Source organism: Patiria miniata, unplaced genomic scaffold, assembly GCF_015706575.1.
Source record: "Patiria miniata isolate m_02_andy unplaced genomic scaffold, ASM1570657v1 HiC_scaffold_3, whole genome shotgun sequence".
In the NCBI taxonomy this organism is placed as follows: domain Eukaryota; kingdom Metazoa; phylum Echinodermata; class Asteroidea; order Valvatida; family Asterinidae; genus Patiria; species Patiria miniata.
In genome coordinates, this window is record NW_024037069.1 from 11,883,990 (window position 1) to 12,026,642 (window position 142,653).

Sequence of the window (142,653 nt, forward strand, 5' to 3'; positions counted from 1 at the left end):
GCCCTTAGATTGGTGATAACCGGAGAGCGGGAGTTTCAAAAAACTCATCCGGTGTTTACGCGACGCAGGGACTGGTTTGTGGCAGCAATTATGCGCCGCAGCACCTAGCAAAAAGGTGCCATATACTTCATTTACGCTTTGGTAGCATTCTCCCCCAGCGCTTTGTATCCTCTGGCAAAAAGCGCTATATAAATACAGTTATTAATTATTATTATTATTATTGTGTACATGTGGTTTTTGTTTCTAGTTCACTTAATGATTTGATTTATACCGGTGATAATATGCCGTCCCACCTGTTTTTTCTTTTGTGTGTGTCGGGGGAAACAGTGCATATTTTCTGTGCCCTTTTTACGCACTTCATCAGTCACCTTTGTTTAATTCTTTTATACGTATTTACTTTATTGCTAATGATGGTTAAGAATATTTTACGCATGAGCATTTCTTGTAATGATCAGATTAAGTGGATTCCTTCTTTTTTATTTTTTATTTCGAATTCTATGCCTAAATGACCATTATGTTAGTTCTGTTCTTCAAGAAGTTCCAGTAGGATTTGTACGTTCTCCTTATCCACGTTTTTTTTTCTTGGTTGGATGGTGGAGATGGGTTCATCCTTGATCGGACCAGGCCATCTTTTATGTTTTTGTCGTTTGTATGCCAGGATGGGTTGGGTCGCAAAGAGTGCACTTAGAAAATCATTATCGCTGATCAGATTCCAGTGTTTCAGAAGGGCCTGCTTAAGAGCTGGGTGTTTAATTTGTGGGTGGTAGGGTAAAACAAAGACCAGCGGGATATTCTTTTCGGATTTTGCACGCTTTTTAGAGTTCACGGAATCGCGTGTATATGTGCTTTGTTGTTTGACAATTGGAAGCAGAAAAAAATCTATGTATTTTGAAATTGATTGAGTCGGACCTCCGCAACCACTAATAATAGGCCTCCCCACAAACCGTGTACAAACTGTACGACATTGCAATTTGCAACACTTTCACCGCACGGCACGCATGTCATAAATACTGTACAGGTACATGAAAAATGAAGGCGTCCACCTATTGCCAAGAAACTACAGTCACGCGACGTGCGACGGCACGACGCGACGGGCGACGGCACGACGCGACGGTACGACGCGACGGGCGACGGCACGACGCGACGGGCGACGGCACGACGCGACGGGCAATGTGTGCGTCGCCTCTTTAAGCAGTCTACTTAGAAGCGCCGAGGTAACAGGCGACGGCACGCCGCGACGGGCGACGGCACGACGCGACGGACGACGGCACGACGCGATGGACGACGGCACGACGCGACGTGTGAAAATGCGTCGCTTCCTCATGCAATGTACGTGCTTAGAAACGGTAATTTAAGAGGCGACGGCACGACGCGACAGGCGACGGCACGACGCGACGACACGACGCGACGGACGACGGCACGACGCAACGGACGACGGCACGACGCGACGGTACGACGCGACGGTACGACGCGACGGTACGACGCGACGGCACGACGTGAAAGCACGACGCGACGCAGATTTGGCGTCTATAGAACACCATACAGGAGGTTAGTAGCCGGAGACACACCGGGGATCTGAAGCTTGGTCTGTGTGTTGCTACCTCGTGGGCTGTATCCACTGGGGCCTCGGGAGTCCTGCCGCCGGTAACTTGGGGATGCCTGATAGTAAGTCGCAAAAGAGCGTGGGGGAGCGCTGCGAATAGTCCACCCTTGACGCAGCCCCAACCTCGTCCCCAGGGTGGCGAGCAGTACGCGCCCACCACTACCTGCTCTCTCACCCTGGTATTGGATCATTTGCATGTGCAAGATTTTTGCACACGTATGCAAATGAGGAACAGTCTGGTGCCTGGATATGCGTTACACATTAGCGTTTGTTTTTGTATGCGGTGTCTGGGGTAAAAACAGAGTCAATTCGTAGCAGCGCGAGCACGGCGTGAGTTACGAAAACTCGATTTTTGAAATCAAACTGTTACGATCTTATCGAGACAACATGCAGTATCATATTTCATATATAATATGAGCAAATTGGAAAGGAAATTAGTATTTTCGAGAAGGCGTGGACGAATGATCGCGAAAACACGTACTGCACGTTGTGGATATATAGCACCAAGTACACGATAAAAATCCATTACTAGCCAATTGCGGTATCCAATCGGGATACAGGAAGAAAGTTTCCTATCCAGGGTTTACTATTGGAAACGCGGTTGGAAATAAAGTAAGCACTGGGGACGAGGTTGCTGCAGCCCTAATTATAATATACCGTATTTTGGTATATTTAAATTACACAATTCCAGGGGTTACGATCGCGCAAGGCATGATGGGAAACAACATGGCGCTGCAAGATCGTACCCACGGGGCACGAGGTTGTCGACCGTAAACTTTAAAAATGGACTCTCCATGGCAAACTCTTGGTGGCGCACTGCATTGTGAATCGCCCGAAACACCTTTTTGTGATCCGTGGACAGAACTTTAAAAACGGTTTTTGTGTTCAAAATTCCGTCACTTGAAAAGCACATGAGTGATTTGAATGATTCTTGAGCCAAACGCTAGAAAGTTCATTGATTGGGCTTGAATATCCTAGATTTGGAAATTACTATAGGCAAAACTTCATTCAAAAATGGTCCTACCATTTTTTTTAATTTTTTTTTTTACTCACCCTGTTTAGGCCTTTAGCAATATTGCGACTGACATGTCACATGCAATAGAAAGTTCACTCCTGGTGGCGCCCTTCCGGAAACCATGTATAGGAAAATTAACGCGCAATAATTCTAAAATTTGCTCATATTTTTGGTACATTGATTTCTCAACAAAATCACCCTCGAGAAAACGCTTTTGTAAAATTGTTACTAGCATCTCAAATTTTGGAGACTGAAAAAATCGCCTGATGGGACTGAGAGAAATATAGAGCCAAAGATTGACCTCTCACTTCCGAAAATCTAAAACACATGGGGCAAGTGGATCTCGGTGTACTCGAACAAAGATGAAAATCTATTAAATAATTTTGTGGCTGTCGATTGAGTAAAAACTGAAACTTAAATAGGAAACTAAAATGTCTTTTAGGATGCCACATGTGCAAGGTCGTAAATTAAATTTATTTTTAACAATCTTCAAGTGATTTCTCATCATTTTTTCTTGAGGAATACCAATACCAAGATAAAATTCCAACATGAATATTTCTTGGGGTGATATAGTTAGAAATCATTCTGTCAAAAATTATAGCAAGAAAAAGAGCAATAAAGTGTAAAATGGGGGGGGGGGCAGCCTAGGATTCCAGAAGCTCGCCGTGTGAGGTCTCTATGTTTATTTCGCGTGAGCGTATCCCGTACCAAAAAGGCGAAGCAGTGCAAAACGAATCATACACCATATTCAATGACGCTCTTTCATTGTAGGCCTTTTATTAATAAAACAAACTGAAAATGGACAAAGTATAAACTAACAGTTGCTAATGCGAGTCATAATACATGTAAAAATGAAAATCAAATCCTTTGACCTACACGTCAAACTTTGTTAAATCATCTTAATCATCAATATGACTTTAGATTTCCATTGTCCAAAACTCAAAACTGAAATCGTTGGTCAATCATTCGTACGGTCACATCATAACGCGCGGTTAACAAATCCAATGGTTGTGTGTATATAGTGACATGCTTTTAATACAGGTATTTCTTGCAATATGAAATTATTGTCGTCGAAAATATCCAGCAATCCCTAGTATCGAAATCTGAAGCGTTTTATTGCTTCTCCGTTTCACTCTGACGGTTTATGCACGGTGTTTTTTGAGATTGAAAAAATGAAAAACACTCTCGTCCAACACAAAGGACGAGACGCCATTTTTTTCCTTGAACCTATAATTGGGTTCGCCACTACGCTGCACGCAGAGCACACAAAAGCCCTTTCAATCGATTCCGAATGGCTATTCACTGGAAGTCTTTTCATGCATCTGGTCTTCACAAAAGGCCGGATTTAACCCATTCATTGGCGTTACGAGGTAATCCTATAGCATCGCCTCGCTCTCTACACAATGTCTACAACAACAAAAAATTGAATTGCACGTCTACAACAAAACTGGCCAGCTAGTTCTACGCCTGCATTGTAGTTAACTTGGTCTTGTATAGCAGTGCTTGCAAGGCGAATGAGTTGCCGTGCACCGCCGAACGTGCAGGTTTTAAAGCCATTCCTCATCATAATCGTCGAGGAAGGTTTTCCCGCATCTCTCATACTTGAGATATCGTAGTGAGACTACATGTATTTTGAAGAAGACGAAGTAATCTTGGTGGTCCTTTGCGTTCCTCTTTGGAAGTCGTCACCTTTGTTATACCGAGAAGCAGTTTAGGAAAGATGGTTGTTGTTGTTTAGGTGTATATAGGCGTTAGTGGACAAAGTCTGGAGAAACTCACAATCTAATTACACATCGTAAGACATACCACCTGGATGAGAAAGGCAGAGATGGAGACAATCAAGGATCAATACAAGGATGGACAGGCGAAGATGCTAGGCATAATTCCTCCTCAAATGCCTCTCGGATACATCGTGGAGACCTATCCGGCTCACCGACCCTCGGGATTTCCTGCTGTGTCAAGTCCTGTCCTGGAGAACAACACTTTCATCCCGGGACAAACTCTACCGAGCTCTGGTGGAGTTAAGCGTCCGGCGCTAGCGGGAATTTCACCCATCGATTTGACTACCTCGGCAACCAACTTGTCAGCTCACTCTCTGGATGGTGATGACGGGAGGTACCCCCGAGGTTCGTACCACCTCCAATCCCCCGATGGTAGACTCCAGGACAACGTCATAATGCAATGTGAAGAAATCCCAGACGACGATGACACGAGTCAGTTTGAAGAGGGAGTGGAGGTCCTGTCAGATGCTTCATCTTTCGGATCAGAAGGCGGATCCGCGTTGGAGGGATATCGCGAGGATGACGAAGAAACGGCGGAGCAGGACAGTACCGACATGGCATCGTTAGACGAGACGCTCTTCCCTCACACTTACAGCGAGGTTTACACCCAGAGATCCGTGGCTTATGTCATCAGCGGCTATGCATACACCAAGAACCGCCAACAGCTTGACAAGACGTATCTCAGGTGTCGCCAGAGAGGCTGTGGCGCCCGTGCCATGATCATGGGCGACATCAGACGAGCCACGGTCTTCAACAACTCTCACAACCACCCTCCTCCCTCGGATATTACACAGAAAGCCCGGAAGAGGAGGTACTCAATGTCTCCGCCGAGTGACTCACCCAGCGAGGGTATAGGAGGAGGACCTGATAGTGTTTCTTCAGTTCAGATGATGCCTCCATCAAGACCGCACCCAGGAGGTGGTGCTTGGAAATCAATGCCTCCTGGTTCTCAGAGTGATGCTATACCGAGAATCGTATATGTCCGTTCTCTACAGTCAAGGTAATTCTTTTTCAATATCGAGCAAAATACTTGCATTTAGATTTTCTAACCAGAGCTGGACTGGACTTACATGTATATCAATCCTAAAAGGAAACGATAGTTTGTGCTATATAAAATAATGTCAGTGCATGACAGATGCCTCTCAGAAAACGAAGTATTTGATTACAAACATTAGTGGCAAGAGAAAGGATACTGGAGGACTCATTTTTGTAAAGTTTGTTTTTGAAAATCATCGGTTTTGTACAAAACCATATCTTAGATCCCCTGCCATGTAAAAAAAAAATGTCTGAACTGAGTCGAACTGGACGTATAATATTCCGCCCTTCCCCACCAAAAAAAAAAAATCAAAAAAATAATGTTTTTGCCGCAATTAAAGTGACATCCCCTACACACGTTATTTTCTCTAAGGTATGTGTATTTTATCGCCAAATGTTAGCTTCATATTTATTCCCACATGACCAATTTTATTTCAATAGTCGCGGCGTCTGGTATATAGGCCAACAATATAATACATCGATCGATTTGTATAGTGTAATCCAACCTATAAACAGGTCGTGCTCTGCATGTTCACGCGCACGGTAGCCTGATCACATCTTTCTATCCTGGAAAAGTGAAAAGAAGTTTACAGCACTTTTTGAAAGGCATTGTATAACATAATTTTGAGGTTGAGTGTTCTTTTCAAAATCACTCGTGAATGCTCGCATGCACCTATATCCGCAAGCAAAGTTCAGAATTCAGCCCACGCGTGCTCCAGAAGCACTATAGAATGATGTTAGTACACTTTGCAAGTAGGCCACCACTGATTTGCACGTAACACAATCCAGAGTTAAACGAGTCAGTTTATTTTGTAACTCGAGTTGAGTCAAATTTAAGGAATTAAGTGACTCGCCGGAGTCGAGTCACAATGTGTGTTCGAGTCAAGTCAAATTTATGCTCCAAAATGCTCGAGTCAATTCCAGTCACTGATATTTGAACACCATCTAATAAATTATGGAATGGAAGAAGGAACACAAGGCACCAGTTTATTATGAACATTCAAATACTTCAAATATGCGCCATGGTACCCAATAGCAGCTTAATTCTGCTGGACGTTTCTCAGTACAGTTGACACAAGTGAAGTTTCGGTTTTATCTCTGGTTTGGCTTCTTCGGGTCTGGAATAATGTTTACACACTAACAACTTCAAAACCAAATTTCAACACACGACACTGTTTCAGAGAGCCTATTTGAGATGTGGCGAATACAATAGGAGGGCGCTATTTGGTTTGGGTAAATACGAAAGGGTTTAACCAAATCAAACATGCTCTTTGTGACAAAAAGTTAATCTCGACCACTCTCACTATACCACACCTCCAGTTTAAATTCCCTAGATGGAATATTTTGGAGGACCACCAACTAAGTAAACAGCGGCCTCCTATTGTGTCTGCCATATCTCAAATATAGTCTAATATAGCCGGAGTTCCATCAAGGGCTTAAGAAATCGCACGAAAAGCCGATGATGATGCGCTTAAAGTCTTGTTCGGGGATAGCAGTTAGTGCGCTTCATTACAAAACCAGAAGATGGAAGTCCGTGGTACGGTGGTACGCGATTAGCGGGCACAACTTGACGTCAACGCGAAGTGCTCGAACATAAATACATGCAGTTGTAGCTTTGTACCGTAAGTCACCATAAATATTTTTGCAAAGTTTTGGGACTCGAGTGTTATAAGCCTTCGACTTGAGTCGAGACTAGCCTTCCGATCAGTGACTCGAGTTGAGTCATTTTCGCATTAACTCGAGTCGACTCAGTAACCCGTTTAGTTGGGACTCCAGTCGGCGGCCGAGTCGCCAAAATGAATGTGACTCTAGTCGAACTCGAGCCGAGTCATTGACTCGAGTCATTACAACTCTGAACAAATCCGGAATGCTCGTTGGCCATTCCGAGCTGTACATAAAAAGTGAAGCTACGCACTGGTTCCCGATCACTTCATTCGAATGTAGCGTGGGAACCAGCCTCAACCACTCCCATTGTTAAAAATATTTAATCTTTATTTAAATCAAGGTCGTTTAAGGTAACGAAACCTTTCTTTTTTCTAAACCAAAGTTTATATAAAATATATTTTGTTATTTTTGGTTGCAAATATTATTTGTTGAGTAAACAGTGTGCATGTTGATTAAATAAAATATCTTTCTTTACCAATGTGTTCTTGTAGTGGTAATGATATCGCTACTGCCAAGTGGACCATCGAAAACAAGTCGATGCGATTATTAGACTTTGCCAAGGCCTTTGACAACGTCTCTCATAAGAAACTTTTCAAACTTCAGCCTAACGGTATCTGCAACCACCTCATTAAGTGGCTATACATGTCGGTTATAACTCTGCAACATTTTGCCAATTCAAATCCACCCTCATTCTACCTTAAATATTCATCGGTCTCACGCCCAACCTTAATTGGCGTGATATCCCAATCAAGTGGACTTTGCCTGCGCTGTCTCTTGGCGGCAATTCTCCCACCCGCCCAAATTGGTCGAATCCTTTGTGGCAGGTGTTGCGCCATGCTGACCTCTTTGATTCTTGATTTTTCCAGGTGTCTGTAGGGACTGCAAAATGCCTTGAGATTTGCCTTGATGGCGTCCTTGTATTGTGATCTTTTGCCAGATGTGAGTTGGTCAGTTGACCATAGAAGATTGATTTTGGTATTCAGCAATACTATGCGCAAAAGGTGGCCCGACAAGCGAAGTTGAGCTTGTGTCAGAAAGAATACCAAGAATATGACAGCGCTCGAGGACTCGGGTGTCAGGTACACGATCACGCCAAGAGATATCAAGTATCTCTCGAAGACACTGTTTGTGGAAGCGATCAAGGCGTTTGATGTGCCGTCGGTAGGGCGTCCAGGATTCACAGCCACACAAGAGTGTTGAAAGTATATGGTGAAAGATTATGGTATAGACATATTGATCTTGGTATACCAAGCGGATGCCTCGCTTATGCCAAAGGCGATGTCTTTTAGCCTCCCAAAGGAAGCGCTTTGCCTATTCTAGATGTTACTTCGTCAACGATCATGGCATTTTGGGAGAGCACACCTCCAAGATAGCAAAAAAAATGTGATGACAGGCTGTTACGGTTGGTGAACCACCGGGCTTCGGTTGGAGCAAAACCTCGGTCGTCTTAAGGCTAATTGTGAGCTCGTAACGGCTAGCAGATTGTGTACATTGATCAACAATATGCAGCATGTCCTCAGGGTTGTGGCTGACAAGAGCACAATCATCAGCATGGAGAAGATCCAGGAGCAATAGTTCGGATTTCTTGGTCTTGGCCTTCAGGCGCTGTTGAATACACCACCGTCAGTGCGAAACTGGATCAGAGTCCCCGGCCCGCGTGCAGCCTCGTTGAAAGTTTCACTGAGCATGAATAAAAACAACAATTCTAAAATGCAGTTGGGCTAGGACACCGTTTGGGAAACGGGACATTATGTAGAGTCGGCGCAGCCCCTTACACGGGCGACCATACCATCGTGCAGGGATTTGATGATGTCAGTGATTTCGGCTGGGCAGCCAACCTTAATTGTGCTGGAGTTTCCACGGGCCTTCTCTGCTGAAGGTCGATAGACCATGAAGAGGTCACGGTGTTGTTCTCTACACTTTTCCTGGACTCGTCGGGCACAATACATCATGTCGACTGTGCCGCGCTCGGCATGCATGGAATCCACATTGACTTTGGGGGAATATTACAAAGGCCCATTTTTTAAAATTGTATGTTTAGGTCTGGTGGCATCAGACGCATAGCATCATGTTTTTGTTTTCAATTTGTAAACTTGGTTTCTCCAATTTTTAGTCGAAAGTTTTAGTTATGAACACATAATGAGCAAACATTTAGTTTTGGAATATTTGGCGTTCCAGGGGTCTCCAACAAATACATTTTTTTTCCTTCTAATTTTCTTTGGGGGGGGGGGGGGCGGGGCTGGCTTTCAGTACTTAATTGGCACCAAGTACCAGCCTATCCCACGAGAATGAGGGCTGCGAGTACTTCAGTGTTTTTTTTTTTTTAGTTTTCGGTCGATGTCTGGTTCAAAAGTGAATAACTTTTGTACTGCTAGAAATACAGAAATTTACAGAAAGAATTTTTTTGGGGGTGAAACATTTGCTTTCGCTGCAATTTTCAGAAATAAATGGATTTGGAGGATTAGTGTGCTATAGAAAATATTGTTAAACTAGCTTGTTTCATGTTTTGGGTTCGGAAATGCTGGAAAATCTAAGAAAACCGATCGTGTGATTGTAGTCTGGTTCCCTGACCCCACTTATAGATGAGACTTGCAATTTATAGACTTTGGGGATTGTAAAGTAAGAGAATCAGTCTAACAGGATTGTACCCCTTCACAGATGTGTCATCAATTGCAAAGAAAATGCGGAATGACTAAATATGAACAAGTAGGAGCAGTGTTTGAAAAAAGCCAGTTTTCTCCAACGATGGTCGTCCCACCAGCATTGGAAAAATACAGTTTTCTTGAAAATGTCAGCACACCAGTAGCCACGATTTTACAGGATGCTTTAGATTGTCATTCACTAACAGTCCAGTAAGATATTTCGTTATAATTTGATCATTTCGTTTTTTTGATGTTTGCAAATGTTGTATCTTCCCTTTAACTCATAAGGCCCCCAAAAAAGTCTCCGGTTTCTGGTATGCGCGTGCGTCGCCGCAGCCATGCGCGTCGGCAAAATGAAAAAGTTTTTTTTTCAATACAAGATGATGTCTCAAAATCGCCAAACTCACTGATTTGACTGGAATCCTGCTGCTGCACAATTTTAACGTGTTTTTAGATGGGGTTATGATCGAGAATAAGCTTTATGTGGCCTCTCTGGACTCCCATATATTTGCTCTAAGTTTAGTCGGGCACCATTTGCAGTCATCAGTCGACATTTGAAGCAAAAAAAAAAAAAAAAAAGGTAAAAAAAAAAAAAAAGCCGCGTCGCCGCACTACTTTTGGGGCAAGCTCCATACCAGAACCCGGAGCCTCTTTTTTTTGCCTAATGTAGGCGTGCCCTCAGCTAGCAAATAACAGACCTCGAAAACGATAACAAATAACTGACAATAGAGGGCGCTAGTAGTGCACAAAAAAACATGAAAAAAACCACTGATGAAAAAAAAACGCTGGTAGGTCAGAGGTCAAGCCGATCAGCTGACTCCACAGTTCACCACATGACATAGCCTTGGTAAACACATGAGCTATATAGATTAAAACACTGCAACAATAGGACTTAAAAAGTAAACATTTGGCGTTCGAATATTTATTCTGTGCATCCTTGACACTTCCTGAACAAGGTGCATAGTTAAACGAGGGACAGAAGCTGTAAAAGATTGCGGTAGTCTGTACTAGAATTTGGTAATTTGGAACAGACGATCTTTTCATTTCTGCATTGGTTTTGCGGAAGTCGTGTACACATAGGCCTACACTAGCTGTGGCTCAATACGCAAGCACTTTCAATTTGACCGTCCTTCTTTTGGTAAATATGATCATATCACTCATCATACGACATTATAATTGTGTACAGAGTATCTCAGTTTGCAGAAACTTTCTTTCAAAATGTTTGTTAAATTTATTTATTATTGAACAGTGTTGAACTTGTACATGTTGTAGTACTCGTAGTCATACTCGGTACTTACCCCTAGAACTATGGTTAATACGAGTAATACCCATTTTTCTAGGGGTACTTGTACTCGAGTACTACTCGAGTACTTTTTTGGAGTCAAAGTACTCGAACTCAAAATGACGGTACTCATACTCGACATTTTGAAATTGTACTCGATCATTAAAATACTCGTAGTCGTACTCAAATAGTAGTACTCGGGGGGAGGGGGGAGGGGGAGGAAATGTTATACTTATAGCTTCACTTACCATGGCCTTATTTTATCGATACTTTCAGTTTAAAATTGTTGATTGTCTTGTGGAGAAATCGAGATTTCCTGATTTTCCTCTTTGAAAGTTCGGACAAACACATTTAAACAGCTAGCCGTGAGTGGGTCTGTATATCGGTCTGACTGGGCCCAGGCCAATTACACAAAATGAACCATTTGCGGTATGGCCGTATTCGGAAATGTGAGTACTCGTACTCGGACTCAGAAGCACAAGTACTCGTACTCGGAGACCTGTTCTTGTACTCGGAGGTACAAGTACTCGTATTTATACTGGGCAACCTCAGTACTTGGCAGTACTCGGTACTCGGAAAAAAGTACTCGACTACAACACTTTTATTGAAGTGGATATTTGAGCGTGAACTGTTCCACGATTGTTTTTTTTGTTTAAACCGGCATTGCACTGAACATGCTGAACGCATGCAGTGAGTGTATTTTTGGGACTTGGCAATTTTTATAGTGACGAGTCTTTGTCTGGCCCCAAACTTCCATTGTTGTTGTGACTTCGTATTCACAAGAGCTGGGAATCGGACCTAATGCAATTTTGGACTTACATTCCCCCCCCCCCAAAAAAAAAAAAATTCCTCCAAAGCCACAAATCAGAAAAAACAATTTTTTTTCTAAATTCTAAATATTTGATTTTAAACAATAAAAATGGAAAATTTTTACTGTTTGGGACACAAAAAATAAAGTTAAAAAACAACAGCAAGGCTGGGAGATGGACTCGAACTCGCACGGCATGCTCATGAGGCGAACAAGCTATCCACTCATACACGTGCATGAGGGCGCTTTATGAAATGCCAGCTCAATAACAGAAAAAAAAACGTTGGGCGGGTTCACTGCTATTTTAACTTTTTGTAAATAGTTTAGACCTCTAAGAGTCTGCCAAGTTGCCAAACTTAGTTTATATTTAACAGTGTCATAATCAATAGTTCCACAAGATTAAATGCCTATTAAGCAGCTCAAAAATGTGAGAAAAGAATTTAATTTTTTTTTATAAAAGTGAATACCTAGTTAGACAACAAAATTGGACATTTCGTTCAATTCAACCAATTTACAATGAAAAATTTGTGATTTTATTTGTCAAACTTATAAAATAGAATTCTTTGGAAACCACATCACTATTTATATTATAAAAAAAATTCTTTGAAATGTACACATTGCATGCATCTAGTACATGCAATGTTGTTTTGATAAACACTTTGTTGTTGCAGAGCGAAGTAGTCCAGGCATAATTCGCATTCAGCTGTGCCGATTTTCAGCTGTTGTGTAGTCCACAGGAGGGATCTTTTGTTCAATTTTCCTTTCATTTTCGAGCCCTTTTGTCGTGACAAAAAGCCCAGCCTGTTCTGGCTTGGAAACACTCGAGGTCTGTATTCCATTCATTCGCTCAATAGGCTTTTGTGCAGCGCTGAATATGACTTTACGCTCACGAAGAAGAAAAATATATGAATTCAACCGCCGCATTCACTGCAAGGCATGCATGTCGAGCAAAATAAAATGAATTAGATGTTAATCTCCACAAATTCTTGCCCAGTTTGTCGAAAAGTAAGAAGTATGGATCTGTAGTGATTCAGGGAGGTAGATTGGTACTGCTGTACATCCTGGTAACTAGTAATTGCCGAAGCTGCAACAGTAAAATTGGCAAAGGAAAATATACAGGGGTAACTTATGATGAAAACTCCCTGCACAAGGTGAGTAAGTATTGCCAAAGGTTCATTTTTGGGATAGGAACTAGCTGTATTTTTTCTAGAGTGAGTTTTTTTTATTATTATCTTTATTACTAACAAAATGAGGACTGACTTGTGATCCTTCAAGGATATTTTTGAATATTTTTGTTCGCATCGTTGAGCATGGTATAGAACCTTAGCGCTGTTTCATTCCATGGGGCTTGAAGCTCAAATGAAACTCGTACATGTAGAGCAAAGGATGTGTGGCTCCACTCGTGTGCAGTGGTGAACTTTGGAGATTTCAGAAAGCCTTCCCAGCTAGGCTACCAGCAAAGCTACCAGGGCAATTATTGGACACTTTGTGGAGCCATGGAGTCTGATTGCAGTTTAGTGTATCGCTACATCGGTGCTCAATTGAAATATTTTTGTTTTAAATTTGTTTCTGTGTGTGTGTGTTCAGTAAAATGGCAACAACAGCAAAGGCGAGGTTGCCAGAATTTCTGGAGATGATGGAGAGGGAGTTGGACAGAGTGATGGACTTCTGGTTGAAGAATTCCCATGACACCATCAACGGGTGAGTGACCTTAACATGAACTCAAAGGTTTTTCACCTTCATTCTCTTTATGTGGTTTTGACCTTAACCAAAATAAATTTATCAGTGTTTCTTGCTCTAGGTTGTCCTTGAGCTGGTGAGGGAAAAAAAATTCATTCATTCATTCATCCTTTTCATATTTATTGGACCAATGCCCAGTCTAAACCTGATTGCAGGGTTATTATATAAACTTAAACAGAAAATGAAACCCAATAAATAATTGGAATTGAAGATAAATAAGAACTTCAAAACCAGCCAATCAGGGTTTACTTTGAAATTGTGCCGTCATTTTGAGCAGAAATTCAGCCTAACCTCGAGTGTTTCCAAGCCAGAACAGCTAGGCTGGGCTTTTTGTCACAACAAAAGTACTTGAATGAGTTCAAAGTACTCGCTGAATGGTCCGAATCTGGAGGTCAAGACGCAGTCTTGTTTTGCATTATTTATCGCCGAATCTACTCGCATATCATAGATGCTTGCTGTGCATGAGGCTATTCCATAGATTAGCCCCACCAAAGCAAATGTGTACTAATAAGCTGAGCCCGCGGACAGTAATATACTGTTACGCAGCTGAAGGACAACATTATTATTTTACAAACTTAGTACATGAATCGTCTTTTTTACAAAACAAACTCAGAAGTCACTAGGATACTTCTAGCCAAATGTATAGAGTAACCATGGTATTTTCTGTATACTTTAACCCTAACGCCCTTGAGTGATTTACTAGAAACGTTCCTCACTCTTGCAAATTCCAACACCATATGGTAAACTCTACACCCAAAGTGTTGGACTCTGATTATGGTGGTTTGCATGATCCCATTTGAAGCATAATCTGTTTACTAGTGCAGTACTCACCCCAACAGATTCCAACAAACCCTGGTGTTGGAGTTTGACTGGATGGGGATTGTTTAGGGTTAATACAAATTTTGGGGATGCCATACCCATTGTGAAGAAATGCTGGCCACCTGGCTGGGCTTACAACACTTAATTTTTTCCAATTTGATTAGTTGATATATTCTTGCATAAAAAATTAAAACAGTGTCACAATATTTGTCCCTGGTTCCCATGGCGGAAGTGTGAAAAAAACGAATTGTGATAGACTTTAACCCTGTTGTTAACTTTTAAAGGGAATGTACAACATTTGCTCTCGCTGCAATTTTTAGTAGTAAATGGACTCGGGAGATAAGAATGTTATAGCAAATGACTTAAAATGACTTGTTTCACGTTTTGGTCTTGAAGATGCTGGAAAAACCAAGAAAAACATCATGTTCTTGTAGTCTGGTTCCCTGACCTACTTAAGATGAAACTGAGCAGTTTGTTGACTTTGAGGAATTGTAAGGTCAGAAAATCAGGCCGGAAGACTTTTACCCCTACACAGGTGTGTAATCAATGCAAAGAAAATGAGGAAAAACAAATAATGAAAAATTAAGAGCAGTTTTTGAAAAAAAGCCAGCTTTCTCCAACGCTGGTCGGCCGACCAGCCTTGGGGGAAAAACACAATTTTTCTTGAAAATGTCAACACACCAGGAGCCACGATTGTACAGGGTTTTTAAAATGTCATTCCCTTACAATCCAGTAAGATTTTTCGTGATAATATGATCCTTTTGTTTTTGGATGTTTGCAAATGTTGTATCTTCCCTTTAATGTTTTTGTTCCAACGAAAGGTTTTCTCGTCTTTGGGCCTCACAGTGTTAGTCCTTGTTCTGCCTAGCACCCTATCTATCATTCCTTATACTCCCCTTATCAAAAAAACAAACAAACAAACAAACAAATGCACCAGCCCTCTATGGTTTTACAGGGTTATCAATGAGTAAGTACAGTTGTGGTACAATATAAGTTCAAATGGGTTATATTTACTGTTGCTGTTTTTTTGTTTTTGTTTTTCAGTGGCTTTTATGTGTGTCTTGGTCGAGATGGTAAACGCTATGATGACCTCAAATACTGCTGGCTGCAGGGAAGACAGGTTAGAAAACTGCTTTTAATAGATTTTATCCATGAATATCCAACACCAAAGCGGTATTTTCTTTTTTTCCCTTGAAACGATTAACCCAGTAGTGTTCTAATCCCCACATCCCCCCCCCCCAAAAAAGAAATAAAACTATGCAAGTCCAGTAAAACTGGTCCATGAAATCCCAAAATTGTTGGACTTGTGATAGACTTGTGATATCACAAACGCCTCGACTACAAAGCTAATAGTTTTTAGAATCCCAAATCCCTAATTATAATCCTGTGAATGTTTCTTCTTTTGCCACAGGTATGGATGTACTGTAAGCTATACAACAATCTTCCCAAGTACCACACCCCAGAAATACTCCAGGCAGCCAAGAAAGGTAAGCCAGTTTCCTTTTAACTTTAGAAAATTAAATTAATACAAGTTTGAAGAAACAATCTGAAAATTTCAGCCATTTTAAAAACTAAGTAACATCATGTTCCCTTAAAAAACTTGGAAATTTTCTTTTGTGATATTAAATAATGGTCCTTTATTTATTAATTAGATCCAGATAAATTATAAAGTTTCATTTTATTTTATTTTTTGGATTAATTTTAATGTCATTACTTTTAAAAATTTACATCTATGGAATTTTAATTGAAAGAAAGTGTTCATGAACCCTTCAAAAACTGTGGTAAACAAGTGTCACATTCTTTGTGACATTAGTACCATGGTTCAAAGAATTTATTTGGTTTTATTTAATTTTATATAAAATCATTGAGGGGAAAACATGAAATAAAAAAGTGCTTTTCAATATTATTACAAGTTTGAACTATTAACCAGTTCACGCCAGGATTGTTTTGACAGAACGGAACGAGGCGTCGGATTACATTTCACTTGACCTCAAGCCAGGCTGGTTGAAGCCATCACCCTCGGACAGCACACTCATATTTCCGACCTCGATTGCTACGAGCGGGTCGCAGACAGATATTTCCGGCCTCGCTCCCTGCGTGTTTATCTGTCCTCTGTTCCGAATACTGCAAAACTTTGGCCTGTACATGGCCGCCAGCACGAACTGGTTAAAGAAAAGTTTCTTTGAAGAAACGTAGACATCTTTCAATTCTCATTTCATACCTTTTATTGTAACAAGAAAAAGCTGAATATGTAAATTTTTAATGTGTGTAGGGGGTCAGTTTTTGATGAATTACGTGAAGAATCCAACGACGGGGAAATGCTACTTCACCGTGACAAAGGAGGGCAAAGCAGTCAAGGTACAGAGGACGATATTCAGCGAATGTTTCTACATGCTGGCCATGTCTGAACTGGCGAGGGCGACAAACGACGACGTATATAAGGTAAGGTGCACATCTTAAGCGCAGTAGCCGATAAGGTATTCGAACTTCACCACTGAACCAAATAGTGTTAGGAGTAACTCAGGTTGAACAAAATAGATTTTCGTTAGAGAAAGGCAAACTGGATGTAAATTTAGTTTTCATTGACGAAGCTCTCGTGTCCTTTCAAACAACAGTAACAGTCAATTTTTTGATGTAGTCTCTGCCAACTGTTTCAGATTTTGACATTTCAAGTACTTTATTCAAGTCTTCAGTATACTTTGGTTCACCGCGACTCTGGAACGGCAGTCTGAAACGGGCATAATTCACAATATACATCCAGAACCATAGAAGGAACCAATCAAATTGAAAAGTTCTTTAGTAAGCACAAAATGGACTGTTGCATGTTTTTTACATGCCTCAACTTATGCAAATGCTATACTTCTAATTCTGTTTGGGATGGCAGTCAGTTACCATAGACTTTTTATTTAAAAGCTCATGTTTATACCGAAGTGAAAAGAGAAAGACTGCGACCGAATTACTTTGCTTTAGCTTGCAATTACACATGCGCCCATGGAGCAACTGAAGCTTCTCATATTGGCCTGTGCCATTTGCCGGTCTTGGCCAAGTATCTGGAACCAGCGTAACTTTCAACACAAATCTTTTAGAAACACAATGTCTTCCATTTTGCAACAGACTTTGAATAAAATATTTTAAAAAATTGGACTGATTTTCGTGGTTCACAGCAAGAGGCAATCAAGATGCTGGACCAGCTCCAGCACTGGGTCTGCGTGGACGACACGGCCTTAGGGCGCCCTCAACTGCTGGGCGCGCCACGCGTTAACTCACTTGCTAGAGGCATGATTTTCCTCAATCTACTGGACGAGTTGACAGCCGGTGACCCGGCACTACAGGAGAAGTACGCCTCGCTTGAAAAGTGGAGCATTGAACAGTCACTACAGCATATGCAGGTATGGGAACAGAAGATGTACATGTTATTTAGTTTTACTGATTTGTTTTGTTTAATTTACTCGACAGGTGCTAATCGAAGCCAAGCTCACTGTTTGAAAGTAGTTTCACAAGCAAAAATGCTGTAGACTGCTTAAGACATTTTCAAAACAATCTGCATAAGTTGTTGACATCTTTTGCTTTAGTTTCACCAGAAAAGCATTTTTTTTTGGGGGGGGGGGCTCTTTCTAGCAAGTATAAAAAAAAAAGGTTGTGAACGTTTAAACCTCAAATAGCTGTCAACGATTTAAAACCAGGTAAAAAAATGTTTTTCTTTACCCCCTCTTTTCTGCATACAACTGTGCTTATCAGATATAAAATGTTTTAAAGGGAAAATACAACATTTGCAAACCTCAAAAAATAAAACTACCAAATCATTTTGAAATACCTTGCTGGACTGTTAGTGAATGACAGTGTAAAGCATCCTGTAAAATCATGGCACCTGGTATACTGTCATTTTCAAGAAAAGTGGTATTTTTGTATCAATTTCCAACGCTGATCGGCCGATCAGCGTTGGAAAAAACTGGCTTTTTTTCAAATACTGGCCCCAGTTGACCATCGCACTTGTTTGCAATCGATTACACACCTATGAACGAGTACAAGCCAGCTAAGACTGGTTCCCTGATCTTACAATTCCCCAATGTATGTAAACTGCTCTGTTTCTTCTTAAATGGAGTCAGGGAACCAGACTACAGGAAAATGATTGTTTTTCTTGGTTTTTATAGCATTTTCGAACCCAAAACCTCAAAAAAGTCAGTGTAACTATATTTGCTATATATTTCCGACCCCCCAGATCCATCCATTTCTGAAAATTACAGCAAAAGCAAATGATGTATATTCCCTTTAACCCTAACTCCCTAGGCATTTTTGCTGGGATGTAACTTCAATCCTTTAAAATCCTCCAACTGCCTCCATGTAATGATTACATTCAGCCTCAATCCTGCAAAATGCTCCATTATTTCTTGAATGTGGTCCTTGGAGAGGTGACCACTGCCTCAATCCTGTAAAATGCTCCAAGAATCACTGTCATTTTGTTAGGAAGAGCCAGTGACATCCTGGAGCAGTGCAGAGGATTTCAAGTATAATCCAGGCCTAACTTTACGCACGGCTGAGCATAAACAACACATGGTCCAATCCAAGACCTTGACACTAAGTGCATCAGCCATACATTTTTGCTGTATAACCTCAATCTTGCAAAATCCTCCATTTTGCAAAGAGGATTTTAGTGGACTTGGAAAGGTTAAGGTCAATGTTATATATACTGGTATGTCTTCTTTCTGTACAAACACGGAAACTTAAAGGGCAATAAAGTTTATAATAATCTATCAGGCTTCTTTGCAGTTGATTTTTAAAGTGGTTAAAAAGGTGTTGTCTTTCCTTTTCACTCGCATTTCAGAGAGAAGGGACTGTGATTTTAGAAACAGTCAGTACGGAGGGTAAAGAACTACCAGGCTCTGCTGGCAGATTGATGAACCCAGGTTAGTACTTACTCAAGTTAAACCAAGGTGATGACTTTAACTAGTTAGTTAGGGAGTTGGAGTCACAACTCAAGTGCAGCCATTTTTGGTAAAGCTTCTTTTTTGGGGCTTGACAAATCATGGAAAAAATTTAAATTTGAGTTGCCTTGAAGTGAATACTAATTAGTGGAATTGGTGGACCATTAATTGAAAAAATAAAATTAGAACTAAGTATGAATGATATATGAAAGCAGAGGCACGTATGTCGAGGTGTCAAAAACCAACCAAACAAACAACAACAACAAATGCCAACCGAACCAGCCAACCGATCCCGTTTGCTCGGTGGTCGAGTGGTAAGACATCTGCACTAGAAAGCAGGAGGTCGTGGGTTCGAGTCCCACCGAGTGATTTTTTCCAACTTTCACTCAGGAGGTAACACACTGAGTATACAGTGTTTATACGTCGGTGAAGGGCAAAACCTAATTTGATTTACATCACCCCGACGCAAAAATTCCACCTTATGAACAACAAATGTAGTAAACATGGACCAAGAGTGTGCACTCAGACTGGCTGATCCTTTTTAACTGCAAATTCTGCCGACAATCTGCAAAATGTTGATTGATGTTTGTATGTACTTAATGTGCCGATGGAAGGTAATAGCAAATAAAACCCTAGAATTGAACATGGGTCAGAGAGTACGCTCTATGCAGACATGGCTGGCTCTTTGTAACTACAAACTTGTGTAGATGGTAATATCTGCAGACTCTTTCTTGACATATACCTAAACTTTGGACTCGCTCTCCCGTTGATCAAGGTCACGCCATCGAGACGGGCTGGTTCCTGCTCCAGTGTGGCACAAAGCACGAGCTGGCCGAGCTCAAGAAGCTGGCCGTGGACAACTTCATCGCCAGGCCCTTCCAGACGGGGTGGGACCAGGAGCACGGTGGGCTGTACTCCTTCCTGGACGTAGACGGGCTGTCGCCGACCCAACTGGAGTGGAACATGAAGCTGTGGTGGCCGCACTGCGAGGCGCTCATCGCCACCCTGATGGCCTACCGGGAGACCAAAGAAGAACGCTTCCTGGACATGTTTGAGAAAGTCTTTGATTATACCTTTTCACGGGTGAGTATAATGGGATTTTGATTCCTTAATTCAGAAATAGATCAAGATGGATGCTGTTTTACATCCCCACATTTCTTGTGTCCTCTTATTTTCAAGAGACATCAAGTCCAACAGAAAGTCGTGGTGGCTGAGTTCTTCCTTTCCCAATCCTGAAAATTCCTTTAAGAATCTCTTGATGGACTTTGAAGGGTCCTGAGGGATTACAGTTGAATTACCATTCTATGGACTTGATCCTCATGTACCTGGGCCCAATTTCATGGCGCTGCTTAACAGTTAGCAGAAAAGTTGTGCTTACTATAGCAGAACATTTTGGTAATCTTAAGCTCTATTTTGTGCCGTGGTTGTGCACTTATGGAGATTTCTATTGTTACGTCACTGATTTAAACAACTTTTTTACTCCGGAGTTAAGGTGCTTTTGCTGTTCTTACTGCTTACAGTCTCCATGAAATAGACGGACATTCTGAAAATCAAATTCTAAGCAGCACCATGAAATTGGGCCCTGGTACCCACACCAAGATGCTACAGGTCATTTGAGTATTCAGTTGAAAGCAGTACTCACTACCATGTGGGCTCGAATCAGTGTGTTCATGTGTCCTGCACACTGGAGGTCTAGTTAGGGCCGGTCACACAGTACCATCCGTTCTACAGGCCACCTGTCTATATGAATATTGTAATTTTCTTGTATTCAAGCTCACTTGTGATGATGCAATTACCGCATTGTTTCCTTTCTGACCCAGTTTGTTGATTTGGAGCATGGAGAGTGGTTTGGCTACCTCAATCAAGAAGGCAAAGTCACGCAAGACTTCAAAGGTGGCCCCTTCAAAGGTACATGTATGTGTGAAAGTAGTGACATAGAGTAGACATTTTTTTTCAGACAAGTGTCATTGATAATTGTTAGTTATCCCACGAGCGCGAGAGGAACACAGAATTATGTAGTGCGTTTGTGTCCCAAAGGCTGAGTATGTGGGACGCAAGACGCACTTCATTTCTGTGTTCCACGAGCTTGAATCTATCTTCAAGCAAACTTGAACTTGTACACGAACTTTTCAACAGTTATCCTAGTACACGTGCATGCAGTGGAATATGGCATGCATCTTGGAGTAATGCAATACGTGGATTGGGATGTTGTTGCCATGGATCAGCCAATCAGGATTGAGGATTCAAGTTTACTTGAAGATAAATGTACTGGTATCTACTGCTAGAGACTAATTTGGCAAACCAAATTAGACGGCATGTTTGAAGTGGAACCATGTCTGGATGCCTTTTTAAAGACGAGGTCACTCACGTTTTTGTCAATCCTGTTGGTCGAAGAAGCCCCAAGTGCATGCGCGCTACCCGAGTGCGACTCACACGAGCCTGGCGTCACCTCAGAAAATGTCTCATCGCCAAATTAGTCTACACTATATGACATTAACACTAACGGTGTTGTTTTTTTTATCTGATACTGTAGGATGCTTCCACGTTCCCCGATGCCTCTTGCTGTGCACACAAATGCTGCAGAAAATCCTTAAAGGAGAATGACGTCAAACATTGCAGTATTAGGAAAAACGCTGTCAGTGGCTTCAAAACAGTGATATATATCGCTCATGATGGATTGAAGATGATTGCACTGAAATTCAACTCGGACTGTAAATGATTATGTAGACTCTAATCGAGGTGACTGAAATGAATGGTTTACACTGGGGCCGATTCACTGAGCATGCTAAGCAGGCAGATTTTGCTTGGAAGCAAAACAGGGCACCAGCCAATGCTTCGTTGGCATGTTACATTAGCGACTGGTCCTGAAACTAGTTTTGGAAAAGCAGTTTTGCCTGTCTAGCTGTGCCACAAAATTATGCACAGTATGACAGAGATGAGACACAACCGTTGTTTAGGTTAGGCATGGCAGCCAATTTTCTTGTTTAATTCGAACCAGCCGGCAAACTCCAGCCAGCTCGGTGGTCGAGTGGTAAGACGTCTGCACTAGTAAGCAGGTCGTGGGTTCGAGTCCCACCCAAGTAGCTTGTGAAATTTCTTCTCACAAGCACTAAGACAACACCAGGAAAAGAATTTCATGTCTGTTTTTTTTAACTTACACGACTAATACAGTTTGAATCTGTGAATCAATGAATCTATGAACACTTGAGTATGCAGTGTTTATAAAATATGTCAGTGACGGGCAAAACCCAAAATTGAATTTCTTATTTGAGCAAACTTTGTGACCTGTGGCTCGTTTGAGCAAGCTTGGTGGCCTGGTGAAGATATAAAGAAAATCATGTTGTGAGGAAATTCATTGAAAAAAAAATACCAGGATCTTTGAATCTGACAAGATGACATTATACTCCATACATATGTAATACCATTTACCTATGATTTTTAATCAGGTGATGTTTGCAATAGAATATTTACTACTTTTAAACCAAACTCGAGTGGAACTTGCCATTGTCAACATTTCTTTCCATTCAGCATTCTGTTTACTTATTTCTGTAGCCATTGTTGACAATTATTTTACTGTTACACAGTACATTTACTCTTCTGTCAGGTATTTTTTACTATATTTTACGAGTGTTCCATTGTGTGGACATGATGTCTTAGCTTTTGTATATTGTTTGTTCGAAATAACTTCATCCTTTTATAAAGCAAAATGTGGGTTTATTCAGAGTGTTCAAATGCTAACAAGTTCTCAGAAGTTTCACAAGTCAATCTCAAGTCCTTCAGTCTCAAGTCAAGTCACAAGATATTAAGATGAATCCCTCCAAATCCTTTCTAATCCTTTCTAATCCCTTGCTGTGCAGCAGATAAGCCATTCAATACGCTCCAGTTGCAGCCCTAAAATCACTTGGCCGGTGAGTCAAAGCATCTTGCAATTCACTTCTGCTGGAGTGCATTGGCAAAATGACATGCACTATAACTACAGGGTGAGTAAAAAAAACGAAACCCAAATGTCGGGACTATTGTTTTATTGAAGTTCTGCATGTAGCACTTTCAAAATCTAGGATATGAAAGCCCAATTCATATTCGTTCTTTTAGTACAAGAATCATTCAAATCACTCATGTACTTTTCAAGTTACGGAATATTAAACACAACCATCGTTTTAAGGTTCTGTCCACGGATCACAACAAACTTCAGTGTTCTTTCAGCAGAACGAAAACAAATCACATGGGGATGTTTGTGAATTGTTCTTGTTTTGGTGAAAGAACGCACACCTTTTTTGTGATCCGTGGACAGAACCTTAAAACAGTGGTTATGTTTAAAATTCTGTAACTTGAAAAGTACATGAGTGATTTAAATGATTCTTGTACTAAAAAAAAGCTTATGATTTGGGCTTTCATATCCTAGATTTTGGAAATGCTACATGCAGAACTTCCTTAAAACAATGGTCCCAACATTTGGGTTTCGTTTTTTTTACTCACTCTGTACACCACTCACCAGAAGAGCAAGGGTTAATTCAGTGTGGTCAGAAGTACGCTTACTGCAGCAAAATGCTGGCCCACACTCGGAGACTTGTATTGTTACACTATTAGTGCCTTGAAGTTTGGGTCCACTTTTCAGCTAAATTCTGCATTCGGATCTTTGGAGCTTTGGGCTGTGTATGTCTTTTATACATGAAAATGTAATCTTGACATAATCATTGACATCATCAAGCCAATCAATTTGTGAACACAGATAACGCCTCTGAATTCAATGGAGCTTTTTTTTCTCATGACTTTCGCAAACTTTCCTGTAATTTTTTTTTTTGCATTTTTTTCCAAGTTTGTTTTATTTGTAGGTAGTCCTACAGTCCGACCTTATTTCAGGAAACATGAAGACTGTAATGAATTGGTTTTCATCCAGTACTACTTGTAAATAAAAGTTTTATAAATCATATACTGATTAAACACTGATGCCTTTCATTGAAGAGTGAAATATGTGACAAAATTTTCTCAGTGCTAGTACTGTCACACTGTATGTATAAACTTTTGCAACTTTCTAGACGTCTAGATATGATAATCACAAAACAGTTCGCCATTGAGGGACAAATTTAGGGTGCTGTGATAACCTGTTCTGGAATAAATGGAATGAGCTACTTTTAGTAAAGTTATTCGCTGCATTTTTCTTCAGTTCGAAGAAAGTACATGTAGATTGTAAAATGCAAGGTTTTGAAGTTGTCAATATAAAGTATGCTTAATGCGTACCTTGGAATGTCTTGAAAAGTGCCCTCTATTGATACAAATTTTAATAGCTTGTTTGAAATGTCAAAACAATCATGTCATTTTTGTAACAATTATAGATAGCGATTTCAAATATACATTATTGCACACATTTTGGAGATTGATTAATTAGTTACGTTGATAACCAAAAATGTCAGTCATGTCCCTTTGGATTCTGTAGACAGTGTATACATTTAGATAACGGTTAAAAGTTGTGTTTTTCTTTTAAAATTTTGGTTCAAAAAGGAAGACTTTTTTTACGGGGGTTGGGGTTGGGGGATTATTTTAACACTGGACAGAGAATGAAGAAAAATAAACAGAAGAAAAATGACATCTTGTTAATTAATATTTTATTCAAAATACAGAATATCGTGTCCGACTTTGTTAAAATTACATTTTGGCATTAGACAATGAAAAGAAATGTTACACTTAAGCTGTCTTTCCCAGGTTGTTTTTCAATCTGTTTTTGTCTCTATTGCGTGTTTGGGCCTGTTCTTAATGGTAGGTCGAAGTACAAAGTGTTCTTAAAAAAAGTCAAATTTTGTGCATTTTTAAACGACCTCAAATGACCCTAGATGACATTTGACCTCCATTTCGGAAGAGTTGTGATGAACCCCCACCCAAGGGATCACTCCATACAAGTTACATTCAAATCCGTCAAAATCGGTAGACAAAGAAACACTTGAAGCATATTTGAACATGACCTCTAATGATCCCAACATGACCTTTGACCTCAGTGAAGAATTGTGTCTTCCCACCCAAGGGTCACCGCATCCAAGTTTGATCAAGTTCCATGAAAGAATGTAGAAGGTATACCATTTTTATTTTTTTTTAACTGAACCGAAACTTTAACATACATGTATATTAAACTGAGTCTACGGTCAGACGATCATCCAGAATTTAGGACTTGTAAGTGTCTTCCAAAAGTTCCTTCGGGCGACACAACAACAGACTGAAACACGCACATGGAAAGGCAGCTTTCAGTTAAAGCTTTGGTTAAAATATTACAAACTCCACACATGTAAATATATGTCCCTCAAGCACATGCGGTGATTAAAAAAAAAAAACTTTGAAAACAATGGGGTATTATTTGATTATAATATTAATTAATAGAAACACAATAATATCAACTAATCACTATGAAATTTCTATGGATACTTAACACTAATATATATTATACACTAAAAGACAAAACAAAAATAGTGTGGATTGACATCTGCATACAGATGAACACAGATGACTTGCTTCAACAGTGGCTTTTGCTAGAAGCTGGAAAATAAACGAACACCTTACTCAATATTTTGTGGTCGGATTTCATTTTTTACTCCATTTTAGGTAGAACAGCAAAGATTGGAATTAGTAAATGGGGAACAACGGGAAGTTTTCATGGACTTGGTTCTTTTTAAATGCTTTTTCTGTCGCATACATGAGTTGGTTCTGCATCAGGTCACAACTTTTTCCTAAAACAATCTGCTGAGCCTTAACTGCCATTTCAAATCAAAGCCATAGGTCAATTTAGAATTTAAGAATTGTAATTACTTTGGAATTCTATGAAATGCTTAAAAGAGGAACATTACATGTACATGTATATGCAACATACTTTGGAGCAAAATAAGAAACAAATGAATCAAATAAGACACTACCATGTACATATTAAGACGCATATTCATCTCTATATTCACAATAGGCTCATGTATGTCTTAATCATTATGCAGCATTTTTTTTTTTTACATTCAAATTTCAGTCCACAACTCTTGGATACTGTCTTGGATACTGTACTTTCATTGTTCTAAAATGGTCATTTGTCTACAAAAATGACTGTTTACCTCATATACATCACATTGCAAATAAACTACCTTGCACGTGCCTCGTTATGTAGGGTGTGAGTGCAGCCAATGCAACCGTTCATAACTTACGTTCGCTAAGAAATTTCTATTTTACCTCGGCTTCGCATGTCTATGGATCACCTCGGGAGGCTAGTTTTACTACGCCACTCGAAGCATTCACTATTTGTATAATGCATCCCGAGGTTAACAACGTCATGTTCCACATCATAACAATTGGGGCATCATGCATGATTAGAATGGAAATTAACCTCAGTTGTGCCCCATTTAAATAAATCAAATCTTCCAAACATACCTTTATAAAAAATATCCATCACACGCACTGCATCTACATCAAAACACAATTTATACCAAAGACACTTTCACTAAAAGGGCCGGGAAATATGCAAATTTGAGCAAAAGTTGAAGCCAATTTTGTTTATATAGATTTAGGTGAACTGATGATGACTAATACAAAATGGTGCTCAATGATTGTAAACCACACAAAGGTCTATTTCTGCGATTTGGAGTGTTAAGGACTTTATGCACGAGACGGCCATATTAAGTTGAGAGCGAGGTAAAATCTTCATTTTTTTGGAACTTGTGAAGTAAAATAAAAGCAATGACATGAAGTTAATTACAAATTAATATCAGTCTGCTCTGATGAATAATTTTTAAAAAGTGTGATTTAAACATACCTTAATGTTTTAAGCTACATTTAATAAAAAAAAATTCAAGTGAGGCTAGAATGCATAAGTAGTCTGGCACCATCCCATTCAACAGTTCACAATTTATATAATACATTCAGGGAACAGGGCCTACGACCAAAATGGCCTCCTCGTGAATAGGGTCCATGGAGTGGAGATGACCCAAATTCAAATCCTAGGGTTTTTTATCAGTCCCTGGCAGACTGCATGTTCCAAATGTTGCTGTCCTTCTGTTATTTTACGACACAATGCTACATGTGTAAGTTATCTCTGATTATTTGAATTTGCATACCTTTGAGGTGCAAACTTTTTCAATATTTTGGGGAGAAGTGAGTTTAAAATTTCAGTTTGGCCACCAAAGAAATCAGAAAATACACCACTTGAAATATATAACAATATACGACAGAGAACAATAATATTGACCGAGAATCTAAAAACAATTAAAAGGAAATGTCTAAATTATGAAGGTAATAAGCTTGCTTTTTGCAAGATGTCAGAGGAACATGTACAAGTCATTCAAAATGACAATTGAATATTTTGTCCTATACATGTATTAAAAGTCGTAAATGGGAATTGTGCCTGTAGGACCATGGCACGGTGAACAGTGCAAGAGTTCCATAATACAGGATGACATAAGAAGAAATTTGTGTGGCAAAGTCTTTCAGTTCTTCAAATTTGTGCTGCCATTCGTTACTATGGATGCTAGTTATACGCTCGGCGTTCGTTCCTCATTCGTTGGGCATTCATCTTATACGTCACAGGTTCACTAAAAAAAAAATTTTAGCTGAGAAATTGAGCGTATCTGGACTTTGCCAAATTTCGAGAGAGAAAAAAAAGTACACTAGGCATAATTTAGCTCTATTCACTACTATGTGACAGGGGTTTCGGTCGCAAGTCAATTCTTGGCACAGGAAATAAGACTATGAGAGCCTAGTCAGGTACCAATTTAGGTTTGAAAGGGACAGCAAAGAGTGCTGCAATTGAGGTCCTTGTGATAGCTCACAAGTCCATCACATGTCCGGTCACAAGTAAATCCCAAGTCAACTCACAAGTCCAGTCACATGTAACTGGGTATGAACAATTACAAAGGAATGCCTTTGTCACGGTTCATTTGAATAGCTTGCGAGCTGTGTTTGGGCTAGATGACATGCGACTGACTTTTGATGGACTTGTGATTCATCACAAATATCTCTCCTAAAACAACGACAACCAACACAAAACAGAGAGAACTCTCATTCTCCTGCGACAAGGTTTTGGTCAGGCTGGCCTGTCTCCATACTGTACCAGACGAGGACCAGGAATCCGGCTACCAGGAGGAATATGAGGATCTGCAGCCAGACGGGGACTAAGGGCTTGCTTTTCTCCTCTCTGCGCTGAGCGGACACCGTCGTCTTCGTTGTTTTCTCCGTCGATGCGGTTTCTGTCTTCTTCTGCGGGGTGACGCTGCGCTGCCTGGCCTTGGACGAGGCTTCCTGGTCCATCAGCCGCGTCACTTGGGACTTGTAGGAGGAGCTAGGCAAAGGAAGGAAAATGTATTAAATACCTTGTTGCCTTAGTTACGTTTTTTTTTCATAAATTCTTTTTTTCATTAGTTTATGTTTTAACATTGGTACAAGTGCTTTGAGATGTGAATTTTACATGGAAAGCCTTTTTAAAATTTTTGTTAATACTTTCTGTTGAATATCTTAAATACTGGCCAAGCTTGTTTACTTGTTTGGCAGCTATTTCTTGACAAATTTGGGGGAGGAAGAGAAGAGGAGACGATTGTGTAGGAAATAAACAAGTAGGAGAGGGAACACTTTCACATGTTCGAAACTTGTATGCACTCATGTGAGTTTACAAAGAGCATAATGCATCCTAGGCATCCTCTTCTCTTTTGTCTTTGTTTAACCTTAACCCTAACCCCCTAAACCATTTTGCTGGGAACCATCCTCAGTCCTCCAAAATGTGGTGTTCAAATGAAGGATACTTCCTCAATGCTACCAACTGCCTCAATCCTTCGAAATCCTACAACAGCCCTGCCTCTCAAAATGCATTCAGCCTCAATCCTACAAAATCCCTCTCTTCTTCAAACACCATTCAGCCTCAATCCTCCAAAATCAACCGATACTGAATGTCTATGTGCCCTCAATCGCACAATCCTCCAAAATTACATGTTGCGATCATCTTCAATCCTCCAAAATCAACCGATACTGAATGTCCATGTGCCCTCAAACCTCCAAAATTACATGTTGCATTCATCCACAATCCTCCAAAATCCTCCAAAACCACCCAGAGAACTTGGGAGGATTGAGGAAGGTTAAGGTTATTAGGAAAACACATCTTGACATAGTACCAAAAAATTATTTGGGCAGAACACTGCCATTTGCTTTTCCCCAGCAAAAACAAATTATTAAGAAGAGCATGTATTCCCTGTTTGTAAATTGTAAACATCCTTACCTTGTACTCCTGGTACTGTATGAACTTGTTGATGTTTGTGATTTTCTGCTGTCTTTGATAGGCAATGTGTCCGGAACACTTTCTGTAATTAAAATTAAAAGTGAAACTTGAAACTGTGAATTTTTTACTAATTTCTCACAGCCACGACTTGAAGGCCTGCATGGTAAAAAAAGAGCAATTAGAGTAAGTTTATGGTTGCACCATGAAGTAACAATTCTCATGAGTCGTGAGGTTCTGGAAAGAACTGGTGGAAAATCTACGTTTCGGACAGTGTGCTCTGCCAATTTTGTAAGTAGACCATTTCCCCTGTTCTTTTCTGGACTTCTTGAATTTGGGATAAATGGAAATTTGCTATTGCTGTTGATTTCTGAAAGGGATTGGGTCACACAGCAAATACATTTGATGAAATTAAAAATTCAAATTACACTGCAGCAGGGCATCCCAATTTACAAGAATGGGAGTATTGTCTTTTAAACTGCCTCAATACCAACCCTCAACAAGACTTGAAATTGGGTATTCAACTATATTTCTCTCTCTATACAAAACTGATTGCATTGAAAAAGTGTACATTGTTGGTGGTATTGTAGTCAAGTCCATCATAAGACTGGTCACAAGAATTGTTAGGACTTGTGAGGACTTGCAAGGACTTGCAAGGACTTGTGAGGACTTGCGAGGACTTGTGATGGACTTGTGAGGCCTGTGTGAGGACTTGTGATGGGACTTGTGATGGACACAACTAATACAAAGTATTTGGATCTGACCGTCTACGTCCGAGTCGCTGTAGTCGTCTTCATTCTCCTGGCTGACTCCTTCTTCCATCCTCTCCTCCTGAAATCCATCCTCCTCGTCTTCTCCTTCCTCAAACTCCTGCTGCTCTGGCTGCAGCAACAGGTCGGCCAGCTTCCTCTCGTACACGGCTCGGGTCGACGCTGTGTGGCAAAAGAAACTGATGGTTGTTATGCTTACACTACAATTAGGAAAGTTGTAAAAGTGAACTTTGTGGGCTTCGTTTCGTTTTCTACTTCCCCAATCTTCAGTACAATGTTGTTCTACTGCAACAAGTGCACTTCTTGACCTCTATATTCCACAAATCTAATGAACTCACCTACTATTGGGCCTGGTTTGACCCCCCTAATCTGCAACTCCTTCTTGAGGTCAGCATCTGACAACCCCTCCACCTCAGCAAGGCGGTCCTCAAACTCACTCAGGTTGGCCTTCTTTGATGCTTTCCTCTGTAATGGGACATGAAATAGTTAACCCTCAGAACAGGTGTATTATGCCATGCAAGTAATGGCGAATCAACCAGCGTAACATTCCAGAGGCATGTCTCCTTGCAAATTGGACAACGTAGTAAACCTGACCTTGAAGTTGATAACTGAACATACCGCATTGTCTGGTTGTTCAACTTTGCACATGAACATTAATGCTAGCTCACCTTGTACATTGTAATTGTGATGCAGCTTATATCTTCAACTTTATGTGGAAATTATAAGCCCGATAAAAATAGGTGTGGTTTGTAAAATACAAAGATATGGACTTTGGCCACGCTGAAACACTCATGCAGTATGCACAAAGAACAGGGGATTTCCTGCAATGAGGTAATCAGGCTTGCACAACATGGTTTTCCTGAAACAACAGAGGGGGCTATTGCTATAGTTCCAGGGGCCAATTTTAAGGAGCTGCTTCATACACACATGGAACTTTGCCAAGCAATGAACAAAGTACCAGGCTAACAGCCAAAAAATGATTTGTTTTCTCTGCTAATTTTGGCAAAGCACATCTATTTGATTGGTAGACTTTTCTGCCTAGACCTCCCAGAATTTGGGATAAGCTTAACAATAACATGAAGCTTGATGTACCGGTAACTTAAGTATACACTAGGACAGTATCAGTAGGAGAAAGAAAAACACTGTGCAGAAAAAGAGAATTGTGCAAACAATTTTCTAAAGGGAAAGCTATTTGAAGTATTGTCCACCCCAAACTAACACAGTAATTTATGCATTTCATAAGTACTTTAAGTTTAACTCAAACGTCACGTTTGCTAAAGTAAACATGTTTATTTATGAGCCTTGCTTAAATGTGGTAAACAAATCTGCTAGACTATTCAACAAATCTATGAGTATTATATCTAACATTTAACAAAAACTAAAAACATTTTCCTGTCATTATTTTCAAGGTTTAGTCTAGTTTAGGTTTAGTCTAGTTTCTTTGCAGTTTATATATGACTGGAAATATGCCAACCACTAAAACTGTTTCCAGAAAGAAACAAAGAAGACTCGAAATAAAATACTTAAGTTGATAATTTCTACCATCAACTTCACTTTCAAGCAGTTTGCTGTAAAAAAAAAATTAAATTATAAAAAAATGCATATATCGAAGTACCGAAACCACTTGTAGAAAGATTTCAAATGATTAGAAATAATATGGATAATTATGAGTCACTATAAAATATATTTTATTTCTAAACCTTATCTTAAATTCTGAGTAATGCCATATTCCCAATTTTAGGTATTGTAAACACGAACTGCGCCTGAACCTTGCCCCCACAACATGATGCGAGAGTCATCCACACATGTACATTGTGTACATGTTAGTTATTAATCAACCATATGTCAAGTGGATACAGTCTGCTCAGACCTGAACTCTACACTTGGCCATTTAACTGTTGTTTACATGTTGAGCGTGAAATTCAGAATGGCAATGCTTTGCACCTTTTTATTTGCTTACAGAACATTCATCCTTTTCTTTGAGAGATTAAGCATTGAGTTTAGCGTAAGCATTGTCAAGTCTTTATTGTGAAATATGGTCAAGGTTGGTGATTTACTTCTAAAAAGAAAATGAGAAAAAAAAAATTGTTTGGAAGAAATGATTATAAGCCGCTCTTTGTTAATTTTGACAATAAAATTACTTTGTAATTAACCGCTGAACAAGCTGATAAATTTTAGAAATGATCACCACAGCACAATTGAATAATTGTGAATAATGCCGCCTACAAGTACACCCGATCTTCCCAATAGTTACAAAAAACATGGAGCTGTTTTTTTACAGCTCTGTGCACAAGCATGTTAATACCACCACCACCACAAAATGGTACAATCTTTTCATCATGGCACACGTGTTATTGCATATCTTTACAAGCGGAAAATAAGCTACAAAAAAAAAAGGGACGCCGAGCTGTGCAGCCATCCATGATTAATAAGTGAATAAGTGACGCTCCCTGGTACGGGTCATTCTAATTCAAACCAAACAGGATTCTTTAATGTGTTCCTGCATTCTTTGCATGGGACCCCATCAATTGAGGAGGAGCCAAGGACAAAGCAAACATTCAGGGCACCCCTTCTGCATGTTTTGGAAGAAGTCTTCAAGGACAAAGCAAATGCTGGGATTGGTAAGATATGCCCAAGGGCAAGGAAGAGTCTGAAGACACAAAAGGAGGACCCTGGACAATCCTTGCCCCTTGCTCCCAGTCCCAAGGACTAAGCAAACAGCTGTACACGTGCTTATTGTTGCTGCAATGTATGGCATATTATGCTGGTTCTCTGTGCAAGAAACCCTGCAGACCACATTATTGAGAAAGAAATGCTTATTGGCTCATATTGAAGAAAGCACAGCTTTTATTTGTTTAGTACAAACAAGATCCAAGGGCGGATCCAGGGGGGGGGCCAAAGGGGGCCATGGCCCCCCCCAAAACGAAACCAATTTTTTTTTTTTTTTATGTGACATCGCAATAAAGGCAGGCAATGAGTACACCACCATCTTTTCCTCAAAAAAAAATTGGTTAAAGTGGTCAGAAATTGCCTCAGATCGCACCACAGAGCATCTAGAATCCAAAAATTTTTCGGGGCCCTTAAGCGGGCCCCGAACCCCACGCCGTAATTTTTTTGACCCACTTTTTGGGGGGTCCAAAAAAAATTTTTGGCCCCTCCCAAAATTGTGTTCTGGATCCGCCCTTGACAAGATCCACTAAAATCCCCTAATGCAAGAACGAAATAACACAATAATTGCACACAAAAACGGCTTAGCCTATCCTTTCTAAAACCAAACTTACTTTTAGAGTTTTAAACTAGTTTCTGGTGGCCAGAATGAAGATTGAGGTTTTGGAAGGTAATTGAAAACTTGGCTTTTTCCCAATCCCAATCCTTCAAATCTCATACACTGCAGCTTATGTTACATCCAGCTGCACTTTCATTCATTGGGTAAGACCAGAAGTAATTTCAGCAGTTTATTATTTCCTGTAGTGATCGAGAGATGCACTTTTTAAGTAGGGCAAAAGTTGACTTCTGGGAAGTATAGGTCAGGGGGTAATATGTGGGTACAGTGCACCGCTTATTAACACAATCAGAACCGCGGTAAATAATTATTAAAATTCCAAATCATGTTGAAAACATAAAGAAGCATGACTTGTCTCTACACGTTGTGTGTATACAAGATCCCATGATGGTGAAATTGTTTAGGTACCAGTAGCTATCAAAAATATTAAGGATGCAGGCTCTAGCTAACCACTGATTCTTACGCTAAGCCGCAGCAAGATTCCCCACAAACAACTTAAACTGTGAGCAGAAGTCCAAACAGAGTACAAGAAAATCCTATTCAATTTGACAAAAGTGTCAGAAGAAAATCCTGCACCTAACCATGTTGCTTTGCATGACAATGTGTGACAGACAGAAAAATGGTGTAGAGAGGCTGCACTCTGCCAGTCAAGAGTTCCCTGTTGTTTGCAAACTGATGTATAACAATGGGATTCCAGCAAACCGACATTCAAAATCCCCCAGTGAAGTTATAATTTCAACCTCCAAGTAAAAGTTTCTGCTTACACATTCCTAATTTTTCGAAGCATAAGCATTGAAATTTACTTTGAGAAACGGGGAAAAAGCATTGGCGCATGATATGTACATGTACCTATTATTTCAAAATGTATTTCGTAACAAATAAGCTGAATGTGGTTCGACTGTACCTGTCTGCATGCATCACAATATGTTTGTATGTTGCAGGGGAACAGACATTTGTAAGTGCAACAACTGCCTTTTTCTTGGTTCTTGGTTGGTTCTTCTCCTAAATACTCCACGTGGGAGTTTATACAGGAGGCCAGAAACACCGGGGCAAACCCCTTCTCTTAGCGATAAGTGTTTACTGGGTTCTTTTACGTGCATTTATACAACACACGGGACCTACGGCTTAACGTCCCATCCGAAGGACGAAGCAATAATGGTTAAGTGCCTTGCTTAAGAGCACAAGTGTCCGCCGGCGCTCAAATATCGCTCAAATATTATAAAACTAAAATAGTTTTGTTTGATTACTGTTTGTGCGAAATCTCAGTAGAAATATTCACTTTGATCTAACATAACAACACTACACATGTGGTTACCTCTTTCAGGGTGCAACAGATACCCCAGGCACAGCATAATCAAGACTATTAGAACTTAATTGGGTTGGTGTGAATTTTATTACCCTTGTGTAATAATGGTAGCACTTGTGGTTTGACCTTACTAGGGATACTGTGGTTAATGGGGCCTCATTTTGCATTGTTGGGGGGGGGGGGGGGGGTTGTATAGTATGGGGAGTCTGCTAATGGCTAAATTTACAATAGGCTAGTTCAGCACTAGACCAACTATGGTGTAAACTTGGTGTCTGAGATTGTTTAATTTACCATATTGTGAAGGTCTGGGTCACCATTGACAAAGTAAATATTGAAAATCCATGTTTGTTTACACCTGAGACAGCAACCATTATTTTATACCTTGCCTAAACATTTCCTGCAGTGGATATAACCATCAAAATTATGAGCTAAAGCTGTCAGGATCAGACTGGGGCCTCGTAATTACAATGTGACAATTCACGGTGGGAAATCAGGTCCAACAGCAGTGAGTGCACATGTGTTTGAAGCACCTTTTTAAATGAAACGTGCACAATAAAATGTGATTGTAATCAAGACTGAACTACTGAAACTTGCGCAGGATAGGAAAGGACAGCTTTCAGCCATTTAGTCGCTATGGTCACCAGATGGCCCTGCGGAGATTTGTAAATGTTGTAATCCAACTTAGGCCAAAAAAAAGTCTCCAGTTTCTGGTATGTGCGCGCGTCGTCGTAGCCATGCGCGTCGGCAAAATGAAAAAAAAAATTTTCCAATGAAAGATGATGTCTCAAAACCGCCAAACTCACTGGTTGACTGGAATCCTGCTGCTGCACAATTTAACGTGTTTTTAGATTGGGTTATGGTCAAGAATAAGCTTTATGTGGCCTCTCTGGACTCCCATATATTTGCACTAAGTTTAGTCGGGCACCATTTGCAGTCATCAGCACATATTTGAAGCAAAAAAATCAGGTAAAAAAAAAAAAAAGCCGCGTCGCCGCACCACTTTTTGGGCAAGCTCCATACCAGAAACCGGAGCCTTTTTTTTTTTGGCCTTAGGCTTGATTTTTTATGACCAAATTTTAGTACCCTGTAATTACTTGTGGAATGCTTTCATGAGAAACCACACATTTTCTAGGCATGCATGTAGTTGTGTGCACTAATATATTCTACTTTTTAATGATCTTTCGAACGATTATTATTTCGCGGAAAGCACCTTTTAAAAGCCCAAATGGCATGTACATGTACGTACACGCACGAGGAAAAAGGGCTAGAAATGGTCCAGTTGATATTTCAAGCCCAGAATACACAACAGACATGACAAAGAGTGTACATTTACATAATTACAATATATCACTTTATAAAAGGTTCAATTCACACTGTGTTCACTCACTTCATCTACATGTACCAGCAACACCACACTGCATTAAACAAAAAGAAATCAGTTCAACCATACAAAAAAAGGACTGACAGAAGCTGGTTTTCCAGTAACCAGTTCAACACCACTCACACAACAACCCTGTTGATCTGAATTTACCTAGGTGAATTTAAGCATGTCACAAGAGATTAAAATTTTTCTTTGGATGTCCTTACTGTGCTATATTATAATTGAAGATAAAGATATCTTAATCTTGATAAACCAAATGAATGTATGCCATTCATTTGGTATGGCAGGATAAATAAACAGATCAGGATAGCAGTGCAATACAGCTTACATATTTTCATCATGGTGAGAAACTGTAGTAGCACAGAAACATGTGTAGTACTGTCGAGCGCAATCTGAGTCCCACGCGCAAGTTTAAACCTGCGCGCGCAAGTTTAAACATGCGCGCGCAAGTGTCTTAAATTGCGATCGCCTTTGCGCAAGTTGTAACGTGCGCGCGCAAATTAAAATGGCGCGGTGTAGTTTGCGTGCTTCGAGAGTCACTCGCGCAGGTTTAAACTTGCGCGCGCAGGTTTAAACTTGCGCGGGGGACTCAGATTGCGCTCGACAGAACCACATATACCGGGTAGGCCTTGTTTGAAATAGTTAAGAACCAGTATTACAGCAAATTGTCAATATTTTGTTGATGTAACTTTAAGTTGTAAGGATGATAGCTCTTGAGAGTAGTCTATACAAAATTGGGAATCAAAAGCTGGCATTCAAAGCAAGGGAAAAGTGCATGCAACAGTAAAGTCAACTATGCCAAAACTTGAAGTTTAGCCTAATTCAAACAAATTACCATGGACAATGTTATTTATCATTTACCTCTTCCAAAAAAAATTGTTAGAGGTTCACTTGACATTAACATTTCATCCCACATCCATAACAATAAATCACAAACAGTGAGCTGACACACACATTTGGATAAATCAAGATTTCTTTTTGCAAAATACAGACCATCTTTTTATATTGCTGCTTTAATTGCAGGTAGGCAATGGTAGGCTACAAAACTAAAATGATCATTTTGTTTTCAGTGACATTTCTAACAATTATAAATACAGTCATGACAGTTGCTTTAAATAATGAATTTTCAATAATGCTTTTTGTCAAGTTCCCTCGTTTTCAAGGCCCCTACCGTAGCTCCCCAGCTTGCATTGCCTTGCAAAAAGTTGCATACATTTTAAATTAATTCATCAAAGTTTACATCAAATTGATTTAATTTGTAAATTGTACATGAACCACTGTGCCTGTCTGTCCCTGGCCCCTACTCTGCCCCAGGCAATACAACTTATAAAAAATTGAAATATAAGTTATAAGCTGCACTTGCAGCACAACTGGCACCAAGGGCGGATCCAGAACACAATTTTTTGGGGGGCCAAAACATTTTTTTGGATTCTAGATGCTCTGTGGTGCGATCTGAGGCAATTTCTGACCACTTTAACCAATTTTTTTTGAGGAAAAGATGGTGGTGTACTCATTGCCTGCCTTTATTGCGATGTCACATAAAAAAAAAAAAAAATTGGTTTCGTTTTGGGGGGGGGGGGGGGGCATGGCCCCCTTTGGCCCCCCCCCTGGATCCGCCCTTGACTGGCACAGCACTTTTTAAAGTTTTATGCAGCGATTCCCGCCGAGCCCGCAGTTTGTCAATCAAAATAAAATCGATTCATATTGCATGTATTGACTATTGGTGGCACTTGGCGGCGTGGCTAGCACACGCTGCCAACAACTAGAGGAGCAAATTACGCTTGAGGTCTTTTCTAATAATACACCACGCTTACTTACCGGACTCCTGTTGTTGTTCACATTCTTCACCTGCGTCTTCCTAACCGCAACCGCAACCGCAACTTCCTCCTCTTCGTCACTGGAAAACCCCAACTTGGGCGAAGTGTTAACCGACATATTCCGGTAGGATCCCCACTGTTGCTGCTGCTTCGGGGTGCTGGACGATTCGTCTTCGTGGTCGAGCAGATACCGTCGATAAAGGTCCACGTAAACGTCCTTTTTGGACCTGCTTCTCGGCAAAGGAATGTTGTTCCTCCTGAGCTCCTCCGCCAGGCGCTCTTTGGTCATTAAAGAAGGGTTCCTTGGGAGGGCGGGCATCTTTGACAGGTATTTTTTTGCAGGGATTCCAAAAGCAGGCTTTTTCACAACATGCAAATGTCGAATGAATGACGCTAGCGCTCACGCGTCCCTGGCAAATTATCAGACGCCACTTCTGATTGGCTAACCGAGTGCGGTGGTTTATTTTTTTTATTTTTTGGGAGAAGAATGAAGTCTGGTAACCAAGTCTTGATTACCGTGAACGTGTAGATAATTTGCAGGGTATCAGCCTTTACACCTTGTTCAACACGTACTGTGTACAGCGTAAATAAACGTGTGTGCAGACGATAATTGCATGTTTTGCTAGCCGGTACGGTTTGTGTACATGGTTACTGTCACGCATTTACATAGTACGCTGTATGAGTGCAGATATATATGCGGTGCACCTTTTCATCGGCGTGATGGGGCCGGGGATCTGTTATTCGGAAATTGCGTATGTTGCTTCCGCAGTATAATATGCCAGTAATGTCTCGTTGGTGTTTTGGATGCAGTGCTGCCAGTGACATAAAAATATGTGATTGTGAATGTGTTGATCACGTAGGCTGTATTATGTTTCCTACCTCCATGGTATTATTTAGTACGCAGTGGCTATTGTTACGGCAGCCGTAACGCATTTCCCATTTTCTATCGTTACGGTAGACTGCAACCTGGCAACTTTTATAAAAAAAACATGACAAGAAAATATAAAATTAGAAGGAAAAAAGTGAATTTGAACTTTATGAAATTCGGACTTTATTTCCCTTTTAAAAAAAATCCTCCAAAGCCTCAGGTTAGAAAAGGAAAAAAATTCGAGTGCAAAACTGAAATTCGAACCCGCAACCTCGCGGTGCAAAATCCTACCCTCTATCGGCTGAGCTGGCGCACTGCTCGAGAAAACGTGGGGAAACAAATAATTATATACCTGCGTGCGTATCAAAAAAAAATCGTAGAGGGCGCTAAACAACGAGTGCCGTAACGATAGCCACTTCGTATTTAGTATTAATTCCATTTTTTGTACCATTTTGTATCGATCATACAGCATTCACTTCCTGGAAGTTTAAACAGGCTCTAAAGCTTCACTTGGTTTTGAAAACTGTGAAAGCTGTGAACTTCGACTGAAAAGAGGGATGAAGGCCTAACTGAATTCCACAAAGGTGAGCTGATCACTGTTTTTGAGCATGATTGATGGAACAATAAAGGATACAAATTATATTAGCTGAATGTTTGTAAGAGGACTTGGGTAAATGTCACATTTTATCGGATTTCCTGGACTGGAATACCACTTTGTATCTTCAAGTCACCATAATCGGCGCAGGTAACGCTTGCAACGCGCGGGCATTGTCCAACGTTAATTGAATGAGAGTGTGTCAAAATAGATCCTCGTCGTTTTAAATTTAGGTGGACTGACGATATAGATGGCCTATACTAGATACCACTTTGGGGTGAGATGGCCTAGCGGTTAAGAACACTGGACGCATGCTCTGGTGTTTCAAAGGCAACAGTGGCGTGGGTTCAAGCCCGGGCCCGGATACTCCTAGAACTATAGCGGAGCCTCATAGATACAGAACCCCGCAATATTGTTTGCAGCACGAAACACCAATTAAGTACAAAAACGTCCATCAAAACACAGAAATTTCCCACAGAACCGCTGCACAGCTTGCCGCTAAACTCCACACAATACCTCATGACATACTTACGTAGGTTGCGCAGAACAAACATAGGTGGATTCTGTCGGCTTTTTTAACATTTTAACATCGCCTTTTTAAACATTTGGACATGGTCGGGCGATCGCCCGACCATGTCCAAATTTAAAAAAAGGCAATTCGTAGAGTCCTAGTTACTCGGACTACCCTTCAGTGACCTATCAGCCATCAGAAAGTGATAATAATATGTCCTAAAATGTCAAATATAGCAGGGAAAATATTGAAGTATTTACTGCACTGGCCAGATATGGGAGTACATGTATTTCCCTTTTTTAAAGATTTGGAAAGAGTTCCATACTTGGAGTGGACCTCACTTGACACCCTGTCGGTCGTAGTACGACCAACCAAAGACAAAATTCGAAAAAAGTAGTTACTTCTAGCGCCTCAGTTACTGGGTCTACCGTAGCCCAGGTGGACTCCCTTACCGCTTTGCGTCAGTCGTAAAACAATGAAGAGGTCTTCCAACCTGGGCTAGGTCTACCGATACCTTGCGACCATTTTCTGGCAAAAAGTTGTTTTTTTTCTGTGTGCACCAAAGTATTATTAAAATAAATGTTTCTGTGATTTTTTTTTTTTTAATTTCTGAAAAAGTTTAAATTCAAACCATTTCAGACTAGTATTTAACAGTCATGGTGAACCAAATAGTACAAGTAGCAAATCAAGTAGGCCCGAACAGATTTTAGTTTCGGACAGAAGGCAAACTTTATGCATAAATGTTCTACTCACTATACTCTTCAGTCGTTCAGAACAACTACATGTACAGCAGGCATTATTTTTTATTATGTTATTATTTTTACATAATCTACTACAAATTTGGACTGTTTTTTTGGCTCGTTTTTCCCCATGTGATACAGCCTTATCTAGTTTTGATGCTGCAAGCATGTTAACCGGGGCATGGACAGGTCAGCCGACCAGCGTTGGAAAAATCTGTTGTTTTTTTTCTTCAGAAACTGACCCCAATTTGCCATATTTAGTTAGTCAACATTTTGTTTGCAAGCGATTACACACCTATGAACGGTTACAAGCCAGCTAGACTGGTCTCTAACCTTACAATTTCCTGATGTCTATAAATTACTCTGTTTCATTTTAAGTGGGGTCAGGGAACCAGACTACAGGAACGTTATTGTTTTACGAACACAAAACTTCAAGCAAGTCAGTGTAACAATATTTGCTATAAAATACTAACCCCCAAAATCCATCCATTTCTGATAACTACATGTGTACATCAAAAGCAAATGTTGTATATTCCCTTTAAGCCCAACCCAAATCATTTTAATAAACCCAAGCTTCCTCTTTAGATCAGCATTAATCAGCTTTGTCATTTACCTCATCCTTAAACCCCGGCATTAAACTCATCATAAACCAGATTATTATCACTTATAACTTATAAGTAGATTAAATTATGTTATTATCAACAATGTTCATTCTACACGTTGTCAATGTGTAACCTGGTGCAGAATTTACTGGCACCCCTGACTTCCTCTTTTGAGATTTATTTTGATAAGGATTGGTAATTTTTCGACACTGCACCTGATCACTTCATGTATCGCAAGTGCAAACTCAACTCGAGGCCACAGCCATTTCCTGTGTGGTAATGGGTTACGGTATACAGAGGTTTTTGCTTTGGAATTCAGCTACTGTTGTTTTACATGCATGTACAACAGAGTCTGTTGACTGAGTTGTAAAAACAGGACTTTTGTGAGTTTGCTCATGTTGTGAATTTTGGTATGTTTTAATCATGTCTTTCTCGACAAATTCCTTTTGTTTTAGCATTAATGTTCAATGAATGGGAGGTTTACGGTAACACCATGTGAATGAAAGATCTCATGTTGAGTTGTGTGGTTCTGAGAAGAACCAGTTGACGTTTCAAACAGTATGCTCTGCTCGTCATCAGGAGACTCCCGGACTCTTGCTGGTGTAGTGGTTTAAGTAGGGGATGCTAAGTCAGTGGACCATGTTGGCAGGAGATTCTGGAACAGGCTGCTACGGTGGACCGTTAATAAGGGAATAAATGTGTGCTTCGGAGGTTTTTATCACTCTGTTTAAGACCACTTAGAGTCTGGGTGCTGATAATTACCCGAGCCGGAGGCGAGGGTAATTATCAGCACCCAGACTCTAAGTGGTCTTAAACAGAGTGATAAATACCGACGGAGCACATATTTATTCCCATTCATAAATACCTTTTCGGTAAGAAAAAATCATATAATTCGTTCAAAACATCCCGATTTTGTTCAACAAATTCACGTTATGCTTTTTGAAACATCCCTCTTGCAAAATAATGGAGTGTTCAGCTGGCGAGTAAGATGTAAACAACCCTTTTATGGAGATTGACGCGCGCGTATCATGTTCTGCGCGATGTCGCGCAGAACGCACCTGGCGCGTTGCGTTTTGAATTTAGAACTATAAAATTTTGACTCCCTGGTAGTGTTGCGCATGCCTATGTGAGGATTGTGAACGTTCAACGTTCAACCAATGAAACGATAAGAGGCACTGGATTTTTAGGAGTCCACATTTTATTGTGACACTGGAAAAGTGTTTAAGACCAGCTAGCCATGTCTTTATCATCCGTTTAAGACCGGCCACGTGACGGGCTCTCGACCAATAGGAATGCGTAAACTGTCTTAGGTATTTATGAATGTGGGATAAATTCTGACAGGATGCTGGGATGCTTAGGTGCTGGGTACGAAGGTGTTACCGCAAACCTTCCGTTCATTGATCATGTCCATCATAAGTCTTATTTAGCATTAATGTTATTTATTCATCGACTCATTTTACGTCTTGTAATTTTCATCAATATTAAAGTAAGTGTATACGAATGAATGAACTGCCTAAGTTTTAGATATAAAATGCATCAAGGATTAACTGAGATAAAATAAACTCTGCTGCACAAATAATAAAATTTCAGTTTGTGTTCTATGTACAATTTTTCAGTTTGATCTATAAAAGATTGTATTGTTAGTAAACTGATATGATTTGTGTGGCTGAATGACCTCCAATTGTGAGGGTATTTTCATCTTTCAGATTCAGGTTGGCAGTATTTTCCTCGCCTTCCACCGCTGTGACCCGGGTTCGAATTCTTGCCTGGGCCAACATGCCGATTGGGTTTTAAGTCCCTGCCTGATTTCGTGGGTTTTTCTCCCACCTCTAAAACCCTAATTTCTTCTCATTGTCTTCTCTCTACAGGTTTCTTCAGGCTTGCGAGCTACAGTGCCTAGGGCGCTTTTGAGGAATCCTTTGTTTCATTACTGGAAATATATAATTTAATGAAAATAACAATAATCTGTTTGTTGATTCCGAAGTGAAAGGCTCCCATAGCAGTCATGGCCATGAGTCCTGAGGCCATTAAGAAGGCCGTGCTGTCTGGAGATCTGGACATCATCCCTCCTATTCCATCCAAGGTGGTCCGGATTTTCGTCAGCTCTACTTTCGGAGGTACGTTCTAGTTCCGTCTTTGGCTTATAAATCAGTGGTCAAGTCATGTTTCTAAAAAGTTGTACATTGCATTTTGTGTGGTTCAACAAATACAGCGTGTCAATAAAAAAGTAGCAGTCACTCCAACAATTTAAAAAATACTAGCCCTCTCTTTTAGCAAAACTCATCTATAGAGTCTGAAGGTATTGTAAATACTCTACACAATGGTCTTTATCCCATCTCATTTGGATATCCCAGTATAGAGATACAGCTAATTTAATGAAAGGACTTTATGTCCAAGTTGGGCCACTTTTCAAATTGTCAGGTATCTTAATGAAAGACATTCACATACCAAGAAGGTGTGCGAATGCCTTTCATAAGAAAAATCTGAAAAGTAGTCCAAGCACATTTTGACAGCCTTCACAAGATTTACCGTAAGTTTTATACAAAAGGTCCAACTCGCACAGAACAAAAATCGTGTCAAAGGTAAAGAAACATTCTATTTTTTCATATTAAAGTTAAAAAAAAAAAATAAAGTTACTATTCATATAAGATGGAATTTGTGTCGGGATGATGTGAATTCAATATTAGGTTTTGCCCTTCAACTGCTTTCTAGTGCAGATGTCTTACCACTCGACCACCAGGCTTGCGGGATTGGTTGGCTGGTTGGAATCTGATGTAGCAGCATGTACCGCAATGAAACTATTCATAAGATGGAAAGATGTACCCGCTGCTACATCAAATCGAACCTGCTAACCAATCTCGCATGCTCGGTGGTCGAGTGGTAAGACGTCTGCACTAGAAAGCAGCAGGTCGTGGGTTCGAGTCCCACCCGAGTGTTTTCTTTCGCAATTTCACTCGGGGAATAAAATCCGTTGGTGAAGGGCAAAACCTAATATTGAATTTCCATCGCCCCAACACAAAATTCCATCTTATGAATAGTTTTATTGCGGTACCTGCTACTACATGTACATCAGATTCAAACAAGCCAACCGATCCCACAAGCTCGGTTGTCGAGCGGTAAGATGTCTGCACTAGAAAGCAGGAGGTCGGGGGTACGAGTGATTTTTTTTCTCACTTTCACTCGGGAGGCAACACACTGAGTATACAGTGTTTATGCGTCTGTGAAGGGCAAAAGCTAATATTGAATTTAGATTATAGTTTCCTCAGAAAAAAATGTTGTTTGACTACTACATTTTTTTGGAGACACGCGGTACTTTGACTGGAGTTATCAAAGACAAAGGCATGGTCAGATATTGGTAACCCACCAACAGACGTATTGCTAACAGGCTGTGGAGGTACAGCTCAGGTTCAGCATTGCGGGGGTCACAGGTTCATATCCCACTCCAGTAACTTTTTCTCATTCAATTTGATCCACTCTAAAATGTTGAATTGTCCCTCACAGACACCATCGCTGAGCGGAACTCCTTACTGGACCGTGCCTACCCAACCCTTCACGATTGGTGCGTCCTGCATGATCTTGAGTTCCAGGTCGTGGACATGAGATGGGGAGTCCGTGACGAAGCCAGTGCGTACCACATGACCACGGCACTGTGTATCCGTGAGATCAAGAACTGCATGAGGCTATCCTTGGGACCAAACTTTATGGTAAGGTGTTTTTTCATAGAAACTTGTTGCTAGTGAGATACTAAATATTGCGAAACAAATTTTGAGTTTGATTATATAGATTATGTTTGATTTTATACACTGTACATAATAAACAGAACGCTTGTTTGAACATGATTTTTAGGGGACTATGAGAATCAATGCCTTTATGCTTATTATAAATGATGATGGTATCATTGTGATATTTCTAAAAGTCGTTATCAGATTTCGGTAGTAGTATTTCATTGTTGTCAATCTTTTTATGACTGCAGTTCATTCTTGGCCAGCGATATGGCTGGAGACCCAGCCCCGCCAGCATAGATGCTAAAAATTACCAGACTCTCCTCAAATACACCAAAGAACAGGAATCCACCCTGCTGGGTGAATGGTATCTCCTGGATGAGAACTCACACCCGCCCATGTATGCCCTCCAGCCAATCACCAAAGAGAAAACTGATCAGTGGAAAGCAGCTGGGAAGGAACTGCCCAATGTGCTGAGGCGGGCCGCTACACTGGCAGCCCAGGCGGGGGAGATTGAGGATGAAGTGCGGCATACATTTTTCATGTCAGGTGATAACCACTTCTTATTTTTATATTAAAACCCGGCAATACACCCAGTAAACTGTCCCAAGCCAACACAAATAGTTCAAAAAATTATAATCCTGTTGTAAACTTTTAGATTTATAAAAAAATTGAAATTAATTATTTATTTCAGTGAAATGTTAATGATACAATTTGCCTTTCAAATACTTGTGGGGAAGTAAAACAATAGAATTTGTAATAATAAGTGTATAATGATAACAGTAATTGTGTTCAGCATGGAGTTGCTTTCATGCGAAATGTCATTATTGTTTACTATTCATAAGATGGAATTTTGCGTCAAAGTGATGTAAATCAATATTAGGTTTTGCCCTTCACCGACGTATGAACACTGTTTACACAGTGTGTTACCTCCCGAGTGAAAGTTGGAACAAATCACTCGGGTGGAACAATTGCGGTACCCGCTGCAACATGTACATCAGATTCGAACCAGCCAACCGATCCCGCATGCTCGGTGGTCGAGTGGTAAGACGTCTGCACCAGACAGCAGGAGGTCGTGGGTTCAAGCCCCACCCGAGTGATTTTTTCCAACTTTCACTCAGGAGGTCACACACTGAGTATACATTGTTTATACGTCAATGAGGGGAAAAACCTAATATTGATCATTAAACTTTGTTGGCACAATTGAGGAAATAGTATTTTACCTTTCAAATTTTAAAGTGTTTTTTTTTGGCTCCTCAGCTTCACACACATTGCTTCTTCTTGAAGTAGTTAACTGTTAAGTTTTATTTTAATGACCGTGTTTAGTTATTCCTTTCCGCAGTCACTGAGCAAGAATTGAGAGCAGCCCTAGACGTTCCGGTTCCAGACAACCACTGTGTGGGCTTCATGAGAAATCTGAATAATCTCTACGGTTCCACATCCGATGCCAATGCGAGCCGCTACTGTGACGTGACCGCTGATGGCAAGCTGGACGACGAAGCCAGAGAGCTCCTAGAGCATCTCAAGACGACGGACATCCCTGCTAAACTGAGCCCCAGCAACATCCATCACTACAGCATCCAGTGGACCGAGGAGGGAGTCACTACCACCAACAGCGATCACAAAAACTACGTCAAGCAGTTTACTAGGACCTTTGTGGAGGACGTCAAGAGGCTGGTGGTGAAGGCCAAAGAGCAGGAGTCGGCCAAGGGAAACTTGAGCGAAGACTGGCTCTTTAAGGAAGTCTCCCACCACGCCGAGTTCTGCCGCAGTAAGTGTAAGAACTTTTGTGGCTGTGAGGACACCTTGGAAAAGATCTTTGGCGCAATTGGGGAGGGCTCGCAATCATCGATACACCACGTTGTGGCCCTTCATGGCCCCTCAGGAAGCGGCAAGACATCCATAATGGCCGTTGTTGCTAATAAGGCACGTCAGCATCTGGGCTCCTCTGCAGTGGTCATCTTACGTTTCTTGGGAACATCTTCCCACAGTTCCTCCATCCTCCAGGTCCTCAGGAGCATCTGCTTACAGATTTGCAGCGTCTATGGCCTCCCGCCACCTTCCCATAGCATCCTGGGAAACTTTCAGGAGACCTCTGCCTTCTTCACTGCCACTCTCAAATCAGTGTCGGCCGGCAGCGGTAAACAGCGCCCTCTACTGATCATCCTGGACTCGCTGGATCAGTTGGAGGGCCTTCACGGAGCTCACAAGTGCAAATGGCTACCCAAGACCAAAATGTCAAATGTTCATATCGTCCTGTCGACACTCCCGGGCATGCACAGGATCTTGGAGAACCTGAAGTTGCTCTTTCCGGCTGACGCATGTTTCTTGGCGGTGAACCCGCTACCGGAGAGCACGGGGGTCGAAATCTTTGGCACCTGGATGAAGGAAATTCACCGGCGGATCACTAAGGGTCAGGCGGAGATTGTCAGACAAGGTATGGTAAGAAGAATGGTTAATTTACGTGAGTTTATTCTGTGTATCCTTGGGAATGTGCACTAGGGCTGTGCATAGGAACCAGGTACCCAAGTACCCGACCACTAATGTCAGGAATCAGTTCCAGATTATGGGATCGGGTACGCGTAACCAACTTTACATATTACTTTAATTGATACTTCCCAGAAAATGAAAAGAAAGCTTTTAATGCCATTTGTGGGGAACTTTCAAAATGAAAACCAAGCTACATGGAAAACCAAAACAGATTTCACATGCATTGTATATACATGTGCAGTTTTATCACGCAAAAGATGATACTTGCAAAAGTTGCAGTTTACACCGTAAAGCCTCCTTCTATGTAATAGATCTTTGCCATGGTCTATGATATGTGAGCAGATTCGCTGATTAAATATACAAGACAACCGCCTCTTGACCTCTAGATTTTAACCAATCAGCGGGCGCTTTCTATATCGGGTCTTCGGTCATTCGCCCGTTATCGCGTCACAGACATGGATAAAAAAAACGTAGACACAGCAAACAAAGGCTGTGGTCACGCGCTCTGTAATATGTTACGTGATACGCGCCAAGCTTGTCTAGGTTTTATAGATCTATGCCCGTCCATTGTTGTATTACAAAACACTGCATTCGATTTGATCAATGAAACATTTAGTCCTGATTTGGGAATGAAATGAGTCATGATTTAGTAAAGTCGACTCTGATTGGCTGAGGCGCAGGATCGCATAAATCTGCATGCTTAGATATATCAGACGTTAGACCGGAGACTGGGCTCCGTGGACAAGGGGTGATACTCAGACTACCATACAACTTCTGGGAGTTGAATTTCGGAGTTGGGCTTCTTTTACGGGTACCTGGATACCCGTGTTTTACTTCAATATGGTGCCCAGTTCCAGCACAACCTGTAAATACACACCACTAACGTGGACTGATCCATTGATCACCTGATCAACACAGTTATCATTCTTAAAGTCAGAAGAAGCAACTAAGCCTCCTTGTTGATAAATACTTCTTCACCTTGACAGCAATGACTGTGTTGCCTTTCCCCAGCTTTCAGGCACTGCAGGCAGCCTTTATTCCTGAAGCTTGCCTTTGAAGAGGCTCGCCGCTGGAGGTCGTACACCGCAGTCACCGAGGAAGCCCTGGCCACTACCATCAGGGCAGCTATCTGGAAGCTCTTTGCTCGTCTGGAAGTGGAGTTTGGCACCAAAGTGGTCTCGCACGCCCTTGGATACATCACTGCTGCAAGGTCTGTTGATTATTTGGCATACAAATTCAACTATTATGTTTTTTTTATCAAACGTTTGTTTTGGCAGTTTGTAAATTGGCACTCTTCTGAAGAAGAGCAAAGCACACCATTCAGAACATGAAGTAAAGCTACACTCAACCAAAAAAGAAAGTCCTCCCCAATACTTTTTTGTCTAACTCAAAAACTACTGAGCACCTGTCGCTCAAATAACAACTAATCGTACTAATAGTACAGCCCAAAACAGTGATAATGTATACGAATATATGCAATTTATGACAAATGATACCGAAAACAGAATATTGTATACACGAAAGTTGTGGTTCACACTCACCTTGCACGTATACAAAGGTGCAACTTTTTTTCGGTACTATTTGTCATCAATTGCATAATTTTGTACACATTATCACTGTTTTGGGCCAAACAAAGAGTATGGCTGGTTTGCTAAGGAATTTCTGTACTGATCAGTCGTAATTTGAGCAAGATGTGCCCAGTAGTTTTTGAGCTAGATAAACAAGTCTTAAGGGGACTTTCTTTTTTGGTTGAGTGTATTCTTCTCAGAATTACACAAACTCACGAGACACACTCACAAAAGAGTGTAGAGCTCAATTCTGCCAGTACTGCACGAATGCATAAGTCAAACATCACCATCCCTGTTCTCACGCCTACCAAGTTTCACTCTCGAGTAGGGAGAGGAACTTCTGACAAAGTGTCTTGCCCAAGGACACAGTCATTCCAACCCCATCGGCTCTACTTGAACCCACAGTGTGCAGAATTAGCCATGGAATGTTGAGTTCAGTGCATGAGACCATGTACGCCATGACGCCACAGTACTCCAAAATTATGACTTTGATTAACATTTCCCAAGAAGATTCTGCATTGGCCCTGATAACTAAAAAGCTGACATAACCCCCCTCCCCCTCTTCCCCTCCAGGAATGGGCTGAGCCACTCAGAGCTGGAAGACATCCTGTCCATCGACGATGAAGTCCTGGACGAGATTTACCAGTACTGGTCCCCGCCCAGCGAGGAGTTTGTCCGCATCCCGCCCCTGATGTGGACCAGGCTCAAGTATGAGCTGGAGGAATATCTGGTGGAACGTCAGACTGACGGCAAGACAGTCATGGTTCTGTACCACAGGTAAGGATGGGAAGAAACAACCCTATGAAGGGAGGGGGAATGAGTGGCCAAAAAGCATGTCTTGCCTGTCCCTGACCAACCTTCTCCTGGACCATAAAACGAAACCTCCCAAAATTGTGTAAGGGAACAACATCCTAAGAATTTGTTACTATGAAAAAAAAATGAAGAAGACAGGTATTAAGACATTTGACATACTCTCAAAAACTGAGTGAATCCACAAAATATTTTTTTTATTAAAGTCGATGTCAAATTTTCTCTGTTGTTCCATAATAGGTGATTCCTCAAACCCCTTCCTTCTTTTGTACACAAAAGTGACTCAACACACGAGTGGTGTTGTAACTGTGGCTGCCTTAGCGATCTGCTCATCAATCGAGCAGCCATTTTTGAAACCTAGCTGTTAATTTGAATCACTTGCCATGGCCTTTTGGTGTTATTTTTGACAAAATTCTGCAGACAGTTTACAGAAGCTGCCAGAGATCGTTACCTGTGTGATCCTGACGAGAAACAGAAGAGGCATCAAGTCATGGCTGAGTTCTTTGCTGGAACATGGAGCGCAGGACAGAAAAAGGTCAGATTTACAAAACTCTTAGTTTTCTGAACTTATTACTCAAAAAACCGCCTTCAAAAATTTACCACGTAGAAAATACATCAATAAAATGGATAACATTTGTACTTTGTTCATGTCTTTTTTACAGACCTTGAATCTTACCCAGAGGGAGGAGGTTTACAAGGCAGATCGCCTTGTCGCCCCGCAGCCCCTGAAACGCCACAAAGCCTACAACTACCGTAAACTGAGTGAACTGCCATACCACTTGCTCCATGCTCACAACACGGACGACCTCGTCTCAGTGAGTACAGCTTAATAGAGCAATTTGAAGCGAGGATGATTGAGAATTACGGTCGATCGTAATTACTGATGTTGTGGAATCAAATGAGATTTGAGGCTTTGTGATAAACAAAACTGCAGGCTCAGTTTCATTGAAATACGTATAAGTCTACCGTGGTAGGATTTTTAAATAGTCAACTGTTCAAGGAACGAAAATCTGTTCCAGGCTAAACAAGAAAATTACTGTAACCTTGACTTGTGACGTTCAGGCTGTCAAACTTCCTTTTTTGTTGCTGTCTTCAACCCTAAACCTCCTAGTTACTTAAAACATATAGTCAGGGGTATTGGAGGATTTTCAAGAAGGTAGAACCCAACCACTATCATTTTACGTGTGGCTTGATGCCCCTTGAAATTATTACGTATAATGTGCCATTTTTACTGATTTTAGAGGCTTCAGGAGGGTTCCTCTCGGAAAGTTTAGAGTTGATTTTGGGGGCCTGATAATCCTAACCCTCCCATATCCTGCAGTATCCTCCAGTAGGTATTGGCGAACTGGTGTATTAAGATTGAGGCTGTATGCTTGCTAAAATTGTAGTTGATTTAAGAGGATTTGGGTATCTGGATGTGGGTATCTGGATTTCGGTAGACTGAGGTATCTGACACAGTTGTGTTTGTGCTGGATGGTTTTGAAGAATAGAGGTCGCATGTTAGCAGCAAGGCATAGGAGGTTAGGCTTGATAATGTATAATATTTTCAACAAGTAATAGCTATTATAAGATGGAATCTTACCTCAGGGTGATATAAATCAAATCAGGTTTTGCCCTTCACCGACGTTTAAACACTGTATACTCAGTGTGTTACCTCCCGAGTGAAAAAGGTTTTCCAACTTTCACTCGGGAGGTAACACACTGAGTAGACGGTGTTTAAACGTCGGTGAAGGGCAAAACCTAATTTGAAGTAATAGCTACTTTATTCACTCCAGTTCAATTCCGAACCTTTTGATGTTTGTGTGTATATCCCAGCTGACATTTGGCAACTTCAGTTTCCTGGAGGCTATCACCTTGGCCCTGTCTGCTCAGCACCTGATTGAAGAGCTGAGCTGGGTCCTTGAGAAGGAGACTATCCTGGGCAGGAAACTACACACGGAGCTGAAACTACTACAGGACACCATCAGGTTAGATTAGAAACCTGACCACATACATGTATTTGAGGACAGTAGCACCCACAGAGCTTCCGAAATGTTGGCTGCTATAGTGGCTGCACTGTGACAATCTATCTTTCCAATTCAAGCATTAGTATGTGCACTACAAGGTGCATGTGTTAAAGGTATAGTCCATCATTTGTAATTTGTGCATTTTGTTCGTTTGAAGCAACAAAAGTGCTCAAGATCTAAAGAAGGGTGCTGAACAACTAACCTGATGAAGTTTCAGCACAGCTTTAGCTGTATATTTCGAGAAAAAACAACATTCTAGGATCTCGATTTCAAATCAAAAGTTGCTGTTTTGAATTGGGCCTGAATTCAGCGTCCGAGACAAGTTCTCACTGAGCCGATTGCAGCTACGCGATGACGCGCACTGATCCGACGAATTATAGCAAGCGCGCCCGTGTGCATCGTGCCAATGCTTGCGCGCGCTACGGCGAATAACAAAACGAACTACTAAATTTGAATTTCCTACGGTGCTTCTTAAGAAGCACAGTTGGAAAGGCCTTCTTTTGTTGATTTCTTCAAAATGACAGCTTGCCAGAAAGATTAATTTCAGAGGGAGTTTAGTCCACATACTCTCTTTCAACCAAGTATGTTTTTCAACAATAATTACGCCAGTTACTTTTTGGATAGCTGCAAATGATGGACTCTGGCTTTAAATATATAATTAGATGACATTTTAGATGTCATAAGGCTAATGATGCATTGATTGCTCCTCTGACTCCATATCTGAGTTAGATACTGGTCAGTATTTAGACTAACCATCGAAGGATCACTCATTAGCACAGTAGAAGGTGCAATTTATACCAACGGTGCCACACACTGTGCGGACTTCTTGTTCTGGATATTCTTTGTGCATTTTGTTATTGGCAATGATTATCACTTTAATACATTTAACATCCAAAAAAATCACATGTGAAGAAAAACACTGACATCCAGTATAAACGCCTTACACTGCCGCGGACTTAGTTGCAGTAGAATTTTCTATAACCTAAATGTCAATAGGTCACGCGTACTGAATGTTAACACTAGGTAACAAGTGAAATGGATTTATTCTTTGGCTGACATTATCCCACCCATATTTATGTGAATTTAGTATATGATAATTATTTGATATTTGATCACCACCCAAGGCGTCAATCGCTTCTCAAAAGTGGGGGGGGGGGGGACATACCTTGATCTGTACTAATGCAATGCGAGCGCGAAGCCCTAACAGCGTGGGGTTCGGGGCCCGCAATTAAAGGCGTCAATCGCTTCTCAAAAGTGGGGGGGGGGGGACATACCTTGATCAGTACTAATGCAATGCGAGCGCGAAGCCCTAACAACGTGGGGTTCGGGGCCCGCAATTAAGGGCCCTGAAAAATGTTCGTTTCTAGACGCTCCTTGGTGTGATCTGAGGCATTAATTAGTAAAAACTGTCAACACGTATTTTGTCACCATTTATCAAACTTACCATTTCAAGCAAATTTTTCAAAGAATGTTATTCTTGTAAATTCAGTGAAATTTAGTCAAAACTGTCAACAGATATTTTATCACCATTTGTTTAAAGTGACCATTTCAAGCAAATATTTCAAAGAATGTTTTTCTTGTAAATTCAGTGAGAAATCTTTGTATGAATTTTAGGCTTGCCAAATCCACCCTGGACTTCCAGGACAACCGGCAATCCCTGGCTGTTGAAATCCTGGGCCGGCTCTCGCACCTGGCCAAGGACTACCCACAATGCATCGGGCGCATCGTGGAGGGCGCCGGGGACCGTTGTAATGAGATGAGGGAGACTCTGCTGGTACCCCTGCGCAGCTGCTTCTACATGCCTGGCGGGCCGCTCCGGACCACGCTCATTGGACATTCGGGTAAGCTTGGGTGGTCGTCTGTGGACTAGTCCATTAAATCCCACCCAATTTCGTTCGGACCAATAACAGCTGTGATTAATGCGTGACAGTAGTCCGACATGCAAGCACTTGTGTATGATTTGCGCGGTGGAACATTCAGTGTCAGTGCCGTAGCCAGGGGAGGTGCAGATTGGCAGATTGCAACGGGCGAGAGATTTTAAAAGCAAAAACGAAACACTGGTAGAAGCAAAATCGGGACAGAGTCAAAATGGTTTATAAATGTAAAATTGGGACAAAACATAAACGGGACGAAGATTCTATTTGGCAACGGGCAAACAAAACCCTGGCTACACGCCCTTTCAGTTTGATGTTAGAGAGGCACATGAATAATGAAGTAGTCTACTGTAGCGCTATCTGAGACACCTTTGCTAGGAATTTTCCCAAATCTTCCACACCATGCAGTGCAGGAACCCAATGGCAGATTCTTTGTAATCTTCCACAAGGATTATGACAAAAATCTGACAGAATTAGGATTAATATTGCGTTTTGTCATTTGCCAATGTCATTTTTAATAAACACTGTATACCCAGTGCTGTCAGAGAAATTGAGAGACAAGAATTCCTAATAAATGAAAGGTTTGCGGAAACACCATGTGGGACTAATATCTCAAACTAAGAGAATGGTTCTGAAAAGAACCAGAGGTATAAACTCGACGTTCCGGTCAGTATGCTCTGACCATCTTCAGGAGAGTGAAGACGGTCAGAGCATACTGACCGGAATGTCGAGACTGGTTCTTTTCAGAACCATGCTATTATTTGAGAAATAATTCCCAGATGGTGTTTCTGCAAACCTTTCATTCATTAGTATCTCCACCATGCAAAGCCTCCAATCTTTCTTAGAATTCCTAAGCTTATTCGGTTGAAAGTTTTACATGAGTTTTTGAGTTGGCTTTCGAAGAGACAAATAGTAAAATGACACATTGTGTATTTTCAATGCCTGTCATTTTTAGGTATCATCCTGAGCGTGGCTGTCAACTTGTCTTGCTCTATGTTGGCCACCGCGTCTGCTGACGGCTCCGTCAGACTCTGGGAACTGGAACACGATGAAGATATTTACGTTCTGAAAGGCCAGAAAGGTAGAATCTCCATCATCGTTTAGATATGATTAGAATTTATAAAACTCCCTGCCAAATTTATCTCTGAAAATAATTGTACTCTCCAGCAGATGCTGCATCAGACATTTTAATCATCAACATATAGATTGTACTAATAGTAGAGTAAAAAAGATTTTGTGGGCAGTTCACTGGGGAACTTTAATTTTATTTTACAGACCACAGTAAATTTAAAAAAAATTGAGGGTGGAGAGGCATCATCTAATACAAGGCACTGTTGATGATGATAAACAGAGTGTGCCAGAAAAGTGCAACATTCAGAAAACATGAAAGCATTAAAACATTACATTAAAGCCTGACTATTTCTCAATCCACTCCTTTTTGCCCCATTCCATTTGGGTCCCTAGATCCAGAAATACAATCAATTAAGTGAAAGGGTGTACATTTACTTGGGCCACTCTCACCTGTGATGTCACCAACCTCAATGCCTATTCAATGCCTATATCCAATGCTTAACCCAGATTCAGAATGTCCAGGTGAGAGTGGCCCAAGTAGAATTTACACCTTTTCACTTAATTGATTGTATTTCTGGATCTAGGGGCCAAATGGTAAAAATGGTAAAAAGGAGTGGATTGAGAAAAAGTCAGGCTTTAACCCTAACCAAACTCAACCCATCAAAGTCCAACAGCAGGTTTTGTTTAAATCTGTTGGGATAGGTACAGTACCCCTAAACTGATGGTCTTTTACACTGGGGTTGGCATACCTCCAGAAACTAAATCTAACAGTGTGTGTGTACAATTTCCCATATGGTGTTGGAATTTGCCAGGATGGGTATGATTCCTAGTTAATTATTCTGGGGAGTTAGGGTTAATGTAATAGAAAAGTTCATTGAAGAGAAAAACATCAAACAGTTTTAATTATTTATTTTCTGAATGTTGCACTTTTTTGGCACACTCTTTACATGTATATATAACGCCTCACCCACAGACTCTGTATCTGGATTGGCTGAGAGTGAGTCACATGGCATTCACTATTTTTACTCTCTTGCTGTGCATGATAGTAAAACACAATGCTCCATGGATCACCTCAGGAGGCTTGTCTTACCACACCACTCGAAGCAGTCAGTATTTTAGGCAATTCTTAGTGTCACCTTTATGTTCTTTAACCCTAACCCCCAAAGGGCTCTTTGGGGGTCAAGTACCAAATACCACAGAATACTACATGTGCTGTTCACACTTGTATGAAAAGAAATTAATACTACAGGTTACTACTCAGTGGTATTTTGTAGCATTGGGGGCGGTTAGGGTTAAGACCAGATCTACTCCTAAATGAGTGAAAATTCAATAAAGTATCCACTAAAACGTCACCAATGACCCACCAATGTTACTCATCCACCCACAGGAGGGACCATGTCATGCGTGGCCATCTCAGCGGATGACCAGTGGCTAGTTGCAGGGTCCGATGAGAACTATCTGCAGGTGTGGAGTGTCCTCAGTGGTGATCCTGTACTGCTCATAACGGAGAACCACTCAGGGTATGCCCGGCACGCGAACGTGGCTGTGACACATGACTCGACGAGGATCATTTCACCGTCGGAAAATGATCTGATGGTGAGTGTAAATATGGATTATGATATTACACACAGATTTGTGTTGGGGATTGTGGCCTGGTGGTTAGGGTTTGTGGCTCATGATCAGAGGGTCAGGGGTTCGAATCCAGCTGCTGGCCATATGTTGTGTCCTTGGGCAAGCCACTTCATCCCCACTTGCCTTTCTCCACCCAGGAGTATAAATGGGTACCAGCATTAGCTGGGGAGTAACCTGCGATGGACTGACATCCCGTCCAGGGGAATAGACATATTCTCAGTCATTTCATGCTACTGTAACCGGAGATAAATACCGGCCTGATTGGTCACATTGGCTCATGACAGACTTCACTACTACTTTTTTACACACAGATTTGTGTTCATTATGGTCCGCCATGATGGTAATCAGTTGTCTTAAGTCAATGGTCTTGGAACACTACCTTGTCTTCATGTAAAAAACAGTCACCAACAATTCCCTAACTTGTCTTTCATGAGTTGAATGAACAGCATCTTGGACAGTTCTTTCACAAAAACAAAGTGTGTCGAATTAATAGTACATTTGCATGTACAATTAAATACCTGACTGTAAGAAGAGTCCTCAACTGTTTTCGTCTGGAGTTGGGCCCTACATGTTATAGCTAATATAAAGACTTCTTCCTTCCAAGTATCCAACTTACTATTGACTGGGAGCTGTTTGGTGAACTTCAAAAGATATTTATTCTTCCAACCACTGAGTTTTGTAACATAACTTTTCACTTCAATCTTGAAGGTTTACAACATCAACACGGGGGACAAGTTACACACGTTCCGGGGCCACACCAAACTCATCTCATGCATATGCATCAGCGAGGACGACAGGTACGCCGTGACCGGCTCGGACGATGCCACGGTCAAAGTGTGGTCCCTGGTTGGCCATTACATGATCTGTGACATCACGAACCACAAGAAATACATCACCTACGTGGGTCTGACCTCCGACGTGCTGGTAGTGTCTGCGTCCATAGATGGGACATTGGTAAGAAACAAGACTTTTAAGCTATAGTCTGCACAATATAAACATCAGCCGTTTAATCCTTCAAATCTTGTACCGCCTCAAACCGCCCTGCCTGTTACTCTCTGTACTGCCCCAAACTGCTCAAGCACTCTATGGTTTTATGGATACTTCAGGGAATTAATACAATGTAATACAATGTAATACAGGTACCAATGGGTAAGTTTAAATAGACGATTTAATGCTCTAGTTATTTAAAACTTAATGTGTAAAATTGTTGCTGCAGCACCCAGAAATAATAAATTTTGGAATTGAATTCTAAGTCATTTTTTAGAATTAAATAAGTATTAAGGTTTCCAGTGAAATTTTCAAGTAAAAAATAAGCAGGCATGCAACTTTTCCTCAGATCCGCTGATTTCCTCATTTTTTGCTTCTCATGAATGCCAGTACAAACTGAAAAACACTGTAAAAAGTCTTGTGTGATTTGGAATTTCCTGTTTTTTCCCTAAATTCCCAGTTGCATGGCTGAATAAGGAGTGCCCCTAATTCAAGCCAACAGTGATAAATGTTTGTGTACATCAAGCTGATGTACCAACTTAAAATGACATTTTTAGGAGAAGACAAATCAAAATATTCTTGCATCAGTCAGGCATGCACATTTTCCTTTGATCAGCTGATTTCCTTTTTTTCATTTTAATTCCCATTTCTGCCATTAAACATTGAAAGACACCGTACAATGTCTTCTGAAGCCTTGGAATTTCTTCTTTTTTGTGGCTTTACAGCTGCGTGCGTGGCCAATTGCATATCTTTAAATTATTAATTTTTGTTGTCAGTTAATGTTTTAATCGTTATCCCAAGAAATAGTGGGAACTAGATAAAATACTAAAATGTGATCGGCTCCACAACAAAGGCCCGCTCAACATTGAGAGGGTGAACATTTCGTCAAAATGTGATTTTTATTTTTTGTCTTGAATGACATCTTTAATACCTACAGTTTCAGGTTTCATTCCCAGAAATGTTGATCTTTATGAACAAAGTGGAAAAAACAACCATTTTGTGTGCATTGTTCAGTTGTTCTACATCAAAGCCAGCTATTTCAAAGCCTGTTTTCTCAGTTGTGTAATTTGAACTCCAAGGAAGTATTTCATATGCAAATACGTCATATCTCCAGAACCGGAGGGGCTATGGAGCTCTATTATATACCAAATGAAAGCTTATGTTGTGGGCTTTCCAAACATGTATATAACTCAATTTCAACTAAAATGCTAGTATCTATTTCAAAGGTTATCACCAAGTTGCATCCACCCGATGACAAACTGCCTCCCAAAACTGTCCATGTTCTGGAGTCTTGCAATGAGAAGCCTATCTACTCGGCTTGCTTGAGCCGGGACGAGACACGAGTCATCGCTGGCACGGTCAGTATCATATATGTCTGGGACGTGGCATCGGGTAAACTACTGCACTCACTTGGAGGTAAGAGGGACTGGGGGGGGGGGGGGGTAAAGCCATTTTTAACCCGTAGGTCAATGTCAAATATTTGATAATAGATTACTTACTTAAAGTTAAAACATGCTTATTTTAACGCGATTCTTTTTCTATGTTGTCCACAAGACGATTTGATGCTTTGGCTGATGAGACTTAAAACATGAATGAAAACGACATTTTCTCCTGAAAATCCCAAGATTAATTCGTCTGGGTCCAATTTCATGGCTCTGCTAACCACTGAATTCCGCGCTAACGGTCACCATTTGGTGCTAACCAGCCAGCAGAAAAATTCTGTGCTAATCTTGTAAGCACAATAGTTACGTGATGTACGTATGCGCATAAGCCAAACTTCCCCGCTAACCCGTGAAATATGCTTACCATAACCATGGAATGTTCTGCTACGGTAAGCAGGGATTTTTCGTTAGTAGTTAACAGAGCCATGAAATTGGGTGCTGTAGCTTCTTGATTGTTTTAACTATTGATTTACTGTCTTTGTGATCTTATTGTCGCATTCTGATGTCAAACAGAGATGTGATCAAACCATCAGAAGTCATCCAGTCTCAACTCATGTTATTCATAACACTGGTATAAAGGCATTCCTAGGTCATTGTTCATTCCCCATATCTTGTCATCACACCCGTACCTGACTCAATTACAACTCTTTGAGTTCAAAGCTTTATCTTCTCTGTTTCATTTCTAGTTTGAAGATGAGCTCGGTATTATGGTAAATTTACCAGATCTTTGGTGCATGAAAAGAATGTTGTGTACTTTGTGACTTGTGGCTGAATTCGAGTCAGTGGCCCACTTCCTCCATTAAATATCCCACCCTTCAAACACCCCCCCCCCATCAAACACCCGCTCCCATCAAACACCCCCACCCATCATACAGCCCCACCCATCAAACCCCCACCCATCAAACACCCCACCCATCAAACACCCCACCCCTCAAACACCCCACCCATCAAACACCCCAACCCAACGAACACCCCCACCCATCACACATCCCCACCCTTCTAACACCCCACCCATCAAACACCCCACCCATCAAACACCCCACCCCTCGAACACCCCCACCCATCACACATCCCCACCCCTCAAACACCCCACCCATCAAACACCCCAACCCATCGAACACCCCACCCATCAAACACCCCCACCCATCAAACACCCCACCCATCAAACACCTCACCCATCGAACACCCCAACCCATCGAACACACCCAACCTTTCGCACATCCCCACCCCTCAAATACCCCACCCATCAAACACCCCAACCCATCGAACACCCCACCCATCGAACACCCCACCCATCAAACCCCCCCACCCATCAAACCCCCCCACCCATCAAACACCCCCACCTATCAAACACCCCACCCATCAAACGCACCCACCCATCAAACACCCCACCCATCAAACACCCCCACCCATCAAACACCCCAACCCATCGAACACCCCCACCCATCACACATCCCCACCCCTCAAACACCCCACCCATCAAACACCCCAACCCATCGAACACCCCACCCATCAAACACCCCCACCCATCAAACACCCCCACCCATCAAACACCCCCACCCATCAAACACCCCCACCCATCAAACACCCCACCCATCAAACACCCCACCCCTCGAACACCCCTTAACCATTACCTCCCACCATCCTATACCTCAGCCTTATTAGTGCCTGTATTCTGGAAAGTGAAAGACCGACTGTTAAAAATAAACATCCCTGCATGTTCATCGCATGTATCCAAAATTATGGTCACAGGTTTACTGTTGCATGGTAGTGTTCAGTTTATGAGCATGTTAACAAGCATGCTTTTTTTATTTCGGTTTATGGATTGTTAATTTTGATGAATTTCCTCTTGTAAATTTTATCAACCAGTTTGCAGTTTATCAATTGAATTCCCTTGGATTTAAGTGGTAAGCTTGCTTAGAAGGTATTTGTTTTTGCACTTATTCACTGCTTATTTGTATTCTAAATAAGGTCATGATGGTGCCATTGACTGTGTTGCCGTCACCCATGACAACACCCATCTGGTATCCGGGGCCCGTGATGACATCATGGCTGTCTGGAAGTTGACCTCAGGTCGCAAGGTCAGATCCAATGATTGATGTGATTCAATTGACCTATCGCCGTTTGCCAGTTAGCCACGCCCCTTAGACAACCCTATGGAGTTTTTGTACACTAAGTTATGTTTGTCTCAGATTTTGCGCGTTCCGCGTCCATTTGTATATCATGTAATTGGACAATATTTCACAAGCTGCGTTGACGCGATTCTAACGCGATTCTACCGCGATAGGTCAGTTGCTCTAGATTGTAGAAAACCTTGTTCCAATTCATGTTTTCAGAATGAAAAGGTGCAAAACTCACCAGTTCATTCCCTTGAAGTTGAAGATCAACTCAAAATTAGTTTGGCAAAATTCCCCTGTCACAAAGTTGGTCGCACTGTGTCAAATGCCTTGGTTGTGGAGGAGGAGGCCGCAGATGTTCAAACCTTCTTCGATTTTTTATTTCATTTATGATTTTGTTCCTGTGTAAAGGTTTAAGGCCAAAAAAAAGAATAGTTCTGCTTCCGATTACATGCCTTTCAAAAATAGGGTCGGTCGGTCGGAATTTTTTTTTTTTTTTTTGCCAATTTTTTTAATGCAGATTGAATGGGGTATTCAATTATATGCGAAGTGTTAGCCTGAACTATTTCCATTGCACTACAAAAGCTATACACAAAATGGCCACAAAAAGTAAATAAAACCTACCTTAATTATTGTCAATATATTTACGTTCGATAATTCGTAAAAAAATTGTGGGAAATTCAGGTCGTTCGCACCATAGGCACAACGCTAGTCAGGAAGGGGAGCTGGACAAAACTCCGAAGTGTGATGCACTGTACATGATTATAGCCAGACATCGAATTGCGAAGTAGTTGAATCGCGCAGCAAATTTGTAAAAATAACGGAGGTTTCTTTTGAAAAAATAGCGAATGTAAGTAAGAAAACAATAAATACAAGCATTTTTTGATGCAAAAGGGTTGTTGAGAGGTATTTTGTGAAGACGGACAAGACATGAGGTTTTTATTTTTATTTATTCAATCTTTTTTTTTTTTTTCTTTTGGAATTGCCGATAAAATTTTTTAGGGTCGCAGCCTAAAAATAGGGTCGGTCGGGTAACCGGAAGCAGAACTATTCTTTTTTTGGCCTAACCTACTTGTGTAATGCTGAAAGGTCCATGAAAATTCTCTTACTGGTGGTTATATGTCATGTAGTTTAACCAGTTAATTCCGGAGGACGTGCAAACACCATCTTGCAATGTACATTCTGACGGGTGAATAGGGTTAAATCGTCAAGCTTTCCTGAGTCTCCGGCCGTGGACGTGTATACACGTCAGTGGTTCCCCTGTGGTTTTGTATACGGCCTGTCGTAGCAAATATTGCTCCGTGGCGGGGCTTCGGAGTGTTGCAAAATATGATGTTACAGAGAGAAGTATCGTGCAGATATTGTACAAATGACTTTCAAGGGTGAGTACTTGTGGTGTTTGACTTAACTTTAAAATTTGACCAATGGATCTGGCCTTTTTCAAAAACAGTGTTTTTCGGCCCAACATAATCCTGGCGGCAAGTGGTTAAGAGCAAAGCAGGTCTGTTAGGGTAGCGATAAATGTCACAGGGAAACTACATATTATCATGAAACTGACTTTGCTTTTGCATTCATGCCTGAGTTTGAACCAGCCTTTAGAGGCTGGCCTTAGAGGCAATTCACAGGCATCTTGTTCCAGACAACTACTGAGAAGAAAAAGACATTAACAGACAAAATTTAATTCCAAGTAGTGTTCTGAGGAATTTCCATAATGTCTTGGAGAAATGTTCATCTCAAGGGTTTCTTCAGCTTGCCTTTCAATTTAGGTTATAGTCCTTCTGTGTTGTACACTCTGGATTTTTCGTTGTCATCCCATCAGGTCCAGACTCTGGAGGGTCAGCAGGCCATCGTCTCTCACCTCGCCCTGGCTAAGCAGCTGGTGGTCTCTGCCTCCCTACACTCTCCTTACATTAAGCTCTGGGACATCTCCCCGAAATACCTGGAGCAACGGAGGATGATGTTTGGTGATAGGAGTGGCTTGGTTGCTGTGACGACAGATCAAAGGTTAGTGTGACCTTCGATTCGCCGGATATATTGACGATGATTTGGGTCTTTGGTTTGGTTTCTTAAAAAATACCCTTGTCACAGTTTTTTGGAAAGTTTGTTTTTTGAGACTGGATTACTTGTGATTGACTTGTGATTTATTTGCTATGACTTTTGTGATCAAGTTTATGACTTGTGTTTAAGTTGTGATGATGTGAGATTACGTTGTGATGACTTGTGATTAAGTTGTGATGATGTGTGATTACGTTGCAATGACTTGTGATTTAGTTGTAAACACTTGTGATTCAGTTGTGAAGACTTGTGATTAATTTGTCATGACTTGAGATTAAACTGTTGGTGGCTTGTGATAACTCTGGCTATGGAACAAAAACTGGCGTAAGGCTGTATGGTGATTTGATATTGGACACTTGCCATGTAGTACTTTTGTATTGATCCAAATTTATACTTTACTTGTTAACTTTAAATGAGGAATGTAACATTTAACAATTTAATAAGCCCAGTTACCCATCACTATATCCACTTCTTATCATTTCCATAGAATTCTTCACTCAACAATTCCTTTTCACGATTTACAGCTTTGTCATCTTCAAAGGTATTGATCCCTTTGCCAAGACGTCCGTCCACAACATCCATGTCTGGGACGCGACAACAGGCATGGACAAGTACACCTTGCAACACCACAGTGAGGAGGTCACATGCCTGGCCGTCAGCCACAGCGACGAGTTTGCATTCACAGGGAGCCAGGACGCAACGGTCGTGATGTGGCGCATCCGAACGGGGAAGATTCACCACACGTTCACCGGGCACGATGCGGGGATACGGGATGTATACATCCGGGCCGACGATCGGTACATGGCGTGTCTGACATGTGAGGGCGGCCTCTACATCTGGGACCTGAAACAGCTGAAGAAGGTCGCGACTTGTGACCCTTCAGCTGACTTGGGCGAAGTCACATGTGTTGCCTTGACGTGCCGGCATGAGATCCTCCTAGGTACATCATCGGGAGTCGTTCTCGTCAGGCAGTGGTCGCCGGATTCTGGGGAGACCATGGATCTCGGGTCATTGACGGGTCAGAGTTCAGAGGTGGCAGGTTTGGCCCTGACGTGTGACGGAACGCTGTTGGCGTCGGCATACGATGTTCCTTACGTGATTGTGTGGCACCTAAAGTCGATGGAAAAACTGTACCAGTTTAAGGTGATTTGGGTTCTTTGACTTTTTAATCTGCCTCCTAACATAATTTGCTTGTTTGATTTCTCTGAACATTTAACTGAAGGTTTAAATGTTTTGGTAGAATGATATTATTCATTTATCAATATTTTTGGAATTATTGCTAAAACTTTTTATTTTTTCAGCTGTAGTTGACTTCTGCGAACGATTTGGTCATATCTCATATCAAACCTGTCCAGTGCAAACGTCTGTCCCATTAATAGCAAGAGATGTCAGAAAGATTTTCAAAACAAAAGATTTTCATTCTATGTCGAAAACCGGTTCAACAGTTTCACCCTCAGCAAGTATTTTTATGATGTTAACAAATTTGTTGCTGTGTTTTGTGCTTTTAGACTGGTTCTGTCAAGTGCATGTGTTTCACCGGAGACAACCAATTCCTCGTGACTGGAGCTAGTGACAGGGTAAGATTTAGTTTACATCATCCCGACGCAAATTCCATCTTATGAATAGTTTCATTGCAGTACCCACTGCTACATCCAATTCTAACAAGCCAACCGATACCGGCAACCTCGGTGATCGAGTGGTAAGACGCCTGCACTAGAAAGCAGGAGGTCGTGGGTTCGAGTCCCACCCGAGAGATTTTTTTCTAACTTTCACTCGGGAGGTAACACACTGAGTATACAGTGTTTAAAGCTATAGTCCATCATTTGTAATTAGTGCATTTTGTTCGTTTGAAGCAACAAAAGTGTTCAAAATCTAATGAAGGATACAGAACAACTTACCTGATGAAGTTTCAGCTCAGCTTCAGCTTCATATTCCGAGAAAAACAGCATTCTAGGATCTCAATTTAAAATCAAAAGTTGCTAAATCATGTTTCGAATTGTTTTGAATTGCAGCTTCACGCGATGTCGCGCACTGATCCGACGAATTATAGCAACCGCGCGCGCCTGTGCGTCGTTCCAATGCTTGTGCGCGCTGCGCCGAATAACAAAACGAACAACTAATTTAAATTTTCCTAATTTTTTAATTTTAAATTTTTGGAAATGCCTTCTTTCGTTGATTTCTTCAAAATGAGAGCTTGCCAGAAAGGATAATTTCACAGGGAGTTTAGTCCCCTTACTATCTTTCAACCAGTATGTTTTTCAACAATAATTACGCCAGTTACTTTTTTGGATAGCTGCAAATGATGGACTCGGGCTTTAAATACGTCGGTGCAGGGCAAAAGCTAACATTAAATTTACATCACCCCGATGCAAATTCCATCTTATGAATAGTAAGATTTAGTCGTCATGAAGCCATCACAAGTCAATCAAAGGTCAGTCACAAGTCAAGTGATAGGCTGTTCAGTCGAAGTAAGAGGAAGAAATGCTCTTGTCATATTTAATCAGGACCTGACCTAACTTGTAATGTGATTTGTGAGTGAATTGTGAAAGCGTTTGTGATTGACTTGTGATATCACTTGTAATTTCGCATGTGATTAACTGGTGATTTAATTTGAGATCGATTCGTGACTGGCTAATGATTGACTTGTGATTGACTTGTGTCTGACTTGTGAATGACCAGTGATTGACTCATGATCTCACTGTGATTGGCTAGTGATTGATTTGCAAGTGTCTTGATTCCGATGCTTGATTGAACCTCAACAGAAGCTCCTTCTGTGGAGCATCGCTGATGGAACCCTAGCCACCAACCTGTACACCTACTCCAACCTGACGGCGGTCCGAACCGTCCAATCCTCACTCATCGTCGCCTGCACCAAGATCGGCCAGCTCATGGCTTTCCATATTCACCTACCAGGGGAGGCCGGCCAGGCCCAGAGGGACAGAGAAATGCGGGAGAAGAGACGGAGCCTAGTGTCATTTACGAGTAATGGAAGCAGTATTGGCTCAAGCAGTACCAGCGGTGCCCTGAGCACCAACAAACTGTCCAAGTTCTGTAGCATTCTGTGAGCACCTGGTGTCGTTTACGGGTAACGGAAGCAGTATTGGCTCAAGCAGTACCAGTGGTGCCTTGAGCACCAACAAACTGTCCAAGTTCTGTAGCATTCTGTGAGCACCTGGTGTCGTTTACGAGTAACGGAAGCAGTATTGGCTCAAGCAGTACCAGTGGTGCCTTGAGCATCAACAAACTGTCCAAGTTCTGTAGCATTCTGTGAGCACCTGGTGTCGTTTACGGGTAACGGAAGCAGTATTGGCTCAAGCAGTACCAGTGGTGCCTTGAGCATCAACAAACTGTCCAAGTTCTGTAGCATTCTGTGAGCACCTGGTGGCATTTACGTGTAACGGAAGCAGTACTGGCTCAAGCATTATCAGAGATGCCTTGAGTACCAATGAACTGTCCAAGTTCTGTAGCATTCTGTGAGAACCTGGTGGTGTTTACGTGTAACGGAAGCAGTATTGGCTCAAGCAGTACCAGTGGTGCCTTGAGCATCAACAAACTGTCCAAGTTCTGTAGCATTCTGTGAGAACCTGGTGGCATTTACGTGTAACGGAAGCAGTTCTGGCTCAAGCATTATCAGAGATGCCTTGAGTACCAATGAACTGTCCAAGTTCTGTAGAACACCTGAGATGGCATCAACTTAAATCAAGTAGAAGCTTCTTGCATTCAACTACACCTCTGAACCAGCCAATCGTTCCATCAAGGCTGCAACTATGGCAGGAAAGGCTTTAGTCAGGTGGCTTAGATCTAATTTTCGTCAAGATCGTGACCAACTGGTCCAAAGCACCAAACTTGGCAGATAGATTCTTATAGACCTAGAGAAGATATTTAGAAGGGGTGACACCTGAAATTCTTTTTGGAAGGGTGCCTAATTTGCATAATTTGTTAATACCTGCGTGTATATATTGATTCCCATATGGGGGTATATTAAAAAAATAAAAAAATTTGAAAAGTGTATTTTGGGGATTCTACTTACATATCTTTACTTAAATAACATTTTCCAAAGCATATAAGTGACTGAATAATTATGAGGACATAGTAACGATCCAAAATGGCTACTATTATGCCCTAAAGTTGCGCGCATTTACCTTGTCTCCAGATATCATCAATTAGTCTTGCCAAACATCAGCATTGATGAACTTCAAATTTACCAAGTAGCTTACTGGTACAGTTACCCTATTAGATAAAACCTTGTGCAAAATCATGTGAACAATGATAACATTGTGATATTTAGCCCAGAAAACAAAAACTGGGAAACAACGAGGTGTCCATAAATTGGGCTAACAAGTAGGTGGAGGGTTGCCTAACATGGGAGACTGGAACAAGTTCAAGGAAATTCCCAAAATTATTGTTGAAAAAATGGTTTGGCGTAGACAAAATTATTGTTAACAACAATAATCTCTTATTTGGGGGGATTTTGTTGAACTTGTTCAAGTCCCCACGTTACCCTTCCCGTAGTAGCCCAATTTACGGACACCACATTTTCTCCCCTTTTTTTGGTCTTTTGGGCTAAACATCAATATGTTATCAATTTTCACATGATTTCCTACTTATTTATGTCAGGGTAACTATGTCAGTAAGTAACTTGGTGAATTTGAAGCTCATCAGTACCCACGTTTGGCGAGACTAGTTGATGATAGCTGAGGAAAAGGTGAAATGCGCGCAACTATAGGGTAAAATAGTAGCAATTTTGGTTCTTTACTATGTCCTCATAATTATTCAGTCACTTATATGCTTTAGAAAATGTTATTGAAGTGAGAATATGCAAGTAGAATCACCAAAATACACTTTTCAAAAAAATTAAAAATACAAATATACCCAAATATGGGAATAAATATATTACACGGCAGGGATTAAGGATTTATGCAAATTAGGCACCCTTCCCAAAAGAATTTCAGGTGTCACCCCTTCTAAATAAAGTTCTCTAGGGCTATAAGAATTTATTTGCCAAGTTTGGTGCTTTGGACCAGTCGGTCACGATTCCGACCATATGCCACGTGACTACTTGTGTCATCTCCTTCAACACAGGCACGGCTAACAAGTTAAGACGTCAAGATTGCCGCGACTCACCTCTGGGTGACGTCTAAACACGCTAATCCCTCATGCCTTTTGAATGCGCACACAAAGTCCATGAAGTCTGTGGAGGCGGACCGTGTGTTGATCTTGAAGTGGCCGCTTTGCATGGCCTATTGCTCTACAATTTTGTTCTACACGGCCTATTGCTCTACAATTCGTAATAGTGAAACATATTGAGGTTTCGGCAAGAAATATCGCACAAATACTGTGAAATGACTCTTGCCAATCAGTATTTGTGGCGTTTGGCTGTACATGTTTATCAGAAATTGGCTGGAAATTTTTGCATTTTGAAACTGTTTCAGGTAAATTGCAGCATTTAAACAAATCCAGGTTTCCTTTAGTTTAAGCTATTGGACAATGATACCGGTACTGTTTGAAGTTGCAATAGAATAGGCACCAATAGTTAATTTTGCAATGCAACATTCAGCTTCTCATATAATTATTAAAACGATGAGGATTTCTCAATTTAAGAAGTTAAACTAATTTGAAATTTTGTTTGAAACAATGATGTAACGAGAGTCAAATCTTTGTTGTTTTTGAGGAAATACTGTACAAAATTTCTTGCAAGGCAAATTGGACATGATTTTATTTAAAAATTATAAATGAATTTTTTTGTATGTGTATAGAGTGCTGTAATTTAGATGATTTTTTAATCATAAAAAACCCTTCGCATACAAAGTACCAACATTTTTAAAGTGAAAATAGTATAATAGATATTTTTGTATTCATAGATGTTTTTTATTGACAATCTTTATACAACTAACAAATAAGTTTTGTACTAATTTTTACTTCTTACATGAACATTATAGCATGTGATATGCTCAGTATTTTACATGATTTTTATCCATTGCTCGATACTTTAGTTATTTTTTATACACATTCCAAAATGCATGCTTAAGTACTTCAGTCGGACACCTCATTATGCTGCAACAGTGTGGTGATTAGTTTGAATATTTTGTCCACAATGATGTGGCCCCAACTATGGGATAATGAAAAGTTTTGATTTGAAGAGTTTGATTTTTTTTTATCTACTGACAAATTTTCAATTTGTATCTTTAATTTAAACAGAAAAGTATTTTTCCCCCCTTTTTTGGGGACATTTTCCCACCCTCTGAAAATGTTTTATTTCAGGTTGCTTTTGCACCCATAATGAGGAAAATATACATAACGCACAAAATATACAGTAATTATTCCATAGCTAAGCATGGGCGGAATAACTTTTGTAATGCTAGAAAAATAGCAAGTTAAAGGGATATACAACGTTTGCTTTTGCAATTTGGGGGTCAGTATTTTATAGCAAATATTGTTACACTGACTTGTTTGAAGTTGTGTTCGTAGATGCTAGAAACACCAAGAAAAACAATCGTGTTCCTGTAGTCTGGTTCCCTGACCCCACTCAAGATGAAACAGCAATTTATGGATGTTGGGGAATTGTATGGTCAGGGAACCAGTCTAGCTGGCTTATACCCATTCATAGGTGTGTAATCGATTGCAAACAAATACACAATGTATGGTAAATTGGGGGCAGTATATAAAAAAAGTCAGTTTGTTTTCAATTTTTTAATTTCAATTTTTTTTTTTTTTCAATTTCCAACGCTGGTCGGCCGACCAGCGTTTGAAATTGATACAAAACTACCACTTTTCTTGAAAATGTCAGCACACCAGGTCCGACAATTTTACAGAATGCTTTAGACTGCATTCACCAACAGGCCAGTAAGGTATTTCATAATAATTTGGTAGTTATTTTTTTTTGATGTTTGCAAATGTTGTATATTCCCATTAAAAACAAAATCTACTTTTTGAGGTGAAACGTGACAATGCAGGCACGGGGAGAAAAACTTTTAATCTTAATATTTTGAATTTATTTTGATTGGTATTGAAATGTCAGTGCCACCTTAAACAGTGGTTGCTCTTAAACGTTGATTGCATTCTTGGTTGATTGTTTTGAAAATATGGCCATGTCCGAATCACATGGCTACAGCTAGAAATAACATGCGCACCTATGGAAGCCACTGGCTAGCGGCTGAGCCACTTCCCATAGACTCTTGGTTATTGCTGGCCATAGCCATGTGGTTAGGACATGGCCTATATATTTTGCTGATTTTTTTTTATCTATCCTTTTTCATTTTTTCATATCAACCATTGCTTACTGTATGTGATTTAGTTATTTTAAAAACTAGTCAATGTTTTATCCAAATTCTATGTTAATACTTGTAAATCAGTTTAGATGTTTTATACAAATATTTTTAATATTCTAGTTTCAAGATGCAAAATTTTATCCAAAGACGTTAAATTTCAGACATTTTTTAGAGAATGGTAAGAAATTGTGCAATCAGTACCAGGTATAAAATATATTTTACAATCATAGTTTTAGAAATTTCTACCTTTGATGAAAGTAATGTGTGTAATGGAAGAAAAGTGTATTTGCAGGGCTTGAATTCGTTGATAAATGGAATATATAAATGAATTATTTTGCACAGGGATTGTATGAAAGGAAATCTGATTATGCTTACTGAAACTTTTCAAATAAAAACAAATTATTTCGCAGAAAGATTTTGTTCTGTAAGATTGTCATGTTTGTTTATCGTCTCCTCTCCCCCCCCCCCCCCCTGTACTGGGATGACATGTATACACTCAAAGGTTTTCCAGTTTCAGGAACGGATGACGGATATTGCAACAAACGAGGCCGGAAATATCTGTCAGTGACCCATTCGCAGCGATAAATCAGGGTGTGCTACCCACAGATGACAGCCTGAACCCGTCTGGCATCGAGGTTGGTGAAAAGCAATCCCGCGCCTGGGTTCGGTCAACGTCAAAATAATCCCGGTATGAACTGGTTAAGCTAAACAAAAAATTGTTCAGAGATGAAGTGCAAGTTCTTACTCCCTCCCATTCCAAGAACAAACAAACAAACACGCGCACAGACACACACACTGAATTTCTCAAAAATCATAAAATTGTTCAAAAGATGAAATACCAAATGTCCTGAAATGAAAAAATATCTTTGGTGTTGACCATATATAGCTTATAATATTTATGAATTTTGTTGTTTTAATTTTAACGGGGTTGACTCAAAAGATGATAGAAAATTCCGAAACTTCTCAAATAACTTGGATCTTTTATTTCAAAGCGCTCCTGCCATATCTACAAAATATATAACTGCTTTTTATACAGCGTTCTTTCTTAACTATGTACACAAAAGCTTTACCACTTTACAATGTACACAAAAGCTTTACCACTTTACAATTTATGTACATGTCTCTTACAGAATTGGCACTGTTCATAGAACTGACAAGTCAAACCAGTTTCTGAATTCCACAAATATATTTACAGGAGAATGGTACTCTTCAATAATACATACATGTACATGTATATATACAAACACTAAAATCTAATTCTTAGATTTCAGACCAACTTCAAACCTCGTCCCAAGTCTCTGTTCAATACGTTTCATTTTTACATGATTACTTTAAAAAAAAACTTAAAGTGGACTGATATTTCACGATTTCAGCATTAGCAAGGCCTTCTTCAGACCTCTTAAGGACGTCTCGCTAAGGCTGAAATATCAGACCACTTTAACCTTTTGATTTGAATATTTCAGGTCAATCCAGCTTTTTTTTTCATTTACATGATTACTTTTAGTGTGACCCATGACAAAAATCGGCCATTGGCAGTGTACATTGTATCAACAAAATACAAAAATCTATCATACCGGCAATGAAAATTTGGTGTTTTTATGAATGAACTCAATAATGAGGTGTGGACAGACTTCTATAAAACTTTTATAATAATGAGAAAGTTCCAAATTCACGGAACTGCCAGAAAATATCGCTAAGCAAACTTATGTGCTTAGCAGGAATCAGCAGGAAACCAGCAAAAAAACCATACACATTGAATTTGGAGTTTGGCTCACATGTTTTGCTAAGCATATAATATTCACACTTAGCACATCTTTGTACTAGGCCGCTCCATAAAATTGGCCGCAGGCATTTCTTTAAAAACCACAGTTGTTGGAGAATCAGTGTGCGTTTTCTTTTTCCTTATCTATGGAACATTTACTCTGTACGTTGTCAGGGGTTATGAAGACCATATTGTGACATCCATTTGTTGTACAAATATGCATAATTCAAAATGGATAGGTAGTGTTATTTCTTCTTTAGAAATTGGCAAATACGATTCTTAATTATTGAAAATATGACACACTGGTCCTTGCCAAATCAAACATGGTAACGTTCCTTAAATTGTACAAATAACAGCATCATTCAAAAGCAACTCTTATTTTTTTTCACAAAACAGTCAATACAAAAATAAATGTTCTTTTACAGGCGATGTCCGCTTTGTAATACTGGCCCTATAATGTTGAAAGTGAGGTGAGTACATACAATCCAGAGCTAATTTTCACTGCGTGTCCACAATGGGATGCATTTCATGCTAACACTGGAAAAACTAAAACAATTTCTTTTTTGATTTGTCTCCAGTCCAGGTTTGTAAGACTCATATTTGTCATACTCCGTCATAACAAAGTAATAAATTACAGTCTGTCCCAAGCCAACATGGCCTATCAGGCCAGCGTTTATCTCCGGTTTCAGTGGCATGAAATGACTGAGAATATTTCTACTCCCCCTGGATGGGATGCCAGTGCATCGCAGGTTACTCCCCAGCCAATGCAGGGACCCATTTATACTCCTGGGTGGAGAGAGTCAGGTTGGGGTGAAGTGGCTTGCCCAAGGACATAACATATGGCCAGCAGCTGGATTCGAACCCCTGAACCTCCGATCATGAGTCACGAACCCTAAACGCTAGGCCACACTCCCCCCAACTCTGTCATAACAACAAAATAATCTAACTTAGGAACAAAGATATCGACTGGGCCAGGATTTGAATCTGCTCCCTTCTGAACCTCCCAAACGATTTCTTCAAAGATTTCTAAGACAAAGCCGATCCTTTCTTAGTGATTCCCTTAAGCTGGCAGCATTGGTTACGTTTTGCTTTGGGCTAAAGTACCCCACGAACAAAGACATCAACAAACCGGGAAGTGACCAACAAGAGTTGGATAGCTCATTTGGTGGAGCCTTAGTACAGTGTTCCAACGACCCCTCCAGTCAATTTGCTTTGTTCTCTAGAACTTAACACTGACCTTTAGTGATTTATTGGATAAAATAAAATCAAATACAAGTCAGCTGCAAGATGATCAAGATGGGTATCAACCAGAAACGTAAATTAAGTCAGGTCATCAGGTCAAGTAACCAGAAGTTATCGCAAGTCTCACTCACAACTCATCCAGTTGCAAGGCATGTCACAAGCTAATTTCAAATTGGCTGTGATTCAAAACTTCCTTTGTCATTGTTCATCCACTTGTGACTGAACTTGTGAATTGACTTAGGACTTTGACTTGTGATGGACTTATGCTTGACTCGATAACAACTCTGCAACTAATGAATTGAATATCACTTGACCACTCTAAATTTCAATACTTGTGTCCTCTTTTCACTCACAACATGAATTTGCTTATCAGTTCATCTTGTGAAGTCCTCTCAATTCAACCATGCGTACTTCATACGGTGTAGCACAGCACGAATGGAACCGGAAGTTAACGCAACTAGAGCATTTATCCAATGGCCGCTAGTAATCAGGGGTGCGCGCGTGTGTATGACGTTTTTACTAACGAACCGGATAGAGGTTCAAGTCTTTATGTCACATCCACCCTTAGCTCAAGCCACCTTCTCATGACTCAGTCTTGACTTGGGCCTGTATCTGGGTGACGGGCGCTACGCCTGGAGGTAAGAGTAAGCTGTGATCCAGGGTCTGGTGAAGCATCAAGCCAGCACCCCGGCCCGGTTGAACATAGCCTGACGGACGTTGCGCTCCTGCTCCAGGAGTTCATCCAACTTCAGCCACTGTTGATGGAATGATACGATAAATACTGGTGAGGAGTTGCGACTGAATCACAAGTTAATCACAAGTCAATCACAATTCGTCGCATCAGTGCAACAAGGTCGTAACTCGATTCTGCAACAAAGTGGTATCTCACGCGAATACGCTCCGTGCAACAAGGTCGTATCTCGACGTCCATTGACTTTGCGTGTGCATCTGGGTTATTTTAAGCGAGATACGACCTTTTGACATTCTAAAGCTCGCGCTTTGCATTTATGTCGTTTTAGGAGATACGACCTTGTTGCACTGACGCGACGAATTGATGTCCTGATGTGTGATTGACTTGTGGCCAGACTTGTGGCCAGACTTGTGATTAACTTGTGATTACCTTGAGATTAAGTTGTGATTGACTTGTGATTACCCTGTGATCAACTTGTGATTAATGTGCGATTACCCTGTGATTAACTTGTGATTACCTTGTGATTCGCTTGTGATTAACTTGTAATTATCTTGTGATTGTACTTGTGATTACCTAATTTAAAACTCTGATAGTAATTCAGTTGAATACTCTGAGAAAAAAATTTGCACTGTTGTTTTTAGACAGTGCTCAACAAGAAGAAACATGCAAGATTCTTGAGGACCTACGATTCAAAAATTTCCCCTTTTTATCTAAAGCCCCAAACTCCAAACCAAATAAACAGCCATTTTTCTGGATTGCATTCAATACTGGCTGTGTATGTTTTTAATAGTTCATTTATTTAATATTAAAAACAAAAGAAATCAGTGCATTTTAATAAAAATTCAAAGAACAATGACTATTTCTACATTTTGTAGTACTGTTACTCCTTACCCATCTGACACGTTCCAGGTCAATCTCAGCCCGCCTCAGTTTCTCCCAGTTGTAATGTTTGGAGCATTTCCTCTTAGCGACCCGGCAGAATCCTTTGGTGTCCTGGAAGACGTCAGCGACCAGAGGGCAGCCGCACACCTCATCAGCACTCACCTGTGGGTAGCCACACAAACATGTACGCATCATTAGGCCACGCCCACTACAACATGGGTAACAACACACACACAACTGCATCATTAGGCCACGCCCACTGCACACATGGGTAACACACACACCCCTCTGCATCATTAGGCCATGCCCACTGCACACATGGGTAACAACACACACACCTCTGCATCATTAGGCCACGCCCACTGCACACATGGGTAACACACACACACCTCTGCATCATTAGGCCATGCCCACTGCACACATGGGTAACAACACACACACCTCTGCATCATTAGGCCACGCCCACTGCACACATGGGTAACACACACACACCTCTGCATCATTAGGCCATGCCCACTGCACACATGGGTAACAACACACACACCTCTGCATCATTAGGCCACGCCCACTGCACACATGGGTAACAACACCTTTCCAATGCCGTATTGCATGTTCAAGCCGCACACATTAACATATGTGCATGCATACAGGGTGAGTAAAAAAAAAAAAAACCAAACGGCAGGACCAATTTTTGAATGAAGTTTTGCCATTAGCACTTTCAAAATCTAGGATGAGAAATCCCAATCAATGAGCTTTCTTTTAGTATAAGAAGCATTCAAATCAATCATGTACTTTTCAAGTTACGGAATTTTGAACACAACCACCGTTTCAAAATTCTGTCCACGGATCACAAAAAAAAGTAAGTGTTCTTTCAGCGAAATGAAAACAGAAAAGTGTTTAAGTTTTTTTTTGCAAAACGAAAAACAATTCACATGCATCCCTGAGAACTGTTTTCATTTCGCTGAAAGAACACTTACTTTTTTGGGGGGATCCGTGGACAGAACTTTAAAATGGTGGTTATGTTTAAAATGCCATAACTTGAAAAGTACATGATTGATTTGAATGATTCTTGTACTTAAAGAAAGCTTAATCACTGGGCTTTCATATCCTACACTTTGAAAGTTTTACAGGCAAAACATCATTCACAAATTGGTCCTGCGATTTGGGTTTCTTTTTTTTTTTCTCGCCCTGTATGTTGGGCTTTCATGCACGCCTGTCTGACATTATACACTGTTGTGATTGGTCAAAACTTCATGGGGGGCGGGGCTTAATATATCAGTCTACTGCTGATAGCAACAATCTCATAGTTTCTGAAGTCTTATTGGTAGTTACACACCATGACAATTCTGCCTTCAATGGGGTCTGATTAGTCCTGTCCTCAAGTGTGTTTACTTGCTATGCAGTGTCGAACCAGCCAACCGATCCCGTTAGCTCGGTGGTCGAGTGGTAAGACATCTGCACTAGAAAGCAGGAGGTCGTGGGTTCGAGTCCCACCCGAGTGATTTTTTTCCAACTTTCACTCGGGAGGTAACACACTGAGTATACATCACCCCAACACAAAAATTCCATCTTATGAACAGTGTCTATTTGTTGACATGTGAATACAGAAATGAGTTGACCCATGTCAAAGGTCATTAGAATAGTGACATGCTGCTCATTGTTTGACTCTATATTCTGACTGAGATATTGTGGAAATTGTTGTTAACAATGGCATGGGGACAATTCCTTGGAGTATAGAATTATTACCTTAGGTTCTTTGGTGTGTTCAGGGCACAGAACCTTCAGTCTCTTGCAGTAGGTGTTCTGTTGCTGGTTGAAGAAATCACAGAACATGGACTCCCTGGGAATAAGCAAAATTTTAAAATGGTGTCTCAACAATAACCCCATTGGGTGTTTCAACTGCGCATGCGCAAGATAATATGGGTCACTGGCCATTCGGGATAACTGAACACTCATCGAAGACACAGGGAGACGGGAGCACAATGTTTGTGTGAACCCTCCGACGCAGAAAGCACATTTACTAACACGCTTACAGTAAGGGGTCCCTCCAGGGACCCAGATATTTAGCGCCTTGGTTTGAGGCTACACAACACCGTATCTATATGTACACAATCTCGACATGTCTGTAGACTATAAATAAGGCCGTCCTTGAAAGGAAACAGATGTTGTATACAATAGTCTGTGGTCAAGCCGTGCACTGTCTACCCGCAAGTGACCTTGTTTTGTGCACGTGTATATGGGCGGTTTGTCGCCAGCCCAGGTTGTCAGGCTCAGATATGCCTGACCCGGGGTCACACACTAAAGGTGACTGCATATATCCGTAGTGGGTGCCTCTGGCTAGGATTAGTGGGAGATCACCAGAATCGGTTTGAATTTTTTTTATCTATTAAGGTAATTAACAAAATTGGGTCCCCACAAGGGCTAGTTTCTGCGTCGGAGGGTGTAAGCCTCTGTGCTAATGACGTCACACTTTGTTTACATGTGTGCTTTCCTGTGGTGCTCAGTGGACCGTGGGCCCCCACTGGCTCCATAGGAAAGTGCACATGTAAACAAAGTGTGACGTCATCAGTACTGAGTCTTATTACAAGTAGAATGGCCGTCCACGTAACATCGTGTAACATGACCTCCGCAATTTTTCACGAATAACCTTCGACCTGGACTACTTCATTGAGATACTGAACTGGCTTATGCCATAGATAATATCAAGACAATGTTTACCAATGTTCAAATATGAAAATAGTGGAAAAGGATGGGTGTATCGAAATGATAATTAACTTCAGTTGCAGGCAATTTTCCATGAGCTTACTGGCCAGTGGTAGAATTCTGGTGGATTCTGAAAGATTCCTAGTAGCAGTTCTCGACACTTACCCAACAATTTTAGTCTTGAAAGCTGAACCAAAGGACGTCTGGCTCTCATACTATGAGACATGAAATGACAGTGAAAATATTAATAAGTTTTATATTTTGATGAACTAAAAGTGTCCGAGACAAAATGACATAAAGTTCAATGTGATTTAGACCAGTCATTAATCCTCCTGCCTTTCATTCAAAGCATTTATTCACAAACTATGGAAAGGAAAGATAGACAATGAAAAAAGGACAAGTATGCAAACTTTGGAGTACAAAAAAACAAAACAAAATCCGACAAAAATAAGTGCTAAACGGAAATTGTTGATGATTATAATATTTTCTTCATGTTTATAATTACTGTCCTTACTTTGCTGTAGCATTTGCTCATGTGTCTGAGGGCCCTGACTGGATTGATGGGATGGCCGCAGGATACGCAGAAGATGCTCAGGTCAGCCTCCTCACTCTCTCCATCAGTGCTCTGCATACGCAGACAAAAAGATAGGTCCACACAATGAGGATCAAAATACTTCACAATCATTACACAATCATAACAATGTTTTGGTGCAGAGCACAACAAAATATGTATTTGCTTAGCAAGAACAGGTTGCCAGTCAAAGAAACTTAACATGTGCACTGTTTTGAAATGTTCTTGGCTGATTTTTACTAAGTACAAAAAAATGTATTAAAAGTTCAGTCCATCAATTGTAATCTGTGCATTATGTTCATTTGAAGCAACAAATCCAAAGAAGGGTGCTGAACAACTAACCTGATGAAGATTTAGCTCAGTGAATGCTGTAGTTTCTGAGTCCAAGAAAACAACATTCTAGGAACTTGATTTCAAATCGAAAGTTGCCGAGTCATTTTTTGAATTGGGCCTGAATTCAGCGTCAGAGACACATTCTCACTGAGCCGATTGCAGCTATGCGATGTCACGCAGTGAACCGACGAATTATAGCAACTGCGCCCGCATGTGCCTCGTGTCAACGCTTGCTCGCGCTTCGCCGAATAAAAAAAACGAACCACTAATGGAAATTTCCTTCTTTCAGAAGGCCTTCTTTCATTGATTTCTTCAAAATGACAGCTTGCCAGAAAGGATATTTTCATAAGGAGTTTAGTCCCCTTACTATCGTTCAACTAAGTATGTTTTTTAATACTAATTACGTCAGTCACTTTTTGGACAGCTGCAAATGATGGACTGTAGCTTTAAGCAATATTTTCTATTCACCAACTCTCTGAAAATGGTCCCTGATGATCTAACATCTTTTAAACAGTTGAAGACATGCACAAATAAAAAAAGCACAGTCGCATCCTTTCTAAGAAGTCCTATAATACATCTACAACTTCTCACATCCTGATCCTGCGCCACTTTCTCCTTCTTGGCCTGCTCAACTAGCTTGTTCAACTTGACAATCTTGCCGTCAAGCTCAGCAATCTTCTTCTTGACTTCCTCCATCTCGCTCCTCATCTTCTCCAGGGATTTCTTGTTGTTCTCCTCGGCGATGCAGGGACTGCGCTGCCACTGCTGGATACGCTGGGGCAGAAACTCAAACAACCGGCTGGCATTGAACGGAGAAAGGGAAGGCAGTAATGAGAGACAGATGTTAAGGGGTGAAAGTCTAGTTTGGAATAAACTTTTTGATATCAAAGAAATGATTTGAACCAACCAATCTTTTATCATTTCTGATGTTTCGGCAGCACCCTCTCTAACAACCGTACAGAAGGTGATGTTGTGTTGCATTTTAAAATGATCCAACCACCCATCACTGCATTTGAAGTCGGGATGGCCCAACTTCTTGGCCAGGGATACTGACTTATCTTGAAAGATCTGCCATGACACAATTACGTTCATGGCAAGTGCACCCATGCATCATGTCAGGACAGCTTCTTCAACCTAAGGCCAAAAAAAAAAAGTCTCCGGTTTCTGGTATGCGCACGCGTTGACGCAGCCATGCGCGTCGGCAAAATGAAAAAGTTTTTTTTTTCAATACAAGATGATGTCTCAAAACCGCCAAACTCACTAGTTTGACTGGAGTCCTGCTGCTGCACAATTTTAACGTGTTTTTAGATGGGGTTATGATCGAGAATAAGCTTTATGTGGCCTCTCTGGACTCCCATAAATTTGCACTAAGTTTTGTCGGGCACCATTTGCAGTCATCAGCCGACATTTGAAGCCAAAAAAAAAAAAAACAGGTAAAAAAAAAAAAAAAAGCCGCGTCGCCGCACCACTTTTGGGATAAGCTCCATACCAGAAACCGGAGACTTTTTTTTTTTGGCCTAAGGAATCGTTGGCTAGTCTCATTCGCTTTCTTGCCAGAGCCACAGATCCATCAACATTCCCTTGTTCTTCACGATCGTAGACACTTTGTGTGGATTGGGGAATTCCCTATTCCATGGGGATATCCGCTTGCCTTTTCATGCCGCGTTTATCAATTTCTTCGATAAGTTTAACCTTATCAGCAAACGGCTAGGTCTTTCTGGCAGAATATTAGGGAGGATTCAGGAATTGCCCGCCAACAAAGACTAAGGAGGTTTTTTTATGTAAGGGTTAGTTTCAGATTGCTGTAATTGTGTCGATCACAAGTCTGGTAAAAAGTATATCGCAACTCCTTTTTCACAAGTCCAGTCACAAGGAACAGAGGATGAACGACAACAGAGGAATCATTTTGTCCCAGTTTATTTGAATTTGCGACTTGACTTGAGACTGGCAAGCCTTGTGAATAGACTTGAGAGGGACTTGTGAAGGACTTTTGATGAATTGGTGAGGCCATTTGTGGATGATGAGGTCGTTTGCAAGAATGATTTAAAACCAAGAGCAAGAGACGAGCCTCACTTGGTAGCCAGTTTGAGACCGCAAGCCTCGCTGCAGTACTTGCTGCCAGGCCTGGCGGCGTTGACACAGCCTGGCCCGTAGCACTGGGGCAAGTCCTCCTCAGCCGCTGTGCTCGATCGTAGGACTCGCTTGAATTTGGGCTCATCGATGGTGGGCTTCTGCTGGGATCGCTTGCGTTTGCGTTCCTCTTTGCTCGGCCGCTTTTCTGGTTCTTTCTGAAAGACAAGGCGGGAGAAGTGAAAAGTGTGAAAGCTTGACAAATTAAATGCAGCGCTTTGCCCTTCACTAATTTAAATTTGAGCAGTAAATCGTACACATGACATCTGTCTAAAAAAATTTTTGTAAAAACCTAGTCTGTCCCAACCCAAACATATGGCTTATCAGGCCACTGTTTATGTCGGGTTTCGTTTATATGAAATATTTCAATTTCCCTTGGATGAGACCCAAGTCCATTGCAGATTACTCCTTTGCAAAATGCCAGTAACCATTTCAACTCCTAGGTGGAGAGAGGCAACTGAGGATGAAGTGGCTTGCCCAAGGACACAACAAACAACCGGCAGCTGGATTTGAACCCTGACCTCATATGGACAACACTCTAACCACTAGGCCACACTCCCCACCCACCTCTGAGTGAACAGGCAAAACATCAGCTTGGAACGGACTGTGAATTGAATGCCATTTTTTCCGTGCCTGCTCACCTGTTTCTCTTTGATCTCTGGTTGTCTCTCCTTCTTGTCCTTTTTGTCTTTCTTTTCTTTCTTCTCGGTTGTTGGGTCCAGCTCCGGTCTCATGGTGTAGTCATAGTGATCCACTAAACTCACATCAATAGTTGGAGGCGGTTTCTATAGGGGAGTGAGAGAATAACACCCTTTTACATCTTTCTTTGATAGTTTAACAACCAAGACAAAATATAAACTAGTTGGGTGTATGAACGGTAAAAATGATACATCTTCAACCATGTACCAAGACCTAAAAATTACAGCATAATTAAGCGACCACTTCAAAAAACATCCTATTTTATTATGTGAAAGGTTTTGTTGTGTGAAAAGAGTTTAATGTGTGAAGTGCTCTGGGGGGGGGGGGGGGGAGATTCAGAACCATATTTTAGGGGAGGCCAAGAGGGGTCAAGTATTTTGTTTTCAAAAATGGGAAAGAGATTAAGTATATAGCATTGAGCGCAATTTCTACAATGTAATATTTAAATTAAGTCATAATTAGCTGACCACTTGCAAGGGAGATACACAAGGTTTTAATTTGTGATCTTATTTAGTTTTTTTTGGGGGGGGGGGAGGGGGAGGGCAATAGGACCATTTTCATGGCGACACTAAGCACAAAATGTTCTGCTAACAGAGCCTCTGTCGTTTCATGGAGCCCGTAAGCAGTAAGTACAGCAAAAGGCACGATAACCTCAAGAGGAAAAAGTTGCTTAAATCAGTGACGTAACAATAGAAATCTCTATGCGGCAACCATTAGCACATCCAAGCCTTGAATTAGTGCTTGAGGTTAACACAAGAGTCTGCTATAGTAAGCACAACGTTTTACGTAATTTGGTCCTGTTCAACTGTAGTCAAGTGTAAATGAATTCTCCAAGGTTGTCGCATACCCTGGTGTAGCGCTCAGGAAAGACGCTCTGCGAGTCGGTATCCGTGTCGATGCTGGTCGTATCCCAGGATTCTGACTGGCTTGACAAGTATTGCTTCCTCAGAACTTTCTGCATGGTACGGGATGGGAAAAATATTGAAATAGCTTTACTTAAAGGTAAGCATACCATCTGCAGCTATCCAAAATGTAACCGACCAAATTAATGTGAAAAAGCTTACTTGGTAGTTAGATAGTAATGACACTAAACTCCCTGTGAAATAATTCCTTCTGGCATGCTGTCATTTCGAAGAAAACAACAAAAGAAGGTCATTTTCAAAGATGTGTCAAGTGACACATTTTTGGAAATTTTCGTGAATCCGCCTCCATGCGTTCTAATTTGTAGTTGTTTTGCAATTGGGCGAATCCATGAATGGGTGGCAACCAGCTGAATGAGAAACATGTCCCGAATGCTGATTTTGGAATTGTGTTAGAGAGGGCGCGTTACTCAAAATATGACTCAACAACTTTGGAATTGGAATCGACATCCAGAATATTGTGATTATGGTTGTTTTGTTTTCTTGAAATATACAGCATTCACAGGGCTAAAACTTCATCAAATGAGTTATGGTAATCCTTACTTTTAGGACCCCGTTCCTATATAGGAAGGGAAAGACTCACCAAAACAGCTGACTAAATGACACTCAAAATTGACATTCTGATACTTCTTGGCACATCTGAACAATTGGCAATGACACCTTCTTGAATATCAGCAGGATTAATTTTGTGGAAAGAGGGCAGGGCTTTGATTTATGAGGGAAATTCAGGGGTAAAAGACGACGATGACAACCAGAAAACAGACTCAAAAACCAAGATGGCAAATGTGAAAGCTCGATGCGATGAAAGCTCGATGCTGATTGGCTGATAAAAAATAAACATCTTATTTATTTTTAGTCTGGTTCACAGACCAAAAGATTCAGGAATAGTCAGAATCTTTTGGTCTGAGAACCAGACTAACTTATTTATTCTTAGTCTGGTTCCCAGACCAAAAGATCCTGGAGTAGTCAGAATCTTTTGGTCTGGGAACCAGAATAATTAATTTTTTTAGCAGCCAATCAGCATCGGGCTTTCATTATGTAGGGCTTTCACGCGTGTGAGAACTACAACATGCACGTCTGACTGCGAAAAAAGGTAGAAAAGTCACATTTTCTTCGAAAGTGCTTTCAAAACTACAGCTAACATGAGTTTATATGAAGAAAAAAGACTGCTTTAGCCTGCAAAAGTCACTTTGGTACTGGACAGTCATCTGCAAAAGTCAGTTTTGAACAGAACTTGTAAAAAATAGAGGTGTCCTAAAAGTAAGGATTACCTGAGTTATTAAGCACCTGTCATCACTTTTGTTGAGGCAAACGGGGAAAAAAAATGCACAAATTACAAATGTTCTACTCTAGATCGGTTGACCAACAGCATTGCAGGGATTACTTACACTGGCCAATCGGACACACTGTTTCAACCGACACTTCTGTCTCAGTTTGTTCTGGCCACCATATTTCTTCATATCCTGAAGAGGAAGAAAAGTTCATTTTGAGAAGGTAGTCCTTTGCATCACGATCTCTGCAATGCAAGACAATCTTCTCCCACACTTATTAAAAATAGCAAAATACGATGACAAAAGTTGCCAATGTGTTCCATAGAAAACAGACGGAAATCAAAAACAATTCTAAACATTCAAAACATTTCTACCCTATCTAGTTCGATAGTGACTTTGTCATACACGCATGCGCACCACTGATTACTTGCACCCATTGGATAAACACTCAAGTTGTGTTAACTTCCGGTTCCAATGGTTCCAATGCTACTCAATGTGCAGTGGGCGTGGTTTGACGAACCGGATAATAGACCAATCCAGTAAGCCCCGCCCACTACGTACATGGGCAACCAACACGTGCACCTCTCCAATGCCACACTGAATGGTTCCAATGCTACTTAATGTGCAGTGGGCATGGTTTGACGAACCGGATAATAGACCAATGCAGTAAGCCCCGCCCACTACGTACATGGGCAACCAACACGTGCACCTCTCCAATGCCACACTGAATGGTTCCAATGCTACTTAATGTGCAGTGGGCATGGTTTGACGAACCGGATAATAGACCAATCCAGTAAGCCCCGCCCACTACGCACATGGGCAACCAACACGTGCACCTCTCCAATGCCACACTGAATGGTTCCAATGCTACTTAATGTGCAGTGGGCGTGGTTTGACAAACCGGATAATAGACCAATGCAGTAAGCCCCGCCCACTACGCACATTGGCAACCAACATGTGCACCTCTCCAAAGACACACTAGCATGTTCCAGCCGCGCTGGTCACACATGTGTGCACACACATCTGACTTTTGTGCATGCATGTCGGACTTTTGCGTACGCATGTCAGACTTGAATCACTTCAGTCACAGTCGTGTGATGGTCAACACACCATTGGCCAGGTCCTAGTGGATAAATCTATTGTCAAAAAAAACACCTCCATTACCATGGAAATCGACTCATGTTTGAACAGTTATTTACGGAAGGTTCTGGCAATCTACAACACCAGCTGCACTTACCATACAGAAATCACACTTTCCACAGTCACTGACAAGCTGGCAAGGCCCACACTGACCGCATCGTCTTGCATGCCTCTAATGAAAGAAAACAGGATGAAAAAAAGATCAAAAGAGTTGTTAAATGGACAAATACTGATGATAAGAATATTTCTAGTTTACCTGGATAGCCCCAATCAGTTGAATTAGAACTGTTATCCCTGACTGAATAGCAAATAAGGATATTAGTTCAGCAGTTTTTGGATATGGTCACAACATGGCCTTCTGACCATAACCCTCCAGGGTGTTTTGGCTAGAAACCCTGCCAAACGCAGCAACATGCAACACTTGTCTAAGTGACAAGCCTCCTCAGTGTAGCAAAAGATCCATCAGGTCAAAAGTCTCAAGGCCAAACTGTCTCAGAGCCTGTGGTCACCGAATGCAGCAGGATACAACTGTGGCATTGTTCAATGGAACTAGCTCTCATTGTCTCGGAAGTGGCCGATTATCGCTGGCGTTGTTAGCTAAATACATCAGAGCACCAGATTTTTCCACCTGATGCACTGTGTTGCGTCTGGCATGGTTAGGGTGAATACACCTCATTCACATTTATAAGCCAAACTCGCTACTTTCCTTGGTCAATGTTCAAACACGCCGGCTTGGTAAAATCAGCATTCCCCACACGCTTGCACATGCCACGCAAGTACTACCGGGGAAGTACTACCGGTGAAGTACTATCCAAGTTTAGCTTCTTCACAATGCAGAGTAATAGCCACTGTCAGGTTGCTGGTTGTACTACTCTACTTAAAGATGAATCCCCTATAGATTATTTTTTTTTTATTCAATTGCTATTTTCCTAGCAATAGAAAAGTTATTCACTTTTAAAGGAGACATTGAACAAAAGCATCCACTGACATTTACATGTAGTTATTGAATTATTTGTTCACAAAATTTGGCACTCGCAAGTCAATGATTCGGCACTCACAAACAGGTTATTTGTACACAAAATAAAAGCCCCCTTTTTTTCAGAGGGTTGCAGACGCCCAAAATTACAATGAAGTGTTTTCTTGTTAAAACAGAACATAGGCCTACCAACTGAACACTTGCTACGAGAAAATATTCATTCTTGAAGAGCATGGGGTATGCATCTTTAAAGACAGACAAATTACCACACGCATTCCAATGAGGAGATTTTCAACTTTGAGAGATAATTGCGGTTAAAGTGTCTTTCCGGCACATGAGTTGAACGCTGTAACCACTGGACCACAGTGCTCCACCTACGTGTTATGGCTTGCATTGAGAGCAAAATCCACAAAAACTTGTTGGGTATTTCTGAATGGCCAATGGTCAGTATGATTGTCCCTACACTTCAGGAGCCAAAGGGAACGCTGACTGAGTCACTGACTGACTAAGTCACTCCCCGACTGACTCCCAGAGTCACTGACCGAGTCACTAACCCACTAACTGAGTCAATGACTGACTGACTCCCCCACTGACCGATTGACTGAGTTACTGACTGAGTCACTGACTGACTCCCCGAGTCACTCCCCGACTGACCAAGTTACTGACTAAATGACCGAGTCACTGACTGACTCCCCGAATCACTGCCCGAATCAATGACTGACTGAGTCACTCCCCGTCTGACCCAGTCACTCCTCGACTCCCCTACTAAACTGACTGAGTCACCGTCTGACTGACTGACTCCCCGACTCCCCAAGTCACTGTCTGACTGAGTCATTGACTGACTGAGTCACTGAGTTTCACTAATATCATTGACAGACACTTTGGGTCAGCACGAACATGCAAACCTAGAGTTATTTTAATGAAAAAACAAATTGCTTAAAAAGAGTTTCATCTCACCGCTGCTGCCCCTGTAGCCTTGCGAGCCTCTCGGTCTGAGGAGGAGCTGGTCACTGCTGATGCCCCTGAAGCCTTGAGGGCCTCTCGTTTTGAGGAGGAGCTGCTCGATGTCTTACTTTTCTCCTTCTTCTTCTTTTTCTTCATCTTCTTCTGTTTTTCTTTCCTCTTTCGGCGTTGATATTCCTTGGATATCTTCGTCTTCTTTCTCTTCTTGCTGTTCTTGAGCATCTCCCCGGATGCCTTCTCTGTGTCCTCCTTGTCTCGGTCTGGCTCCTTCTCCTTCTTAGCCAGGTCCTTGCTGTCTCTCTTCTCTTTGTACACAGTCTTGGCGTCTGGATTGGCCTCTATAAAATCAGCAAAAACACACAAACTAATTCTGGTAACCAGAGACAAGCATCTGATTTTTCAAACAATTATGCAACAGTAAACTCCACTTCCACTACTTTGTATTGCATAAGTTGTGTTACAAGTTATGACACATTTTTTTTTTAAAGTGACTTGCAAAAGTCTGTGACAGTGTGACTTGCAATCAAAAGTTAATGTATAACTTCAAAGCTTCCGTTTTCAGATGGTGTAAGTTACGACTCGACATAAATGGACCATTTCACTGACTAAGCACGATTGTCTCATGCACATCAATAAGGGAATAACAGTGTGAGGATCCGGTCTTCACTGCGTGATAATGACCGGGTGTGGGGGTGACCGCTGTTAATGGACCGAGACGAAGTCGAGGTCCATTAACAGTGGTCACCCCCACACCCGGTCATTATCACGCAGTGAAGACCGGATCCTCACACTGTTATTCCCATTAATAAATACCTTTATAACGAAATAAACAGTCAAAATGCTCCAATTTTGTGACTTTTTTCCGGCGATATTTCCAGATTTTTTTGTGTTCATGTTCATGGGCCATATTTTAGCTTAACAGCTATAACGACGTAAACTCAACAGAAACTGCTGCCGTAGTGAATTACAACAATGTTTTCATATCTTTACCTGATGGAGGAAGCTAAAATCTCGTTTACACATTCCTTGTGTCCGGAATTACAAAGATGCTTGGTTTAGGAAAGGTAAATATGTCGGTGGGTGAAGTGTTTCAAAGAAAATAAATCGTAGATCTACGCTTTCGTCCCAAACATCCTCAGTATATACTGCACTGCTGTACGATGTCGTTTCAAAACTTCCTTACGCGCGAGCACGCACGCATCCCTAGCAACTGTGTTGCGTACGCGCGCGTCAGTCTCACGCGATGGGGGTTGAGCGCATGTGCAGTGCTCAATTGTTAAAAGCTACCGCAGGACTGTTACTATATTTTGACCAATCATTGGCTTGCATGGGGCTGAACGGGGCTTGATCAATGCTGGTTCAGGGGCCATTTATTCGCTTGATCTTTGAAGCCGGTCCATTATCACCGTTAATGACCGGCCACGTGATCGAGTCTCGACCAATCAGAAACCATCAACTCTCCAAGGTATTTATTAATGTTTAATATAGCAGTTTTGATACCAGAAAATCTGATATATTTACTCACTAGAGCATGGTGGGCATGCATATCTCTTGATGCTTCTAGAGGCATCTTTCTCTATGCCAATGCAGTCACCATGGTACCACTCTTCACAGTAGTCACAGCATCTGGAAAAGCCCAAAACAAAACAAACATCAAATACTGTCTGGTTGGAATTCCAAACCTCAAGCTCTATTGGCACAATCCAAAAGAATCCAACATTGACCCTAACCTTCACAAATCCTTCAAAATCCTCATTGCAAAAGGGAGGATTTTGCAGGATTGAGGCTATATGGCAAAAAAGTGTGCCTGATTTTGGAGGATGCACTGTGTCAAGGTCTTGGGCCCGATCTTGTGTTGTTTATGCTCAGCCTTGCATAAATTAAGGCCTAGATTATACTTGAAATCCTCTGCACTGCTCCAGGATGTCACTGGCTCTGACTCAACATATTGACAGTGATTGATGGAGGATTTTGCCAGGTTCAGGCAGTGGTCACCCCTCCAAGGACAACATTCAAGAAGGAACGGAGGATTTTGCAGGATTGAGGCTGTATGTAATTGTTATATGGAGGCAGCTTGAGGACTTTGCAGGATGGAGGCTGCATCCTAGCAACAATGCCTTGGGACTTCTAGGGCTAAAGCTGACAACTGTTAACTCAAAGACCGCCGAACACAAGGTCTGATCACTGATTAGACCAAAATTTGCAGGATTACCAGCTAAGCGACCTTGGTACCTGTTCATTTTGCCCACAACCTACCTTATAAGGTATAGCACAATCCAACCAGGGGTGTTCAAGGATTTCAAGGCTTAACCCCAAGTCCCTAAGCTCCAGGGTTAGTTGGCATGATATCACATAATCGGATTTCAATGTTCTTACGAGTTCAATGGCCTATTAACTCACTGAAATCCTCCGTTGTTACCCTGTATTGTGGATTGGCAATGCCAAGGCCCTGACTAGTTGGAGTAAAGAGGTTGTGCAGTGTGCAACAATGGCATATGCTGGATGCCTGCCGATGTAACCATAAAGCAAGCAACAGCCAGAATTCTCCGAAATCCTTTTTTTTTGGGGCACAACCAGCCAAAGCCTCAGTCCTACAAATTCATCCAGCATCAGAATGGGCCATGTGCCATTATCCTCTGGAGGCTAAACCCTTCAGTGCTCCAATTTTCAAAGGCCTTCAATCCTTCAAAATCCTCCATTTTGTAAAGAGGATTTTGGAGGATTTGGGAAGGTTAGGTTAAGGTGCAACTGAAGTCTTTACATTAAGAATATGCCATGGGGATCCACAACAGTTTTTGATTGCGTAGGCATGGCGGTTACGGGCAAGGCTTTCTCCTGTGATAAAATACTCACATCATAAATCGCGTCCCATCGGTTGACCGGCATATGCAGTAGTGCACAGGCTCCTCGGCTTCATCCCCAGTGGTCTCCTTGTCCTTGTCTTTATCTTTGCCGGTCTTCTTCATCATGCTGAGGAGGGTCGCGACCTTTGCCTGCCTCTCCGGCAGGTAATGGAAGGATCTGGCAATCTCATCTTGCTGTAAAACACAAAGGATAAAAGTACACTTGTGTTTTTACCATCAACAAGCTTTAGGGAGAGTACTAGGGGTGTGCATTTACGGGTAGTACGTGACCGGGACGACTTGACTTTTCCAGCTGGACGCACAACGGTCGGGTTGGTTCAACGGTAGAGTTGGTAAAAGGAAGAGTTGGTTGAGTTGAGTTGACAGGATACCCTGACGATATGGGGTTTGTGTAGTTGAGGACACCTCCATCTCATTTGTAAACACGAGTGCATTTCGAACGATGATAGGGAGTCGGGAACTAGGGCAGCTTTTATGAGCGGAAACCCGTTCAAGCTAGTTCCTGATACCCTATCATCGTTCGAAATGCACTTGTGTTTACAAACGTGATCCAGTCTACTCATTATCATAACCGATGCATCTTAATCATCGATCTCTACTTGTACCTCAGGTGGCGTAACTATTTGAAGGCAGTTTTGAGGGTGAAATCTGATGTTTATGTTGGGCAATGTTGAAAAAGGCAGCACTTTCTGATTAGCCTAGAGGGTGAGTATTACTCCTGGGACTATGATGCTCTGCGTGAGCGGAGCCTCATAGATACAAAACCCCGCAAAATTGTTTGCAGCACAAAACACCAACTAAGAGCATTCTCGTTGTCTTGCTTTCCTCGACAACGCACCAGACGAAAATTGAACTCACTTGCGGCGCCTGAAAGCGGTGTGGTACCCACATACATCGCGCGCGCAGATTTTTTTTGATGTCATCACGTGATGCATACATTTACATAATTAGCAAAACAAAATGGACGACAGCCGTTGGAACTGGCGTTTTTTTACGGACAAGCCACCGAAATCGTCAAGATTTTTCACATTTTTTTGTGTGGTCTGTTTCAAGTCGATCATTAGGCTTCGTAAATGACTGTTGAATGTATGAGGTATGTAAATGAACTCTGGGGTGGGATATTAGCATGGTGAAAATGAACAATTTTTGAGAGGCCTTTTTTTTAGGGTCTCTTGCTACCACATTCTAACGAACAGGTTATGCCTCCAGCGTTACATGTGAATGAATATGGAGCATGTCAGCTGAGCTGGAGTTACTCAAGCTACTGACTGATAGATAATTAGAAATTATGGAAAGGAGAGACTAGAGGAGGGAAAGTGGAGGAATAACCATAAAAGATGTAACTTTTGGCGCTAGAAAATTAATTGAAAAAAGTGGCGATCGAGTATGGAATTTTTTCCTCAAAATTTGACAAAGTTCTATTCCTACATGTTTTTGTATATTCCTCGAGTCACCATAATTGACGCAGATAACGCTTGCAACGCGCACGTTGTCCAACGCAAATTGAATGCGAGTGCGTCAAAACATATCCTCATCGTTTTAGGTGGACTGATGATACATGGCGGAAGTGTGGCCTTTATTTACGAAGGTAGTCAAGTAATGGGGCTACCCTCATGCGAGTTGGCATGGTCCCAAGTTTGGGTCCGAGTTGGCTCAAAACTAGCCCCACTAGTGTGGCCGCGGTATGCTGCGCTGAACCTCTGGCCACACACCGTGGTACCGCGCACTACTGAGGGCGTTTTCATAAAAATTACAGGCAGTTTCTTACATATGGTTGTATTCTATGATGTCCCATCTATCACTTCTGGGATGCTTAGGTGTAATGATGTTCAATTTTCCAAGATATTCTTGAATCTTTCTGGAGCCCATATGCACTCTTGAAATGTCTGGTGATGGCAGCCATTTTGAATGTGACAAGAGATGACCTCAAGCTGTGACGTCGCGTTTATGCAAATGGCTTGTCGAGCGAGGGCGCGAGTTGCAAATGCGATGCCTGTTTCCTGTACCATGCATTTATCGTCTGGGGGCCACGTGCACTGATCTCTATTCAGGATCCACGGCACAGGAAACAGCCGTCGCATTTGCAACTTGCGCCCTCGCTCGACAAGCAATTTGCATAAACGCGACGTCACAGCTTGAGGTCAGCTCTCGTCACATTCAAAATGGCTGCCATCACCAGACGTTTCACGAGTGCATATGGGCTCCAGAAAAATTCAAGAATATCTCGGAAAATTGAACATCATGATTACACCTAAGCATCCCAGAAGTGATAGATGGGACATCGTAGAATACAACCATATGTAGCTTGAGTAACTCCAGCTGACATGCTCCATATTCATTCACATGTAACGTTACATGTGAATGAATATGGAGCATGTCAGCTGGAGTTACTCAAGCTAAACCATATGTAAGAAACTGCCTGTAAATTTTATGAAAACGCCCTCAGTAGTGCGCGGTACCACGGTGTGTGGCCAGAGGTTCAGCGCAGCATACCGCGGCCACACTAGTGGGCGGTCATACTAAACAGCGTCAACACAGCGTCAACACACTCCAAAGCGTCAACACAGCGTCAACACAGCGTCAACACATCCGAAATGCATTAAAATTGACAAAAGCAGTATGTAACCCATACAGTATGGACAGAAACAAGATTTGTGCTTAAAATCAATAGGTTAAACGTCTAAAAATCGCGATTTTTAGTTCAAGAAAATTGGCTCTCCGTGCCGCTCCGAAATCGGCTGCCGAACACCCGCCATGTTGCTTTGTGCGAAGTCAAGATGGCGGACAATGGCCGTGCAAGTTAAGGTCATTTTTTTCGCGTGAAAATACGATATTTTTAACAACGAAATGGAAACTCAATCCAATGGAAATTCTCTTTTATTGTATGTTTCACAATTATATGCCCTTTTTGTCAATTCAGAATGTGTTTTGGATGTGTTGACGGTGTGTTGACGCTTCTGTCATGTGTTGACGCTGTGTTGACGCTGTGTTGACGCTGTTTAGTGCGACCCCTAGTGGGGCTAGCTCAAAACTCTCAGGACGACAGGCATGACAGGTAGTGTCGGAAATACAGTCGTTTCGTATCAAATCGTGTGGCGTGCATTAAACATTAAATGTAAACAAGAAACGTTAGACATGTTCGAGGACAAAACGACCCTCAATCGAGGCTACATAAGTATACGTACCGAAGAGCTGGTTCCTTCACTCTCTGACATGTTTTCGAGTTAAAAAAAAATCACTACCTAGCACAAAAATAACAGGATTGACACACGCAAAATTGATTGAGATTGAACGAACTTTTGCTTTGCGAGTGACGTCATGATTTTGTGCAGGGTAGTTAATTAACATAAAAGTTGAAGGGGAAAAAATGTTCACTTTTAACTGAACAGATAAGCAAAATACATGCTAATACAACATGTATTAAATATCATTCATTCTAATTGATTTTATTCCCTAATTTTATAGAATTTTAATATTATTGCAGTAGCTTGTATTTTTTTTTTAAAAGTGTTACTAATGTTGAGGCCTAAACATGTTCAAGATGGCTGCGCCCTGTGTGACAAAAATTCATCAGCGACTAAGGGTCCTACTAAAGCGCGTCAACAAGCGTCAAAAAGCGTCAACAAGCGTCAACAAGTTTTAGTAGTCGTTAAGTGCGCGTCAACAAATTTTGTATAGGCCTTTGAACAATAAAAACAGCTTTATATGGTAGAAACAGCAATAATGAACATCTTCTGCATATCAATTAAAGTTAAAATTATTTTAAAACTTGGTGTTTTGAACGCGAAATGTACGACGAATTTGTCGATAGAAGTAGGCCGCCATCTTGTTTGGATGGCGCTAGCTGTAGACTTCGCGCATGCGTAGTATGGCTCTTTACACTTCACGCATGCGTAGTACGGCTAGCTACACATAAACAAGATGGCGGCCAACTTTTATCGACAAATTCGTCGTACATTTCGCGTTCAAAAAACCAAGTTTTAAAATAATTTTAACTTTAATTGATATGCAGAAGATGTTCATTATTGCTGTTTCTACCATATAAAGCTGTTTTTATTGTTCAAAAGCCTATACAAAATTTGTTGACGCGCACTTAACGACTACTAAAACTTGTTGACGCTTGTTGACGCTTGTTGACGCGCTTTAGTAGGACCGGCGACTAAACATAATGGCCTATGCCGCCGCGCCCAAGGCTAGGGCTTGCGACTAACCCAAGCCCTGGCCGCGCTGCGATCGACGCTGATTTTTCGCTCGTACCCCCCGCCCTGCTGTTTGCAGGGCGGGGGTACGAGCGAACGCTGATTTGAATTTCCAGTCATGTGGTTGCTAGGGCAAAGCTTCTGGTGTTGTTAGGCAAAGCTAATGCGATTACGTACTTACACGCTATGGGGTCGCATTATTTTCAAGGAATTTCTATGAAAAATAAAATTTTGACAGAGCTAGTGTTTTACCCCCCCCCCCCCCCCCCCCCCCGGATATGGACCCGCGCCTGTACACAATGACCGGGCAGCAATGGTGTGACGTCGTTGTTATTTTCTTATGACTATACATAATCCATTGACGATGTGCACTGCAAATAAAAACACTGCGGCCGGCGGGCCTAGCCTCGTGCCGTTTATTGTAAACAATGGTGACAGCCGGTATCGAATGATCATGAAGCTGCACTTTTGTTTACAACCACATTGCCACGATCAATAAAAAGAAGCCAGGAAAGGAAAGTTTTTATATCCCAAGAGGCAATTTCAGAATGTCAATGATCTTCAGAAATGTAAAGTTTATATCCAAAATGGCTTACCAAGAGGCAACTCAGAATGATCTTCAGAAAATGAAAGATTCTGCAAGAAGAGGCTAACCATTACTTTACTAAGCCAGTGAAAAAAACAAATTCAAGGATGCTACCAAGGAGACCATGGAGAAAAATGTACCTTATAAATTCAAGAAAGAAAGATCCTTAAAGATCGGGAAGCGCCCCGACAATTTTGGACATGTTCGTAACTCAGTATTCGTAACTCATTCTGGATAATCTTACAGCATTCTTACAAGTTTCTTAGCGTTATTTTCTTGACGTTAAATGGTCCAGAATCATATGCCGAATCATTACGAATATGTCAAAAAATATTGTACATTTATTATAAAGAATAACTTACAAATACACTAAATAGGCATAATTCTGGGTCATTCTGGATGATTCTTGAGTTATTCGTATATTATTCTTGACAAAATCGCCAATTCGGTTATTATTCTGCACTAAATCGCAATAGTTCGGCTTGATTCGGTCTGATTCGGCTTCCAATTCGTACCTAGTTCCTGACATTTTGTTTTTCATTCTTAAGTTATTCTTACAAAAAAAATCAGGGTATTTGTGGCAATAACTCGGGAATGTGTGAGCCTAGCATTATAGAAGAGAAGAGCAACTTGGATCCAAACTTGGGTAAAGACTGGAAAACGGAGGACCTAAAAGGGACCTAAATAAAACAGTTCAAGATGGACAACTAAAAGCAACACAGGGGTGATTATCTTGTGAAAAGTTCTTCACACCAACAGGATGATCTTTGGCGCAGGTTGCGGAGGGACTTGTGGTGAAGCAAAATGGTGGACACGAACACAGAGGAGACACCAACTGAGGAAGTGAAGATCCAGTCGTTTCACCCCCGATCTTGGATACATGTACATGTACTTGTATAGGAAATGTTTTGTTGTAGTCGAGGTTATAGCCATTAACAATGGCTTATTATTCAAGCTGCTATTGGCATCTCAAAAACTGAATGAAAAAAATGTATAGGCTGACTGGAAAAGATGTTTATATTACCGTAAAACTCCCAAGGACAATGCTCACTCAAATATTAAATCTTTGGTTCATGTGTTAGGTAAGCTTGATAAAACAAGCTGTTACTTTGTGTCATTTTGTAATTTTCGTGTTACAAAATGTAAATGTATATATGCTTTATCAATTTTTTCAGTTTATAGTTCAAGTGAGAACACTTCAGTTAGTGGTGGAAATTGTCATCTTTACATGTACATGTACTGTAAATTTCGAAATGTACCTCTCGTAATACCTAAAATGCATGTATGATTCCTTGGCAAATGCACAATTTGCGCATACAAATGTACATTTTGAAGACTAACATTATTTTTACATTCGTCTGTAAGGCCAAACAAAAAATTTACTCGGTCTCTGGTCTATGTGCGCGCGTCGATTTTAATCATGCGCGTCAACCTTTTTTTTTTCTTCTTCAAATTAACACGGAAGCTACAACTGAACAGCGCCCTCTATTGCCGCACCTCCTCAAATATTTGTACCAAGGAGCACCAAGGAATGGGGAAATTGCACCAAGGCAAATGATAGAGGGCACAAAGGCAAATGAAGGACATAAAAAAACAAAATAGTACCCACCTTGTCTGTGCAATTGAAGCTTGAAAAAAAAAAAAAAAAAAAAACCGCGTCGCCGCATCAATTCTGGAACTTCGGTCTGACCAGAGACCGATTTTTTTTTTTGGCCTTAAAAATCGTTTGTTATTAAACAGAGGGAAATACTTTCTTGTTTAGATTACAAAATAATGTGTCCGCCCATCTGTTTTATGTACAGGTACTATATTACGTAGCGCCCTACAGTGTGACCCAAAAAGTGCAATCCCAAAACATTTGCCTTAAAAAAAGGGATTGGTGGATTTTTATGTTTTGGATATCAGATTGAAGACGAGAGCATTTTCTTTCAAATACTGAAAAAAAATCATAAAAATAGCACTTGGGGTTGCTGAGAAAATGCCAATGATGTAAAAGTAGTCATTCCTGTACACAGGTACTCCAAACAGTGAAACATGTTTGTTACTGTATTAAAGCCTACTGTGCAATTATCCTTCATTTGTGCAATTTCTTTAATAATTATTTTGATAAACATGTATTTATGATGCTGAAAAGGTTTCAATAGGACTAAAAAAGGATTTTTGAGGTGGAAAATAAAAGGTATCCCATTAAGGGATTTTTCCAAAATCCCTTACTTACTGTGGTATTTTTTTTCTGTGCAGTATGACTACTTTTACATAATTGGTATTTTCTAAGCAACCTAAAGTGCTATTTTCATGATTTTTTCAGTATTTGAAAGAAAAATCTCTCAGCTTTAATCTGATACTCAAAATTTAAAAATCCACCTATCCTTGTTTTAAAGGCAAATGTTTAAGGGTTCCATTTTTGGGGTATGTGTTTTGTTTGTTTCTCATTTATGATGGTTTGTATTGGATCTTTGTTGGAAATCTGTACGAGTTTGGGTGTTTTGCCCCCCAAAACACAACTTCTGTTGTGTAGATTTTCAAAGCTATATGGCAAGAAACTGGCCTGCACTCCCACTCTAAATTTTTTTGTTATTAGATAGACAAACTGCAGCTTTGCGTAAATAAATGGTATATCCTCAATGGTATATGAAGGAGCAATACATTTTCTGCAATTATTAAAGTTGATGGAAAAAGTGTCGTGTATCGTTTCTGCTTCTGCTTGTTGTAATGAATGTTGTATACCGTACACAACGCCGTCGGACTCGGTAAAGTGCCAGCAGGATAGTAGTACTGTTCGGTTCCTGAAATTCTAACGGAATGAAATATTGTCATTTACTCATCCAAAAAAATAATAAAACCATCCCCGATCCCCAATGATAAAAAAGAAAACGGATACAGAAACGAAAACAGTACTCAGTAGTAAGTAGCAGACATGGAATTTCCAATCTCTTTTTTGAAAATGTGGTGGCTCTGAAAAGAGCCGATTGGTTTGATTGTCGATCAGTACACTGTCTATTTGGAGGTGGTGTACTTGGTGACGGCCTTGGTGCCTTCGCTGACGGCGTGCTTGGCCAGCTCACCGGGCAGGAGGAGACGGACGGCGGTCTGCACCTCACGGCTGGTGATGGTGGACTTCTTGTTGTAGTGAGCCAGGCGGGAAGCCTCGGCGGCAATACGCTCGAAGATGTCATTGACGAAGCTGTTCATGATGCTCATGGCCTTGCTTGAGATGCCGGTGTCGGGGTGCACCTGCTTCATCACCTTGTAGATGTAGATGCCATAGCTCTCCTTTCTCTTGCGCTTCCTCTTCTTGTTGGTGCTTGGCGCACCCTTGGCTTTGCCGGCCTTCTTCTGACCTTTTCCGCTTGGCTTGGGAGGCATGATGAGTTTCTGAATTCTAGCAAACTGCAAGAAAATCGAATATCGTTACAAGAGTGCCTTCAGTATTTATACCTCCGTGTATGCAAATTTGGATTCTAGACTGTACCACCTGCAATGCCCGCTAAAATTTGCCGCGCACAATTACGTGTGTTGATTGGCTACGTGTTGCACACGGAACTAAAATTTCCCCAATCGCCGACCTTCGAAGAGTGTTTGCGGACGTTGAATGAATCGTTTTCTGCAACAGGTGGAGCGATCAATTACCGGGTAGTCTTGGCACAAGACGTCAGTGACGATAGTGATTTTTAGGAAGGCGCGAATTTTTCAAGGCTGGATAGCTCAGTTTGTCCATAGGCAAACCTTTTCACGAGTACGAGTATTTTGCCATACAAGTACGAGTAATTTTCCCGTACACATATTCCCTTGTACTTTTTGTACTTTTCACACATTAAAGAAAAACGAGAATTCCCTCAGTCTTATTAAACTATTTTCCAATTGGACAACTCAATTTAAATTTATGAAACCATGAAACTGGAACAAGTGGAGCCATGGAACAGTTTGATATGTGGTTTTACTTGAAGACAACTGGAGCCACGGATTTGATAGCAAATGTTTCAGGACAGGAGTGAGATAAGATGTAAAAAAATATGGTTTAATAATGCTTGGTGCTTAAACCATGGAGCTATTTTTATAGCTCCATGCTAAAACTTGCTCTCTAATAGTTTATGATTTCAATGAGACCTAACAATTCATTAAATCATTGTTAATTTATCTTGTAGGATAGGAGTTAATCACTGTAGGCATATTACACTGTATTTTTAGGAGACGTATCCTAATGGTTGGGGTCACAAAGAGAGACAGAATAAGGAACGAAGATCTTAGAAGAAAGACAGGGGTACAAGACATAATAGTTGAGATCAAAAAGAAAAAGTGGAGTTGGGCAGGACATGTCATGAGAAGAGACAACCACAGATGGACCCTGAAAGTAACGGATTGGACGCCATTATCATTGAAGAGGCGAAGAGGAAGACAGCCTAAGAGATGGCGAGATGAAATCTCTGATTTCATAGGGAAGAAATGGAAACAACTGGCAAGGGATCGAAAAGCATGGAAAGTTAGTGGAGAGGCCTTCATCCAGCAGTGGATTGAATTAGGCTAATGATGAATGAATGATGAATCCAAGTACTTTTCCATGAGTACGAGTACACTGGGGAATTTTTGTTTGCGATTATGAGTACGAATATACGAGTACGGAAAAAAACTACTCGAGTATGATTACGAGTACTACAACACTGATTGGTAAGAGCACCGGAAATCCAGAGGTTTTTTGCAGTCAATTTCCCTGTGTTCCCATTTGAAAAAAAAAACTGACGATGAATTTAGGTATTGTTAATTGTAGATAGAGCGCTGTTTGAGGGCGTACTGCACGAGCCACTATCGATCACTAGCGTCTGAAGCCAAGACTATGTACATTTTTTTGTTGTACGGGGCAGTGTTATGATTGGTTGAATGGAATCCATCAGAAACGTATAAATACTCGTACTGAAGGCGCAAAATTCAATTTTCTTTGAAAGAATCATCGAAGAACAATCATCAACATGTCTGGACGTGGAAAGGGAGGAAAGGCGCGCGCCAAGGGAAAGAGTCGATCATCCAGAGCTGGTCTGCAGTTCCCAGTGGGCCGTGTTCATCGTTTCCTGCGCAAGGGCAACTATGCCGCGCGTGTGGGAGCCGGTGCCCCGGTCTACCTGGCCGCCGTCATGGAGTACTTGGCCGCTGAGATCCTCGAGTTGGCCGGCAACGCTGCCCGCGACAACAAGAAGACAAGAATCAACCCCCGTCACTTGCAGTTGGCCATCCGCAACGACGAAGAGTTGAACAAGCTTCTCAGCGGTGTCACCATCGCCCAGGGTGGTGTACTGCCCAACATCCAGGCCGTTCTGCTGCCCAAGAAGACCGCCAAGGCTGCCAAATAGACGCTGAATCATCGGCTCAACAAAAACAACCGGCTCTTTTCAGAGCCACCACAACTTCAAAAAAGAGATTGAATTCATGTCTGTTTATCAATGCCGCATTTTTTTTCTAATAAAAAAAATAAAAGGCCTACATTACGTCCGCCTAGAATCCCCAGCTCAACAAAAAACAACCACCCCCACAACTTCAAAAAAGAGATTGAATTCATGTCCGTCTGTTTTCAGTACCGCATTTTTTTCTAATAATAAATACAATCATAGTCATGATTATTGATAGTCCCGCCTAGACACATTGTTATGATGAAGATCCGCGTGTGAAGCCCCATACCATACTTGCTCCATCATGTTCATGTACTTGTACTGATGTTAGGCCTACCAAAAGAAGTACCAGAATCTCAGGATTTTGTTTTGGAGATATTCTGAATTAGGGGCCGGGAGTCCAGTACATGTACAACTAGAGGGGGGGGGGGGGGGGGAGGTTCCCCGACACAGAGTGGTTCTGGTTGATTTGCCCCACTTTTTTAAACGATTAATTCTAGCCAGCACAACTTCAAAAAAAAAGAGGTAGAATTAACCGTCTGCAGGCCTACTGTGTAGTGTCCCTTCCTATTTAACTTAAATCAATCTTTCCCTATATATGCATTTGTTAGCATGGACATTTGCCCCCCCCCCCCCCATTAAATTAACTATGACTTCGCGCCTCTTTTTTTTTTTTTTTAAGGGGGGGGGGGGGAGCAAGTGCCCTCCTCCCCCAATAAAATGACTTTACTACACCTCTGCCAGGGGTCAAATTTCAGGCTCAATATACCCTTGAGAGCGGAAACACAATTATCCCGGTACATACAGTTATTTCGTTTTACCGTTTTGGATTTCCTCAAAAACAAAAACATTAAATTGTATGAAGTCACAAAAAAACAATAAGTTTCTTCTTCTTTTTTAAATTAAATTGTAAAAAGCGCTAAATGGTTAGCTGCTTGTCGACCATTTTTGGATTCAGGTTTGGCAATTAGGCCAAGTAAAAAAAAAAAGGTTTACAGTCCAGCCTTTTTGAATAAAAGGACGAAGGCCATTTTGGGGTTTTTTTTAAATTGCTACCCGACCCATTTTCCAAAACTACCAGCCGCGCTATTATTCGAAGTTGGCTGCCAGCTTTTTTTTTAAATGGCTGCCACTTGGACTCAGGAAATGACATATTAGCTTTATATGGGCTAGATGGCAAAGAGGCAAAAATGATGTCACTGTTTAAAATTTATAATTTTTTTTCAGGTTTTTTTTTTCAATTTAAAAAAAAAGGAGGTGGCCTCCAAAGGGAAGCGGGCGGGGACGCTAAAAAAATTTTTATTTGGCCTTAAGCAATGCACCTTGAAATGTTGATGTGTCTTTGGGATCAACTCACCACCTGGGAAATTGACCTCCTTACATTTATGCCATTCTCACGACAGAACTTGTGAACATTGGCCGAACTCGAATTTCCTTCAACATATCTGCAACTTCTTCATATGTCTAACCATCCCGTAGGCCCCTATCCATTGTGAAATGTCCTCCTTGAAATTTCCGGCGCCATTTTTGCTTGCAACTCTTTAAGCCCCACCAACTGAATCGCATGAGATGGTGGTCAGTGGTCAGTATCACGCCAGGTATCACACAGGACATGTACGTTATTGACGAGAACGAGACATGTATAGAATGCAGTATGGCTGTTCCTGGACAGTGTAGTGACTTGTCTGCAAGTCTACATGGACAGGCTTCGCGCGCAGTGCATGTGCTCGAACATGGAGTGACTGTCGTGCGTGTTGGCCAGTTAACGATGTTAAACAAGTTTAAGCCAAATTATCTCTTTTTATTCTTTGGAAATCCATTGGAATATCAATTTTTTTTCCTGATAAATACGCCCGAATTTTGGGCCCACTCAAACAAAAATTATTGTAAAAAAATAGTGATCGACTGTTATTTGCAAATGAGTATGGTACGGTTGATGGCAAAGCCAAATTAAATCGCGTGATGCTGCCTCTTTATCGTGATTGCCGAGGCTGTTCAAAATAGTAAACCTGGTTTGTATTAACAAGGCAAAGTCCTCGGAAGTTCCCCCATAGAGAAGTAAGCCAAAAATACGTTAGAGAAGACTTTTTTTAAAGTCACAAATCATCGTTTTACTCAGGTTTCAGGTTTCATAAACGTGTCTGCTTTATAGATGAACAGCAATAAACCACTCAAATGTCATCTTCTCATCTTCCCATCTTCCCTTTTTCAATCCGAATGAGATTTGGCTACACAATCTCACAGGGTGCCATGTGGCCTTCAAAAAGGCCTTTGTTGAGGAATAAATGCCAGGGTCACAGCTCTTTAGTGCTAGAGAACGTCTGTGTTCCTTTTCCGTGTTGCCTCGCCTTTTCGAACGAGACCAATGACTTCTTCGATGTCACAGATTGCACTGAACATGCCCTCAGTGTGTTCACTCTGAAGCGCAAAGTTTCGCAACTTGTCCAGGTATCGCGTGGCCTTTGCAATAGAGACAGCCGGGCAGGGGGGTACTGGGGGTTCATCGTCATCCTCAACATCATTAGCTTCTGCCAATACAGCATCTAAGATGGCGTCGTCATTGAGCTCCATGGTACATCGCACGTTTGCATCAACTGCGGCGTAAGATTTGAGTGTTACTTTCCTCGGAATATCCATCCCGGCATCTCTAAGTTGATCAAAGAGGTCCTTGTCTTGAGTGGCGGAGTTGATGTCAGCGTCAGGCTCAGCTGTTTCGGTGTTCTGGGCAGTGGCTTTCTTGTTATGAAAGCCAGCAAGTTTAAAGCCGTGAGAGATGGTACTTTCCTTTACCATTTTCCAGGCTTTTTGGAGGAGAAACATAGCATCCAACACGGTGGGGTTGTACTCCTCCTTTTTGTCCACTGCTGCAAGGAATGATGTGATGAGTTGGCGGCGGTAGTGTGTTTTCAGGTTTTGAATGACACCCTGTTTCATGGGCTGGAGTTTGGCTGTCGTGATAGTGGGACGGAAGACCAGATTGATACTCTTGAAATCAGTGATGCGGGGATGTGCAGGACAGATGTCGACAATTATGGCGATCTTTCGGTTTTTCTTTTGGTATAGTTTGTCGATATTATGAGCCCATGCTTCGAAGATGTCAGGCGTCATCCATGCTGTTTTGTTTGCCTCATACTGCATTGGTAGCGACTTCACGTTAGCCAAACACTGTGGCTTCTTTGACTTGCCAATGACAAGCAGGGGCAGTTTCTCGCTTCCGTCCATGTTGGCACACACCATGGCAGTCAAGCGTTCTTCACTTCCCTCACCGCCATTGCAGGTCTTCCCCTTGCATGTGAGCGAGCGGTCAGGAAGGCGGCGGTACAAAATGCCCGTCTCATCCGCATTAAATATGTCCCATGGTTCGTACCCTTCCAGGACTTGATTTAAGCCGGTTTCCGACCGATCTGTCACCATTTCTCTTACTTGGGCGGCAATGGCAAGAAAGGTGATGCTGTGTTGTATCTTGAAACAATCCCACCATCCATCATTGCATGGGTAGTCGGGACGGCCCATCTTCTTGGACAGGGCTCTTGCCTTTTCCTGAACGAGCGGCCCTGACAAGGGAATATTCATGGCACTTGCAGCCTTACACCACATCAGGACAGCCTGTTCGACCTCAGCAATCGTCGCCTTCCTCGTTCGTTTTCTTTCCTCCCAAGCGTCACATTGGTGTTGGAACTGCTCCATCAACGTTCCCTTCTTTTCCAAGATAAAAGCCAGTCTTTTTGGCGTAATTCCCCATTTCCTAGCAATATCTACCTTCCTTTTCAAAACTCTGCCAGTTCGCCTGTTCTCAAATTCTTGGATAATTTTGACCTTAGCAGCAATTGACAAGGCCTTCCTGCCGGTTGTTTCCTTCGTTTTGGTTGTTTCCTTCGCTTTGGTTGTTTCCTCTGTTGTTTTTGGTTTGGCAACTGAAGTTTCACCCCTGAAAAATATCAAAATGAAATGACGTCTTGTTTCAAAGTTTCACGCACCAAATTCTGGGTCTGATCGGAAGACAGGTGTGCAAGCTGCAACTGGGCCAGCAGTAACTAGTCAGACTGACTCACAGCCAGGCACGAGCCATCAAATTTCCAGTGGGGTGCCACGTGGCCATTGCAAAGAACCAGCGATTGCTTGTGATTGGACTGCCAGTGTACAGGCAACAGTCGGGCCAGCAGAAACTATCAGGCCAACTCTACAGCCATATTTTTTGCTGTTAGTGCCTGGTTATTGTGACTAGTCCGACAGCGCTAGCAGCGTGCACGCCATATCCTAAGTTAAAAAAACAAACTGCATCGGTCAGTAACAACTCTTGAAAAAACAAAAGATCATGGTTCGGGCATTTCCAGTTACAGGGGTATTTATATACATAATATCCTATTCTCTTGATAGGAATGAAGTATAACTTCATGATAAACAAACACTCAAGTTATCCAACTTTTAGTTATCGGGAGTTTGCCGTATTGCTCGACAGATTTAGTATGAAGAATGTGCCCATGTATTTCAGCACAGTGACAGACTAAGGGATTCAGGAGGGTTCCCAGCCAATAAAGCCTGAGGAGCTAGGTGAGGGTTAGTTTCACATTGTTGTAATCATGCCCATCACAAGTCTGGTAAAAAGTAAATCACAACTCCTTTCACAAGTCCAGTCACAAGTAACAGACGACAGAGCAATCCTTTGTCACAGTTCATAATTTGAATAGCATGGCACTTGACTGGAGGACTTGTGATGGGTTTTTTATTTTTGGTGTGGATTTGTGATCGATAAGACTGCAACACTTGTGGTTTCATGCAAGAATGGATTAACCCTAACCACCCCAACTTCATCAAAATCCATCCCCCCCCCCCCCCTCCCATTGTGGGGGACTTGGTCCCAGAAGGCCTGGTGACTAAATATTGATGGAGAATGATGAACTTGGGTCTTATGTCCTGAAGCAGTGCTAGGGGTATCCGATTGATTTTGCCTAGCTTCCTGTACTGCTCATGTGATAAACGCCACGTGTAGCAAGTCCATGCATGTCAACCAGTGCGTCAGTGGTGGATTTCATTATGTCATGTACAGTTTTGTATTAGATGCACAGTGATTGATGGATTTTGATGGAATTGGTCCAGTTCCTAGTAAAAGACGCTAGAGAGTTAGGGTTTAAAACCAAAAGCAAGAGACCAGCCTTACTTGGAAGCCCCCGTGCGTGATCGCAGAAAATGCTTGGATTTGGGTTTATCGTTGGTGGGCTTCTGCTGGGATTGCTTGCACTTGCGTTCCTCTTTGCTCGGCTGGTTCTCTGGTTCTTTCTAAAGGACAGGGCGAGGAGAAGTAACAAAAGTGTGAAATCGAGACAAATTAAATAGTGTCTCGCCCTTTAATAACCAATGTAAATTCATTGTGTAAATCCTACACATGACACAAGTTCTGCTGTTTCAGGAAATTTAACTGTTGGTGAACTTATGACTTTTGATCTGCAAATGACTTTGCTTCCTCATTATATAATTGGAATTGGTTTTAAAAAGAAAACCTAGTCTGTCCCAACCATAGAGCTATATGTTGTTCTTGCGCATCGCATTTAGAGTACACTTTAAAAATTAAATCCATCAAATTTCATTATGTTCTACAAACACGCATATGAATTCAAAATGTCTGTGCGCAGGACGGCTTCAAAGTGTCTGTGCACTTAAGAATGAGGAGTTAGCGCTGAAGTAATTTAATATAGCTCTATGGTCTCAACCCAAAATATGGCTCACCGGGCCACCGTTAACCCCTTCAGGACGCCATTCACTGAGGGCACATGCGTGTAGTACACTAACACTGTGTATATGGAAAGCCCAGTGTGATCAGCCAAGCATAACCATGAACAATGAGCGCACATACACCGAACAAAAGCCAGTCAAAAAAGCCCATCTATTTAACCACGAACAATAAGAAGTGTCACTCAATACATTTCAATTTTCATGACTGAAGAAGGTTCACTGAACTTTCCCTCTCCTAGAAAATACACCATTCAATGCAAATCTTGCAGCAACTGCAGGTGCACGATGGATGAAATGTGTACGTTCGGGAATGCGGTTCTAGCCGTCACCCGGTACACAGCCTGTGATCAAGCTGCGGCTATAGACCTTAATCATGCTGCCACTATTTCAGTCATGTTCCCTGTACCCAATAACAGTTCTGAATGTTTTTTGTGCAAAAAAAGGAACCAGACTATTATTCCTTTTTGCCTCGCCTTGGTTATGTTGATTTGAATGGGATAATATCTATATGGCCGCAACATGATAATGGTCTACTGCTGTCAGCCGGCCAGGAGGCGACATTTCTTTCCCAAACGAGATCGAACAATATCAAAAGAGGGCGCTCTTACTGCGTTATGCATATTCATGATGTCCAGGGCTTTAGAGAATAAGTTATAACACAAGGAATAATAGTATTTAAATCACCGTCGATTAACAGCTGATTCGTGGACTGGTTGGAAGTAGTCCTGACTTCTAATCAGGTGATCCGAGTTCGAATCCCAGTGAGCGTTTTGCACTTCTTCTCATTTTACCTTTTAAATAACTAAAGTTAGGAAGGAACATTTCTCACAAGACGTAAAACCTATCTTGGGATTGTGTTGTGGAGAACAAGGCATTAGATATGCATGTGATGGACCAATCAGAAGATGGGAAATGGATGCCGTTTTGGAAAAAAAGATTCGCGCCCAGGAGGGGTTAATAGCTGGTTTTGTTTGTATGGAATGACTTAGAAAACTTACATTTCTTTTGATGAGATGTAAGTCCATTGGGGCTACTCCCCTGCAAAATGCCGGCACCCATTCATGTTTCTGGGTCAAGAGAGGCCAGTGGGGATGAAGTGGCTTGCTCAAGGACACAACATACAGTCCAAAGCTAGATTTGAACCCCTCGACCCTCTGATCATGAGTCAGACACCTTAACCACTAGGCCACACCCCCCATCCATCTCAAGTGAACAGACCAAACATCAGCTTGAGACGGACTGTGAATTGAATGCCATTTTTCCATGCCAGACTCACCTGTTTCTCAATGCTCTCTGATTGTCTCTCCATGTCCTCTGCTCCTTTGTTCTCTTTCTCCTCTGTTTCAGGGTCTATCTCAGGTCTCTTGATGTAGAAAAAGTGATCCACTAAGCTGACATCAACAGCGGGAGGAGGAATCTATCAGTAAATACAAATAAAGTACATTTACTTGATCAATACAACAATCAACCACAATTTATTCTTTAAATATCCCAAACCTTACACAAACTATGGGCAAAAATGTTGAGGAAAAGCTTAACCACTTGTTGACAGGATTATTTTTTTTCCTTAGTCCGGCGCGGTGGCCATCTCAACAATGTTCAACATATTGATTGTTGGAGAATTTTGCAGGATTGAGGCAGTGGTCACCAAGGACCACATTCAAGAAATATTGAAGGATTTTGCAGGATTGAGGCTGCCTGCAATTTTTACATGGAGGCAGTTGGAGGATTTTGCAGGATTGGAGGGTTTGAACAGTCTTCTGAGGAGTTTGAGTGGTGTTATTATTAATGATTGAAATGATCCTATGTCTATAAATGCACAATTTGCACAAATATGAGTCAGAGCAGTGGACCAATAGCATTGCAGGGATGACTTACGCTGGCCAATCGGATGCATTGTTTCAACCGACACTTCTGTCTCAGTTCCTTCCGGCCACCGAACCTCTTCCTGTCCTGAAAATATAATGAACAAAAAAACATCTTAAGAAGACCGCCCTTGCCATCACAATCTCTGAAATGCACAACAATTGTCACATTTAACAAAATTGGAAAAATATTATGACATCTGATGCGACACAGCATGTTTGGATTCACAAAAAAGTTATCACTTTTCACTTAAGAAAACAGACGAAAATCTCAAACACTTCTAAACATTCAAACACTTCTGACTTATACTTGTAGACAACTATCATAGAAATCAACTCATGTCTCGACAGCATTATTAACCTGAGCACTAAGAAAGTTGGGTCAATATTTATTTTATTTATCGTTTTATTTTACCAGGGTAGCCCCATCAATTAACTTAGAACTGTTCTCCCTTGGGGCCCTGGATTATACAAAACTAGCTGCACTCACCAGACAGAAACCACACTTTCTACAGTCGTCGACAACCTTGCATGGCCCACACTGACCGCATTGCCTTGACTGCCACTGATGAAAGAAAACGGGATGACAATAAAGTTAAGGGGAACGAATACTGATGATAAGAATATTCATATATTTATTTATTTTACAATCTTAGTACAAAACTACTGCCGCTCAGCCGATACCTCAGGACCAGTAAGTTCACACTATTATCCTCCACATCTCTGGACTGCGTAATACAGAATTTGTTTAGAGCAAAATCCACAATGTTGGGTATTTCCGAATGTTGGGTATTTCCGAACGGCCAATGGTCAGTATGATTGTCCCTACACTTCAGGAGCCAAAGGGAATGCTTGATATTGCTGGAGGTTTACTATTGTAGTGAGCGTTGTAGTGGTACACTACCTTAATTCCTGAAGTGTTTAACTGGTCCGGTAGTGACAGCCGTTTGTCCTCTGACTGAGTCACTGACTGACTGAGTCAATGACTGACTGAGTGAGTCACAGATTGACAGCCTAGGTGAGTCACTGATTGGCTGAGTCAGTGATTGTCTTACTGAGTCACTGAGTCACTGATTGACTGAGTGAGTCACAGATTGACAGCCTAGGTGAGTCACTGATTGGCTGAGTCACTGATTGTCTTACTGAGTCACGGAGTCACTGATTGACTGAGTGAGTCACAGATTAACAGCCTAGGTGAGTCACTGATTGGCTGAGTCACTGATTGTCTTACTGAGTCACTGAGTCACTGATTGACTGAGTGAGTCACAGATTAACAGCCTAGGTGAGTCACTGATTGGCTGAGTCACTGATTGTCTTACTGAGTCACTGAGTCACTGATTGACTGAGCGAGTCACAGATTGACAGTCTAGGTGAGTCACTGATTGGCTGAGTCAGTGATTGGCTGACTGACCCGAGTCACTGATTAACTGATTGACATAGTCACTGACTGACTGAATGGCCGAGTCACACAGCGACTGACCGATTCTCTGAGAATCAATAATTAATATCATTAACTGAGACTTTCTGGTCCAACTTCAGTTGTTTATTAACATAAGTATGAACTTTTCAGACAACTTTTAACAACAAAAATATATACCAAAAAACTATGCTTAAAACAAGTTTCATCTCACCGCTGGGGCCTTGTAGGGTCTGATCCTCGACGCTGTCTCTGTAGCTTTGAGGGCCTCTTGTTTCGAGAAGGGGGTGTAAGTTTTCCCTTCTATCATTTTCCTCCTTGCATTTGCTTGCATCTTCAGGCGTTTTGTTGCCTGTAATTTCCACTGATTCTTTCTCTTTGTGATGTTCTGGAGCATCTCTCTCTTTTCGCTGTTCTTGAGCATCTCCACGGATGCCTCCTCTGTGTCCTCCTCGTCTTCGTCTGGCTCGTTCTCCATCTCGGCTGGGTCATTGCTCTCCTGATCTTCTGAGTACACAGTCTCAGCTTCTTGACTGGTCTGTATTAGTTCTTGGTCTGGCTCCTCCATCTCCATGTACACAGTTTCTCGATTGGTTTCTACAGGGCGAGTCAAAAAGAAAGTGACAAAATTAGAAAAAAAACACATAAAAAAATTTGGGCTATTCAACACAATAAAACAACCCAAATGAATGGAGGAGAACTTGCAAAAGAAAACACACCAAAATTGCCATTAGTATTTCAGAAAAAATAGATGACTTGTTCCACATAACTCAAAACACAAAATCTGACAGTAAAAATAATGTTTCAGTCTTGATTTAAAAATCTTTGTCTTTGAATGCTTGTGTGTAATCTGAATGGCCAAATAAAAAAAAAGCATGTTTAGTTTCCTCGCCCTTTTCCTTTTTGGCAGCCGCCTCTTTTTTTTTTTCTTTAATTGAAAAAAAAATTAAAAACCCGAAAAATTGATAAATTTTAAACAGTGACATCATACAAAGGTGATATGCCATTTCCTGAGTCCAAGTGACGGCCCTTTAAAAAAAAAAGTGGCGGCCGTGTTGAAAATTAGCCCGGCCAGTTTTTTTGGAAAATGGGTCGGGCACCCATTTTAGGAGGAAAAAAAGGGCCTCCTTCCTTTTTTTCAAAAAGGCAGGACGCTTACCATGTTTATTTTTTATTTGGCCTATTTCTCACTCAGCTCAATAGCTTCCAATGGCATTTCATGGACAGCTATTAAATGGGTTCTTTTAGTAAAAACATACATAACTTCTGATAGTATGGAACAATTTCAGTAATCCTCTTTTTTTTCAGATGAGGGGAAGAACATGCTCTTAGAACAGATACTTCATTGGAATTTTAAATTTGATTTCTTTTTTAGAAAAAAGGAATTAAAGGGGTACTAGGTCCTGAAATCCCCGAAAATTTCACGTTTTGGATTGTTTACTTATCCTATTTCAAACATATGGTTGAAAGAAAACCAACCTAATGTCTTACAGCTCCGAAAAAATACGGAAAAAAAGCCGATTGTTTACATCAGACACGACGGAGTACGAATACGCTTTTCCTGTCGTTTTCCATGTATAAATACATGTACACGTTCTGTGTATTATAACACACGTACACAGCACCGTGTTCGAGAGCACCAGTGATTCACAAAATATGGTTTCTTACACGTCTGCAAAAGGGAAAACTTTACGGATGAAATCACAACTAGCACCAAAACAGCTCAACCTTTTGGGGTCGCAAAAGTGGACCCCGAAAGTTGTTCTTGCATGCAAAATACAGGATTAACACAAAAATTTCCAGTTTTAAAAGGATAGTTGTGTGGATGTTTATATTCTACTTTTAACAGTTCGTTTTGTAGCCCTATTGTGCTGTTCCAGGACGCAGTGTCCCTTTCGGGTCACTTTCTTTTTGACTCACCCTGTATTAGCACTTGGTCTAGCTCCTCCTCCTCCTCCTCATCTTCGGCTGAGTCCTTGACTGCCTCTTCCTCTTCATACACAATCTGGTCTTCTGGCTTCATCTTTAATAGTGCTGTCCCAAATAAACCGATAAGTCAAATAGTTCATCAACCAAATATTCAAACAGCTTTTGGGGGGTTTGATGAATATCTTAAAACTAAAAACTATGCACACACATACATACGACCGTGATGTTATTTACCATAAAGTTGCAGTGCTTTTTGTCAACGTTAACTATGTTGTCGACTTTTTTGTTCCCATCCTTTTAGCAGGCTAAATCCCTTTCTGTTATAAATACTGCAAAACACTGTATCGCCACTTATCAATCGCTGCACGCAAATTTGACCGGTGAAGCATTGTAGCTGCAGCTGGCAGTTTTGAATATTCTAATATTCGGTCAAAGGCAGTTTTGATTACCCTAATACTAAATTCTTCAAAATGAACAGCACTAGTCGCTATACGTAATTCTGGTAACCAGAGACAAGTATCCAATTTAAATGTGTGCAACAGTAAACTCCACTACCACTACATTGTATTGCGTAAGTTGTTTAACTGTATGACAGGTTTTTTAAAAAGTGACTTGCAAATGGTCTTTGACATCGTTACTTGCAACCAAAAATTACCGTCTAAATTCAAAGCTTCCCTTTTTAGATGGTGCAAGTTACGACATGGACGGTTTCACTGACTGATCAAAATCGTCTTACAGCCAATCAATGCTGAACATAACAGGCTTAAAGCCAGAAAACCTGTATCTACCTGAACAAGTTTCTACTGTAAAACCTGTAAAAGTATCCACTCACAAGCGCATGGTGGGCATGCATATTTGGTGATGCGTCTATAGGCATCTCTTCCTATGCCTATGCAGTCCCTATGGTACCACTCATGACAGTAATCACAGCATCTGGAGAAAAAAAAACAAGCACCGTTTGGTTTAACTCCAAAACCTTTAAATCACTTTGCACAGTCCCAAATAATCCTAAAACAATAAGGTGTGACGCTCAATAAATTCAAAATTCCAGATTCTCGGTCGGATAACAGATTAAATAAAAAAATTCTAAATTTAAACAATAAATGAAAAACAATCGCATTGATTAATTGATCAATTGATCTTGGTTCCTAGTATCCTTCAATGTTGGCTTATATTACTTTCTAAACCTGCATTTTAAAGCAACATCCTTGAAAACCAGGGGTTCTAAAGCAATCAGATTTTTAAAGTCAAAGAAAAAAAATTGACAGAGACGGGGTTTGAACCTGCGACCTCCAGATTTCTGTTCCAGTGCTCTACAACTGGGCTATCCAGCCATATGTTGGTGGTTGAGGTTATGTATGAATCATAATTTAGTGTTGCGGGTAGCAGCTCAACAAATCATCATGTCTCTCCGTTAGTCCGTACGTTTGTTAGTACCAAATGTTGACATTGTCTGTTGTTCCTACAAGTAGATATTTTGACTGATTTCAACCAAACTGGGTTTGATTGGTTAATTCGAATGCAGTGTTTTGTAATACAACAACAGCCGAGCACATTATCGCGTAACATGATACAGAGCGCGTGACACAGGATTTTTATCCATTGTCTATGACATGCAACGGGTGAATGACCGAAGATATAAAGCGCCCGCTGATTGGACAAAATCTAGAGGTCAAAAGGCGGTTGTCTTGCCTAATTAATCAGCAAATCTGCTCACATATCCTAGACCACGGCGAATACTATTACATAGACTTAGCCCCAACATGTCACATGACCAAACTGAGGGAAAAGGTCATCCTGGGGTCCAGGTCAAAGTAATGCAAATTTCAAATAAGCTCAAATGACAAAAGTAGCGCTGTCAACATGTTGGCCTTGGTCAAACATTAAAAAATGTCGACGGTGACCTCTTCATCCTAACTACAGTTATGGGGTCAAAGATAAAAATAGGTCAAATTTTAAAGAAGTTAAAATTACAAAAGTAGCGCTGTCAACATGTTGGCCTTTGTAAACATTAAAAAATGTTCATAGTGACCTCTTCCTCTGATCTACAGTTGTGGGGTCAAGGGTAGAAATATGAGGAACACAAATTTTTTGGACCAAAGCTTCTGAGATCTGATCGTGCTTGTTTGAACAACTTGTTAATGTTTAAAAGTCATTAAAATGAAGGTAGTTTTCTACATAGGCCCTTTTGCTGACATATCTTGGTGAAAAGCTTGCGCGTAAACGCCCTTCTGCCAGGCACACGATGAACTCTTATTGTGTGTCCCTTGAACCTGCAGTTCGTTCCACACAAATGGGTAAATGAACAAAAGACAATCAACCAAGAGCAATCAATCAGTGATTGCCGTCTGACTTCTTTGCCTCAGGAGCTTCACCACCCTATCCATGTAACAGTAGACAGACCACCAGCACAAGATCATCCCTGGGTTGGCTGTGCCACTTCACTAGCAAGAACTGTCTCGGGAGTTCTAACAGGTAAGGTTTTACGTCTTTGATAAAATACTCACATCATAACTCTTGTTCTACCAATGGAACAGCATAAGCCGCAGTTTCTAGGCTCATTGCTAGTGGTCTTCTTGTCCTCACCATTCTCTTTGTCCCCCATTTTCTTCCTTTTTCGGTGGTTGTCTACCTTGGCCTTCCTCCTTTGCCTTACTTGGCCATCCACACCGGTGGTCTCTTGGTCCCTCATCATTTTCTTCATTCTGAGGAGGAATTTGACCTTGGCCTTCCTCCTTGGCCTTCCTTGGCCTTCCTCCACGCCACAGTGTCTAGTCTCCCAAGATTTATCACCGGTGGTTTCCTTGGCCTTGTCCAAGTCTTTTTGGTTGTCCCTCATTTTCATCAAATGATCATAATCCTTGGATATCTTTGGTTTCTTTCTCTTCTTGGTGTTCTTGAGCATCTCCCTGGATGCCTTCTCTGGGTCCTCCTTGTCTCCATCTGGCTCCTCTTTCTCGGCCAGGTCCTTGCCTCTCTCCTCTTTGTATACAGTCTTGGCTTCTGGATTGGCCTCTATGAAAGCAGCAAACAATAAACATATCATAAAGTATAGTAATACTGTAACCAAAGACAAGCGTCCAATTTTTAAAAATTTATGCAACAGCAAACTCCACTTCCACTACATTGCTGTGGCCTCGTGGTTAAGGGCACTGGATTCGTGGTCCGTGGGTAAAGCTGCGGGTTGTGGGTTCGAGTCCAGCCGGGGTCATGGTGCGTGTGCCCTTGAGCAAGGCACTTTGTCACTCTTGCTTCTCTCCACCCAGGAGCAAATGGGTACCTGTGAGGGCAGAGATGGTTATTGTGATTGAATAAGCTTGCTTGCGCCTGACAGGCAGCATCCAGCTGTATACTCCCCAGGGAGCTGAGATGGTATTTGGAATGTTTAATTGGCCCAATGATCAGGGGTAATAATAATACTGTAAGCACTGTGATTTAGTTTACTAATAAGAGCGTTCTTAAATGCCGATTATTATATTAATATTATTACTATTATTACTCACTCTTTAAATAACAATATTCTCCAAATTTTTATCAGACAAAAAGACAAGTTCCTAAGTATTTCACCAACCAAGTTTGAAGTCTCAATTCAATGTTTTAAAAGAGAATTTCCTTCACAATTTTCCTCTCGAGAAGGAAGTCAAGTGATATCAATTTGAGGCCAAAGAGTCCCAATTTTCGCACTAATGCAATTTTAAACAGGCATGCAACTGGGAATTTAGAGGGGAAAAACATATAACTCATTTTACATTTAACCACACAAGACTCTGTACATTTTTTTTTTATTTGGAATGGCATTCATGAGAAGTAAAAAACAAGGAAATCAGCAGAATCGAGGAAAAGTTGCTTGCCTGAATTTATGAAATAAATGGACGTTTTCACTGACTGATCATAATCATCTTACAGGCTCCATGCTCAACATAACAGAGCTAATGGAAACCGGATAAGAACTCACCAGAGCATGGTGGGCATGCATATCTCTTGATCCATTCAGTGGTTTCCTTCTCTAAGCCAATGCAGTCCCCATGGTACCACTGTTCACAGTAATCACAGCGTCTGGAAAAAAAACCAACCAAGTACTGTTGATTTAACTCTAGACCCATAAATGTGGCACATTTACTGGACTACCAAAATGTGGCCAATTTGCTGGTTCCTGGGTTCCTTACTTTAAAAACCTACCTTTTAAAGCAAGATTGTCCCAAACCGACCAGAGGTTCTCAAGCATTTTCAAGGATACTTTTCGACAGTTAAACAAACATATTGAGTGACTGAAGAGGGGTTTGAACCTTAGATTTCCGAATTTCTGTTCCCGTTCTCGGAAAGAATATGTAGTATTTCAGACGCTACTTTGTGGGTTGCGAACAAACTTTATGGAGAGTAAAGAATATTGAATTTTCTAACAAAATTGGAAATGTTGATCAGTCCCAGATTCGTGCCTTTTTAACATTTTTGCAATGACTGACCTCTATTGAGATTAGCCTTAGTCAAGGCGTTTGTCATTATTCGGTCGTCCGTACGCGGTAAATGAACAGAGGCCTATCCTCGCTATGCAGTGCATTAAAATACAGCACGAACAGCAACCTCATGCGGCCACTATTTTATGCAAATCATTTGGGTCCAGACAAACGTCTTGCTCCAATCGTCCGCGAAAGCTTATGTTTTTCTTCATTTTGCGCTAGCTTTACAGGGCACGACCTCGTATGCGAATACAGATAAGTATAGGCGGGGCTATTATGTCATCATCATGTCGCCCGCAGGCGGGATCCCATACGGCGTCTCCAATCTTCCCTACCCTTTATGCAGGCAGCCAACTCTGTTGTGGTCTCCGCCCCGGCATCTCTCCTCAGGACACCAACATAGCTCGTCCTCTGTCGTCCCCTCCGCTTCACCCCATGAGTCGGTTCCCACAGCACCAGACGGCTTGCAGGTAGCTCAGGGTGTCTGCAGCAGTGCCCTGCCATGCCCATCCGCCTGTATGCGATCTTTTGTGAGATCCGAGGTAGCATGCCGTAAGGGTGTTATTAGGCACGTGGTCTCTCCAGTCGATGTTGAGCACCATCCTCGACATTCTGGTGTAACACCCGTGGAGGGACTTCTGAAGGGTCGTGGTTAAGGTCCAGCACTCACATCCATATAGCAGGATGGACTCCACCATGGCCTGGAAGAAGCTGATCTTGACATCCCTTGACATGTTAGAGCTCCATACAGTTTTCATCCCCTGCAGAGCCTTCCAGGCAAGGGCTTTCCTAATGCTTTCCTATGTGGAGTGTCGAATCTCACCTTGCTACATCCGGACGTCATCAAATTATTTGGAACTATTCGCCTTTTGCGGCTGGTCAGAAACCACATTTTTTGTGCATTGGTGTTGTGTGTAATGTGAGACGCAGTACGCACAACGTGTGTGTATGTTATGTACAGTACATGTCAATGCTATGCAAGTTTCCACGCAACGATCGACCAATACGAAAACGACTTTAAAGGTCAGCTTAGGCTATTAACATAATGAGCACCACCCCCAAAAGCTCACATGGACGATTGGACCAAGGCGTTTGTCAGGATCCAAAGGATTTGCATAAAATAGTGGCCGCATGAGGTCGCTGTTCGTGCTGTATTTTAATCCACTGCATAACGAGGATACCGCCGATCGTTTACCGCGTACGGACGAATACAGACAAACGCCTTGACCAAGGCTATATTGAGATGAGACCGAGTTAGGATGCAATATTCCTTCTGCGCCCTCTACCAACTGAGCTATACGGCCTTATGTTGGCGGTTCCTCATTTTGTCAATGCCTCTGTTCAATGGGGCGCTAGTCAGGATTTTCAAGGACTTCAGTCTTAAGAATATGCCATTGGGATCCACACCACTTTCTCGATTTGTAAGTAGGTGCGGAGCTTACTAGCAGAAACTGAATGGGGAGTTTACGGGTAAGATTTTTCTTCTCTGATAAAATACCCACATCATCAATCTTGTCCTGTCGATGGACGAGCATATGCAGCAGTGTCTAGGCTTGTCAGCTTCATCATCAATGATCTCCTTGTCTTTGTCCTTGTCTTTCTCTTCGCCTGCCTTCATCATGCTGAGGAGGTATTGGAAGGATCTGGCAATCTCATCTTGCTGTAACAAAAAGGAATAACGCATAATTACCTTTTCACCTTTAAGAAGCTGCAGAAAGAGTATCTTACGATTGGCAGAGGATAAAATCATGCACAGAAACTGCTCAGCCAAAATGTAAACAATATCATGTTAAAACGTAACCCTCATTTTATCTAGTGCCAGTCTAGGGCCGGTCCACAGAGTTATGTATTATGTCCATGTATTCACAACAGGCAAAGACCTAAATGTTGGGGTGAAGCACACGTAGTACATTCTTCATACACAGTACAGTCCATTGACGTGACGGCTGTTGAATGTCCTACTCGGCATAAATAATCGAGGTACGGTGCCCTCTGATTGGCTGTTCTGATGCTTGATGCAATATTTTTCCCCGCATTTATGATACGGCCATAACCGGCCAGCGCCATGAACTAGACTAGTTCCAGTCCACTTCTGTTGGCACATTATTTTTTTTTAGAACAGAAGAATTTCACCAGAAGGAAGCACGGGGAAGTCCTACATGTAATTTTGGGCTATAATTTTGTTGCCCAGATATAAAGTGAACCCACATGCCAAGAATGAGCCCGAAGGATTTCCATTAAAAAAAAAATTGTTATTTTCGTGTTGCGTTTTGGCGGTGTCATCGTCATTTACCCCCAAAATTTCCCCCAAACGACATCTCACGTTTGACTGCAAAAAAAACAGTAGAAAGTCACATTTTCTTTGAAAGTGCTTTCAAAATTGCAACAATGAGTTGATCTGAAGAAAAAAGACTGCTCTAGCCTGCAAAAGTCACCGTGGTACTGGACAGTCATCTTCAAAAGTCAGTTTTGAACAGAACAAAAAAAAGTTGTCCTAAAGATAAGGTGAGCATATTGTGTATTTCTTATGTAAAGTCTATAAATTGACTCATTTGTAACCTACCAACTGTACAAAAATAGTCATAAAGTTGTAAATTTTGAAGACCCCAACTGATTTTTAGTAGATTCTGATAGAGGAAGCATGCTCTAGCAAGTTATTTTTATTTCGTTGATTTTCGGAATGATACATTATTACAAAAAATGGGTCAAAGGTCACGATAGCATATTAAAGGTCATGTAACCTACTTTTCACAAAATTTAATTTGGACAAAAGAAGTGCTTTGAGCATGCAATCCTCATTATTTTCAAAACAAATTCACGTATATTCGATGAAAATTGCCATCGTTTTGACATATTTATACCAAAAGGGTGGACCAGGTATTTTACTCTAAAAATGCCAATTTTTTTGTGGCTTCTGCCCTGACCAGATAATAGGTCGGATCGAGCTAAAAGTTGGTGTGTATTCATTGCTCATTAGGACCTACAAGCACAGCAATTTTTATCAAAATCGGAAGACATGAGGTAAAAAAGTGCGTTGGTCTGACATGGAATGACCCTTTTTAGGACATATTATTACTTTCCGATTTGTGATGGCCAGATATGGGAATCTTTCCTCCACAAAATTAAACCTGTTGATATTCAAGAAGGTGTCAACTGTTCTGTGTCAAGAAATCAGAATGTCACGTTTGAGTGTCATGATTTTGTCAGTTGTTTTGGAGAGTCTTTTAATATTACCTAATTTAATACTTTAGGCAGCGGATATTTAGCCGGAGATGACAAACCTTTAGTAAATGTTAGCTTGCCGGATATGCACTGAACATGCATGCGCAGTTACCAGGTTACTGTGTTTTTTGTACTAAGACATTTTCCGGTGACAAATTTTAGTCTGGTTCCATGCCAACATTAATATTATCGTTGTATTTTCGTATTCATAAGATGGGAATCAGACCATTTTACAATTTCGGACTTTATTTTCCTTTTAAAAAACGCAGTGGCTATTGTTACGGCAGCGGTAACGCATTTCCCATTTTCTATCGTTACGGTAGACTGCAACTTTTATAAAAACATGACAAGAAAATACAACATTAGAAGGAAACTAGAGGTTGTAGAAACAACAACACGGTGTTGGGCCATGGATTACCGCAAACTTTGCATGACGAAACCAGCCCTCTTAAGAAAGTGGCTAGTTTCACACTGTTGAAAGCCCCTGGGGAGCCCGCAAGTAAACCAAACTCCCCTCCCTGCTCCACAGTCCCAGCTAGATAATGACTTGTGGTTAAATGAAATACCACCTGTTAGCCACACTGATTTCTGGAACTATACTTTCTGGCGAATTGCGGTTTTATGCAAGCATAACAGTAAAAGATCGTTCTCAGCCATTTATGCACGGATTTTCAAATTTCAACATATAACAGGGGTGTGAAACCTCAGCTTTAAAGCTGATTTCAGCTTGATTTGATTTGGATTTCAGCTTTTTTTCCCTCACTTGCTGTGTACAAAAGTATAGGAGATTTCCAAAGTTCAGCTTTTTTTTCACCTTTTTCAGCTGTTTTCAGCTATTTTTATCAGTGGTCACTCACACCCCTGATATAAAACAAGTTAACATTTCAGGTACGTCATTATGATAATACTTTTGTTGGCCGACAGATTAAATTTAGCAACCAAATATTATGCTTGAAATCTCCCAGGCAGAGTGACCTTCGCTCCTTTTAGGAACCAATTATAGAACGAGTGATAATGCATTTTTGACGTTTTTTAACCTGCCGCTAGAGGGCACTCTGACATTTTATGACGTCACCTGTAATATATTGCTATAGTACAGCCTAGACAGACACTCACATCATTGAAAGCAAGTTCGCATCTTCTGCCAATTTCAAATAATAAGGCACTTCCGGTTTCAACCGGAAGGAAGGGTCACGTGATTTTGCACTTAATACCAAAACTGAAGATCCTGCAATATTGTATCGATTGCCATAAAAAACAAAATCAAATCTGTAGCAGTTGATTTTATATTGATTTTCAAAGATTAAATCTAGAAATCTTTGATTGCTTGTAATACGATACTGGATGACGTCATTATGACGTCATCACCAGAAAGTTCAAGAGCTATTTTAACTGTGCTATATACAGCCAAATCTCGATTATATCTATCACGGTATATTTTCTAGCAATTTTTGAAGGTTTAAAGGTCTTTTTATTGTAGCTTCCGGTCTGATGACGTAATCATTTTTTTTTCGCGCACAGGTGCTGTCTGCATTAAGGTCATCATGTACATTAATTTTGAAGCGATTACCGCAAACTTCGCCACAGACATCAAGTGAAAATGCGTTTTTGACGTTTTTTAACCTGCCGCTAGAGGGCGCTCCAACACTTCATGGCGTCACCCATTATTTTTTTTGAAAGGTCAATCCAGGCAGACACTTCAATCGTTAAAAGCAAGTTCATATCTTTTTCCACTTTACAATTATTAGGCACTTCCGGTTTCGACCGGAAGGAAGGGTCACGTGATTTTGCGCGCAGAAGATAAAATGAAGAGCATGTATTACCATGTCGATTCCCGCAAATTTCAGGTTACGGTCTCTCACGGTTAATTTTATATGGAATTTCAAAGATTAAATTTATTAAACTTTGAAGTGACGTCACGTGACCCGTGATGACGTCATGATTACGTAATTGCAAAAAAACACATCTGCGGTAGGTTGTGCATTCATGTATTGACAATTGAAGTTCATATATGTTTTCATTTTGACACACAGTTCTGGAGAAGGAATATGTATAGAAGAAAAAAAAAATTCTAAAAACCCTAGCAAAAACAATCTGACAATAGGTGTTGGGCTAAAGTCCAACACCTAAAAAGTGAATTTGAACGTTATGAAATTCGGACTTTATTTCCCTTTTAAAAAAATCCTCCAAAGCCTCAGGTTAGAAAAGAAAAACTGTGCAAAACTGAGATTCGAACTCGCAACCTCGCGGTGCAAATTCCTACCCTCTATCGACTGAGCTGTCGCACTGCTCGCTAAAACATGGGGAAACACATAATTATATACCTGCGTGCGTATCAAAAACGTATCGTAGAGGGCGCTAAACAACGACTGCCGTAACGATAGCCACTTCGTTAAAAAAAAAATCCTCCAGAACCACAAATCTGAAAAAGAAAATGTAAATACTCTAAAATAAAAAAATTTGGGGATGGGGGAAAAAAACCTTAAAAAGCTTAGGCAGGAACGAACCCGGAATCTTCACACTCATGAGATCCGTCGCTTATCCACTAGGCTAGGCCATGCTACACAACCGTTCATGGGATTATCATATAATTCAGCCCTATCTTAGCGAGTACAGCACCCTCTGTTGATAGGGATTGCCGCCGGCAAACCTTAAATAAACGTTAGCTTGCCGGGATTACCGCCGGCAATATATCCACTATCTTTAATAAACACGAAAAGTTAAAGGGAAACGAAGTGGCTATCGTTACGGCACTCGTTGTTTAGCGCCCTCTACGATATTTTTTTGATACGCACGCAGGTATATAATTATTTGTTTCCACACATTTTATCGAGCAGTGCGCCAGCTCAGCCGAGTAAGGGTAGGATTTTGTACCGCGAGGTTGCATGTTCGAATCTCAGTTTTGCACTCGAATTTTTTCCCTTTTCTAACCTGAGGCTTTGGAGGATTTTTTTTTAAAGGGAAATAAAGTCCGAATTTCATAAAGTTCAAATTCACTTTTTTCCTTCTAATTTTATATTTTCTTGTCATGTTTTTTTTATAAAAGTTGCCAGGTTGCAGTCTACCGTAACGATAGAAAATGGGAAATGCGTTACGGCTGCCGTAACAATAGCCACTGCGTAAAGGGAAAAAACGACTCTCACTCTCAGTCTCAATTGAGATTTAAAGGGAAAAGCAAGTAAGCCCATACATACTGGAGAGGTTGTTCCTTCACTATACGACATGATTACGAGTACTGAATGGCAAGAAAAAAAACTCGAGTTTGAGAGATTCAATCGGTGAAGTAATAACGGATCCGCTTTTTCCCAAACGAATGGATGGTCGATGCATGATGCAGCTAGCGGCCGGCTTTAGAGCGCCCTCTGGATATAGAGAGGGGAAAATGCAATCAACAAAGGGGGTAGCAGACCAGTAAATGAACTTCGATAGACCCCAATGGTAAATGCTCCCACTTCAAAAATTCGGGAAAAATACTCACAACTCTTTAAGGTGTTCGAGACACACATCAAATTAAAGCTTATTTCATCATCTTTCATTTTCTTTTCAATTTCCGGGGAGTCAACTAATGACTTTTAGGAAAAATTTCCATCTGAAGATGATCACCCCTGAAAATCACCATCGCCATTTTGAAAAACGATGCCTACATGTACACTCCATTGCAAAATAGAGTACTTTTAGGGTCCAAATTGGCATCCGAATTACACAGACCTGCAAGCTCCCAGTCCTGTGCACGGCTTCCACCCATATTTTTTACAAACCCTCAAGTTCATGGCCCACAGCATGCTGAAGATTTTGAGGGCATGCAAATCGTGATTTGGCCGGCGTAGGCAATTTCGGACCGATTTACTGGTGTGCACCCATAGATTACAGAATGGTGTACCGTATTTTGAACAGGCAAACATTATACCAGTATACCGTTTTGGGTGTCACGGGGGGGGGGGGTTCGACTTATTTTTTGGGAATGTGTTTTGAAAAAAAAAATTCTTGACAGAGCTGGGGGGGGGGGGGGGGTTGACACAATAATACCGTATTTAATGATTACAAAATATTGAAAGAACAATAAACGACTATTCACCGGTCACTAATAAACAAGATACATATAACTTTTTATAAATATAGTGTGCACGAATAAACGTGGAACATAAAAATACAAAATCCATAATAGGCGTTTAGGGCCATGAATTATTATTATTTGTTAAAAATATATATATTACAAGGTGAAGTATATATTTTATTGATAGCTAAAATTTACTTGGCCGAGTTGTATGATGCACACACACAAAACTCAAATGAAATCAACCTCGTCTCCAGGGGTTACCGTACTTTATTTTCAAACTCGTTTATAATAGAAACCCCTGGATTTGAGACTTACTTCAAGTGTAAACTAATTCGATACAGCAATAGTAAGTTGAAGTAGTGGATTTATATCGGGTACTTGGTGTTATTATTTCCGAACATGTACAGGGTGAGTATAAAAAAAAAACGCCATTCAAATGTCGGAGCCATTGTTTAAGTGCAGTTCTGCATGCAGCGCTTTCAAGGATATAAAAAATGATATAAAAAAGCCCAATTCATAAGCTATCTTTTAGTACAAGAACATTCAAATCACTCATGTACTTTTCAAACTACGGAATTTTATAAACACAACCACCGTTTTAAAAAGTTCTGTCCACGGATCACAGAAAAGGTGTGCGTTCTTTAAGCAAAACAATTCACACACATCCCTATGTGATTTGTTTTCGTTTTGCTGAAAGAACACTTACCTTCTTGTGATCCGTGGACAGAACTTCAAAACGGTGGTTGTGTTTAAAATTCCGTTACTTGAAAAGTACATTGAATGATTCTTGTACTAAAAGAAAGCTTATGAATTGGGCTTTCATATCCTAGATTTTGAAAGTGCTACATGCAGAACTTCACTAAAACAATGGTCCCGACATTTGGGTTTCGCTTTTTTTGACTCACCCTATATAACTAACGTTCGTTGTGAATTTAACGTCAACTCCACCTCAAATACAATGCCCCCTTTTCCATTTGCTTATAATATTATATAATGTGACACTGCATATTGGCTTGATAAGATTGTAACACTTTAACTTTAAAAAACAGTTTTCAGAACCCACGCCGCGACGAATTGATTCTGTTTTTACCCAAGACACCACATTCAAAAACAAACGCTGTTTTAAAGCATAGCCTAGACACCAGAATAATTTGCATATGTGTGCAAGATTTTTGAACATGCAAATGATCCAATACCAGGGTATCGAGAGAGCAGGTAGTGGTGGGGGCACACTGCTCGACACCATGGGAACGAAGTTGCAATAATACAGATTTAATTACTGCAACTGCATACTTTTCACATCCTCCATACTGACATTTGTATCCTTGTGGAGACATTTCTTTGTTCTCGTGTACTAACATTTTTGAGTTTGAAAGTACAGTTTCAAAATGCTCCTATTTTTACCAGAATAAATGCCCTTGGCTAAAATTCGGACATAATATCCCTTTTCTAAAACTCTACCATTTGCGACAAATCAACATACCTTGAAAATTGCTGGTTTTTGAGTAAAATCCATAATCTATTTCGTGTCTATAGAAATTGCCATGTGGATATGTATACAATCTTTTGTTCCCTCATATTGTGTGCATGTCTCCAGAGGGCACGGTGTATCAGATAACTGTGACAGATGGCTTAATTGTTGGACCATCTAGTTTCCTCTACACGCAAGTGCACTGACGCGCAAAGTAAGAACAATTGCCGAGTCACGTTAATTATTTTATGCGAAGTCATCGCACTGGTCGAAATTATTAGTTTGCAATGCGTTTCCAGAGGTTTTCTTATTGTTATTAACCTGTTTTCCCGATATATTGTTTTGTCCCAAATTTCGCAACCTTTCCAACACATTCAACAATGTCCCCTGAAATTCATTTCTGAACTGCCGAAATGTTCTTGTTTATTCGATTTAACAATCATGTTTCATACACTTGTATACACACCGGTGAACTAATGCTCAAATTAACGGAACTCTTCTCTGCATGCTAGTCGGAAGGGGGAAAAAACTCTTCAAAAAAGTGCATCAGCTCACAGAGCCTCCCGTCCTCGTAATTGTTTGCATCCCACGAAATGTAAAGAAATGAGGAACGGCCCTGATGGTGCTGATAGCGAGTCCCACTTTGCTTCTTATCTCCTTTATAAACTCTGATTCACGGCAGCAACTCTCTTGGAATATTCTTGGAATTATCCTACAACAAATTAATATCGACGATTTATTCCCTTGCTATTTTTTCAGCCATAAAATCACTTCTCAAAGAATTAAAGTCTGTGATTAATAAGAATTCATGGTGGCGACCATGCCATTCTCCTTCCCATTTTATTTTTGGATGTAGTAGCGGCATGTATGATTACGCCCCTTCCCAATAAACACAACGGAATTCAGCCGGACCACAATTTCCACGCTCTCTCGCAGAACTCGCTCAGCTAACACTGACTATACACGACCATAATAGAGTCTGCTTGAGCATAGCGCGAAGACTTTAAAGAAGCCAAAAAAATCATAAAACTAAATCAGCCAAAGAATGGTCTATCGATCCCGGCAAAGTAGCAAAATACAATGCCCCCTTTTCCATTTGCTTATAATATTATATAATGTGACAGTGCATATTGGCTTGATAAGATTGTAACACTTTAACTTTAAAAAACAGTTTTCGGAACTCACGCCGCGACGAATTGATTCTGTTTTTACCCAAGACACCACATACAAAAACAAACGCTGTTTTAAAGCATAGCCAGACACCAGAATATTCCTAATTTGCATATGTGTGCAAGATTTTTGAACATGCAAATGATCCAATACCAGGGTATCGAGAGAGCAGGTAGTGGTGGGGGCAAACTGCTCGACACCATGGGAACGAGGTTGCAATAATACAGATTTAATTACTGCAACTGCATACTTTTCACATCCTCCGTACTGACATTTGTATCCTTGTGGAGACATTTCTTTGTTCTCGTGTACTAACATTTTTGAGTTTGAAAGTACAGTTTCAAAATGCTCCTATTTTTACCAGAATAAATGTCCTTGGCTAAAATTCGGACATAATATCCCTTTTCTAAAACTCTACCATTTGCGACAAATCAACATACCTTGAAAATTGCTGGTTTTTGAGTAAAATCCATAATCTATTTCGTGTCTATAGAAATTGCCATGTGGATATGTATACAATCTTTTGTTCCCTCATATTGTGTGCATGTCTCCAGAGGGCACGGTGTATCAGATAACTGTGACAGATGGCTTGTTGGACCATCTAGTTTCCTCTACACGCAAGTGCACTGACGCGCAAAGTAAGAAAAATTGCCGAGTAACGTTAATTATTTTACGCAAAGTCATCGCACCGGTCGCGATTATTAGTTTGCAATGCGTTTCCAGAGGTTTTCTTATTGTTATTAACCTGTTTTCCCGATATATTGTTTTGTCCCAAATTTCGCAACCTTTCCTACTCATTCAACAATGTCCCCTGAAATTCATTTCTGAACTGCCGAAATGTTCTTGTTTATTCGATTTAACAATCATGTTTCATACACTTTTGAATGCTCCAACAGAACACAATGGAGACTAAACTCTACTTCCTCAACCTCTTACATTAAACACATGATCATACCTTACAAACAAAATAAATAAGCAAAAGGACAAGATCCTCTCCTTTTTTTGTACAGTAATTAATTTGATTTCATAAACCAGATAATATTGTTTCGTTTTCTATCGCACGAAATTAATTTTTTTTTTAAAGCCAAAATCCTCATTCCTCACCCAATTCAAAATATGAGGTTATATAAATTCCAAGTTCTTGACTGTACACCTGTAAATTGGCTCGCTTAAGAATTAATGGCAAATCGGTTCTAAAATGGACTTGAGTTTTCATGGCTTCGCTGAGGTTTTTTCCAAGCTATTCCCTTGGCTCTGCTACGACACGATAGTCCTCCGGAAAGACTTCAAGAAACTTGGCTTCCAACTTGGGTTTCGGGTCGCTCTCCGAGAGCTTGAACTTGAAGTTCTGCAAGAGTGTGATGTAGAACAGGAAGAACTCCTTCATGGCCAACTGTTCCCCGATACAGCGTCTTCGTCCTGTTAATAGGACATAACAGAAATGAAGATTACTAAAAACAACGTTACGCCATTCGCTCTTTTCACGCTCCGCCATAGGCATGCAGAGCCTCGATCTGTCAATTTTACACAATAAAATTCAGTGATCTGAAACCCCCGACATGGAAATCACTGAACCGGCTATAGTCATTGTGTAAAACTGCCAGATCGAGGCTGTGCATGCCTATGGCGGAAGCGTGAAAAGAGCGAATTCAAGAATACGTATGGACCTAAATGCATCTCACATAATGCAGTTGTAACGTTTATCATTTTAACTACACCGATGTTAACAATGGCTGGGACGTAAAGCGTTGAGATGAAGTGGGTTAGTGAATGTAGATTGAAGTTTATTTTACTTAAAATCTTTACCATTTTGTTGAATACCTCTAGCATCCCTCAATAAAAAGACGCTGATTAAAGGAGAGCACAACTATAAAAGGGCTCACAATGCTAAACCGTATCCAAGCAACCACAGGTTGAAACTCCGCTTGAATCTATTTTTTTTTCACACACTAAATTAATTTATTCTAGTCCACCTAGTTACCCTTCTGTTTTATTTGATGATTTGTATAAAAGTCAAGAACCATGCCTTTGAAAAACACTCAGTCCTAAGTGTAAAGAGAAAGTACTTGAAAACAACTAAAAAAGTACCAACCTATTGAGAAGGGTATGAGGTATTCTGGTTTGCTGATGCGGCCTTGCTCGTCGATAAACCTCTCGGGTCTGAAGTCTTCTGGATCACCCCAGAGCTCCGGATCAAAGTGGACCGAATAGATGTTAGGAATGACCGAGGTATCTTTGGGAATCTTGTAGCCTAGGACATCAACATCAGCTGCCGTAAAGTGAGCTATCCAGAGCCAGAAATTGGTATCCATGCGAAGGGTTTCCAGGATAACAGCCTCCGTGTACGGCATCTTCTCTTTGTCATTCTGCGAAGGCGGCCGGTCCCCGATGACGTCTTGGATCTCCTGGAAGACGCGCTGCTGCACCTCGGCATGAAAAGCAGTGGCCAGAATCAAGAAGAGGAATAGACCCGTTGTCGTGTCTCCTTGGTCCAAAATAAAGAAGACAAGCATCCACTGAAGGTTCTCCTCTTTGAAGCCTCTGGAAAGATCACTGTTGGGGTCACCTTTAGCCATCTCAATCAGGCACTCGTCCAGCATGTCACGAGGGTTGTCTGGATCTAGAGTGACCCTGTGCCTGTCGATGTGATTCTTAATGAATCCTAACAAGTCCTCCGTATTCCTCTTGCCCTGCTTCAATCGAGAGCCCAGACCGAACCTGTGTAGGAATGGGAGGAGCGGCTCCACGTCATACATGTTAAAGATCGGCGTGAACCAGTTCCTGATAATATTCAGTATCTTGGAAAACTCTCTATCGTCTTCCTCGTAGGTGGCGCTGAAGATCATGGAGAAGGTCACGTTCAGGAAACAGAGGCTAACTGGATTGCCAAGAAAACACGGCTGACCGTTTCTCTTCTTGATGAGCTCGACTAGGTGGTTAGCCTCTCGATGAATGAGGGGTTGTGCTGCAGAAGTACCGTAACCAAAATGGCGGACGGTCCTCATCATGTACTTCTTCTCCCGTTTCCAAGAGTTGGTGTAAGACTCGAAGAAAATACCTAATACACGAAGAGAGAGATTCGTTTTACGACATGGTTTTTTGTATTGAACATTCTGCATAAATTAATACAACTTTGTAGGACTATTTCGGACTATTGAACATTCTGACTATAAATTCGGACTATCGAACCTTCGGACAAAATAAGGAGCATTCGGATTATGGAACCTTCGGACATTAATGAACCGTCGGATTTTCGAACCTTCGGACTATCACATCAAAAGTTCAGATAAATGTACCTTATCTCATTTTCGGACTAATGTAAACCCATGTACGGTCATCCCAGCAGATGGGATTTCTGGGGCGCTTGCATTGTTGTCCTTTTATCCCTTTTCCTTAGAATTTCATTTCTGGGATACCGTTTTTCTAAGGGTGAGTAGTTGGGTAGCATTGTTCCCTAAATTTCTCTTTGTATGAGTACCTCAAAAGTAGCAGGGGTAAGTACGGGAAATTGTGAGTTCGGACTATCGAACCTTTGGATTAATAAACCTCAGGGCTATCGAACCATCGGACTATCGAGAATACACGTTGATTTCAGAACAGATAGGCAAGACGAGAGTGTAAAAAAAGGCCTGTAGTTTAATTTCACCTTGTATGGTTTGAAATCAGCACTCACCAACACTTTTGCGGTTCTTGTTGATATATTTGAACGGCCAATCAGGAGGGCGGTTAGATATGAGCTCAGACTGCCTGATGAGACCGTCCTTTATTGCCTTATAGCTGTTCAGGATCAGGACTTTCCTGGAAGGAGTTCAAACAGCTAGGTGTTCAACCAACTGATTTTAACAAGAGGTGTTAAAGGTTAAAATGACTTACAGGTAAACTGGAAAGGTAAAACGTGCAAGAAAAAAGTATAACACATGTTAACTTGAACTAAATAACCCTTTTAACCTGAGCTCTATAACAACAAGTACCAAGTGGTACAACCCACGGCGGCCGGGTAACGTGTGAAGACGGCTTACGGCACCGTCCGTGCACCCGGGCCGTACGGTACTATGGAGTACAAAAAACGAAAACGAATGGGGCGTGACCTAATATGCAAAAATATGCAAATAAGACGCACGCGCATCAGTGTTTGCAAAACCGGTCTTCGAATGAAAAGCTGCAATACTCGAGATGCATGAATACAATATATTGCCAGGCAAGTGTGTATTTGCCTGCAATCGGGGACCCCCTATTGTCCCACTTTTGTTTCCTCTAACTTTTTAGGAAGACCTCCCATATGTTTTGTACACGATCAAAAATTAGGGACCTTCGGGAAATTGGGGACCCTATTGTCCTCAATTATTGTTCAACGTCCCCTTTTATATTGAATGCAGAAAAAAACTCAAGTAAAGTGTCCACCAACCAACCCACACAAGTGTGTAACTGCCTGCAATAAGGGACCCCCCCCCCTTTTGTCCCTCTTTTGTTTATACTTCAACTTTTTAGGAAGACCTCCTATATGTTTTGTACACATCGCCAAATTAGGAACCTTCGTGAATTGGGGACCCTATTGTCCTCTATTGTTCAACGTCCACTATTGAATGCAGAAACAAACTCACCCACCCACCAACCGAAAAAAGAGACTTAATCACGGGCGTCGCATCAGGGGGAGGAGGGTGTAATCAAGCTACCAGGATTTGGCTCTTTGGGTGTGGCCGTTTCTTCCACACCTTGTACTTCACGTGTTCGTGCTCAAGGCTTGGACAGTTCAGCTCTCCATTGAAGACACAGTGCCGGCCGTGTGTCACGCCACCCCTCCATGGCTTAACCGGCCTCCTGTTTTCTCTTCAATTCACCGAGATTTCATTCAGTCATCATTTACGTAAAGAATCGGCCGAACGTATAATAGAATAATCTGATATTTCAGCATCAAAAACAGTTGACTGAATATGGGATTCGTCAAAGATGGTGTAATGTATGGTATAGTTTGTATAAAATTAGAGTCAACACTCCAAAACGACTCTTTCAATATAAAGCACGTACATTTTTCGTATCTCTAACATCATTATTTGTCATTATTAACTCATTATTAATTTTTTTGCGGTAGAAAATGCGATTTTCTTACATTGTTTTTTTTTGAGGGTTCACATTTGAATCAGAAAACCCCTGAACTAAAAAGTGTATAACGATTTCAATGATGTCACGGCAATTGGTTAGAGAAGCATGGAACGTTTCAAGTGCATCGTCGTGAAACACTAAAAAAGAAGTGTCTCAATTTTTTCTAACATTTCAGAGAAATGGACATTTGAAGAAAAACATAATGCCATTGCATCATGGGCCCTTTTGAAGATTATTGTGCAGTGTAGGCCTATATAATTATATGTGTCCGTATACGGAGCAGGACCACTAAAACTCAATTGTTTTCGTCCATTGATTCCTAATTGATTGGAGTGACCATGCATGACCACTGAGTGAGGTGGTCAGCAGGTCACCACTCACCGACCGTCAACAGAGCCCTTGCTTCATGGTCTGGCCGCCACCTGAAGGCCAGTTCACAATAGGTCAAAACGCAACCTTGATCAATACGTGACTGGTCCACACTGCGTCAATAAAACCCGAGTCTTACATTGCGGATTGGGAAACATGCTGAACAAAATCAGCTGACTTTACTTACTCCCAGCAACAACATTTTCAAGAAAAGTTCAGTAAGGTTGAGATCCCTCATATGCAGTAGTCCACAATTCAAGTTTATGATCTGAAATTCGTTCGAATCTGAATTGTTTCAAAAGTTTGATAGAAAGATTTCTGTTTTCTTGGACACTGTCACACCCAGAAGTGGATCAAGCAATTTTGATTTAACTTAGGCCTAGACTGGCACATGCCCGTGGCCCCGGGATCTACAGGGGAGATTTTGGGGTCCAAAGCCCCCTCGATATTTGGCCACAAACATCAACATCACAAACATTCAGAAAACATGGCAAATGTTTGAAACCTGCAAATGCCTGCATTTTAGGCCACGATTCCTAACTTATCTAGCTGGAGTTACCCAGCCCGAAATTTTATCATTGGGTTGTCATTTAGGGCTGGAGGAAGTTGTTAACCCAAACCAGCAGCATTGGCAGGTCCAAAAAAATTTTTTGAAGATGTCCAATTTTGTCCCAGTTACACACTAACTTCAACTGGAATTCACCCAAACCTTGCCTGGAATAACCACTATACAGGTCCTTGAAGTAAAAAACAATCCACGATGAAAATTCAGCCTACAATTGCAGTGAAAAACCGACAACCGTGCGGTCGTGATGATGCCCGCAGTTTGTTTGTGCACAAACTAAGCGCCCTCGTTTACCATGCACAACACAGCGAACCACCAGTCACCCTTGCCAACTGCACGCTGCAATGCGGCATGGCGCTGAAGCGCGCACCCGACGACTGTTTGTCAGCCAACTTCGGCTGCCGTTCTACCTATCTGCCGCGATGCAAGTGAAGCCAGCCTCGACTCCATGGGCGCGTGCGCGTTCCTTACACTAACCCCTGGCCCTGATGATGACGTAAATGATGCTGATTGGCTATTCACAGCATACTGCGCGCACATTTCGAAGATTGCACGCCCTGCGCGCCCCTAATGTGCTCGCGTGCTTTGCACGTACCGTCATGTACGAAAAAAAAAGTCACGATGCCTGTACGATATGGATTATAGCAGCCTCGTGTTTCGCTAAAAAAGCCCCTGTATCTTCGGTTGTAAAGGGCCGAAAATGGTACGTACATTTGATACAAATCTTTGCTAAATAAGGCAACGTCCAAAAGTTATGTTTGAAAAGATTGGTTCTTCAAAATCACAACTTTTAACATTTTAAAGATGGCGTTGGCACGTAAAACGGATAAACTGCAGCCTAATTATAATGTGCCATATTTTGACACATTTAAATTACACAATTCCAGGGGTTAAGATCGCGCAAGGCATGATGGGAAACAACATGGCGCAGCAAGATCGTACCCATGGGGAACAAGGTTGAAGTGAAGCCTCACAGTGCAGCAGTAGTGCATCAAACAGTCGTCGGCTGCGCGCTTCAGCGCCATGCCACGTCGCACCATGCAGATTTGGCAAGTGTGACTGGGTGGTTCGCTGTGTTGTGCATGGTATATCGACAGCGCTTTGTTTGTGCACAAACTGCGAGCATCATCATGACCGCACGGTTGTCGGTTATGCCTCCTTATATTCACTGCAATTGTAGGCTGAATTTTCATCGTGGATCATTTTTTTACTTCAAGGACCTGTATAGTGGTTATTCCAGGCAAGGTTTTGGTGAATTCCAGTTGAACTTAGTGTGTAACTGGGGCAAAATTGCACATTTTCGGAAAAAAAAAAAATTGGACCTGCCAATGCTGCTGGTTTTGGTGAACATGTCCTCCAGCCCTCTCCAGCCCTAAATGACAACCCAATGATAAAATTTAGGGCTGGGTAACTCCAGCTATAACTAGAGCTAATGTGCTTCCCGAAGCACGGATATCAGCCTAAATTGCCGTTTTATCGGTTTGTTTGAATCCTGACTCGCACTGACCACAAGCTGCGCTAAATGTGGCTGAGATCGGCAAAAGAATGTAAGAGAAAAAAACTATGAATATTTGAAACAGTAGCTAATGCCTGTAGATTAACCCATAAAAACACTCAAAAATTCAGTACAGCATTAGTGTTATTTATTGGCCTCCGTACTCTTGAATCCACGGCAGAGTACTTGGCTGAACACATTACACAGGTGGCACTACTACTGCTGTAATAGACCAAAAGTATGCAGTGTCAAGGCCGCATAGCAGTTAAGTGCAAAGTCTGTGGAGAGTGTGGCACTGTATGTCACACAACATCCACAGTATCGTGGTGGTTTGAAACCTTCCCAGAATTCCTATGTGTTTATATTGTTTTTTACATGCGTTTGAAAAATGAAAAACTTGAAATAACTCAACAACCAAATAAGTCAGGAATATGAAATTTAGGAATTAGAGATAAAAAAATACACTGAACAGGGCTGCAAAGATTTAAAATGTAAAACAGTTTTTGAATTTTGTTTCATAAAAAGACCCCTACTGACCAATAGGTGACCACTGGCCAAATTCTGTGAACAAGTTTTGTGAGGCTTGGTCTAAAGATACAACTGACCAAGTTTGACATCAATTGGGTCAAGACTGTGGGAGAAGAAGCATTTGGTAAAAATTCATTAAATGACCTCTAGTGCCCCTTTAATGACCAGTGGCCGGATTTTACGAACATGTCTAGGTAGGGCATGTGACAAGGTTTAATTTGGCCAAGTTTGTTTGAAATCAGCTGAATAGTTTAGGAGTTATGGCCATTTTATATTGGTCACGTGACCGTTTGCCCGAAGAAAGAAAGAAAGAAAGAAAGAAAGAACTAGAGCTAATGTGCTTCCCGAAGCACGGATATTAGCCTACATTGCCGTTTTATCGGTTTGTTTGAATCCTGACTCGCACTGACCAAAGCTGCGCTAAATGTGGCTGAGATCGGCAAAAGAATGTAAGAGAAAAAACTATGAATATTTGACATTAAGACCGCCGATATATTACAAAAAATAGCCATAAAGACAACTCATGAAACAGTAGTTAATGCCCGTAGATTAATCCATAAAAACACTCAAAAGTTCACCACAGCAATAGTACTCTTTAATCCACAGTGGAGTATCTGGCTGAACACATTACACAGGTGGCACTACTGCTGTAACAGACCAAAAGTATGCAGTGTCAAGGCCACATAGCGGTTAAGTGCAAAGTCTGTGGAGAGTGTGGCACTGTATGTCACACAACATCCACAGTATCGTGGTGGTTTGAAACCTTCCCAGAATTCCTATGTGTTTATATTGTTTTTTACATGCGTTTGAAAAATGAAAAACTTGAAATAACTCAACAACCAAATATGTCAGGAATATGAAATTTGAGAATTAGAGATAAAAAAATACACTGAACAGGGCTGCAAAGATTTAAATTGTAAAACAGTTTTTGAATTTTGTTTCATAAAAAGACCCCTACTGACCAATAGGTGACCACTGGCCAAATTCTGTGAACAGCTTTTGTGAGGCTTGGTCTAAAGATACAACTGACCAAGTTTTACATCAATTGGGTCAAGACTGTGGGAGAAGAAGCATTTTGTAAATATTCATTAAATTACCTCTAGTGCCCCTTTAATGACCAGTGGCCGGATTTTACGAACATGTCTAGGTAGGGCATGTGACAAGGTTTAATTTGGCCAAGTTTGTTTGAAATCGGCTGAATAGTTTAGGAGTTATGGCCATTTTTATATTGGTCACGTGACCGTTTGCCCGAAGAAAGAAAGAAAGAAAGAAAGAACTAGAGCTAATGTGCTTCCCGAAGCACGGATATCAGCCTAAATTGCCGTTTTATCGGGTTTTTTTTAATCCTGACTCGTACTGATCACAAGCTGCGCTAAATGTGGCTGAGATCAGCAAAAGAATGTAAGAGAAAAAAACTATGAATATTTGATATTAAGACCGCCGAAACATTACAAAAAATAGCCGTAAAGACAACACATGAAACAGTAGTTAATGCCCGTAGATTAATCCATAAAAACACTCAAAAATTCACCACAGCAATAGTGTTATTTATTGGCCTCCGTACTCTTTAATCCACGGTGGAGTATCTGGCTGAACACATATCTTTACACAGGTGGCACTGCTGCTATAACAGACCAAACGTATGCAGTATCAATACAACATCCACAGTATCGTGGTGGTTTAAAACCTTCCCAGAATTCCTATGTGTTTATATTGTTTTTTATGTGTGTTTGAAAAATGAAAAACTTGAAATAACTCAACAACAAAATAAGTCAGGAATATGAAATTTGAGAATTAGAGATAAAAAAAATACACTGAACAGGGCTGCAAAGATTTAAAATGTAAAACAGCTTTTTATTTTTTTTCATAAAATGACCCCTACTGACCAATAGGTGACCACTGGCCAAATTCTGTGAACAAATTGTGTGAGGCTTGGTCTAAAGAAACAACTGACCAAGGTTTACATCAATTGGGTTAAGACTGTGGGAGAAGAAGCATTTTGTAAATATTCATTAAATGACCTCTACTGCCCCTTTAATGACCAGTGGCCGGATTTTACGAACATGGCTAGGTAGGGCATGTGACAAGGTTTAATTTGGCCAAGTTTGTTTGAAATCGGCTGAATGGTTTAGGAGTTATGGCCATTTTTATATTGGTCACGTGACCGTTTGCCCGAAGAAAGAAAGAAAGAAAGAAATCGGACGATCACAGTATACCAGCGTGCTTCGCACGGCTGATATAAAGAAAGAAAGACTTTGACTTTTCAAATGAAAACTTTATTTCAATTGAAAACATATCCAAAACAACTATATACAAAGCAACTAAAACAATTACAAATAAAAGATTTGTATACTAAAGTAAATAATAAACAGTAACAAAATTATCCAAAACACAATTATTTTAAAGACGAACATTTATCTTTGTAAAGTAAACACGAAAAAGTAATTGAAAACTAAAAGAAATTATCATTATTATCATTAAGGAAACAGGCAAGAAAATCGGGAAAATCCAAGCAACCAGCGAGCAGAGCAAACAACAGGTCGAAACACAAGCCCAAGCGAAGCGCCGGCACCACGTGACGCCGCCGCGGCACACCTATTAGCTGTGTACTACTGCCAAACCGGCAAACCGCGGCGACGAAACACAAGCACCAGCACTCCGCCCGAGCCCGCACACCAACCCCGCCACTCCGCCCGCCGGCTACTCAACCTCTCCCGTCTTCTTGAAAACAAAATCTATTAAAGACAACCAAAAAAACAAAACAGAAAATTCTTTAGAAGTAATTTAGTTGGAAGGTGGGATCAACAAAAACAAATTGTACAAAAACTATGAGAACAATCAAGACAGATATTAACGCACAGAAAAAGATCATTATATCCAAACAAGATAACAACAAGATCAATGACAAGAATGTAAAAAGAAAATACACAGACATCAAATGCAAACAACAAAATGTAAACGAGAACAAAACAAGAAAATACATGATCAATAAACTGAAGTAATTTTCACCCAAAAGTAAATTATAAACAAACAAGTGCAAAAAAGAATCTTGCAAAAATGACAGAACTATATAGAGGAATAAGACAATATCAATTATACAATAGAAAACAAATGAACAGAAAAAAAGTACGCAACGAAATGCATAGAAGCATCTGTGAAACTTAAAACAGTATTCAAGGGGGAGGGTAAGGAGGGGGAGGGTAAGGAGAGGGAGAGGAGAAAGGAGTGGGGTCACCGGCATCTCTGGTGTGGGCATGTTACACGCCCACTACCGGTAAGCCCTGGGTGGGAAAAATAGGGTCGTCGAGGTGGGCTGTGCAAAAAGCACAACGTCCCGCTTTTGGGTCGGCGGGACAACCCACGCAACGGCGATCCTGGGAAGGGGAGGGGATGTATTTACAAAGGAAGAGGAAGCAAAGAAAATAGTGATCAGATCAACCACGTTATCTTATTGCCGGCTACAGTAAAGAGAGAATCGTTAATGTACCATTTTTTGAGAAATAGATCAAGGGATGAGTTTAACCGGTGGTAGTGATATTCGATGAGGATTTTAGATTTTAGACGATGAGACCAGACGAGAAGAGGATCGGAAAAGGTAGTAGAGCGATAGGACCAGTAGATTACATTTTTTAGGCTGACGATGAGGAAATTAGCGAGTTTGACCGCGTCCCGGTCCCGACTCCTGGCGTTTGGGATCAGGATCCAGTAGAGGTCAAAGTTGAGACGGAGATCCGGAAGAAGACGGGACAGCAAGGCGTGTAGAAGGTTGAGGGCCGGTTGGATGGCAGAGCACAGGATGAAGAGGTGGATGACAGTTCCTTCCTCTCCACACCATCCGCAGGACGGGGAGATATCCGGGTTGAGGTGATGAAGAACAGGGAGAGAAGGCAGGAAGTTATGAAGAAGTCGAAACTGGACGTCGCCTTCTTTCTTGGAAGTGGGAAGCTTGTAGATTTGAGTCCAGGGGATGGAGAAGTCAGAGTTATTGAAGAAACCGATGCGATGCCAGTGAGTGATTGTAGTAAGAGGGTGGCAGTTGACGGAAACGTTGAAGATATCGTAAAGGGTCTTGGAGGATAGCGAGAGTCCGTTGAGGTCGGGAGCGATGAAAAAGGGGATCGGATTATCCGGAAAGCAGGGGACGGTGCGGAGAGGAGTCGGAGGAGCTAGCAGACCACAGGAGCCGATGAGAGACGGAAAAGACGAGCGGAGGGCGAGACGCAGGCGGCGAAGCAATCTGTCAATGAGGCGGAGGGAGGGACGACGGAAACTGCACGGGGCGAAGGGTAAATCTTCGGCTTCCAGCCAGCGACCGGTGGAGGGATGAAGAAGATGACGGACGATCCTGATCCCGCACGAGAGGAGTCGAGAACAGGTGTTCCCATCGTCAACCGCGTGTTCGAGGAGAGTGCTATTGATAGGGATGTTGATAACATGACTGATCTGATCCGATGGTATTTCGATTCGAGCTCCGGATGCCTTCCAAGCACGCAGAAGCTCGCCGTAGAGTGGAGGAATGCTGATATAGAATTTGGGATCGAGATCAAGTTGAAAGAGTTGGAAATCAAAGTCGAGTTTTTTGTAACGACGGAGAAAGTAGCTAACCATGGTGTAGGCAGGATGAGGACACAGACCGAGAAAGCGTTGGATAGTGGACATTCTGTAAGCGAGCATGCGTGCTTGGAGGCATGCAAGACCGAGTCCGCCTCTGTCGGGTCTCTGATAGAGAATTTGTTTTTTGAGATAATGTCTCTTCCCGGACCAGACGAAGTCGACCAGCAGTTCCTGGAGTTCGCTCAGGACATTTTCGGGTGGGGAAAGAACGGCCAAGATATGAAAGAGTTTAGAAGCAGCGAGTTGATTGGCCACGAGAATTTTACCTTTAAAGGATAGGGTCGAAGAGAGACGTTTCCACTGAGACAGAGTTTTGTGAAGTTTTTCTTTGCAGATGGCCCAGTTTTGTTTAAGGAAATCGTGGGTGTTTCCCAAGCGAACTCCAAGAAAGGTAAGACCTTGACTGTTCCACTGAAAATTCAGGGGCCGGTCGACTCGTCCGGTCCACGAACCGACCCACAGCCCCTGGGATTTTTGAGTATTTAAACTTGCAGCAGAGGCTCTACTGAAAATAGCATAGGTTTGCTCAATTATTTTAAAACCGTTGTCGGAGGTAACAAAGAGAGAGATATCATCGGCATACGCCGAGACCGAAACGTATTTATCGGTGCCGGGAAGAAGAAAACTATGTTGATTCAGATTATTACGGAGTTTGTTAAGAAAAGGCTCTATGGCAATGGAGTAGAGAAGGCCCGAGAGCGGGCACCCTTGACGGATGCCCTTGTCGAAGGTGAAGGGTGCAGTTAAAGAGCCGCACACCTTCACCAGGCTCTCGGCACCATTATACAAGAGATTAATATATGATATAAAAGCGTCTCCAAAACCCATGGCTCTCATAGTATTAAACAGATAACCGTGGTCAACGCTGTCAAAAGCTTTCTTTTGATCCAAGTTGACTACGGCCAAAGGAACATCATTGAAATTACAGAAATTTATGATATCTCTAATGAGAGAAATATTGTCATAAATTGTCCTACCAGGAGCGCAGTAACACTGGTCTTGGTGGACTACATTGCCAATAAATTGTTTTAAACGATTGGCAAGCAACTTGGCAAAGATTTTGTAGTCGGTGTTCAGGAGGGAAACCGGACGCCAGTTGGCTATGTCGGAAAGATCTCCTTTTTTTGGAATGAGCGTGATGACAGCTCGACGGAAAGAATGCGGAAGAATTCCGGTGCTACAGGCGTGAGAAAAAACGGAGAATAAATCGTCTTTGAAGAGAGGCCAGAAGGCTTGAACAAATTCAGAGGTGAGACCGTCTAGGCCGGGAGTTTTATTTTTGCCAAGTTGCTTAACCGCAGCATCGAGTTCTTCCAGACTGGGAGGAACATCAAGATCCTCCGAGTCGACTGAATCGAGTCTAGGCACATCATTTAAAATGTGCTCTAGGGCGCCCTCGTCAGTCTGAGGTCGGCTGTACAAGTTTTGATAAAAATCACGCACGTGTTTTTTAATCTGTGCAGGATCGTCCGTGAGATCGCCGGAAGCAAGGCGAATACTGGAAAAAGATTTAGACTGAGAACGAGACTTTTCAAGATTGAAGAAGTAGGACGAACATGTGTCGACCTCATTGACATGTTGAAAACGGGCCCTGACGAGGGCACCCCGAACTTCATTGTTAAGAATTTTATTCAATTCATCTCTTTGTTCATCAAGAATGCGTTTAGTATCTTCGTTAAAGTCTGGCGCAGACAGAAGGTTTTCAATAGTTTTGTTAATCCTGAGCAGGGCGTCACGTTTTTCTTTGGCGATTTTCGACCCGTACATTTGGGTGAGGGTTTTTATTTGGATCTTGCCAAAATCCCACCACGCGCAAATGTCGGGAAATTCGTTTTGTCTCTCCCTCCAGCCAGTCCAGAAATCTGCAATCAGTTCTCTGTAGGCCTGATCGTCTAAGAGAGAGTTATTAAAATGCCAATAGGCGCTTCCTTTACAGTTAGAGGAGGGAAGCTTAATAGTGACGGTCACAGCCGAATGGTCAGACAAAGAACAGGGAAGAATTTTACACAATGAGACGGAGGACAAAAGAGCAGTGGGGAGATAAAAGCGGTCAAGTCTGGCTTTTGAAACGCCATACTGGCTGAAGGGGTTAGCTCTGTACCAGGTGTACTTTTTTTCCTCGGGGTTCCGTCTGCGCCAGACGTCGTACAAAGAAAGTTTGTTCAGAATGTTTTTGAGAGCCACGGAAATTCTGGGACGACGCTCGGTCGGCATATTTAAACGATCCAACTCGGGATCAAAAGTACAATTAAAGTCACCTCCGACTATAATGACACCGTCACTGAGGGGGTCACTGTGTTTGTAAATGCAGTCGATGGCTTTTAAGGCTTCACTATCAGATTGAGGGATAAGAATATTGTAGAGATAAAAATGACGTCATTATGCGAGATTTTAGTATAAGTAGCATAGCCATCGTAAATGGAGGAAGATTCAAGAATGGAAAAGTTATTTCTAACAAGAGTAGTGACCCCGGATCCGCGCGAGGGGCTGGGATTACAAATCGGAGTATAACTAGGCCAGGAACTCCAGGAAGAAAAATGATCGTTTAAATTGCAGGTTTCCTGGAGAAAAATGATGTCCGGTTTATTACAAAGCGTATCAACATATGTGTGAAGAGAGGCGTGTTTGACCGAGGAGGAACAGCCTCTCGCGTTTAAAGTCATCAGTGACAGTGTCATTACAAAAATAAAATGAGTGAGTTGAGCAGAAACCATAGTGAAATAGAGGGAAATAAATCAGACATCTAGATTTTTGATGAGTTTGTAGATCCTCTGTTGCAAGTTTCGTTTAAGCAGAGGGCTATTTTTCAGGGGTTTTAGTTGAGCAGCAAGACCTGGGATGTTTGAGGTGAATTTCCGCGCGACAAGTTCAGGTTTTTTGCTGGATTTAACCGCTTTGAGAAATGCCAGGAGTTCGTCAGGTTTGAGAGGTCCTTTGCAAGTGGGAAGACCCGCAGAGCCGAAAGGATCATCGTCGGCCTGCGAGTCCTCCCACAGCGTGGAGTCCGTGTCAGTGCCGTCAGCCGTGGAGGCGGGCGTGGAGGGGGCGGGCGTGGAGGGGGTGGGAGAAACGGCATCTAGGGCCTGGGATACAGTGGGAGACGAGACTTGCATCGGAGAGATGACTTTCCTGGCAATTTTGCGAACGGGAGAGGGGGATTTGAGGGGGACGAGGCGGGGGGTCTCGTCAACAGGATTGGAGGGGGGAGATTTTTTGCGTTTGGTTATTTCCGAGAAGAGTTTTTGGGGGGATGCTTGGGATCTGATTTACCACGTACAAAAACCGGGGGTGGGTTGAGAGGGTTGTCCGGGTGGGTCTGATGGTTGGAGGGTTGCTTTTTGCATGCCCGACTGATATGGCCGAACTCTCCACAGTTAAAGCACCGCACGGACTCAGTTGAAAGAAACACACGGTAATTTACTCCGTTGTGGGAGAAGTTGATGTGATCCGGGGGTGTAATATTGTCATTGATCAGAACCTGAACGTGTCGCCGGAAAGACATTATGTGACTGAGTTCTTTATTTTTGAAACCCAGGGGAATGGGGCGGATCTGGGACACGACTTTACAGAATGACGAGAGATTATTAACCAGGATGGAATTAGGGATTTCAGGGTATACATTAGATAAAGTGATTCGGGTAGTAGGACGGATGAGGGGAGTCAGCTCAAGGAAAGAACCGTCATGGTCGAGACCACGTTGAACAGCGTCCACGACGGCCTCCCTCGAGCTGAGATAGATAGCAATACGACCATTTGAAATACGAGAAGCAGAGATGATATCTTTGGCAGGGTGGACATTAGTGAACGAATCGATGTAGGATTGTATGGACACAGTGTCTGTAGCACGGAAAGTAACACCATTGTTCCTGGTGACGTTCTTGAATGGCTCGTCACCAGGAACAATGGGCTTGCTAGGAGCGGACGCCCCTACGGTTGACTGCCCCTGAATAGCGGGCCCTGCCTGGCTAGCCATGGCGGCTAGTCAGACAGTGCATCAAGCTAAACAGGGACGAACGAAAAATGAATCTGAAAATATAATAAAATGAAAACACCTGAGAGGCTAGAAACGGTCTTGCAAGATGTATCGGCAATACAAAGTACAGTGGTAAAGAAATAATAATCAAACAAAGTCTAAAATACACAAAAACACCTACTTACTCCGGAGCTCGAACGTTGTACGTGTGAAAGAAAGAAAGAAAGAAAGAAAGAAAGAAAGAAAGAAAGAAAGAAACTGGACGATCACAGTATATCAGCGTGCTCCGCACGGCTGATATAACTTACCTATACTACTTCTACTAGCCTAGCCCATGGAGAAATAAAACACATAGGAGTATTGGCCCTAGTACTTACTTTCCCAAGTACAAAGTCAGCGTGAACATATCTGGATGGTACTGCTTTCCAATCCTGGTGATATTGGCATTAGTCTGTCCAGAGTTTGGAGCGATCAGCAGTGAATTACCGACCAATGGCCAGCCCCGAGGCCCGGGTGGCCAGGTGTATTTGCTCCAGTACGTCAGTCGCCGCCATATCAGTGTCGTGACCAGGAAAGTCACGACCGCACATAGGAGAAAAGGCACAGTAGAAATGTAGATGGCGTTTGTCAAAACGGAGATGACTTTGTCCGCGATAGCCATGTTGGAAGAGTGTTGATGGTCCACCGCTGTTTTCCTGTTTTAAGGGCGACGCGCTTTAGGTTTGTGCGCACTCGCGCATGTCCGTGCTTTAGTCAGTTGCCGTGTCACGCGTAGCTGCTCTATTTTCTCGTCCACACAACTGACAGCAACGCGAGGCCAGCGAACGATGGCCGTGAAAAGGGCTTCAAAAAATTCGCAATTCTCATGGCAAACCACAACCGATCCAAACAAAGTTGTTTTAGGTAAACGAGAAACGAGAGACCACTGATCATAT

The 142,653-nt window shown here is 41.4% G+C and overlaps 9 protein-coding genes and 1 non-coding gene across 11 annotated transcripts; 4 read left to right on the forward strand and 6 right to left on the reverse strand.

Moving 5' to 3' along the window:
- The first annotated feature begins 3,922 nt into the window (after positions 1-3,922).
- LOC119737517 (N-acylglucosamine 2-epimerase-like) lies at positions 3,923-23,306 on the forward strand. Its single transcript, XM_038211940.1, has 10 exons — positions 3,923-5,399; positions 13,419-13,532; positions 15,435-15,510; positions 15,802-15,877; positions 16,663-16,832; positions 17,555-17,779; positions 19,213-19,294; positions 20,088-20,395; positions 21,133-21,220; positions 21,846-23,306. Exons 1-10 carry the CDS (start codon positions 4,432-4,434, stop codon positions 21,914-21,916), a joined length of 2,178 nt encoding a protein of 725 aa, XP_038067868.1. The 5' UTR covers positions 3,923-4,431; the 3' UTR covers positions 21,917-23,306.
- Positions 23,307-24,898: 1,592 nt separating this feature from the next.
- Positions 24,899-38,575, reverse strand: LOC119736882 (lamina-associated polypeptide 2, isoforms beta/delta/epsilon/gamma-like). The gene is made up of 5 exons (XM_038210894.1): positions 38,090-38,575; positions 30,640-30,766; positions 30,296-30,463; positions 29,535-29,616; positions 24,899-28,607 (listed from the first exon to the last, which is right to left on the reverse strand). The coding sequence occupies exons 1-5, from the start codon at positions 38,405-38,407 to the stop codon at positions 28,328-28,330; spliced, it is 975 nt and encodes a 324-aa protein (XP_038066822.1). The 5' UTR covers positions 38,408-38,575; the 3' UTR covers positions 24,899-28,327.
- Positions 38,576-38,782: 207 nt separating this feature from the next.
- LOC119736883 (NACHT domain- and WD repeat-containing protein 1-like) lies at positions 38,783-67,006 on the forward strand. Of its 2 annotated transcripts, XM_038210895.1 has the most exons (21): positions 38,783-38,840; positions 39,426-39,540; positions 43,389-43,521; positions 44,906-45,108; positions 45,378-45,675; positions 46,469-47,563; positions 48,628-48,826; positions 49,758-49,961; positions 50,415-50,529; positions 50,657-50,809; positions 51,810-51,961; positions 53,615-53,841; positions 54,830-54,955; positions 56,333-56,541; positions 57,286-57,531; positions 58,791-58,980; positions 60,978-61,087; positions 62,943-63,127; positions 63,703-64,321; positions 64,687-64,755; positions 65,941-67,005. In XM_038210895.1, the coding sequence occupies exons 3-21, from the start codon at positions 43,410-43,412 to the stop codon at positions 66,241-66,243; spliced, it is 4,815 nt and encodes a 1,604-aa protein (XP_038066823.1). In that variant the 5' UTR covers positions 38,783-38,840; positions 39,426-39,540; positions 43,389-43,409; the 3' UTR covers positions 66,244-67,005. The 2 variants fall into 2 exon arrangements, with proteins under 2 accessions (XP_038066823.1, XP_038066824.1); XM_038210896.1 differs by lacking the exon at positions 39,426-39,540 and having other exon boundaries at positions 38,789-38,840; positions 65,941-67,006.
- On the forward strand, positions 46,154-46,226 carry Trnal-cag. The gene has a single exon. It is a non-coding gene; the product is annotated as a tRNA-Leu (tRNA).
- Positions 67,007-73,098: 6,092 nt separating the features above from the next.
- Positions 73,099-92,927, reverse strand: LOC119738801 (CXXC-type zinc finger protein 1-like). The gene is given in 16 exon segments (XM_038213762.1): positions 73,099-74,130; positions 74,133-74,205; positions 75,033-75,185; positions 76,770-76,863; positions 77,892-77,941; positions 78,241-78,351; positions 79,222-79,429; positions 80,704-80,918; positions 81,402-81,545; positions 82,307-82,414; positions 83,768-83,842; positions 84,888-84,962; positions 86,724-87,067; positions 88,255-88,355; positions 89,583-89,767; positions 92,779-92,927. Coding segments are annotated over 16 exon segments (2,064 nt in total). The 5' UTR covers positions 92,809-92,927; the 3' UTR covers positions 73,099-74,032.
- Positions 92,928-97,347: 4,420 nt separating this feature from the next.
- LOC119738802 (histone H2B) lies at positions 97,348-97,974 on the reverse strand. Its single transcript, XM_038213763.1, has one exon. The coding sequence runs from the start codon at positions 97,742-97,744 to the stop codon at positions 97,376-97,378; it is 369 nt and encodes a 122-aa protein (XP_038069691.1). The 5' UTR covers positions 97,745-97,974; the 3' UTR covers positions 97,348-97,375.
- A 1,324-nt stretch (positions 97,975-99,298) lies between these two features.
- On the forward strand, positions 99,299-99,782 carry LOC119738804 (histone H2A-like). Its single transcript, XM_038213765.1, has one exon. The coding sequence runs from the start codon at positions 99,343-99,345 to the stop codon at positions 99,718-99,720; it is 378 nt and encodes a 125-aa protein (XP_038069693.1). The 5' UTR covers positions 99,299-99,342; the 3' UTR covers positions 99,721-99,782.
- Positions 99,783-101,536: 1,754 nt separating this feature from the next.
- On the reverse strand, positions 101,537-109,359 carry LOC119738803 (tigger transposable element-derived protein 4-like). The gene is made up of 6 exons (XM_038213764.1): positions 108,983-109,359; positions 107,842-107,916; positions 107,365-107,439; positions 106,763-106,903; positions 104,915-105,033; positions 101,537-103,684 (listed from the first exon to the last, which is right to left on the reverse strand). The coding sequence occupies exons 1-6, from the start codon at positions 109,340-109,342 to the stop codon at positions 102,067-102,069; spliced, it is 2,388 nt and encodes a 795-aa protein (XP_038069692.1). The 5' UTR covers positions 109,343-109,359; the 3' UTR covers positions 101,537-102,066.
- A 1,073-nt stretch (positions 109,360-110,432) lies between these two features.
- On the reverse strand, positions 110,433-121,665 carry LOC119736473 (death-inducer obliterator 1-like). Its single transcript, XM_038210489.1, has 7 exons — positions 121,571-121,665; positions 116,657-116,814; positions 114,653-114,753; positions 113,205-113,712; positions 111,530-111,630; positions 110,689-110,802; positions 110,433-110,440 (listed from the first exon to the last, which is right to left on the reverse strand). Exons 1-7 carry the CDS (start codon positions 121,598-121,600, stop codon positions 110,433-110,435), a joined length of 1,020 nt encoding a protein of 339 aa, XP_038066417.1. The 5' UTR covers positions 121,601-121,665.
- Positions 121,666-125,891: 4,226 nt separating this feature from the next.
- On the reverse strand, positions 125,892-142,435 carry LOC119738806 (cytochrome P450 2U1-like). Its single transcript, XM_038213766.1, has 4 exons — positions 142,096-142,435; positions 128,748-128,872; positions 127,167-128,132; positions 125,892-126,493 (listed from the first exon to the last, which is right to left on the reverse strand). The coding sequence occupies exons 1-4, from the start codon at positions 142,377-142,379 to the stop codon at positions 126,315-126,317; spliced, it is 1,554 nt and encodes a 517-aa protein (XP_038069694.1). The 5' UTR covers positions 142,380-142,435; the 3' UTR covers positions 125,892-126,314.
- Between the last annotated feature and the right edge of the window lie 218 nt (positions 142,436-142,653).

Coding starts and splice junctions, on each gene's coding strand:
- LOC119737517 (XM_038211940.1), top strand. CDS start 4,432: ATGAGAAAGGCAGAGATGGAGACAATCAAGGATCAATACAAGGATGGA. Junction 5,400..13,418: donor GTCCGTTCTCTACAGTCAAG/GTAATTCTTTTT, acceptor GTGTGTGTTCAG/TAAAATGGCAACAACAGCAA. Junction 21,221..21,845: donor CAAAGGTGGCCCCTTCAAAG/GTACATGTATGT, acceptor CTGATACTGTAG/GATGCTTCCACGTTCCCCGA.
- LOC119736882 (XM_038210894.1), bottom strand. CDS start 38,407: ATGCCCGCCCTCCCAAGGAACCCTTCTTTAATGACCAAAGAGCGCCTG. Junction 30,767..38,089: donor TGAACAACAACAGGAGTCCG/GTAAGTAAGCGT, acceptor GTCCCATTACAG/AGGAAAGCATCAAAGAAGGC. Junction 29,617..30,295: donor CAGCGACTCGGACGTAGACG/GTCAGATCCAAA, acceptor TTTTAATTACAG/AAAGTGTTCCGGACACATTG.
- LOC119736883 (XM_038210895.1), top strand. CDS start 43,410: ATGGCCATGAGTCCTGAGGCCATTAAGAAGGCCGTGCTGTCTGGAGAT. Junction 58,981..60,977: donor ACTACTGCACTCACTTGGAG/GTAAGAGGGACT, acceptor ATTCTAAATAAG/GTCATGATGGTGCCATTGAC. Junction 64,322..64,686: donor AAAAACTGTACCAGTTTAAG/GTGATTTGGGTT, acceptor TTGTGCTTTTAG/ACTGGTTCTGTCAAGTGCAT.
- LOC119738802 (XM_038213763.1), bottom strand. CDS start 97,744: ATGCCTCCCAAGCCAAGCGGAAAAGGTCAGAAGAAGGCCGGCAAAGCC.
- LOC119738804 (XM_038213765.1), top strand. CDS start 99,343: ATGTCTGGACGTGGAAAGGGAGGAAAGGCGCGCGCCAAGGGAAAGAGT.
- LOC119738803 (XM_038213764.1), bottom strand. CDS start 109,342: ATGGAGATGGAGGAGCCAGACCAAGAACTAATACAGACCAGTCAAGAA. Junction 106,904..107,364: donor AATGCATCCGATTGGCCAGC/GTAAGTCATCCC, acceptor ATTTACTGATAG/ATTCCTCCTCCCGCTGTTGA. Junction 105,034..106,762: donor CAGAGAGCATTGAGAAACAG/GTGAGTCTGGCA, acceptor CCTGTCCTTTAG/AAAGAACCAGAGAACCAGCC.
- LOC119736473 (XM_038210489.1), bottom strand. CDS start 121,600: ATGTCGTATAGTGAAGGAACAACCTCTCCA. Junction 116,815..121,570: donor GTGAAGGAACAACCTCTCCA/GTATGTATGGGC, acceptor TTTTTGTTACAG/CAAGATGAGATTGCCAGATC. Junction 113,713..114,652: donor TGCATGCCCACCATGCTCTG/GTGAGTTCTTAT, acceptor CTGCTTTCATAG/AGGCCAATCCAGAAGCCAAG.
- LOC119738806 (XM_038213766.1), bottom strand. CDS start 142,379: ATGGCTATCGCGGACAAAGTCATCTCCGTTTTGACAAACGCCATCTAC. Junction 128,873..142,095: donor CTGACTTTGTACTTGGGAAA/GTAAGTACTAGG, acceptor AACTCCTTCCAG/GAAAGTCCTGATCCTGAACA. Junction 128,133..128,747: donor CAAGAACCGCAAAAGTGTTG/GTGAGTGCTGAT, acceptor TTCGTGTATTAG/GTATTTTCTTCGAGTCTTAC.